Source organism: Sinohyriopsis cumingii, chromosome 5 (genome assembly GCF_028554795.1).
Source record: "Sinohyriopsis cumingii isolate HCF-2022 chromosome 5, ASM2855479v2, whole genome shotgun sequence".
NCBI lineage: Eukaryota > Metazoa > Mollusca > Bivalvia > Unionida > Unionidae > Sinohyriopsis > Sinohyriopsis cumingii.
In genome coordinates this window covers 21,934,782-22,052,704 of record NC_142965.1, presented here as the reverse complement: position 1 = coordinate 22,052,704, position 117,923 = coordinate 21,934,782, and the positions used below count along the sequence as shown (strand labels likewise).

The following is a 117,923-nucleotide window of genomic DNA, read 5'->3' as shown; positions in this document are numbered from 1 at the left end:
CACTTTATATCGTAAAAAGTTTGGAATAATACTTTTTTGGTTATTTTGTTTGATTATATGGGAAGTCGGTGCTGGGGAGATAGTCCTCAGATCGAAATAATTAGCCAATTGCTAGTGGCAAACGTCACGGAGGGAAGTGTTTGTGAGTTTCCATCATACCATGGTTTACTTTTGGTGAATTCAGGACAGAGCCGCATGAGTGTCCCTGTCGCTCAGTAGTCCATATTAAAATCTAATTGTGTTAATTGATTGTGCAACTCCATGTGCAGTATTATTGATTGGAGACTGGTAAATTATAAAATGGAATAATCGAGAATGGACTTTTCCGTCGTCGGCAGGCGCTGTTTATTGTTGTCATGGTGGTAAATATGGTGTAGAGTTACAGGCGAAATGTGGCTTAAAATCATGATTTGACTGGCCTAAGGTGGCGTAGTAAAAATAGTCCCCTGTATTAAATTGGTTGAGTTGTATAGTTGCACGGCGTTAAATACAGGTGGTGTATTATGGCAGGTTGATGAAGAGAAACCATGCCATGCAGTTGGGAGGCTGACAGACAATAAGGAAGTTGTGAGATTTGTGGTAATCTATTCATCAGTGATAAATTATGGACGCGTTTGTATTTCCAGTTTACAACAGTAGTTGTATAAAAGTCTTTGGAATCAGGAAATATATGACTTCTAGCAGCATTCACGCCATGGTTTGGCATCACTCAACCAAATAATCTATCTGGCTGGTTACAATATTGAAAATCAAATCAACATTTTAAATGTGAAGAATTTTTTCTGCTTTTCTAAATCTCGGACGAATATTCTCCTCCCTAATGGGAATAAGTTGTCTCTGCTTTTGCCTGTCCGCAAGTAAATACATTAATTTGTATATCGTATGCAAAACTATGTAGTAATGGCACCACAATAAAACTTAAAACTATAGATTAAAACTAGCAACGGCTTTAATAGATAATAATTTCGAGATTAGTTATCTATGACGACTCAATGGTCTTAAACTAGGTAACAGAAAAGAGCGAAAGCCAACAAGTTTTATTAAAATTCAACTTATAAGTTATTTATCTTGAATATAAAGTGGAACTTTTACAAGAACTTCCAGTATCGTAAATCAAATCCCAAATATTTCAAAAAGATTTAACAACCAGTTCTAAATTAAGTTCTAATTAAATTTCAGTGGTATTCTAAATAACATCAAACGCTGAAGGTGTTGATGTGCATGTAGCCTCGAATGTAATATTGTAACGACGGCCTGAAGTGTCATGATGTGCCACCAGTGTCTTGAGGTGAATCGTGATATTATATTCCAAGATATCATTGTTTGAATGAACTATTTCCAAATTAATGTCTCTATCCAAGAATGTTGCTGAACACTTTGTAATTCCCGGGAATAATAATGTGAATGAATAATTGTAGCCCAAATCAAATACTTATCACAACACAAAGACTAATTCGGCTTCAAGATCTTACATCATGAATGAATAATTTCTAAATAAACAAGATTATATTGTTACGATTATATGCTCTTAAAATAAGTAACAGAAAAAAGTGAAAGACAGCAAGCTTTGTAAAATTTAAGAAATAATTTATTTCCCTAGAATACAAATGATGATGTGAAAAAGAACTTACGATATTGCGAATTAAATCCAAAAAAAAACCCCAAGGACTCGAGACAGAAGTTCTAATAATTTAAAGTCCTGAATAAAATTCAGTAAAGTCCAAAGCAAATCCAGAATCTGAAAACGATGACATGTCTGTTTTAGCTCATAGCGTGTTGATGAGTCAACAGTCTTCTGTTGAATCACAGAAATATAATTCCAGGTTTCAATACACCATAAATTCCAATGATTATCTTTATCCAAGAATTTTGTCAGAGCACTTTTCTATTTCCAGAGAAAATAATCACTAGAATTCAATAATTTGAAGAAATAAATATCAACCCAACTGGACACAACATGATACAATATGAAAGTGCTAGATGTTAAAGCACGAATGATAAAATCCTCTCAGTTACAATATATGCATTAGAATTTTCTGCAAAAAATAACAACATTACCTAATGGAAAATAACTTTCTAGAATGATCGTGATGTTTACGAAATCAAAACAATAACCTGGAAAATTCACTTAGGAAATTCCAAAAACGAGACGCAGATGAACATATTTACTTCTACTATTAAGAATAATGATGATTTTAATCCGACACATATAGAGAATATTTTAGCTATGTGTTAGTTGTTTACAATGAAATTTTTTTACAAAGTCAACTTGGATCAAGCAGAAATGAATTAATGAGCATGGTAAATTCCAATATACAATGTTACATTAGAATAGCATGTAGTGAAATAAAAAATGAAACTAACAAAGCAATTTAAATATACATAACACTTCCCCTCATAGAGAAAAAGAAAGATTTGTGCAATAAAGCTTTCGTTTTACTATAAGTCAAATATGCATGTGGAAAATATTACATAAGATGAAATCTTGTGCATAAAGCAAAGTAGCCCGGTATACATGAAAAATATTATTTTTATACATGTGAAAGTGCATCTGCTATTACATTGTCTTTTCCTTTGATGTGCCTAATGTCATTATTATATTCCTGCAACATCAAACTTCACCCTAATAATCTCTGATGTTTGTTTTTTATCTTGCCGAAGAAAGCAAGGGGGTTGTGATCCCTAAACACAATAATCGGCGAAGAAGCTGAACTAATGCAGACTTCCTTCTCGATTGCGGAATAATTTCTTAGAGAAATAGCATATTGGATGATCTACAACCTTTCTTGAATCAATACTGCTCCAACTTCAACATCACTTGCATCAACAATCAGTTTAAAACGTTGACTGAAAGGTGGAGCTGTAAGAACTGGCGCACTCTAAAGTGTGATCTTTAACTTATCAAAGCCTTCTGCCATTTTTAGACCAATGAAACTTGTTTTGTTTTTGTTTTTTTGCTCAATAAACTTGGCAGAGGTTTAGCAATTATGGAAAAATTGAAACAAAAATTCTGATAGTATCCAGCCATACCCCAAAATTGGTTTTTACTAATAGACAGGGTAAATGAGAGATAGCCTTGACCTTAGCATCTATAGGTTTAACTTGTCCATGTCCCACGATATGTCCTAGAAATGTTACACAAGCACGGCAAAACTCACTTTTGGATAAATTAATTGTCAAATTTGCACCAGTGAGTCTGTCACAGAATTTCCAGGTTGTCGCTAAATGATCTTTCCAGTAGATGATGACATCATAGATGTATGCATCACAATTATCTAGACCAGATATAATCATGTTCATTAAATGTTGAAAAGTAATAGGCAAACCTTTTATCCCAAGCGGCATCACTTAATATTGATAAAGTCCATCTGGAGTCATGAATGCCGAAATTGCATTTGCCCATTCCGTCAGTGGAATTTGCCAAAATAATGTTAGAAGGTTAAATTTGGTGCCATACCTTGCATTTTCAATTTTATTTGTATTTTTATTTTTTTTTGTTAGTGCTGAGCTTTATTCAACACTTTAAATTACTAGGACTTGTGTCTGTAATTTTTGGATTATTATTTCGGGATTTAATTCGCAATACCGCAAGTTTCTTTCTCATTTTCACTTTGTATTCAAGGGAAACAAATTGTCTGTTAAATTTCTACAAAGCTTGTTGCCTTTTACGTATTATGTATTATATATCTAACACAAATTGATTAGGGCGCAAAATGAAAACTGTTTCATAACTTTTCTGTCTTAGCAAGCAAAACTTCTGGACTCCTACATGTTAGAATCGATAGGGGCAACTTAACGTAAGAGATATAACAATACAAACTTCTGCTGCAGAGTTAATGGGCGAACAGGATCTTGTGTATATCACATAACGAACCCGGCAGTATGATTTAACTTATGGTCTCACTGGATGTTTTTTTATTTTCACACCACTGTAAAAAAAAATTAAGATAGAAGGAATGAGGATAATTATCGTAAGTCTAGCGTTTATAAATCGATACATAAGCTAAATCTGTAATGTGATTTATATTTACTTTGTATTAGGCTTGAACATGGGTTGGCTTCTTTGGTACTGCCTCCACAACAACACAAGCATAGGACATCTACACAAAACATCAAATGCGTAACTTGGGCTGCAAACGAACAGCGTACTTAGCTTACGTATTTACGTACGTCTACAGAGGTAAATATATGAAACTGAGATGGTTGATGGGCGATGAAAAGTATGCTAATTTGTTTCAGTACTAGCGAGTTTTAATCACGCATAAGGCCCATACTGATTCGTGTAGCTGCCTTGTCACATGAAAATATTGAATATAGCTCGTATTGCTGTCGACGATGAATGTAAAAAGGAAGGTTGTTGGAGATCGTATCGGTTCAGCTGTCGAAAATGAATGTAAAAAGAAGGGTTGGGGATTGTATCGGTTCAGCTGTCGAAAATGAATGTAAAAAAGGGGGGTTGGGATTGTATCGCTTCAGCTGTCGAAAATGAATGTAAAAAGGAGGGTTGGGATTGTATCGCTTCATCTGTCGAAAATGAATGTAAAAAGAAGGGTTAGAGATTGTATCGGCTCAGCTGTCGAAAATGAATGTAAAAAGGAGGGTTGGGGATTGTATCGGTTCAGTTGTCGAAAATGAATGTAAAAAGGGGGATTGGGATTGTATCTCTTCAGCTGTCGAAAATGAATGTAAAAAGGGGGGTTGGGGATTGTATCGGTTCAGCATAAAAGCCACCATTTGTTTAAGGAATTAACCTTAGTCAAAATGTTACAAGCATGGTTTCTACAAAAATCATTAGTTTTTATTTGGATCTTTGATATAACACTATTCTCAAGTTACAGCAACAGGTCATGGTCGGATGACAGTCACCTACTCAACTGTCAATTAAAACCTAATTCTAAGTTGTGAACAAAGACGAGACAAAGCATGGCGAGAGATTGTTGCCAGAAATTATATCCCGACAGAGATATGCAAGGAGGTTTTGAAGGAAAGATGTTTAAATGATTGTGTGTCTGGACAATTGAAAGTACTAAAATCATCATCATCATCATCATCATCATCATCATCATCATCATCATCATTAAGACATTAAAATAAAACCAATATAATAACTTGGGTAGATATTAGCAGAAAATGGGTCGAGTGCAAAACTAATGACTGGCTGCAATTTTGAAAGGCTGGAATGGCAAGGTTAGATCTTTTCATATTTTCATGAGGTCATACAAGAAATTGTAATCCAAGTTGATCAGAAGGCCATCGGACAGGTTCATTTTAAAGAACTTGCATCAGATAATGGCTGTGCAGAAAATTATCTTAAACGCTGGAAACCACGAATACTCAACTCTAGACAAAATGCTTGGAATACGTTGGAATACGTTGCTTTCCATTAAAAACCAGCTTTAGCATATCGTAGGACGGATACGGATGTCAAATCACTTGACAAAATGTTTATAATACCCAGGCGATTCCTCTCGCACCCGATATTTACATGACAGACCCAGTCGTTTAATTATCAAGAAAAATAATAATCAAACTTTTGAGATTGGGCATTGCCGGTAAGACGGAAATAGCAGTATTGTTTTCAGGCAGCGGTGCTCTATCGAGTATTTGGGACTCATAATTCTGCTAATCAATGTCTACAATTACAAGAGCGCAGGAACTGCCCATTTCCCTAATTTGACATTCACGCACCTTAGTGGTAATGATGAGGTTGTCGAGTTACACGTAAACAGCGTTATTTTGCACGCGTTCGTATTTGCGTGCTGGTACCGCATCCATGGTGATAGATCTTATGACGTTCGCAATAAATCATCATTCAAGAAATCATTGATATTTCTTTGGAAATGGAGAATTGTTCCCAAGGTCTGAGACTCATATTTCAATAACTAGCATGTTTTTTCTCTTTCTGTTTTATAAAGGCATATTTTGGAAAATAAGCAAGGACAGTTGGAATTATTAAAAACAGTTACAAAAACGTCATTCACCTTACTAATTAAATTTAATTTGATTTCTACATACATACATACATACATACATACATACATACATACATTCTAAACAAACTATAACCGGACCCTAATCCACTTCTCCTAACTTAGACCCATAATTCGTATATACAATCGCCAATGCCAACCTGTAATAACCAAACTATGCCACATTACAAACAAGCAGATCAATGTATACAAAAAATAAAACGGGCAAATCCTATTGGTCCATGGGGGTGGGTGATGGGGAGCTAATCCGCCAGAAAGGGAACCGGCAGCCGGCCCATTAGGGGCCAGGCGTCGTAAATGCATAAGATCCTCGCTAAGATGAAGGCAGATACCCCACACGGTCCATTAGATGGACTGACAAGGGTACGCCTAAAAAACCCTTAGAGAAATCTAAACAAATGCATAGGACAACTTCAAATTTTTTCAAAAGGTGAAAATCAAACTAATCTATGCGGGCTGAGGGGAGTTATTACTGTCCAGGCGTCACTGATGTTTACGAACCCACCCGCGATGGAGGCAGATACCCGACTGCCCCATAGGATGAACTAACAAGGTAACACCTAAACAAATTAAGAGCAAATAAAAAATACATGGGACAAACACTTCAAAACAAAGATCACTGATTTATTATCCAATAACCAACTCACCAAGCAGTTTTAAAATATACTAACCCACTGTCAACACTTTCCCAACCAGTAGACCCAGAAGAAAACGGCGTAAGGCTAGAAATAAATGGATCTAATTAATCAGATTCTAAAACAAACAATAAGTAGTTCATATAAGGTAGCCCCAGCCATCAGGCCCAGCCACACAAATTGGCAACAATTGAAATATAACAAATATCTTTCATATAAGATTTGAGAAAATGACCTATAAAGTAACTAAAACTATAAAGAGTCCAAAACCCCAGACCCGGACACACAAGGTGACATCGATTGACAACGAATACAAAAGCTAAATATAATACTTCTATCCTGACCCAAGAGAAAACTATAAGATGTACAAAACGCAAGACCACCGCACAGAGTGGTAATTACCACCCCAACAACGAGATACAAAAATACAAAACAAACATTGACTCCGCCAGATCAGAAAGCACAAAGCCTGAGCACAAAAATTATATAGTATAAGGTGACAGTAACTCCAAACCATTGGACCCCAGCCACATAACATGGTATGGATCAGACAAAATTTAAAAACTAAACTAAGAACCGAACAACAGCATGAAAAAAACAACATTCCTAGCATAAATACAAGTCTCACCAGAAACCATTTAAAATTTTTTCTCCAATTCTTTCCACTGACAACAAATATCCAACAGTACAGAGAACCTTACATTCAAAATTCTGTCAATATGACACCATCCAAGTTTTGGCCAAGGGATCATAAAATCCAAGGATCAAGAATATCCTTCAGGTGACATGGAGGCGTGTACCCTACCCCATCCCGTCCGTTTCCTTTTCCAGACATGATAATTGAGAAGTGTTGCTATGTCTATCTACATTTTTTTAACTCCTCGTACATGTTTTTGTCTAGTTGAGTAATTTGTATTCATGAGTGTAAATCATAGTGATTATCTATAGCTTGGCTTGGCGTACGTGCATAGGGTGTATTTTAAGACATTTAAGATCATAAAATTACATAGGATGTAAAAACAGACGCTTCCGTACGTGTTGACAATTACAAATGATACAATTAATAGCAAATATGTTTACAAGTTTCAGACTTTCACCCATTGAACGGATCGATCAGGTGCTATCTTAGAAGAATTTAGTTAACTCCCATTCGATGGGTTAAATCATGTGAGTTCTTCAATGATGCTAGCAATTTGCGATTTGTCATGTAGATAGCAGTAATAAAGAGCGTTTGCACCCTTTTTGGTTGTTCATAAATGTGTGTAGCTGAACAGTTTTGGTCATTCTTATTTCTTGTGCTCTTGTTGTAAAATTAAGTTTGAAGATGAAATTTTTTTGTATTTAGATATTATTTGAGAAAAAAAAACATTTGTTTGGATTGTTCAGTAGAGTTCTGGACAACGCCATTTTGATAACGACACTATTCTTGGTGGACAATGGTACATTTCCGGTTCTTAAATTTTTCATTCTTTTTCGACTTAAATATAACTTTTTCAGGATTACTTTGAATTTACTTCATAATACTGTAATTTATAACCTTCATAATTAAATTATTTGTACGTTTTCCAAAACTTGTTGGTTTTGCTCCTTTATGTTATTTAGTTTATGACCATATAGTCGTAACAAGTAGACTGTGCACACATTAAAGCGTACGGATGGTGCTCTCATACCCAGCCGACGATTAACTGATCGTACTAGGCCCAAAGGCCGTACACGACTTAAATCAATGATGTCAGTCAGTCTGACCACCCAGTGTTGACTCGTCAACCGCTAAAATGAGTAGAATGGAATAACGCATGCAAGCCTTTGTGTACATGCATAGGGTCAGGCAAAACCCCATCTTTAGTGAGCCAGAAAAGAAAGCTCCCATTTTTCTCAACATTGCTGTAAACCTCTTAGATGACGCATTTCTAGGAAAATCAGAGAAGACTGGATTAAGATGCTGGGAAATTCTAATTGGTCACTCAGCCTGGATGCAAGAGGAAAAAGAAGACTGGAAGAAATAGACCAACAAGCCGAGTTTTACGCATGTAGTTTCCACAAAAAGCAGGTTCTGGATTGCAGAGGTGTGTGTTTGGCTAGTAATCGAAAGCTGGATTTTGGATTGTGGGAGTGTGTTGGATAATATTTGTATGGTGTTGGATTCTATCTCATTAGTTTAACATTGCCGTCCCGTTTGACCCTTTACAAACGTTTGGCCCTATAAACAATGTTGACCATATAATGCAATCCCCGTGTTAAACATATGGACCATTTTAACAACGGAGTTGTCGTATGATCCCTCACACGTTTAAATACGTGGGTTATTGTCAAAATCTGTATAACCACCAGTACTCTCATATAACCAGTACTGTGAATATCCACCAGTATTCTTGTATAACCATTACTGTGCATAACCACCGGCACTCTCATATAACCATTACTGTGAATATCCACCAGTATTCTCGTATAACCATTACTGTGCATAACCACCGGCACTCTCGTATAACCATTAATGTGTGTAACCACCAGTATTCTCATATAACCATTACTGTGTATAACCACCAGTACTCTCATATAATCATTACTGTGATTTCATTATCAGATGTCAGGCCGCCAGATGTTCGGGTCGCCATTGTGCTTTTAGCGAGATTTATGAAATAAATTATTTATTCTATATAATAACATTTTTAAAACGTTTGAGGGGCTTATATGCATACCAGTTGCCTAGTTGTTGGTTTGGAACAGCTTAAAGCTCTAAAACTGCAACCCCTCCACTATAATTCATATAATCCACCTGATAAGGCCCTTCGAAACATTATATGTTGTTAAAGATAATGCCCTTTTTAACATTGTATGTTGTTACAGATAAGACCATTTGTACCATTATAATGTTACATTTTATTATATGTTGTTCCACGACTAAATATATATTTAGCAACTACGCTACAGTTTGCGTTGACAAGTGGGTATTGCGTTTTAGGTCAAAAGTTGGAAATCTGGTCTCTTTGCTGGGGTAAGTAAAATAATGTCTTATTCGATACACACTTTAGAGGGCTGTGACAGTTTTATTTAAAGTATGTGCTCTTTAATGTCACGTCGAAACGTTTATTTCTCCTTTGGTTAGAACTCCTGCATATTTTCTCAGTCGGTTTTGTCCCACGGCTCTTCACAAAAATTCATGGACATATTATTTCCATTCCGTCCTTCCTTGCGTTCGTTCTCGTATTTCTATTTCATGTTCTAATCCATTTTAACTTTTATGTTATGACATTTATTAAATTTGAGATTTACTGATAACACTTGGTATGCTGATAGTGTTGTCTACCTCATTGGAGCCGTCACAGTGTTGCCTACCTCACTGGAGCCATCACAGTGTTGCCTACCTCATTGGTACCATCACAGTGTTGCCTACCTCACTGGAGCCATCACAGTGTTGCCTACCTCACTGGAGCCATCACAGTGTTGCCTACCTCATTGGAGACATCACATCGTTGCCTACCTCATTGGAGCCATCACAGTATTGCCTACCTCACTGGAGCCAACACAGTGTTGCCTACCTCATTGGAGCCATCACAATGTTGCCTACCTTACTGGAGTTCCTGTGTTGAAGATAAAGTTCGAATGGCATAGTTTTCTCATTTTTCATTTATGATCATTAAGTCTACATCTGATTTATTACATTGAATGCATGTATCTACCTCTACTGCTAGATGTGTACGGTACAATAGTCAAGGCGATATCTCAACTCGATGTGTCAAGTCAATAGTTTGGGCGATATCTCAATTCGATGTGTCAAGTCAATAGCCTGAGAGAAAACTTCAACTCAAAGCTGCATGTTAAAGCCATAACGCTCTAAAATGGACAAACACTCTACACGTTCTTTGAGCATATATTATTCGTGCCAATCAGTTCAGAATGACACATTTGTTTTAGCCTTTTTAAGCAACACGAAACAAATGACGTATCGAGTCAGGGTTGCATTGTATGGAAAGAAGGAGCTCATTTGTATCACAAACTTTGGAATAAAAGGATTAGTTTACTGTATTATAATTATAAATCGTACTCTTCCAGCTTTTATCGCATCTGATAAATTATATTTGATTGACTTAATGCGGTGCCTGTCCATTTAGAAAATGATAATCAGGTGTGTACATTATAAATCATTAAACTAAAATTAAATTCATTTTAGGAACAATAATTTGTTCTATTAAGAACTAATTGAGTGTACCAATTGCATTTACTTCTTTTAAAAGGTACCTCTAAAACTACGAAAACGTTGAGTGTATCGTTTATAATCTAAATGATCTTTTAGATACACCAGAAAGAGAAGGAAGTAATTACTGCTTTTATCTATCATTATTACTCCAAGTAACTGTATGAGAAAAATGCATTGTGCAAGTCTTTGTCACTAACATTGTTATCCCAATATTGGAGACAATCTGTTTCTTTCAAAGTGAAATGAAAGATAAATATTTGCGATCGTCTTGGTTTCTATTAAGTCTTGTTTGTTTTCTTTTTTCTGCTTTGTTCATACAGAATCATTTCTAAGATGATAACCAACTTATATAGACAGAGACAATTACAAATCGTTTCCTACACGTTTAATGGCATGATCTCACTAATGTTAAATGGGTGTCCAATACCAAAATCATAAAAGTCAAATATATCAAACGTGTGTGCGACATGATTTAAAATATTCTTATTCCAGTTCAGGAATTTTGTTATTTGCAAGCTAACACATGTATTAGTTCACACATGTCAAGGAAAACGGTTTCTAAGACACATATCCTATGAAATCTGATTAAAACAGATATTCTACTTGATTGAGATCTGAGAGGCGTTTAAAAGTTCATGCTCTGCTGACCTTTAGAAGTCCATGTCCACTTGTTTTAGCAGCCAATCAGATAAAGAGTTAATTCGTGTTAGGGAGAGGCATCGTTAGCAACGATATGTTCTGAATGACGTCATTTGTTTCCAGCCCTATGAAAGCAGCAATTTCATTGATAATTTAAACGGTCAGATGAAAATGACTTCGTATCGGTACCTGTCAGATCTACTTAATGATATGTAGATCTGGATGTTATACAGATGTACATTATATATGATATTTAATATATTACTTACTCAAAATATGTTAAAATATGGGCATTAGAATGTATGTTTAAGATAAGTGACTACTGCCCCTTTGTATACTGATAGGTATTCCTCAGCAGGATTAATGGAGGTCTTATTGTTTAAGCACTTAAGTAATTGCAATACAACTAGAAACACGTGGCGAATTGAGAATCATTTATTTCCAGTGACAAGATTTATCTTCAACAGTAAATTTAGCAGTCTCTAGTCTTTCAGTAGTAAGTAAATTTAGATCTAAGTTTCCTAGAACCGTACAATCAAACAGCTTTACTTCAGGTTAGCTGATAGAGTATCACAGGTTTAATATTTTTTCTGTATAAAACTGGATGATTTAATAACTATGGAAGCTCTTCAGAGTTGAGAACTAATAGTAACTAGTCCGACACTTACACATTTTTCCACGGAACTCTGTTTTGAATATATAAGAAGGGACAATACTCTCTCTCTCTCTCTCTCTCAACAAAAAATACATGTATCGTCTATGGCTGATTTAATTACTATTGACTCTAAAATCCTAACAGCTTTTTGTGTACGCGTGTTGAATTTTTAGACATGTGCGTAAAGAAATCGATTACTAAATCTAATCAGTTCTGAACATTATACCATTTGTCTCAAATAATGCGGACGTAATTCAAGTTTTTAGCTTTTTAGTAAGATACGCAAAAGAAGGATTTAATTTATTGAGTGTTTTCACCAAGCGGAAACTGGTTTCCTACATATATCCTAGAAGAAAAATAATTCACTACCTAATTAACACTATTTTTAGAAATATTTTATTTCTAATGTACCTAAAAGAACACAACGAAATATCATTTCTGTAGAAATATATAGACATTGCATGTCGACAGTACAGGATGAGAATTTTATTGTATATACATGTATGAATACATAAATATGTTCCGGAAAAATGACGACCTCTGGCAGTTTCCTTTCACTTCCATCATATATAGCGTTAATTAGCTTCTGACCATCTCCATATTATTTACGAATACTTTGTTAGGACCGCATAGTGTTGAGTAAATATGTAAAAGCTTTGGACTAATTAGGCAATTATTTTGTTGCAATGTTGACGCGGTACAATATCATATTTCAAATATTGGAATTTTCTTTGTGTGCCTGGACATTGTAGCGACCGTTTCCATGGTCACTGGTCTATCGAAAAGTTTAAATGAACATGAATGTATCGAAAAAGTGTATTTTGAATTGTCTAGGCTTGGGGATGAGGGATTAATGCTTCTTTAGCTGTTAACATTATCCATTTCAATTTTCGATTTAAAGGCTTTGATTCCTTCCCAGCCTCTTCCAATCTCTACCAGCCTCTTCCAATTTTTACAAGCCTCTTCCAATCTCTACCAGCCTCTTCCAGTCTTCGCCAGCGTCTTCCTATCCTTACCAGCCTCTTCCACTCCTTACCAGCCTCTTTTAGTCTTTACCAACCTCTTTCAATCCTTACCAGTCGCTTCCTATCTTTACCAACCTCTTCCTAATCTTACCAACCTATTCCAATCCTTACCAGCCTCGTCCAATTTTTAGCAGCCTCTTCCAATCCTTACCAGCCTATTCGGAACGAATATAATGCTATTACGTTAGAATTAATAATATTGTAAAGTCAGTGTCCAGTTAATTACATTTCGCTTCTTTTTGCTATTAAAAAGGTTTCTCCATATCAAAGTATAAATTTATTTTCCATAAAAAAAATAACTGTACTTCAATATATAAATTATACTTTATACAACATGCTCAGATAATGCATGGAGATACAGGCACGATGTAAATAATTTAGTTTCATCATCATTTATTACCATAAATATTCATAGTATACGAGTCAGCAGGACAGGAAGTAGGTACACGAACTTGCTAGTTCCTGTCCTGTCCATTACAGAGGAATCGATTTTACGTTCTTTACATGATAAATGTGCAATCGCCATTTTGTACTTCAATCTTGTAGTCTTTTCTGTAGAAGGCACGTGGATCACTTTTCAAGCGGTAACGGCGTCGCAAACGTTAAAGTTTTGTATGAAAGTTTGTGCAATTCAAACGCAGGAGGGTAGGGGGAGACACTCACCAACACAGGGACGCAAGTAAGACACGGGTCTTACTGTTTCACCAAGAGCCAATTCAGTCACGTATAATTTAAAATTTTCAAGGTATTTTAAACAAATTAAACCCTGCGTAGTAAATACCTTTCCTCTGTGATGTAGAGTTTATATTTCCTTGAGAAATATAATCAATATATTAATTATATTATATAGGATATAATCCAAGAAAAAACAAACGTACACGCAACCGTGTAGCGAATGACAGTCCCATGCAACAGCGCCCAAACTCTCTCAGTCAAGAGCTCATACGTGTGTGTGTGTAAAAATTAAAATGTTGATAGTTATATAATTGTAACGAAAGGATGTGAGGAAACGAGTATTTAAGATTACGGTCCTACAAACTATGGGCCAATATGTCGGTCTATGGAGTTTAACATTATTGAACTTACCATGGTTATCTATAATACTTGAAGATTGTGAGCAACTATGGACGCCAATAAAAATCCATCATAACGAATGGCAGAATGGGAACCTATGAAACTTCATCATTACGGACCACTATAGTAGTCTATGGTAATTTAACATTAGTGATATATGGGGTCTCGGAACGTTGACCTAATTCTTTGAATGTAATTCTAACATTGTATAAGATATAAAGGTTGACTTCATTCTATGAATTAAATTCCAGCATTGTATAAACTTTGCGAAAACCAAACTCACAAGTTCTAATGTTTTCTTTGTGCACAAATATGGAACCTGTTTACAGCACACTGTTAGAATCTACCTGTTAATTCTAAATCGAACATATATAAAAATGCACGGATAAAGAAAAAGGAGACGCTTTACGATTAGAAATTTTATTAAACGCATAAGTTAGGAAACAAACAAACAAACAAAAAACCACCACAGAAAGCAAACAAAAAGCCTAAGAAACATAAACAACTAAAGTGATTGTGGTGATAGTGATGACAAAAGTAACTGACACGTGCAAGATAAATTTAATTAAGGTCTTGTGTATTTAAGCTAGCATTAATCTGGACTACGTTCAACTTCACTGCCTTTACAGCTTTAAATATATGATAATTAAATCACATTTTGTACATTTAATGTGAGATAGTTTCTAATTTTAATTTAATTATGTGATTTTAAGGGATTTAGGGAAGTGCCACATCCAGATATTACACTTTGTCAACATGGTCACAAGCTCTGAATTTCGAGTACTTTAATACAGTTACATTTATTTGTATTTCTAAAACTACACAACCGAAATTATTTTGCTGAGGTGAGTCGTGCATTGAGTATTTTTACTGGTACAGAATAATTTTATCCACAGATGGAAAGAATGGAAGGTTAATATTGCCCACACAATCGCAGTTTCATATAAGAGGAAATTAATAGCTGAAAAGAATGAAGGAATATTTCAATAAAGTGAAAATTATTGGGTTCTTAAACTAATCAAAACGAAAGAAGGTCTTTAGTATGTTGAATTGCACACACACGCACACACACATACCCAGACAACAAAACTGATTCTTATCAACGAAACGGCCCTGAACATGCTATTTAACGTCGGGTCGCTATATATTGAAATAGTACACTCGAATAAAACCATATGCGAATGTAATCATGAAAGTAGATGAGCTGATCGGTCAGCATGCATTATCACTACCATCTACAGGACATAATGAGAAACAATCATCTAGTTGTAACATTTGTACCGTATCACCCATTCAATCATACTCGTATTGCACCTGCATGAAAATACTTGAACGACAGGTCCGCTTAGTTATTTTTACACTTGCTTACACTCAGAAGAGTTTTTATTTACACTTGCTTACACACAGATAGAAGGTTAATAATTATACTTGCTTACACTCAGATAGAATGGTTTATATTTACACTTTCTTACACTCAGATAGAAGGTTTAATAATTACACATGCTTACACGCAGATAGAAGTGTTTATATTTACACTTGCTTACACTCAGATAGTAGGGTTTATATTTGCACCTAATTACACTCAGATAGAAGAGTTTTAAATCCTACGTTCTTAAAGAGACATTAGACTTTTATTTCACTGCCTTCTCTGATTTTGATGTTTTTTTCTCATAGACACAACACTGTCAGGAATTAAACTATGATCAATTGCAGCTTTCTATAACGCATGACAATTTTGATATCGCCAAATACGAACGAAGTTTAACAGTTCTCCGAAATCAACAGAAAAACGTGCCTATTAGAAATATTTTCTCTTACACGTGAATAATCCTTTCTTTGTATGGTTACATTTCTACTTCTTTGTATGGTTACATTTCTACTTCTTTGTATGGTTACATTTCTACTTAGTTTTACTATATTTTCTGAACCCGATGCTAGCTTTTGCATTGATTCTAACTTCATATTACTCTCTCCTCCCCTTTCTTCATTCGACTTTTGATTTTCGCAACAGGATGCTTGCTACTAGAACTAGAATGTAAGTGGTGGGTACATTACACCTTAAGCTAATCAAAGAACTTGCTAATTTGTTTTCATAAAGTGCAGCATTGTTTGCTGTCCATTTCCTAATGAAAGGATCGACGTTGTTCAAGTTTGCTCTTTAAATGTACGTGACAACTTACACTGAATTTAGTGTGTGATAACATGTGTCTCACAAAGTTTATACAATGTTGCAATTGCGTTAGTTGAATGTCGGTCACTCTAATTTATACAAACTTGTAATTGCATTGGTTGAATGTCAGCCACTCTAATTGATACAGTGTTGAATGTCAGCCATTCTAATTGATACAGTGTTGAATGTCAGCCACTCTAATATATACAATGATGTAATTGCACTAGCTGAATGTCGGCCACTCTAATTTATACAATTTTGTAATAATTGCGTTTGTTGGATGTGAGCCACTCTAATTTACACAATGTTGCAATTGCGTTAGTTGAATGTCGGCCTCACTAATTTATGCAATGTTGTAATTGCGTTTGGTAAATGTCAGGCACTCTAGTTTATACAATGTTGCAATTACGTTAGTTGAATGTCGGCCACTCTAATCTAAACAACCTTGTAATTGCGTTTGGTAAATGTCAGGCACTCTAGTTTATACAATGTTGCAATTACGTTAGTTGAATATCAGCCACTCTAATCTAAACAACCTTGTAATTGCGTTTGGTAAATGTCAGGCACTCTAGTTTATACAATGTTGCAATTACGTTAGTTGAATATCAGCCACTCTAATTTATACAATGTTGAATGTAAGTCACTCTGATTTATACAATGTTGTAATTGCGTTTTTTGAATGTCAGCCACTCTAATTTATATAATGTTGTAATTGCTTTAGTTGAATGTCAGCCACTCTAATTTATATAATGTTGTAATTGCTTTAGTTGAATGCCAGCCACTCTAATTTATACAATGTTAGTCTTTATAATTGATGCACTGTTGAAACTATCTTTGGGATAAGGTCAAACTGCCTATTGCTGTATCCAAGCAGAATTGGAGCTTCAACCTATAGAGTATATAAAAGGGCGAAATTGATACAATGCATCATTTGCATCATTTGTTGACGGAACATTTTGTGGAATAGTTGTTGATCAGTCTGAAAAGGTGTTGACCAGTCACAATATGTGTTGTCAATTAGAATCGGTGAAGGTCAGTCAGAATTGTTGTTGATCAGCCTGATTTGGGATTGTCCAGTCAACATATTTGATGTTCAGTCAGAATGGGCTCTAGTTAGTCAAATAAGGTTTTTGTAAGTCTTAGTAGGTATTATTCAATCAGTATAACTAAGGAACAGGTAAAACAGATGATGTTTTGTCAGAACACCTCTAGGTTAGTCAAGACAGCGGGTCAGTCACAATAACTATTACCCAGATTAGGTGTCGTTGGTAAAAAAAAAAAAAAATTTGTTCAGTCAGAATACGTGCCAGTGAGTGAGAATATTATTTGTCGATTAAAGTAAGTCAATTAGAATATTTGTTGGTCTGTCTCAATAGGCGTTGGTCACTTATAATAGTTGTTGGCCAGTCAGAGTATGTATTGGTGATTCAAAATAGTGATTTTGGTCAGTCAAAATTGTTTTGTCTATAGCACCCATAATGCTATCTATTTTGCTAATTTCCATTTCCTTCGTAGTGCCATTCATAATCTTAATATCCCTTTTTCCATTGTGTGAATTCATAATATTAGATTCCCCTAGACATCAACATAATCTTAATATCTCTTTCCCCATTGTATGATTATCATAATATTAGATTCTCCTCGACATCAATACTAATATTAAATTGCATCCCCCTTAACCCTTGTGTTAAATGTTCCCTTCTATCCATTACGTCATCCTGATATTAAATTCCTATTCTTCTCATAGTGTCCTTTCCGTGATGTTAAAATTTCATTGTCCTCACAATGTCTTGTTTTTCTTACTACCCCTTTATGACTTGTATATGGTAATATATTTATAAAGTTCCCACTATAATCAAAACAGATAGGAACGTGTGTAAACCCCCTCCCATTCATATATGCATCAGAAATCACACAAAACGTCAAAACCACTAACTGTTAAACCTCATCAGTATACTTTATCTCACTGTTTCAAAAGTGTTTATATCGAAAAGCATTGTTAGTTTCTGAAGGTGAATTTAAGATATGTCTATCTTTGTCTGAGAAAGAGAACCCCACTATAGTTCTAAACCAAATTAAATGCCGCCTAAATCAACGCGGAAGCTGCTCAGTTGATAAATAAAGTCTACGTATCCCAGGTTTTATGCATGCATACTGTCGATATTCGTAATGTACTCTTTTGTAATTGGTTCTAAATTGATCCTAGATGACTATTCATACTGTATAGTTTTGCACCTGGTTGAACCATGATCTTGAAATCAGTAATGGTTTTCTTGCTGCTTCAGTCGAGATCGTATCTTTTCATATATATATATATATATATATATATATATATATATATATATATATATATATATATATATATATATTAAAAAACTAAAAGCATTTTTTTACACTTGAGGGATAGACGCATATTGGATTAATTGCTTGTAACTAGAATTAGAGACCATGTCATGTGTAACTGATATTATTGATGCATATTACAAGGAAGAGTTAAATAGTTACAAAATGTTAATTGAGGATTGATTCAAATAATGTGATTATTTTCTTAATTAATAAGCAATTATAAAAAAGGGATTTCGTGTCTACCCAATGTAAGCCAGACAATAATCTATGTCCACCCTTTGTAAGCCAGGTCCTAATCCCTATCCACCCTTTATAAGCCAAGCACTGATCCCTGTCCACCCTTTGTAAGCCAGGTCCTAATCCCTATCCACTCTTTATAGGCCAAACTGATCCCTACCCACCATTTGTAAATCAAGCACTGGTCCCACTCCATTCTATAAGGCAGGTACTGAGTATTTTGTTCAGACGAGCAATCCTAGATTTCACTCATATTAAATTTTCTTTACTTCAAGTTGATTGGACAAGTTATTAAAACTTACATTGCAAACAAAACGCGAGTCACCTTTTTACCATTGATCCGAAAAGAACTTTAGAAGTTCCTTTTTAAAGTATGAACATGTTGGAGAAATATCTTTCAATAAACTTGTGCAAATAATTTTAGAAAGATATCACAATGCGTTTGCCATCGTTATTTTGTTTTTTATTGAATATTCTAGAGTGCGACTGAGTTCTACACCATTCTATGGAGCTTGTCTCTATCTTATGCTATGCCACTTCATCGAAGTATTTCAGAGTTGGACTTGCTATTAAAAAACCATGAGATGTTTTGAATGATTACATTATACACTCGACATTGGTCATGTGTGGTCTGCAGGGACTATAATTATATCATTACGATATGTAGACGGACATATTGCAAACGGAAATATATAATTCCTAGGATGGACATTCTGCCAAATACCATATGAATAATACATTGTGTCCGTCTATGCTGATATTAGTATCGGTGGGTCAAAATATCTTTGCCAAAAGATCGATATATGCTTATCGCGTCAACATAAACATTTATTATGCTATAAAATGTTATCAGGTCAACGCAACTATTGCTGATGAGTTACAGTGTTATTAAATCAGTATTTTGTCCATTATTTGTTTTATTGCCTACTTTACTATGCAGATATGAGCGAGATGATAACAACTATGATTTGGTTTTAAACGTGAATTATAATACATTTCGCTACCGATTAGACATTATCTGATAGATGGTATTCATTTTCGCTTAGTCTCTCTCTCTCTCTCTCTCTCTCTCTCTCTCTCTCTCTCACCTGCAATGAAACACTACCGTGATAGATTATAAGCGACAATGTGTCATGTCCCCAGAAACGTTGTACTGCAGTAATTTTGCTTTTCATGCGCTTTACAAAAATGAACTATATTTCTCTATATTTTTGGACACTTGTTAATTAAAAGACTCGGGACTGCACTGAACGAAATTAGTGCAAAAATCGTGCATTGTCAAAATATGACCGGGCAAATCCCTCTACAAAACTCATGCATTATCCACGTATTAGGGGCAAGTCCCTTCACGTTCGTAGAATGGAGGATGAGAGAGATATAGAGACAGAGACAGAGACAAAGAGAGTAATAGCAGCAGTATTAGTAGTAGCAGTAGTAGTAAAATATCAAAACAGTAATTTATATTGCATTTTGAGTAAACTGTAAGAAAGGGAGTCAAGGAAACCAGTTTATGAGGTAGAAAATGTCATCTACGTGATTTCGAAGACGAATCTAGCAGTTACACTGTGATTTACACAACGACCAAAAAAAAGTGATGTAAGCGATGTTGGTTAAAGTTAAACTGAGAAAAGATAAAACCCAAATTTACTGCAATTGGTGGCGAGAGCATACAGTACACCAATTATTATGAGTAGAATAACAGCTACAGAACCGAATGGATATCCAAACAAAGTCATTAAACTAAGTGATGTGGAAGAGGCAGCAAATTTAGTACTGTGATGTTATTAGGATGTTCTATTATTCTCATCTGCACTGGCTGAAACACCGTGTGGCTTCTTCACCTTATCGGAATTTACGGTGGTGGACGATAAAACCTGATGACAGTTATTCTATACTCTAAATCAATTTTTTGTAGTAACAAGCCTAAACACATTCTTCAGTATTAGGAGACTGGTTCAATAAGGTTATGTCCTTCAAATTTCAATGTCAAGTTAAATAGTTCATCTTTGCATACTTTAATTTAAGTCACTACCTTTATTCATCAAGTCATATCAAATCATTTATGCAATATATTTCGGCAGAGATGACTAATTTGTTAACATCAACATTGCTGTATGTCTCACTGTCACAGTCATCTACATTCAGTTTCCTTACAAGGTCAGTAGGACGCTGTATTGCTTTGTATTATATGCGAAAAATAAAATAGTTTTGACTAAATAATTTCTAATACACTAACACCTTAAAATGACATAAAATAGATACAATGAGCACAATTTGGCAAGTGTATAAGTGTTCATTTTCTACCTGACACGAGACATTGATTTTTCTTTAGAATTCGTTGAACAAATAATACATAGCAAAATATTTCGCAATGTGTATAGGTTGACTTTTAGGATTTGTATTTGTGCCTGAGTCAATAACATTGTGTTTACCCTCTTCTTTATTATAATTTTGGTTGTAGACTTTCTAATCATAACTAAGAGTGTTTATTGTAAACATTTGAAAGCTTCCAGAATGCAACTTTCCATAAGGCAATGGTTATATTTAGAAAATGCTAATTATGGCTTTAGTATAAGTACAGGACTATATAATATAATCCTGATTTTTTAAAACTTGTTTATTTGTGCTGTAAGATCTCAGAATAACCAACTGTATTATTGTTTTGTGTCTCGTACTTCATTTGTGATGGACTATTCACTGAAAATACAAATTGATCATGATCCAAAATTATATTATTTTAAGGAGACACTGACTGGGAATTATAATGAAATTCAAAACAAGATATATTTTTGGATTGTATTATTGTGATTCCATAAAAATATGTTGACACAGCAGCAGGGAGGTCGTACAGACCAGGTGGCTCAGATAAATTTAACCCTCCCACCAAACATTTCTCCGTAGAAGCCTCAGAAAGCAGAAATAACGCCTCCTGCGCAAATTAATCCGCAAAATTTCAACCCAAAGTGCATTTTCAGACATAAAAAAAAACAGCAATTTTTGGGGGGGGTATTGTAAAATTTGTTTGCCATAATTGAATTATGGTGCAAATTCGGACTGCGGATACTAATTTTATTTCACATTAAAACAATATCGTTGAAAATAAGATGAGTCGAAAAGTTAGCACAGTTGGAGAACCTCATTCGGCCAGATTAGCGCGAGAGCAATTAGCGGCATTAAAGAAGTTCATTCCAACAAAACGATTATTTAAGAGAAATGTTCGTGGTTACGAAGATATGCAGCATGGAATTTCAGAAACTTCGGCAAAATGGTTGAAGCCAGTAACCGGAACAATTGAGCAGGTTGTATATGGCGACGAAAAAGATCCAGATGCTAGAAAACGTGGAATCTTTCCTATGTTGAAAGGTATTGAGGATCAATCACGAACATTACCCGAGCGATTAGCAATAGCAGCAGCGGCGCAACAACTTGCAATTACTGATGGAGGAAAACCTGGAGATGGAAAACCGGGAGGAAGAAAAATCTCAATGATAAAAGGAAAATATAATATTGATAATTTAAGAGAAAATTTCACCGATGAGGGATGGGATATAATATCACAGCCCCTCTCGACATTGTATAATATAGATGAGATTGGCCAATTTGCGGAGGAATATTTTAGTAGTCGAACTGAATTTTTGACTGCAGTGGGAAAAAAAAGATATGCAACTCGCGATAGTTGGTATGATATGGTATATAAAATTTACACACAAACAACATCAATAAGTAAGATAACGGATCCGCGTTACAGAAGATTTTTAGAAACGGCAAGAGATACACAAAGATATAATAAGCAAGAGGCGGAAGAAAGAAAACAACTGGAGAAAAAAAGAAAACAACAGGAAAAAGAAGAAAGAAAACAACTGGAAAAAGAAAGAAAACAACAGGAGAAGAAGGAAAAAACTAAAACACGAGGAAGAAAAGCAGCACTACAGGAAGATATTCAACCACAGGAGCCAATATTTCAACCAGAGGAATTAGGAGCTAGACCAAAGGAAGATATTCCACCACAGAAAAAAGAAAGAAAATCAAGAAAGAAAAAAGATCAGAGTGATGAACCGATAATTGTTCCCGAACATGTATCATCACCGGCTATTAGTGTGTTTAAAATTAATCCTAGAATATCTGCTGAAAATTATTTGGATGAAAACATGTTGCATTTAACTCGCAACTATGATTCAACAGTTCAAATGGCTGCGGATAATTCTCCGGAAAATAAAAGATTACTTTTGCGAAAAGATATTGATGTTGATAAAATTGAGGAAATTGATTGGCTAGCAATGATGTATTTTGGTAGTATAGAAAAACCAGTAAAATATGGTGATGAAAATTTTAGAAAATTTTCATCAGATGTTATTCAATATAGACTTGAGGGTGCAAAAAAGACAATTTCGCCACCTAGAAGTAAAAGTTCATCACCTAAAGATAAAGGTTCACCACCTAAAAGTGATAGTCCTGAATCATTTTCTTTTGATCCTCACCACTCTCCTCTTTTCTCTCCTACATTATATCCAAGGGAACCTTCTGCATTCCCCTCTTGGAGACCCCCACCTGTGGAACCAACAGCGTCAAACTACAGGGGTCCCACTGAAAAACCATTAAGATGGGGAATTCACCCCGGGGAGGGTGCAACACTTAGGGGCGGTACCCCTTCACCTCCACTAGAACAATATTCACCAGGGACGTCGTCAGGGACATCGCCGGGATCACCATCAGAGGAGAAGAAATCTTCATCGCCGTCAGACGATTTATTCTACGTAACGCCATTGGAATCTCCAGAAACAAAAAAAACAGGAAGCGGATATTCAGTTTGTCCCGATAGTGTTGTCAACGATGTATCTCGCCTTGAAGTATTAATCGGAGGAAAGCGAGCCGGAAATAACTCCCGTGAGATAGTCAACGAAGCATCAGATATTTGTCAGCGATTATTCCGTGGTGGTATCATCGATTCTCACATTTATAAAGAGTTTGTCGATGAACTCATCGATTAAATCAACACAATTGAAATAATATGATTATTCATAAACATCAGCGCAGACCTAATCAGGTTCGCATAGTAAACTCTCGATTGCCAGTATACAAATATATTCACGGTAATGGATTCGGCGATATCGTTGGAAGTCTTGTCACGCGAGTAATACCTAAAATTGGACCCGTGATTAAGCAATTTGGGTTGAAAGCGATAGGAAAGATCGGCGAGACTGCCATTTCTGGTATCGGTAATTTGGCCAGTAAAGGCTTCAACGCTATCAAAAATAAAATATTAAGTTTAGTACGTAAAAAGCAGCCTGTCAAATTACCTATTACCAGAGAAATGCCACCTGAAGTCAGTAAAGCCATAAATGATGCGGCAAATAAAAAAATAAATGATCTAGCACAGGAAGCTGCTATAACAAATCTAGCGCAGGAAGTTGCTAATACAAATCTAGCGCAGAATGTTGCTAATACAAATTTAGCAAATACAAGTTTCGTTTCAGGTAGTGGTCTTCGTTTTAAACGATATTATTAGTAATAAATGTTCGCACAAGTGTCAAATGAAGTATTTGATATGGACGAGCCAGTAGGTAGGGACACATCAGTGCGAGATTTTCAGTATTTCTCGTACGATGTAGTTGAGCCAGATTCAAGAAATCGGAAGGAAATTCAAGTCCACGATACAACAAGATATTTTCTTCCATCTGAGGCGTATATCGAATTTGTTGGTAAAATTGTAAAGGCAGCTGATGGTACCAACTACGATGCGGATTTTGGTGTTGGTTTTGTCAATAATGGTATCATGGCATTATTCAAGAATGCCACTTACATGATTGATGGAAGAGAGATTGAATCAATTACGAACAACGTTGATATAGCAACGACTATCATAGGTCTAGCGAGATACTCGGATGATTTTACCAGATCAGCCGGTCCTAGTATGATGTTTGCCAAGGATAATTCCAACTACCCTGAACATTTACCATTTGATATCGGTAGACCGGTAGCCCCCAATGGCCAACCCGCTGATGTTCGTTCAGCGATGATTGCCCCCAATGGCAATTACAATCTTGGATTTGCCATAAGAAAAAATATGTTGAAGGGAGATGAACGAAAATTCTCCTGTGCAATTCCATTATCTCATATTTTTGGATTTTGCAGACATTTCAGAAAAGTTATTTACGGAGCGAAGCATACGATATCTTTCGTTCGAGATGCCAATGATGACAGAGCCATTTGGAGAGATCCTGGTGATCCTGGTAAAGTTGTCCTTGAAAAAATTACCTTGTGGATGCCAGCAATAGTTCCATCAATGATCATAGAAGAAAAATTACTGTCGTTTATGAATCAAGGAGGAAAATCCATCATGTCTTGGTTGACAACAATGACTGACTCCAACGAAAATGTTAATTTGGACGGAATTTTTACTTGGCGAATTGCGTCACAGCAGGGCTCTTCCGCACCTAGACATATCTTTGTTGCCCTGCAAAGCATGATCAGAGACGATCAATTACATAGTAACATGATATTCGATCGATTAGAGGCAACAAATGTATCGTTGAGAATAAATGGCCAACAGGAGCCATCCGAGGAAATAGCCATCGATTTTGAGAACAATTCGACGGCACGCGCATATCATCGATTACTAAGTTTCATGGGACGTGATCAAAATATTGATACCGGATTGCAAATATCACAGTTAGATTTTAATACTCTCTATCCCATCTATTACTTTTCCCTGGAACATCTCGATTTAGTAAAGCAGTCTGTCGTTGATATTCATTTCAAAGCCAGAATTAACACGGGAGGACCAGCAAGAGCAATCGCGGTTATTCTTAGTGATAGAACGATGATCCTGGAAGGCATCAGCGGTAGAATGAGAGTTATCGACGCTCCCGTAGAGAACATGTAATAAATTCTAAATTTAGATTAAGTGATTATTAATATGCCATACGATCACGTCAGCGTAACTCTGACCCCCGGTCAGGTGAAAAAACTTCATGCAGCAACAACAGCACGACGAGGTTTAAGTTTAACCTTAAAAAGTAATCAACTTCACGGTGGACCTAACAAATTATCGTTAACTAAAAATCAACACGGACATTTCACCAGAGCCAGATCAGCAAATACTGGTATTCGCCTAAATCTCTCAATAGGGGCAATCAGAGATATGGTCAAAATAGGTGGTATTTTCCCTCTGTTTGCCGCTATTCCGGGATTGATAGCTGCGGCGGCTCCCGCGATTGCAAAGGCAGTAGGATTAGGTGCACTTGGAGGGATAGGTTCCGCATTAGCAAAAAAAGTTACCGGAGGAAGATATCGTAAAAAAAAGGGAGGATTTATCTCCCCCTTCTCTCTTCTAGCAAAAGTGCTGCAGACGCAACAAGGATCCGGCCTTTACCTAAGACGACCCCCGTACGGATCCGGTCTAAGTCGAGCCTACCAGCCTCAAATTTAGATTTAATAAGTGAAGCAAAAAAAAAGAAAATAAAATTTTTCAGAGGCGTATTTATGCGAGATCAACTACCGGACAAACCAAATTCAACCGAGACAGGAATAATAAATCTCGATAAAAATTCCGGTCCTGGCACTCACTGGGTTGCGTATGCGATTAATCCTCGCGAAATCATCTATTTCGATTCATACGGATTAGCACCGCCGAATGAATTTATCAAATACGTGTCAAAACTAAAACTTCCGGTTTGGTATTCAACACTTCCAACACAAACATTAGCAGATCCACCAATATGCGGCCGGGAGACAATTAATGTCCTTGATGAAATTTCAAAATCATCCAAACCTTTTCGCAAAATTTTATTTGAATATACCGTAGATAAATATCATGGTTGACATTTACGGTAGGTCTCTCTTTAGGAAAGAAAAAAAAGATGCAGTCGACATCGATACATCAAAGTTTGCAACCAAGAGCGATATTAACAATCTTTTATCGTTGTCAGAAGTTGATCCTGGTGAAGTTGCTGTATTTCAAAATACAGAAGGGCGATTACAAACTAGCAACGTCAAAATAACTGATATAATCAAGCGAGACGAATACCGCGATCACATTAGTCAATTTACTCGTCAATCAGATACGGTATTAAAATCTATTGCTGATATTACCGATATCATTGCAAAGTTTCCACCAAAGGACGATCTCGTGAATATAAAACAAAAAAATAATGAATTGTCAGCGGCGTTAGTATTACACACCGACGCCCAAGACAAAATAAATAAGCGACTCAACAAACTATTTAGCGATATTAAAAAATTCGACGATGTATCAAGTAAACTTGGAAAAAAACTCGACGAGGATATAAAAAAATTCATCGATACCTCCTCAAATACACACAGCGATCTCATCGATAGAGTAAAATCCATCAACGAGGAAATTACCAAGATAAATATCTCGATGGGTGAGAAACCATCAATCGACGATCTCAGCAAAAAAATCAACGAGGAAATTATTAAACTCGGCGATGTTGTTGTTCCTGAATTTACCAAGGGGATTAACGTGATGCAAGGACAAATAGATGAGAAAATAAAATCCATCAACGATAAAATTAACACAGTACATGAATTGACGCGTCAAAAGTTAGATATATCAACGTACGACGGAGAAATTCGAGATTTAAACACGAAACTTCTTGCTGCAACAGCAAAGATTGACCAATCCGTCGATAAAACTGGTCACGCCACTGACGTAAAACAATTAGGTAGGGAAATTATCGAAACAACCACAAAAATTAACAATATCAACACAAAAATATCGTCATTGAATATCCCAAGATTGGCGAAATTTTATGTGCCAGATCATTTGATAGACAGAATTATACGATGTAATTTAACATTTGTGTTAACCATAAATAATCTTACCTGGACACCCCAGAATGACACATTTAGCTTTACCGCGCCAATTGCTGGCGTATATCGAGCACATATTATCTCCGATATAAAATTTAAGGTACAACCGGATCAGAATAATAAAATTTATGAATTCTGCCCTGGATTTTTTATTATTTCGTTAAGTGAATATGGCAATCCAACATTCACGCTAGAACCGCCAGATAGAACCACCATGGGACCGGTGAAGTATTTTGCAATTTTCGAATTTTTATCCGAATATAGGCAGTAATTCCGCAATTGTTATCGTAGATTAATAAATGACCGCATCGGATTACCGATACAATCAAGCGCGATCATGGCAGGATTCACTAAAAAAACTTCTCGATGATTATCAGACAAAAATAAAGAAATACCAGCGTAGATTAGTTATTATTGATGTTGCTGTTTACGCAGTATCAGCTGTGGTCGCTGGTGCAGGAATAATTCTATCCGCGGTAACAATGATAGCGCCAATCGTTGCAACAATAATAATATCGTCAACAACAGCAATCGCGGGTGTTCTTAATATCATCGCGAAAAAGATATCCTCGTGCACAAGTGAAAAGTTATCTTTGTACAAAAGTAAACTAACTAAGGTAAGTGACGCGTACTCGAAGTTATCATCGCTACTTTCTGAGAGTCTCAACGATGGTATTATATCCGATCTAGAATTTTCTACAATGATCAATATTTACTCGGAGATTGAACAAATGAATATTAATAATGTCCGAGCTAGCCCAGATCGTGACAAACACGACACCGCCAACAACAACGTTAATATCGCTAAGTTCAACGAAACCCGAGTTTAGTATTAATTTCTCAACACCAATTAGCGTCAACGAAATTGCGTTAACACAATTGCGCGTCTACAACAGCTGGCCTAATGTTAGATCGAAATCATTCGGTAATTTGATGTCAAATAATTCACTTGTTTTTGCAAATAAAAATAAACCCGATGGAACACCCGATTGGATCGTCGTTGGTATACCAACGGGCAGTTATGAAATTGATCAGCTGAATAATGAGTTTACCACTAGAATATCAAATTTAACCGGCGATGCTACTCCGGGAATAAAGATATCTTCACATGATCCAACATTATCGTCAATGATAGAAGTGAAATCACCGTACATGGTAGATATTTACCAATCATCGATTAGAAATATATTAGGTTGGCCCGAGGTCGCACCTCTGGTAGAACCAAAGAAATCGGATGTTATTATTCCAGGTTGGTATGATGAAACCCTTCCAGAACTACCGGAACCAAAGAAATCGGATTTTACAACCGACGAAGGATGGTATGGAGATATCAAACACAAACCTTTGATCCACAGCGCCATCAATCTCATGAATAACCACAAAATTAACCTAGTAATATTCGCTTTCACTTTTATTAACGAAAGAATTCTCTCATGGTTGCCTCTTCCTAAAATCCCCCCAGATGTGAAAATCTTCGACGCTACCCACATTAACAGGATAATAGCCCCCATAGACGGTATCTTGGTAAGAAGAACTCTAGACGAGTTTATTCAAGAACACGAATCACAATTAAATTTATTGCGAGGATCATTTCATGAATGCATCCTAAATAAATCAGGTTCATGCAGCGAAATTATAAAGCATGTGAAGATTTTAAATCAGCTTGCGAATGATATTGAATATTATCATGATATGTTTATTCGGGCGATAGTCGACGATATATCAATTGCCGACTATGTTCTTCCTATTAGCAAATTCGAGTTGATCAAGAACTCGGGTGAGAAACAAAAATTCATGAGAGTATTTGAATTAACCGAGGAAACACTGCCAAATTTCAAATTTCCTAATTCTGATTTTGATGCGATGAGAAAATCCGTCACTGATACCATTGATGATTTATTTCCGAAATTACATGCCGCATGGACCAAAAAAATACATTCAGAATTGATTCTTAAACACAATAACGATCCTGACAAAGGTGGACGACATATATCGCCGGGTATCGTTAATATAACGGAAGTTATCGCGATTTATCTTCACGCGGATGTTGTCGAGGGTAGCTATAATGTTGATTCGTCAGTGTCGAATCAAGCGAATCAGGGTTTTATATTGTATTCATTTTCACCTAGCGCATCTCCCGGTTATTTGATAATCAAGGAACCAATGAATCCGTTTTACCTGCGATGTCATAATCGATTTTTGTCAAGAATAAATTTCAAACTAACGGATCAGAAAGGAAATTTACTTGATATACGAGGAGAAACTGTGAGTATCAATCTTTTGGTGAAATCGTGAGAATCTCTGATTTTTAAATCGCAAGTGAGATTTTCCAAATCTGTATCCCAGAAATATTTCTGGGGGAAAAATGGGCGAAAAAAATAAATAAAATCCAGGGAAATTTTCAAAATTAATCTTTTTTTTTTGTTTTGCGGAGATATTCAATTATTCTTCGTCACTCTCCGAATCAAATATTATTGGTACGTAGGAGAATTTGATCCATGAATCAGCATCATAAGAAAATGTTGCGTTGTATTTTCCTTCTGCCACTCGTTTTACTGAATGCGAGTCAATAAAGAAATGTTTTGCTGCTGCACTCATCGATGTAAACGCGATTTCCTCACCTGTTGCCTGATTCACTGATTTAACAGTCTTCGAATAATTAGGAAATCCACGGTTATTACCAAATCTTGAATTTTCACTCTGGGTTACCGCGCGCAGATTGGAAAGTTTATTGTTAAGTTTATTACCGTCAATGTGGTCGATAACAAGTCCTCTCTCTATTGGTCCTTTGTAGCATTCGAATATAAATCTATGATTCGAATAACATTCTGTTCTTTCATTTCTTTTATGGACTGTAAATTTGAGATATCCCGAATTACAAATACTACCAACACGTTTCTTTGTTTTGATGTTTCTGACATTACCATCCTCAGATGCTTCGTAACCTTCGATGATGGGATGCGATTTATATTCACTCATGGGAATCGCTGATTTCATTTCCATATATGATATTCTCTTTGTTTAAATCGAAATTTGCTTTGAAACGATTAATATAATCTTCTTCGCATTTTATTACCGAGGAGGATCTTTTTTCATAATATCTCCGTAACTCACGATATTTTTTCCCTCCACAGGAGAAACATAATCTTGTCTTTCCTCGAATGCCAACTTGACAAACTAAACATCGCTGTGGTCCTTTATTGCCTCGTCGAACTTCGTATATATGAGCGCCACAATATTCACCTCTACAGGATTTGTTACATGATTTTGTTGATCCAACTGTTATCCACGCGCATTGCTTCATTATATTTAGATATTTGTCTAAAATATAATAATGGATTTATTTGATCTCGATGAGGCAGAATATATCATTCCTGAAGTTGATAGTGCGAAGAAGGAATTCTTTGATGATGGAGCGATTCATGTTTGGTCGACATGGAAAACTAACTTTGTTGATGCTACGATGAATTTGGAGCGAGCGAAGAAGATAATCGAACATATAAAAAACTCACACAAAGAAGAGAGATTTATTTTCGGAATAAAATTTATTGCACAAATGCCCGATGACATTTGGATTATTCGTGATAAACGAGACCCGGTGCGCGGCGGTAAGAAAAATGTTGTTCTTGATAAAAATTCGAAACCGGGATTGCTGCTGGGGATTGATGGTCCTTATTATGCTAGGGCGTATCCTTCTAGTGCTGTTGTTTATGGAATTTATCGGCTGAATAATAATCCTGATGTGAAAAATCTACCTGCGATGAGGGAATCTCCGATAATAAACTGCGTAGCTGAGCGAGTTATCGAACATATGAGGAATGCTCGTCGCGGATCTGGTCTGACTCAATTGAGATTGGATAAAATTAATTCATGGACAAAGACAGTTACTGATGGCGCATCAATCGATGATGTTGCTGCGTTAAGTAAGAAACTTAAATTTCCTATTACGGTTAAAACACTATCGGGTGAAATATTATATTCATCGCCGTATAATTCTCGAGGAACACCAATCGAAATTGTTGATCATAATTCACATGCGTGGAGTCAGTCGGTAATGATATTCCCGCGAGATCGTGTTGTTAAGTTTTATCCCGTGGAATCTGGGAAAGATAGTTCCGATGCAATGTTTAGATATATCAAACTATTAGCCAAGTCCGATCCAATATCGATTTGGTTATTTTCTAGCGAAGAAAGATACGATCAATTTATCTTACCACGCGGAGATATTTACCGAGATGAAATATTACACGAAGCGATGAGAAATATCGCGGAGAAGTATTCGTCAAATCCAGATCGATTACTGACAAATTGCTTTACCATTTCGTCTGTTGCTGCTCATGCTGCTAGAGAAAGAAATTCGTGGAAACCTACAAGAAATGAATTTCTTAATGATATTCAACTTAGCTGTATCGAATACGGCCATGGAGGATTATGGAATACCAAATACTATTTCGAAGATATGATTTCCGTTGATATGAGCGCATGCTATCCTGGAAGTTTCCTTGGGTATGGCGATTGTGCAAATTACTTTACTAAATTCGGTCATCCCACCAACGAGATGACGAGAGTGGCAATTAACGGACCGTTACCTGATTTTGTTATGACAGGATTCGCTCATGTTACTTCATTCGAACTTGCTGAAAATTTGCATAAAATTTGTTATATTTGGTTTGGTCGGCATTTATCTCAACGCAGATGGGTCCCTACGGTATTGTTGAGATATATGTTGGATTCGTCGATGTTAATATCATTGACGGTAAGTGAAGCGATTATATCGTATAGAAAGCAGACCGAGGTGTGGTTGCCGACAGATTGTGAGAACGCGAAAGATATTGGAAGAAAAATAATTGGTAAATTTACTCAAGGAGGATCAGTTGATCATAAACACAGACACGCTAGGTTATTTATCAATGATGCTGAGATGGATTTTATTATTGCTGATACAGTGTCGCGTGGAATATTTTGCAACAGAGAAAATATTATTATTGATGGAGAAAAATTAGGAACAGTGATAACTTATCTCGATGGAGAGTCAGCACAGTATACTCATTTGCGGTCGTCAATGCTCGCTTATGTAAGTATCAATTTGCTGTCAATGATAAATAAATTTTCTGATATCGCGGTAAGGGTTGCAACGGATTCATTTTATATCAATAAGAAATTTCAATGTAGATTGGAAAATTTAATCACCGATGGTTCCTGGGGAACTTGGAGAATAAAAAACGAGGATATTCTAGATTATTGTGAGGACGCGGATGTAGAAGATTGCGATAAGTTTCATAAAGATAAATGTGATGAAATATCAACAGCATCATCTGCGTTTGATCCAATTTCACGAAACAAATTCGTTTACCTAAATGGTCCTGGCGGTAGTGGTAAAACAACAAGAGCAATAAATTTATTTTCAAATTCTGATATGATCGTGTTGACTCCAACTCATAGATTAGCGCGAGAAATAAAACAACGTGGCGTTAATTCTTGTACTTATCACAGTTATTTCAAATATAGTGGTGGATTGTGGGATCCGGCTCGAATGGGAAACAAGTACGTTAATAAGATTATAATATTTGATGAAATTTGCACAGTAAATTTAGTTATACTAAAATCATTCCTAAGTTGGTTGGAAGAAAAAAATACTGCAGTAATAATGTGCGGCGATCATGGGCAACCTGATCCTATTGATGGTGAATCTCCTCACAGGTGGCTTAGAAATTTTGTAGATTATTATGAAGAAATTGACGCTGATTATAGATCTAATGATATTTTACTGACCGAGTTTAAAAAAATGATTCGGTTGCAACCTAATAAGTTTCAATGTGATGTGATGAGAAAAATAATTGATGAGACTCCGATGGATAATTTTCTAACTTTGTGGCGTCCAGATCATTTGATTGTTGCTAGCAGAAAAATTATTCGCGATACTATTCAGGAAATACTATTCAAACTTCATTGTGAGAAATTTCCAACATTGCAGGTTCCGTTGTGCTATAGGCCAGCTGATACTAGGAAACAAAATATTAATGTTACTTTGCCATGTGGAGAAGAAAAAATAATGGTTTTAAATGATATTATTTTCGTTGATATTAATCTTGTCAATGATGCGATAAATGCCGAAAAATCGCCATGGAAACTCGGATACGCAGCAACAATACACTCGTCACAGGGATTAACAGTAGATGGTCAAGTTTGGATCGTCGATGATAGAATTTCCTGGTCAAATTTAGTTTATCTAGCAGTTTCTCGAGTAAGAAAATTATCTCAGTTAGGTAGGATTAAATTTCACATTAACGAAGATGGCGGTAATTGAGTATCCTTTGGTATTATTTGTAATTCTTCTTTGGTAAATCCGCGTTGTGGTGCTAGTGAATCTAGAAAATAAATCGCTGGCCTTCCTGATGATCTTGTTACAGCTGATATTTTATGTGTCGTAACACTCCAGTTTGGATCAGTTGCTCTTTTTCTGCCACCCTCGGCTTCTCCCTCCTTATATAAATATCTGACCGTGACGCTACCTAACACAGGTGGAATAGTAGAATTTCGCTTTAGTGGTATTTTTGTCTTTGTAATTGCAATTGCGGGCTTCATTGATATTGTTCGTGTTACTTCGTTATTTAGCGCATTAATCACGTGAGGTAATCTTGTTACCCAATCGCGAGATCGTTTATCTTGAATAAATTCTCTCGCGTACTGATATCCGAATAATCGTTCTGCAAGAGTTTTATTGAATCTCTCAACGATAGCTTGATTGTGATGAACACCTACAATACCGCGACGGATTTTAACATTATTCTTTTTCATCAGTGAAGTAACCGCGCCAAGAAATTCTCGACCTGGATCAACCTGGAGAAGCTTCGGCCATGTTAATGGAGATCGTGAATAAATTTCGCTAAACGCCTTAGCAATATCTGTTGCTGTTTTATTCGATAACGGTTCCGCTTCCTTGTACCTACTTGCAATATCAACAACCGTCAACACGTATTTATATGTGACTCCGTCGACGGTATCGTAAGGAAGAAACATAAGATCAGCCTGATGGACTTCATTAGGTACGCTGACAGAAAAACTCGCATATGATATTTTCTTAGGCGGAGGAAGATAAATTTGCCAGACTGCTTGCCTCGATAGCCACGATTCAGCGACAGATTGCTTTACTTTTGCTGCCTTAGCAAGTTTGGCTATTGCTGATTTTCCTCGCCAAAATCCTCGCGGAGAATAATATATTTGCTCCATTATAAATTACCAGCACCTAGTACTAATTTACCTTTCATTGCTCCTTTTATCAACCAAGTTGCCAATTTCTCTTTGAAATTTTTATCAGGAATAGCATCTATTGCGTGAATTAATTTAATATCAGCGAGATGTCTTTGTTGTAAATCTCCGCTGCGATATGCAAGATCGTGATAGTAGCATGCGTTATCGATAGCATTTACTGGATCCTCGCCAGGATTTGGTTGATTATTATCGTTAAGTCTTATATCTAGCCTTGTACCAGGTCCGCAGTAATTATATCCTGGTAAATGTTTCTCTCCGGGATATTTTGCCCAGGGAGTTCCAGGTAGATTTGTTAAGGAGGTTGCGATGTCTCCTCCGGTTCTACTTTTTTTTTTACAAATCTAAACTTAATTGTCTTGCAAACTTCACATTCTCCCTTAATTGCATTCCTGTTGTTGCGTGTAACGACTTCGATTGGATTTATCGTAGCAGTTCGAGTGCGACACTTAACACAATATGAATCCATAATATTCTAATAACATGAATGTAATTGATTTTTCAGCCACGAAAAAACGCGAGCAAGTAAAGCACACCGAGGCATTACCGAATTCGATTAGAATGATAATTATTGGACCATCCGGTTCTGGAAAAACTCAGTTATTGCTAAATTTGATAATGCGATGGTTGAAATGGGACAAATTATATTTAGTTGCACCGTCCGTAGATGATCAGAGATGTTATCAAGTACTAAAGGAATTTAGCGATAATACTGAAGATGGCACAATAGAATTTATCACGGATATCAATGAGGCTCCATCAGTAGAAAGTTTAGATGGCGATACTAATAATCTTGTTGTTTTCGACGATGTGATGCTGGATAAGCAAACTAACCCAGCTAGGATATTCTCGCGTGGCCGACACAAGAACACCGATGTGATTTACGTGACACAGCGATATACGCAAATTCCGAAGGTAATTAGAGATAATTGTAATATTTTATCAGTTTTCAATGGCGTTGATACTCACACGCTGAGGAATATTCATCAGACTTGGTGCAACGGCGACATGGATATAAATAAGTTTAAAAATTTCTTCAGTCACGCTCAGGCAACACCACACGGTTTTGTCACGATTAATCTTCATGATCCACGTAGTAGGTATCGAGTCGGTCTTGATCAGATTTACTCATAAAATTGCAACCGGAATCCTGCAATCGCACATAAATTTTACAATACCCCCCCCAAAAATTGCTGTTTTTTTTTATGTCTGAAAATGCACTTTGGGTTGAAATTTTGCGGATTAATTTTCGTAGGAGGCTTTATTTTTGAAATCTGAGGCTTCTACGGATAAATGTTTGGTGGGAGGGTTAAATTTATCTGAGCCACCTGGTCTGTACGACCTCCCTGCTGCTTTGACACATCCCCACATCCCCACGACACAGTCCAGTACAAGCACAGCAACGCTTCCAGCGTTCGGGATATTTTTGATTATGACTATAGCTTATTCAATAATTTAATCATTAGGATTGGTATTAGTAATTCTATTTTGTTATGTGTATTTAATTCTCTTTCTTTGTTAGTGTTATATCATTACATGCTATTGTAATGTAACATTGTATTTTGGACTTGTTATTGTCCAAAACTGAGTTCATTTCTGCTTTACCCCTAATCGACCTTTTTGATTTATTCATTGTAAACATTTAATACATAGCTAAATTATTCTCATCGTATATTTGTTTAAAATAAGCATTATTATCAATAGAAGAATTAAATGTTTATTTTGGTCAAGGTTTTGGAATTTCCTAAATGAATTTTACAGATTATTGTTTTGATTTATTTTGTTTAAACATCACGATCATTCTTGAATGTTATTTTCCATTAGACAATGTTGTTTAATAGATACAGAAAATGATGATTGTGAAATGAGGCAAGAAACGGACTATATATATCTTAACAGAGAGGATTTTATTATTTGTCCTTTAATATCTAGCACTTTCAAGTTGTATGATGTTGTGTCCAGTTGCGATGCATTTTCTTTCTTCAAATTATTGAAATCAAAAGATTATTTTCTCTGGAAATACACAACTGCTCTGATAACATCCTAGGATAGAAACATTCACTGGAATGTATTGTGTATTCAAGCGTGTGATTATATTTCTGTGATTTAACAGAAGACGATTGGCACATCAACACACTAGGAACCATAATAGACACGTCATCGACTTCAGGTTTTTGATTTATTCTGGACTTGTACTGAGTTTTATTTCAGAATTTAAATTACTAAGACTTGTGTCTATAATTCTTAGATTATTTTTGGATTTAATTCGGATTATTTTTGGATTTAATTTGCAATACTGAAAGTTCTTTTTTATCATTTTCACTTTGTATTCTAGGGAAATAAATTATTGTTGTCTTAAACTCTTTTCTGTTACTTATTTTACGAGCGTAGTCTCGTAACAAAATTGAGTGGGCGACTGGTTTGGTTACATGCAAATTTAAAGGTGATTTACATTTCTAATATTGAAAGCTAACTAATGACTTGTCTGCTTATTACAGCCATCTGCTAATTAAAACATTAGTTAAAACTGACATAGAAATGAGGTAAAACTTATCCCAAACAGACAGTGGCAAATATAAATAAGAATTAGTAAAGATTGTATTACTGGTAAGTTAACGAATGAAGGAATAGAGATAAGAGTAAATATGAAAAATTCATAATAGGTATCATATTTATCTCAGTGCACGTAACTTCTCTTCCTATTGATTCCTGACGATGTAGCATTTTAGTCGGTGGTCTACATTGCGTAAATTTTATTCATAAGGGTTAGAACATTTTAATTGTGTTGCAGTATCAATGCTTTCCTCGATGTCATTATTTCCAGTTATTTGCTTTATGTATGTTTCGATGATGCAAGTCATCAATGATTACGACTATTATCATTTCATTTTATAAACGAGATTGTCTCCTAATTATTGGGAAATATAATACATAACAACAAAAAGTATCATAGTGATGAAATGGTACGATTACAATATATGTTATTATCAGATTATTGAGACAAACATTGTTTCAAAGTTCTATTCATTGCAATTTAACTTTCAACTTAAACAGCAGACATTTAATCTCACAAAGATTAATTGTTCAATTTTTAACTTCTCAGCACATATTCAGCAATCACAACATTTGCTCCATGCTGTTCTAAGGACCGTCTCTCTTTCTGTTTCTCCTGTCTATCTATATATCAATCTCTCTCATTCTCTCTCTCTCTCTCTGTTCTCTCTCTCTCTCTTATATATATATATATATATATATATATATATATATATATATATATATATATATATATATATATATATATATATATATATATATATACACGCACACAGAGAAAGATAGATAACGAGAGATTGATCAAGCTAGTACTCAGTTTGACGCTTTCTAAATTTATAAATTAGAGCAACCCTATTTAGTAGCTCAAATGCTTTATTAAAAACTACAATTTTACAATATCTTATAGCATTTAAATTTCTGAGAACGTTTTCATTTAAAAGTGTACGCATGACATATAGTTTGACCTGAGTATCGCAGTATTTCCTGGAAGTGGTTTATTGACCCGACATTAAACTGATTCGTAAATACAACTCCATTAACACTTGTTCAAAATAGTTGCAAATGCTTTCAGCTAAAGTAATCAACTAATGCATCTATAGTTATTTTGATTATCTTTAGCAGCTGTTTTATTTAATGGAATTAATTTAGGTGTCCCTCCAGTCTTCGTGGAGAAAAGAAGCTTCAAGAAAAGCGAATCACAAACGGTTTCAGTTAAATTAACCAATGTTTTGGGGTCGTTATTTTCATTGCATTGTAACTTTAATTATAGTCATACATGAGAGCTCCATGACAGCATAGGAATTCTTATTTTCCTATATTTGTCACGATATAATTTGGTTCAGAATAATCAAAAGCATTTTCAAAGCCAGTGCAGTTGTTCGTTAAGCATTTTCGCAAAGATCATCAAATCATATTTGTTTTAGTAGATAAGTTTGCTCAACTGTATGCCTAATACAACCTGATGTTTGATCGATAACTTGAAAGGTCAGCCCTAATACATGCATACTGACAGTCTCTAATCATATCTCTAAATGTATTAAATTAAATGCTATAAAAAAAATCTTCATACAAATTTGTTTGTCATGTGAACTTCACTAAAGATTCACATGATTAATATATGTATAACATGCTTGCTGTTTGTTAGTGTGTCCACTAGAAAACTCAGAAAAAAGTTGATGGCTTATATTTTTTTTATTAAACCATTTATGTGATAATAACATCGGACATGTTACGATTATATGCTCTTAAAATAAGTAACAGAGCGAAGACAACAAACTTTATAAAATTTAACAAATGATTTATTTCCCTAGAATGCAAAAGTGAAAAATGTGAAGAAAAGAAAAGAACGTACGGTATTGAGAATTAAATCCAAAAATAATCCAAGAATTATAGACACAAGTCATAGCAATACAAATTCCTGAATGAAACTCAGTTCATGTCCCAAAGAGATCCAAAATTGAAGGCAATGACGTGTCTGTTATTGGCAACAAATTACTGATGTGTCAACGGTCTCTTTTTGTATCACATAAATATTATTCCAGGATTGAATTCAATATAAATTCTAGTGAATGTCTTTATCCAGGAATTTTATCAGAGCATTTTTTTATTTCCAGTAAAATAATCACTTGAATTCAATAATTTGAAGAAAATAAAATTTAGCCAAAACTGGTCACAACATAATATAACTTAAAGTGCTAGATGTTAAAGCACGACTGGCAAAATCTTCACAGTCACAAGATAATATAGTTCTTTGCTTGACCTCAGGTCACAATTAGCATTTTCTAAAAACAACCTTTACCTAATGAAAAATAGCTTTCTAGAATGATCTAACGAGTCATTTTTATTTACAACACAATAGTCTACAAAATTCACTTAGGAACCTCCAAAACCCTGACCCTGATCAACATATGTACGACGTACTTCTTGTTTACCCGAATAATAATCCTGATAATAAGCTCACAATCAGAGAGAATACTGAAGTTATTATTAGTTGTTTACACAAATGAAATAAATTTAAAACAATTTAAAACGAAAAGACAATCATGTCAAGCAGAAATGAACTCAATTTTGGACAAGGTCAAGTCCAGTATACAATGTTACATTACAATAGCATGTAAAGAAAAACAGAAATAAACTAACAAACAAACAACTACATAACAGACACAACATACATTTGATCACGAACCAATCAAATATTACCAATCTGGCTTTCAAAGGTTTGTGCAATTTGTATACAAACGTATATGCTTATATTTAAACCAAACATAACATAAAACTGTCCATTTAAACAAACTAAAATTCTTCATTTACATAACATAACCAGTGTCTGTTTAAAAAGCAAAATCCAACAGATCTGCAATATTTTAATACCTTTTGACCATAGTTTATATAGATCTTACGATAGTTTGTATAAATGTTTAACATAATGATTTTCATACATATTATTACCACGATGATTTCTTTAAATCTAATGGCCGCGATGGTTTATATATATATATATATATATATATATATATATATATATATATATATATATATATATATATATATATATATATTAATCATGAGAGTTTGTATGGATCTTTTGATCATGATGGTTTTTGTGTATCTTTTGAACACAATTGTTTGTATATATCTTTTAACCATGAAAGTTTGTATGGATATTTCGACCATGATGGTTTTGTGTATCTTTTGAACACGATGGCTTGTAATTATCTTTTAACCATGAGAGTTTGTGTGGCGCTTTTGGCCAAGATGGTTTTGTATATTTTGAAAACAAAATACTCGTAGCCATGTACAGGAAATGTTAACTCATTATTCACCTATGTCCGTTGATATCAGAATAATACAGATACGCGTATAACAGGAGCCACTGACAAGCCAGTCTTCATATCCACCTAACTGGGTAACATATCCACATATTTACAAACCCAAATAGATACAATTTCAGAACAAGTATGTAAATTAATGGAATTATGTATATAGTTCGCTGATACTGATCTACATTCCTTTTATGAGTAGTTTGAATGGAATTTGTATAAGTTCTCCCATGCGTAATCAATTTATCAAACATGAATTGGTCCATTATCAACTTGTCAAACATGATGTGTTCCACTGTCAACTTTTCAAACGTGAAATGTTCCATTGTCAACATGGCAAGCCTGAAGCGGTCAGTTGTCCACACGTCAAATATGAAGTGATCCATTGCGAACTGGCTAAACTACAATATATTGAGCTTTCACTTCGTGAGTTAGCAATATTATTTAACATATTGAGCTTGAACATTGTTAACTAGTATATTTTCTTTAATATATGGAGCTTACAGTTTCTTGTGATGTGCTTTGCGCAGTCTTTAACATGTAAAATTTGTTTCCGTTCTTTCGCCACATGTTGATCTTTTCTGATTTTGAATTCTCGTGTACATATGCAAAGTTTCCTGCAAACTTTAACTATATAAATTTATATTGGCTTTTGTGAAGTAATGTGGTAATGTTCGTTGTTTACTTTCTTTTTATTTTCGGAATTGTTGGCATGGAAATTTGCACAATTAACTCTATGTAAATGTAAATTGAAACAAAGGTTAAGTTCACATCCTATTGCAATCTTTGTTTAAAAACGTAAAATAAATTTTAAACCATAAATTGCTTAAATTATTAAACGTTGTCAAAATCAATGTCATTAAAGTGCAGGTATGACTAACATCCACTGGGGGCCTAATTTCGTTTAAAGTCATCCAATTAGTTTCAGTTTACAGTAGGCAAGACTTGGAAGGATCATTTGGTCACTTTAGGTTGGACAAATGTGACTGGGAAGGAATTGTTGGTCACGTTAGGTCACGTTAGTTTAAACCAAGGCGACTCGGAAGAATTAGTTGGTTTAATCACATTAGGTTGGGCAAATGCGACTGGGAAGGATGTGATGGTTACATTGGGTTGGATAAATGTGACTGGGAAGGATATATTAGTCACATTAGTTTGGGCAAATGCAGTTAGGAAGGATGGGTTGGCCACATCAGGGACTGTGGAAGGCGTCAGATGGGTACATAAAGATAAGACACAACCGATACACAAACTAACTACACCAAAAGACATAGAGTTGTTTTTTTACAATGGCAAACAATACAAGTATCTAAAGAAAGAAAGAAACAGAAACGTGCTGCTTGAAGAAATATGTATGAAGAAATTATTCAAAGTGAAAAGTTTTCCCTTGCACTAAACACGTTCCTTACTTTACAGAAAGAAAAGGAATTTAGTGTGCATGCTATAGTGATTGTCCAGCCCAAAATAGAATCTAAGTCAGGATCAAATTATTGCGTTATCTGTTTATGGAAATCCTAAAATAGGTGTGAAAGTCTCAAAATCTAAATCTATTTTTGCAAAAAGCTATCAATCCAATTTTACAAATAGACTAAAAATCAGACAAGTTATATTTAGTGACCCTACTATGTATCAATTGAAAACTTGAAAGGAGAGAATAGAGTAAGTGTGTTTCTGCAGGATAAACTAGATGACGTCTTCATGATAGGGGCATTTTGAAAACGACAAGATGAATGGTAAAAACATCGTGCTAGGAAAATGAAAAGGATATGATAATTGTTTTAACAGTTAGACTGCTGACGAAAATAACGTAAGAAAAAATGAGGAAAATAAAATATTATTCTTCAAAAAGGAAATCTGAGTGCAGCAAATTTTGAAGTTTTTAAAAATGTAAACCAAATCATTCTATTAAAAAATCTCACAATGTTTGCCGGAATACTAAACATTTGTATGACAGTAATTTCTTTATCACATCCACCAGCATGTGTGCATATATTGGATATTTCTGCTCAGAAATCTCCAAGTAGATAATGAAAGGTTTGGGAAATAAATTTATGAATATTACCTAAGAATGTAGGTTCTACATTTGCACCATATTTTAAACATTATACTAAACAGACCTAAATAAAAAGAATAAATGCCGGTACATGGTATGTACGGAAAATGCATTTAGAGAGCAATTTATATGAAGCTTCAAAGCTTAAATTACAAAAAAGATCGTTGTATTCATATATAAATATTTCATAAAGTATGCATGGAAGATAATACTGCATATTTTTGACTTGATGAGAAAGCTTGTTGAGCGTATGAAACGCGGAAGCAAACAATACCAAAGGTGCAGGATGTGCGTTAACTTCATGAAACAAGACTGTCATCGTAATGGAGGAAATGATATATAATAAACAATTTTAAACAATATAATAACCAAATCACAATTAAGAAAACCAGAAGACCACATACCATCAGGATCTTTCTTTATCTTAAATCATTTACTGCGATACAGACTGTAGATACAAGTTGTACGAGTATTTGCAATTCGTTGCAGATACTGATTGTGAAGAGCTTTGACTAAGAAAGGTTCATAAGTGATACTCAGTTTAATAAATGTTATAATTCCATGACACTATTTCATAGTTGTGAAAAGGGTAAGATTGAAGAGATGGACAATATAGATGCAAGAGATTGTGATTAATTAATTATATAATATTATGATTAATTAATTGGATAATAGTAAGACTCGGCATAGGTTCAGTGTAATTTATATTACAAATTTCTAAAATAGATGCAACTTTTCCTTAAAGGTATTCTGTATTACCGTTATACTGCATTACCCCTATACAGTTTTCATGGGGCACATAACACGATACTTTTTTTTTTTTTACTGTACCCTTATTTCGGTGGTTTCCTTTCTCCCATCATCGTAATTACTTCGTATAATTTCCAATAACAAAGTATGAGGCAAATCATTGTGAAAATATTTTTAATTCTTAACAGGTAACGACACTAGTGAACTTAAAAAATATCCGTGGGTGGGTGTTTTTATATCTGGTCGCGGAAAATAAATACCTTTTAGGCTTAAAAAAAAATATTGACTGTATCGAGTCAGTAGATGTCTGCATATATCTCTGACTGCTGAATTCTAGCAATTTAGAGTTATTGTTGGTCATGCACACCTTGTAAATACTACTCAGAGATACTACAACGTTTGAATCGCCTTTCTGGCTTTCGATAATCAATACTTTCTTCAGTATTTTTATTAGCAGACATCCCCTCCTTCATTTTGGTCCACTTCAAGTTTGTAAAATCCATTAGGAATTAAAACAGGTTTTGTTTAATTCTTATCGTTAGTAATCTATTATTTTTTCTAATCATTTGAAATATTAAAATAACCAATTAGAAAATATAATTTCTTTAATGGATAGTTCACCACCTTTGCTATTACAATGATCTGCAGAAAACATTTCTTTTCGTATTGTCTAGCTATGGTAATGAATAGGATACAATTATGCAACGATGAGATAAAGACATTCTGTTTAATTTATATTATTACGGTACTTCGTGCTATGACTATAATCTTACAGATTTCTATTGTCCACTTTTTACTCTACAATATGTTAACTTCCTGTGTTGTGTATTTTCATCCCGATTGCTTTCTTTATTTCCTTGCATATGCTGTACTCGGTAGCTATGAATTAGTTATGATAGCAAAATTTATCTTTGCTTATTTGATGATTGCATATTTCTTTACTCACGATATCATTAATAATGTCCACATTACAACCATCTTATCATGTTTAATAACTACTACACAGTGATTTTCCATGTAAGCTTTTGCAACAATTCTTGTAACACCGCACCAAATCAACTAAAAACTACAGTGAATATAAAACCTGTTGCTTTCCATGTAACTCCTTATCTAGCAGCTCCAATACGAATTCCACCTGAAGAGGCAACCATGCTAACTTCTACCCATTTAAATAAATGTATGTTATTTGTGATTTTCTTGTGTCGTCTCTATACTAATTTTAAACAAATCGTCCTTACTTTAATTCATCTTCACCAAAGTGTGATTAATTCCTTTTATTATAGATTCAACGCTGTCTGCAAGTAGTATTTATTGGATACATTTTATTATAGATTCAACGCTGTCTGCAAGTAGTATTTATTGGATACATTGGTGATGTACTTGCTTCTTTGCTCTCATTTGCGTAAGACATATTTTTAAGCTTCATATTTAACAATTTTCTTTGCTCCATTTTAGAACTGCGTAAAAGAAAATTCTTGGTGTTCCATCAAATGAATTCTACAGCAGCTATTTGAACCTCACAAACCGGAAGGCGTTGATTAAAGAGAACTTGATATATACCATGTGATTTATTGTGCCACTTTTGATTTTTTCGGTTAAAGAAGAACATTTAATGATTTCACTGGTCTTCACTAAATACATTAGAGCTAGTGTAAACATGTTTAAAAGTATGTCATGACATAAAAAAGCAGAAATAGGAACAAAAGTCAAAGCTTTCAAAAGCTGCTAATTACATCGATGAAAATGTTTTCAATTACATGCCTTATTCGTTGCTTTTTTTCATTGATTCAACTATGTGGTAAAGAGATACTTCTTCAACAGTAACAATTGTTACGTACAGTGTCAGTGAAATCATGACATTAATTCCAAAACATCTACAGATAGAAATTCTGAAGGCCCAGCCTATTTGTTTACCATTAATTCTTATGTTTGTATATAATTCCTTTGAATTATTAATAGGAAGAACGTTTCTCACCATAAATGTCAGTTGTGGTATTACTATATCCGACAGTAACTGCAATATGAGCTGATCTCAATCTGATGAGTATCTCTCTGTATTTCTTTTTATTTGTTGTAGGTATAATTTTTTGAACTGATTTTATTTCAATTCACTTTGTACGTATCAATTGTCAGTCTCATGCTCTAGTCTTGTTTGTATTATTCTTGGTTGTCTCTCTTACTGTCATTTTCGTTTTAAGCTAATTCCAGTTCTTTTATAATAAAAACTTGTTTTGACACATATAATAGCATGACAGAAACTAGCGGAGTATAGTTATAATAATTTCCAAATACATGATTACGATGAAGATTATTATGAGGAACAAATGAAGAATCCCATTTTTGGTGAACATTTTGTTTATAATGCACCTTACGATCGATTGGAAACTCTTGAATTATCATCTAGAAATACTTCAAACATTTAAAACAAATTTAGTGGACGAATAAAACGGCTGTATTAAACTTGGCTTTAACATATCTTAAGATGAATATAAAGTGAATATACCTCGTTATACCGAGAGACAGATAACTGTAATACTTTGAAACAGAGGGAGAAATAATACAACTGTCATAAAAGCATACTGAAAATGGATGTTACAAACTAACTATATTTTATCAAATAGGTGGAAGGGACGTCAGTAAATGTTTAGGTTGTGAAAGAGATGCAAATATATGGAAATCACCTAATGTAAAATAATCGTGAAACTATAAGGATTCAAACATTCAGAACAAATGAACCATCATGGTTGGCTAAAATCATTGTTGATAACATAGAATTGGAATAAACTGCAAATAACTTAATGATAATTAGGCAGGGAATTTAAAAGGGATATATTATTTTGAGGATGAAATTGAAATCGAAGAAAGCTTTAAAAAGAGTCTATACGCAAGAACGAAATGTTAACAGACTATTTAATCCTGAAGATATAGAGGGAGTAAAAGACTATGTAAATAATGATGACATTATAGAATTAAATGCTCAGGGTTGGGTATTTATCGATTTGTAAATTTTACCTTATCACTCACAAAGTAAATAGAGTCCGAAGGAACTTTGTGAGTGATTAAGTAAAATTTCCACATCGATAAATACCCAACCATGATAATTAATCCTTATAATTCCAATTTACTTCCTTTCTAACATCAGATCAGCAAATTTAATTAACAAAACATCCACTTGTATGTACAAGGAAGTTTTCTTTCATTAGTCTCATAAATGTGATATATTGTTATGATCATTATTTTAATATGTAAAATATGGTTATTGCAGTTAAACCAGGAATATTCCTTTCCTTTCAAAAATTACGTGTTATTATAGCAAAGTTATTGTTACTTTCTACGCATTTCGATCTTTCAAAAAGCAAAATTGTGTCCATTTTTAGTGAGATCCCTTGGTTGACATGTGAATCTGACCTTTAATAACCGCTGGTGTTGCATGTTGTCGAGGTGAAATGCAATAATACCCGAAGATTGGCTTGTCGAGCCTACAACATGCATTCTTCGGCAAAAGGAATAGTGGTGGAGTGCAAGCAGGTCTATGCAACTACATTGTTTTAACTTGTAGGTGGATATTTCAAAGATTTAGACAATAACTTTAATGAACATATTCGTAACATTCATTCAAACCTTAAAGAGAAGATATATGAATCGAAAGGTTTAAATAATTGTTTTTAGTGAAATATGTAATAATTGCTAAAGGTTAATATATATCTTGTTATGAAAGCAGCAACTCATGGATTTAAAACATTTGCAAAAGGTTTTGTAGTAATAGGATGTAGTGGTAAGGCTTTGGTTAGTTACAGAAATTCATTAGTTGCCAGTCAGCTACTGCCTGGTTCTATTCACTTATTGAGGTTCTGTTTTTACATTAGTTGGAAAGGTTGCTTCTTTACTGCAAACAATGCAATGTTGCTCATTGTTGTAATACGTAACTTGTTTTAGGCTATCTTACCAAAAGGTTTATAATTTGTAACAAAATAATTAAAAGATAAAAATTCAGTAGACAAGTTATATTTGGCGCAAATTATGCTAGCTCCTGCAAATTATGCTAGCTCCTGCACCCATAATCATACTTTCAGTGGTTGTTATTTTGAATCATGACCTAGATCTTTCCAATAATGTGTGATTACAAAACTCACGCCGTATTTTTTTATACCTGATTCTTACCTATATTTTCATGTTCTCTTCTCACTGATACACTTTGTCCAGTTATTGCAGGCCGTGTATCACCTGCTGGAGTTAAATTATTTACCTGATCTGTAATTATAGTCATAAAAATGATTTAGTCTTAAAAAGTGAGCCCAGCATGTTTTTCATCCATCGTTGACATTTTATTAATTTCCATTGGCCAGCTTTTGCCAGTATTCAACTGTTCAAGCCCAGTAACGATAACGATGTTTATAACTGTCTCTAACACATCCGGTGGAAGGTCTACTAAATATCATAATGTACTGTTTAATGTCATCTAGGACCATTATCAATCACATATTGTTTCCAGTATGATGTATCCAGTCTTGATTTGCCGGAATATTAAAGTTATCAGTGATCATGTTGAACTATATTACATCTAATGTATTTTTGGTCGCGTTAAAAGCTTGATAATCCTTTAATGTTGTTAAACAATCTGACAATAGGAGAGAATTTTACGGAGATATTACAACTGACCCTTAGTTATAGGATTTTACTACGGTAATTCCAATAAAAGATGGTGCTTAGCCGCAGGATTGTATGGCGCTAAATCTTAAATGGCAGTGTGCTCAATCAAGTGATACAGGTCATTGCTTCGTAAGCACGTAAACGTTTGAACACTGAATTCAACTCAGATAAAAAAAAAAATTAAAACTCTTTGTTTCAATTATTATACTGAAAATTAACAAAGTTTTTAAACTAGCATAATTTTGTCTGTTTTACCTATGTTCAAACTTGTACCATCGTCAAACCGCTGGAAGTATGGTCTGTAATTGTATTAATTTGATTTTATTAATGACTGTTCAAGGTAGTTTAGGTTTTGCATCATCTCATACAGTGCTTGTGCAAGCAGTTTAGGTTTTGCATCATCCCATACATTGATTTTGCAGGCGATTTAGGTTTTGCATCATATCATACATTGATTTTGCAGGCAGTTTAGGTTTTACATCATCTCATACAGTGATTTTGAAGGCAATTTAGGTTTTGCAGCATCCTATACAGCAATTTTGAAGGCCGTTTAGGTTTTGCATTATCCCATACAGTGATTTTGCAGGCAGTTTAGGTTTTGCATCATCTCATACAGTGATTTTGCAGGCAGTTTAGGTTTTACATTATCCCATACAGTGCTGTTGCAGGCAGTTTAGGTTTTACATCATCCCATACAGTGATTTTGCAGGCAGTTTAGGTTTTACAGCATCCCATACAGTAATTTTGAAGGCAGTTTAGGTTTTACATTATCCCATACAGTGCTGTTGCAGGCAGTTTAGCTTTTACATCATCCCATACAGTGATTTTGCAGGCAGTTTAGGTTTTACAGCATCCCATACAGTGATTTTGCAGGCAGTTTAGGTTTTGCAGCATCCCATACAGTAATTTTGAAGGCCGTTTAGGTTTTGCATCATCCCATACAGTGATTTTGCAGGCAGTTTAGGTTTTGCATCATCCCATACAGTGATTTTGCAGGCAGTTTAGGTTTTGCAGCATCCCATACAGTGATTTTGCAGGCAGTTTAGGTTTTACATCATCCCATACAGTGATTTTGCAGGCAGTTTAGGTTTTGCATCATCCCATACAGTGATTTTGCAGCAGTTTAGGTTTTGCATCATCCCATACAGTGCTGTTGCAGGCAGTTTAGGTTTTGCATCGTCCCATACAGTGATTTTGCAGGCAGTTTAGGTTTTGCATCATCCCATACAGTGATTTTGCAGGCAGTTTAGGCTTTCCGTCATCCCATACATTGATTTTGCAGGCAGTTTATGTTTTGCATCATCCCATACAGTGCTTTTGCAGGCAGTTTATGTTTTGCATCATCCCATACAGTGCTTTTGCGGGCAGTTTAGGTTTGCATCATCCCATACAGTACTGTTGCAGGCAGTTTAGGTTTTGCATCATCCCATATAGTGATTTTGAAGGCAGTTTAGGTTTTGCATCATCCCATACAGTGAATTTGCTGGCAGTTTAGGTTTCCGTCATCCCATACAGTGATTTTGCAGGCAGTTTATGTTTTGCATCATCCCATACAGTGATTTTGTAGGCAGTTTAGGTTTTACATCATCCCATACAGTGATTTTGCAGGCAGTTTAGGTTTTGCATCATCTCATACAGTGATTTTGCAGGCAGTTTCGAGACTGCTCAAACAATATGGGCTTGTTCATCCCATGTAGTTCCTGCTCACATAGTTTAGGGATTATTCAGAGAGCATGGTTTTTGTATCATCCCATATAGGTAATGTTATGTATTTTTACTTTAATCGTTTGTTTGCTAGTTTTAAAATTTCTTATTACATGCTATTATAATATAACATTGTATGCTGAACTTGACCTAGTCAAAAATTTTGTTCATTTCTTCTTGATCCGTTTGACCTTTTTTAATTTATTTCATTTTATGTCAACAACTAACATATATCTAAATTATTCTCTATGTTTATGGGCTTAATATCAGGATCTTTATTAATAGAAGAAGTAAATATGTTGATTTGGGTCAGCGTTTGAGACTTTCCTAACGAGTTTTAGATGTTATGGTTTTCATTTTGTAAACATCGTGATCATTCTAGAATGATATTTTCCATTAAGTAATGGGGTTTCTTAATACAGAAAATGCTAATGTTGTCCGTAGGTCAAGTAAAGAACTATGTAATATTGTGTTTGTGAGGACTCGGTCATTCGCGCTTTAACATCTTGCACTTTTAAGTTGTATTATATGTTGTGGCCAGGAAGTTTGGACTTAAATCTTTTTATTGTAATCAAATCATTGAAAGCAAGTGATTATTTTCTCTGAAAATACATAAATTCTCTGATAAAATTCTTGGAAAAAGACATTCGCTGAAATTTCGACTGAATTCTAACCTGGAATTATATTTTTGTGATTCAGCAAAAGACTGTTGACACATCAACACTTCAGTAGTTACTACAGTACTACAGACAGGTCAGCGAATTCAATTTAGGGATATTTTCTGGACTTTCACTGAATTTTATTCAGGATTTTAAAGTACTAGGACTTGTGTCTGTAATTCCTGGATTGTTTTGGGATTTAATTCGACATACAGTTAGTTGTTATTCTCATTTCCAATTTGTATTCTAGGGAAATATATATTTTTATTAATTTTTACAAAGCTTGTTGCTTTCACACCTTTCTGTTACTTATTTTAAGAGCATAGACTCGTAATAGTACTGCTCATGCAGTTTAGATTATATCCTTCCGAAAAAGAAGAAAGGAGGAGGAGGAGAAATGGAGTTTGCAATACCCAATAGCCACGATCTAAAATATTTTATGATTAATTTTAAATATAGGAAAGTTTATCCAGAGAAGGAATATTGTATCTCTATCCTTCTTAACCTTATTATCGATCAGGACATCGCAATTAATGAACTAAAATGAAAAAATGGATTCTAACATTTTAATTCGTAACATGATAGAATTGGCCCGAGGGTGTGACCCTTAAGCATGATACATGATTTCCTGTGGCCGTGGCCCTTAAAGCAGAATATATAGCGAAGCCAACTCCGTAGAAGCATGATTAAACTGGCAAACGTGCTCTTTGCATGATTGGTGTGAACGAAATCATTGTTTATAAAATGCATGGTAAATATATGAACATCGCTACACCATTTATGCTGAGGAATCTATACTGTAAAACTGTTCTCAAACGTCAAGTCCCGTAATACTTTAATAATATTAGTCTCAAAAATGCCTTTATGGATCCAAGCATTTTCTTTGACGTGCAAAAATCAGGAAGTCGAGCAGAAACCAACATACAAATAATGGGCGAACACCAACTCATCGTGTATTAAATGAATTTGTTCAAACGTATGTAGTTCGGATCCCAACCTTCATATCAGTTATTGTAATGAAACGGTAAAACAATGATCTGCTGTAAATTAAGATTTCTGTCATGATATACACGATGCATGAGCTTCATCCCTCACAAACATATATTCGCTTCAGAAGCAATACACATAGAATCCATCGTAAATTTCGCCTGTGACAAATCTGCATGTGTTTTCCTTCCACTTAGTTGTAGTAAGGAATACATGATACATAGATTTATGAAGGGTACTTGAACCGATGAGATCTAAATACGGTGTGTGATGCTGGAAGCTTCATTTAGAAATCAATATGACCATGTATGTGTTACATGTGGCTGCCGGTTAGGCTCTGGCGTCACAATAAATCTATCAGTTATAACACTGACGTTAGAATATTTATTTCATACTGCGTGACATACGGTTCCCTGTAGAGCAAAGACAGCCTCAACCAACTCCGGGCAGAATCTATTAACTCAAAAATTGTCTTCAGAATTCCTGAACATACAACGAATGAAATAATCAGTAAAATGACGTAGTAAACTAAGGTAGGGTTCATGGTGCCTAATTTTGCTAAAAGTAAAACCTTTTGAAATATTATAGTTTGCAAGTAAGTTTGTTTGCTAAATTATACTGTATATTGATCGTCGGTCTTGAAATATTTTGCCAATCCTTAACAGCCATCTTGATTTTCAGGTATCGCACATTATTCTTCAAACACGAACCTTTAACTTGAATGTCTCTGAGTTTCCTCTTCGACTTTAATGATACGTTATCGCCAAACGTTTTTTTCTCAACGGTACCTCATCGTAAATTTAAAACGTCTCCATTTATCCGTCATATCATCTGCCTATTCTTTTTAAATTGTAATTTTGTTGAACTAATCATCTTTATATAGCCTGTGTTATATAAATCAGGAAAAATTATTTATTAGATCATATGTTTCAAAAATTTAAATTTGAACCATAACAGTTGAAATTATATGACCCTCTACTTTCAAATTTGGAACCGAAATAATAACAGTTATAATCACTACGACGTAGGGACACCGAGTTCACAAAATCACTAAGATGTAGGGAAAGAGAATTCACTCAATCACTACGACGTTGGGACACAAGAGAATCTATGTTGGGGTTTGCACCAAGAAAAGGTAACTCCAGTTGCGGGGTTACATTTTTGTCAACTGCTAGGTCGAGCCTCTTGGGGAGACAAAATAGTTAACCCCGCATTTAGGATTTCCTTGTCTTGGTACAAACACCGATATTGATTATTTTTCTCACCCAAAGTTTTCCAATTCAATTTAAATGACCTACTCTTTGCAATTGAGTTAACAGATTTAAAACACAGTATTATCTATGAGGTATTATTATTGTTTCTCGCTCTGTATAAAGGTCATCAGGTCTTGTATACTTTTATGAAAATCTGAATAATTATTCAAGTAGAATCCAGCTATATATGCCGTTCTTGGAAAACGGGAAAAAATCAAGAAAAAGTTATAACTGTTAGGTGCTGGAGTATTGCGCAACGGGTTTCTCCAGCCTCGTACTTTTTTTTATTCAAAATACAGTACTGTGCATTTATAGGAATATGTTAATGAGGGCAATGGGGCAACCTGTAAACAAGTTCTACGCATGAGAAAATAGAAACATGAAACCATCGGATATTATTACTGTATTATCACATTTAATTGATGGGCGTCATATGAAAGTAACAATTAGTAATTCATACCTTTTATATGGATAACCTTTAACTTTTATCATTTCTAATGTGGAAAAAGTTCTATTCTAGGCAATGGTACGATACATTACGATACGGTGTACAGAGTTACATAGAGTCATAAGTAAGTGTGTAATGACAGTTCAGATTTCTAATTCATCAAAAAATTGGAAATTAATATTTCCTTCCGTGGAAATATGGGAAGTGTTGTTATTATTAGTGCAACGAATGATACGCTGCATTGAAATCTTCTTACGGAATTGCGCGAGGACTGATGAATGAACCACTCTGATTTTTAAGTGCAGGAATTTTCATTTCATTTGTTTACAATGTGTGATTCAAATGGAGCTGTTTGGGAGTGTTTGACAAAGTTTAAAGAAGGCAGGTCTGCTATAAAACATTTCTAATTATTGCGGTCTTTGCGGTAACTCTTGAGAGAGTTTGGAAATTTCATTTTTTTTATTCGATGATGCGTACAGTCTGTGTACCTGGAACAATGGTTTTTTGTTCGTTCCATACAACATCGCCGATTTTATCCTCAGTACATTTTCAGGTCAGCATCTTTAAATGTAGCTAACAGTATCTAATTCGTTTCATACGAAATATTTAAAACTAATTAGGTACTTTTAGTTACATTTAACAGCGCTGACCTGAAAACTTACCAAGTTATGCTACAGATAGGATAAAATTCACAATGCTGCCTGAAACGAACTAAAGTTTCTATCATAATACCAAATTGCTCGACTTCGTGTGCGTGTGTGTGTCTCTCTCAAAATGTTTTATATGGTATGTTCTCAACGTTGAAGAGACCTTAAGTTACTATATTGGTTTTTGTGTTATATATATCTGTTGTTATTGTTTTGAGTTTAGAACAACCCCGTCAGGCACCGCAGAAAACAACAGGGGTTTAATCTTTTTAAACATAACTTGAGACAACATGACTGAGACAACCAAACTGAGATAGGAAAGGTAAGGTTAGCAATACATCTAGATTTCTCTGTCACATGGGTGAGGAAAAGCTCACGCAATCACTACGACGTAGTGACACAAAATTCACTCAATCACTACGACGTAGTGACAAAAAATTCACTCAATCACTACGAGGTAGTGACAAAAAATTCACTCAGTCACTACGACTTACTGCTACATTGTTCACTGAATCACTACGACGTAGTGATATAATGTTCACTGAATCACTACGACGTATTTACACAATGTTCACTGAATCACTACGACGTATTTACACAATGTTCACTCAATCACTACGACGTAGCGACACAAAATTCACTCAATCACTACGACGTAGCGACACAAAATTTGCTTCGATTCAGGGGCACAAAGTTTGCTCAACCACAAGGACGTAGGAAGACAAAGTTCGCTCAATCAGGGTCATTATGTTTACGTTGTGGCTCAAAACAACAATCGTTATCGTCTAGTATGGGAATATAAATCATACTGGCAGTCACCATTGCTTTCCCATTCGTATTAAAATATCAGACTATATATTACAACAGCTCATTTCTCGTAGACGTTAATAAAACCCATGAATTTATGCATGTACATTTGAAAGCATATCTTAGATGGATTTGTCACAAAGTGTCAGTTATAACTGAGATCTCATCAGCTCTTAAATCCGATAAGATCACGTGTTTCAAACTTCAAATAACAGTTTTAACCTCATGTACATCTCTGAAAACAGGGCTGTAAACCCTCATGTTCGTCTGTCCGTCTGTGCATCATGGATTGTCACCTGAAATGGCAATGGTCACATCCGCATCTGATGATAAACCGGTAGCTTGCGTAAACATTTGCCCCATCTTTGCAGCGCAAGCGTACTGCTTTCAAGACCGACACCAAATCTCTGCAGCATTTGCACTTGTACTTAAACGGTTTGTGAAGTACCGGACCAAACGAAATCGTGGGGACCGTGCGAGACTTCGAACAATATCCTTCACACTTCGACATCAGAACGTTCTGCAAGACAAAATCAGACAAGCTGCATTTAGTTGGTTGATTTAAAACATATGCTTACTATATTCTAATAAGGAAAGCAACAACAATAACAAAGAAAACTGCATTGATTGTTTAAGTGAAAAGCAGCCGTCCGTGACTGTTGCTTATGGTTATAGTAAAATGTCTGTTGACTGTGTCATGTTGTATTTTATCAATTCGTTCTTAATTTCATATTTTACGCGTAGAATATTCTTCCTTGAGGATGTGAAAATGTCATTTACCAACTTCTATTACAATATATAAGTCACATATTAAAAGTGATGTTTGTGTACATTTTAGCACTCGTGATAATTTTTTAAATAGCTCAGTAACATAATAACATAGAATCAGTAACACAATAAAACAGAATCAGTAACATAATAAAATAGAATCAGTAACATAGTAAAAAAAATCAGTAACATAATAACATAGAATCAGTAACGTAATAAAATAGAATCGGTAACATAATAAAATAGAATCAGTAACATAATAAAAAAATCAGTAACATGATAAAATAGAATCGGTAACAAAATAAAATAGAATTAGTAACATAATGAAATAGAATCAGTAACATAAAAGCTCATATAAATAGCCCATATATAGCGTAAATTGCTTATATACACGAGACAATGATGAAAGATTTGAAAATTGCAACCACGGGATGGTATATTCCACACCACACACCATTCTTAGACGAATGTCTTGTTTCATTTGAAAGGGCCGTACTTTAAAAGACGAATATAAATAGAACACCATAAGTAGTAAGGTGGGGCACTAGAGCCTCAATGGGAATTAGCATTACAGAGACCCCTGGGCAAATATAGCCTCAATGGAAATTTAACATGGAGAAAAATCGTGGGCAAATATAGCCTCAAGGGGAATTTAACATGGGAAATAGTCTTGGGCCACTATAGCCTCAAAGGGAATTGAATATGGGAAAAAAGTCTTGGGCCACTATAGCCTCAAGGGAATTGAACATAGGATTTTTTTTTTTTTTTTTAAATTTTTTTAAATTTAAATTTAAATTTAAAAAAGGGGTAGGCAATTGAAAGGCTATCTCTTTTCGAGAAATATGGCTGGCCCTGAAAAGGGCCTTTGGGTTTTCTTCTTCTTCTTCTTCTTCTTCTGCTTCTAATTTCTTCTTTATCTCCACCAAGTTCTTATTTTATCTCCTACACTCTTTCTCTTCTTCTCTTTCTTTTTTTTCTCCTGCTCTTCTTTCTTCTTCTCTTCCTCCTCTTCTTTCTTTCTCTTCTCATTTTCTTCTTCTTTTTCAATTTTTTCGTTCCATTTGCTTATTCTTATTCTTTCCTCTTCATCCTCCTTCTCCTCCTTTATCTCTTTCATGACACCACTTATCTTGTCCTTTACCTTTCTCAAGTTATTAATTTACATCTTTACACGAAGGGGACTATAGGAATAATGGTCTTCAACGAGTCTTATTAACATCTGTTCCATCATTCCTAAGCTGTCTAAAACGTCTTGCAATGTTTGTATTTTGTCCATTTGGTTAGAAGCCATCTTCTTTGTAGAATGGTTTGAACGACGAATACTGTGGGTTCTTATAGTGAAAGCGCGGACGTGAAGGAAAACATCCCCCTAAAACATAAAATTGATCTTACCTAGATCATGACCAAAGAAACAGCAACGCGCGGACGTGAAGGAAAACATCCCCCTACTTTTCTCATTTCATATAATAAAACCCAAACTTTACTCTCCACCTACTCTAAGAAACCCATAATCTACTATTCACACAAACTTACGTGAACAGTTACTAACACAAACACACAAACACATACACTCCCACTATTAATAAAGAGTTAGTGTTTATATTCACACTACTCTACCTACACACATTGGCAAATCGATCGTTATTTCTTTTCTAGAGTATTGGGTAGCCCTGAAAAGGGCTGGGGTTTTTTTTTGGAACTTCATGGACACCTGGTTAATGGTGACACCTTCCAGGCCTGGCGCCACATACACATCTTGTCCCCCAGTTACTTTTTACCTTTTTGGGGGAGAGAGCAGAGGCAGGATATGTGGCTTCAGAATCCCAATTTTCGGTTTCTGGGATTCTGAAATTTTTTCTTCTTCTCTCCTTTTCCTCCTCCTCTTCTTTGTATCTTCTCTCCTCCTCTTTGTATCTTCTTTCCTCTTCTTCTTTATATCTTCTCTTCTCTTCTTTATTTCTTCTTTCCTCCTCCTCTCTCATCCCTCCGTCTTCCACAATGGCTTCCGCGGCCAGTTCATTCCACAGGCGCCTGGCATATTCCAGATGCACATGAAGTTCCAACAGTTTAGACAGTCTCGTGTTCATTTTTGGTGTTGATCAATCAACAACGGTAGCTAGACTGCCCAGCGAGTTTCAATTTATAGTGAAAGCGCGGACGTGAAGGAAAACATCCCCCTAAGAAACATAAAATTGATCTTACCTAGATCATGACCAAATGAAACAACGCGCGGACCTAAAAGAAACACTCACTCACTTTTTTTATGCTACCCATCACTATTTTAAAATTTTTTATAAATCACTTCAATAGACTATTTACATACGCAAAGCAATCCAATCTAATCCCAAATCTACACCTCAAACACCAAAAAAAAGACATCATTTTAATCTACTATCCATACCAACTTACTTAAGCACTTACAAACACAAACACACAAACACATACCCTCACATTTTTCAAAAAAAGAGTTAGTGTTTATTTTCACACTACTCTACCTACACACATTGGCAAATCGATCGTTATTTCTTTTCTAGAGTATTGGGGTAGCCCTGAAAAGGGCTGTTTTTTTTTTTGTTTGCTATGGCATTCTTTTTTTAGTTTCTAAGAATGCGATGTCCTCTGAGGATAGACTTTCTGGCGATAGGTCTGCTTCTTCGGAAAGAGAAGAAAAACTCTTTGGTGTCGATACGACAATCGACAAAGCCTCTGTCAGCTTCAGGTTGCTGCTGCTGTTGTTGTTGTTGTTGTTGTTGCTGCTGTTGCTGCTGTCTCTGAAGTCTGTACTTCTCTGTCCATTCTTCTTTTTCCCTGTTCATTTCTTCTCTGAAGAGCTCTTCTATCAGGTCTTCAGTGATTTTTAACATTCTCACATTCTCTATTTCTTCTGGCTTCGGTATCAGACTGTGTCTGACCCTATGCAAATTCACGTAGGCTTCGTTGAGCTTAGCTAGTTTGGAGCACATCTTCGTAGCAGGATGAGTCGACAATGGATGGTTAGACTGGAAACAACCCCGGTTCTTAAAGTCAAAGCGCGGACGTGAAGGAAAACATCCCCCACACGGTTTTCGAGCCGCAACGTTCAGTGAGTGTCATGCGAGGGATAGTAAGAAATGAAAGAGCATCAATCCAACATTCTTATAGCTAAACAAACCACAAAGGCATTTTTTTCAAAACACAACATTTTTTATTCAAAAATCACTTAACACTAAACAACAACTCTAACATTTTTAACAATAATCCAACATGATAACATCAAACAATTTTTTTCAAAACACAACATTTTTTCTACAGTCTCCTCACATTCCATCTTTAAAGTTTCTCCACTAGGTAAAGAGGGATAACAGTCTTCCATGGTTTCTAGTAATCTAGGATGACTTCTCTCAAACTGTTGATTTCTATGGTATTATCGAATTCTGCATACAGGATGACGTTCACCGTTTCATCAGGGTCTCGGTCTTTAAACTGAATTTCCACACGAATCTGGCCGGATTTTATAGGGTGGAAATGTCCCTCGTCGCTGCCTTGGTCTGGAGTGAAATCAAAAGCCCACAAAGCATAGCCTCCTGCATAATCCTCGTACGTAATACCGTGACTGGTATTGGTTCCTAACTGTCCGGTGGCTTCGTACAGGGACAAGTACGATCTCAAGTAATTTTTCTTGGTAAAGTCAGGTTCGAAAGGTCGGGTACACAAGGTTTTGCCATCGCGACTGACTTCGATTTTGGACACGCCAAAGTGTTGAAAGTAGAAAGGATTTTTTTTTCGGCAGCTCCGTTGAAGGCTGTATTCTCGACGATACCAACGATCAAACGTTTTGGTAACTGTCCTTGGAACAGATGATCTTCGATCATGGATCGCTGTCCCTTGGGAATGGTGAAGGTTTTCATTTCCACGCGTCGTATGGGATACTTGGCGGTCGTTCTGCTCAACGTCTGATTGATGTCGTTTCCCACTTTAGGTAACACTTCCACACGGCGTACGTAGAGTCTGGCTTCTAGGATTTTGGTTTTGTAACCGTCACTATCAGCCAATAAATGGAAAGCGGTACTGCTACGATTCAGTCTCAGGCGGACATCCACCCCGTTCAGCAAATACTTTTCTTGCAACCACATGTCCAAATGCGAACGATCCATCAGTTCTAAACTTGTGTCGACTCCCGTGATTCTCTTTCTTCGTTCTACAAATCCATCATTGTTGTCTTTCTTTTCATCAGTTTCCAATATTTCAAACTTGGTAGGTTCGTCAGCTTCCCATACCACACAGGCATTGAGATGAGTGTTCTTGGCATCTATTCCGTACGTCAAGAGATTTTCCAGGTAGGCACGATAAGGGGTAAGTATCCATGCTGCTACTGACCAGTTTGTTATTCAAGTACAAGTCCACTCCACTGAACAAGGAATGCATGAAATTGTTGACGGGAGCTACTGCTTCATCGTCTATAGCACCTCCAGTCTTATCTAGAATTTTGACTTTCAGGTACAAGTAACTGCTATTCAGATCGATGTAATCTTCGGGTTGTCCTTTGATTTCAAACTCGATGGGAGCGGAATCCGTCAGTGAGGAGACGGGGTGAAATTTCACCCACTGGGATTCTTGCATGGTCATCATGGTAGGGGGCATGGCAAACAGATCCAATTCCGAATTGGAACAAGCGCAAGACTCTCGGTGCATCATTTTTTTGTTCTTTCTCAATAATCGAAAACGTCTAAGTCTCGAACGGTTCTTCTTTTCTTGGCCTTTCTCGCTTGAAGTCTGGTGAAAGGGTGTTTTCTTCGTCGTCTCTTTCTGCCTTGTCCTTGCTGAATGCCTGACTCGGTAGCGTGCAGGGCATTTATAGGTGTTTCTCGGTGACCCAAAATGTCTTTGCCCGTTTGCAGCAAGACATTTTTGCCTGCCCTCATGAAGGCTTCTTTAGGGTTTTGTTTGTCGATGATGACATTTTGGAGAAATTCTTTGCCTTGCGTCAGTGCCGCATCTTTCAAGGCGTGCAATCCGCGTGTCACCATCGGTTTCAACACTGGGGCCACCGAACGAAAGGCCGATTTTAACATGTCTCCTAAACCGTGTCCTCGCTGTCGAGCAACCCCTCGGTACACTGGATACATGACTTACTTACGAGTCGTGAGAGAACCGTTTTCGAAAATGGAGTTTCACCGTGACTTTTCCTTTGGTGAATGGAATATTTTGTCCCAAATCTCCTTTTATAGTAATGTTGACCGTGTCCAAATACGACTTGCTGACCGGCAAATAGTGAGGATGGACAAATTCGCGGTGGACGTGGTAAGTGTTTCCACCTTCCTCGTCAGTGTTCGTGACAGAATCTACTTTGAAAGGAATGACACGCAGTAACGGTACGGAGGTGTGTCCCACCACGTTGTACTCCACCACATCGGAATACACAAACATCAAATTCAGTCCTTGGTTCAGTTCTACCGGGGTACGAAATAACTTGCTAAAAGACTCGTTGTCGTAAACGATGGGTAATTCGTTTTTCTTGATCATGGTCTTTCTCATGTCCATGTCTCCGCCCAACATGTCATACAATTCAGGACAAAATAAAATGGACATGATTTTACTCCGTTCAAATTTCATCAAGAAGCGACGAGCTGTTTTGTGGTACTCCATGGTGACATTTTTGTTGACATGCTCCAAAGCTTTCAGAAACACGACATTAAACCTGGAGGCTATGGTGCTGACCAAATGTTGACCACTAAAATAATAGCCTGGGGGAATGAACAAGTGATAGGTGGTGTACTTTTGATTTTGTGTACGGGTTTTCTTGTCATATTTGACATTGCTATCCATCCGCTGTTGCATTTGCTCGTCATGAACTTCCACATCAAAAAAATTTTGATTGGGAAGGACATTGAGGACTTGGGTCGGGTGAATCATTTCTACTAAAGCCACTTCCCCATGGGCTTCGTGATCTAACTGGATGGCTTGAGGTAATTTGGCCGTGTAACAGCACAACGTGTTCTTGGGAAACACCTCCATGGAACTGTCACTGGGTAAGGTTAAGTAAAATTGGTTTTGGTGACTCATAATTCCAGAGTTCTGTGGCTGTCCGAGGGGTTAGTGGACGTCAGAGGCGTGTCTCCGCCCAAAATGGGGTTCTGGTTGTGGTTGGAGTGGTGACTGGCACTGGCACTGGACACAAGGTTCCCGTGGTTCCCGTTCGAGGTGAATTTCAGGGAGGGATTAGGAAGCAGGTAACCGATGCAACTGCTCAATAAAATGGTCCACAATTGTTTGTCTCCTTGTTGCAAACTCAAATTGGCGATGGCTGCCCCGATGACACAATACACCACGAAGATTTGGCAGAAAAAGACGATTTGCGTTTTAGGCACACGTTCTCCACACCACACCCACAAGGGTTGTTTTTGTAAATCTTGCACAGAAGAACTGGGTGAAGGAGGAGTGGTCAACGTAGCTGCGTCTGATGTGTGAAAGGGCATGATGGTCACTTCTTTTTATAGTCGATGACTTGCGAAGCGTCGATCCAAGAATCAAAACTGGGTGGATATCCTTTCCAACGTACTTTGACTTCTTTGACACGTCGTTTGCCCACTTTACGGGTTCTGCGTTCGAGAATGCTTTCGATGTCGTACACGTCGTCTTCTTTTTTAGTGACACGTTGTAACTCGGGCAAATAAAACGTTCCTTTGAGCACTTCTCCGTTCATGTCTTCCAATTTATAGACGGCAGGATGACGGCCATGCACTCGTCCAGTGACGCGAAACAGTTCGGTCGTCCAGTTAGGTAAGTAACCTTTGTCAAAAGTGCGTTTGGTTTTGCCAATGCGCACCCAATCTCCTACGGCCAACTCTCCACTTTTCTTGGGGACAGCCCTCGTCGGGGACGTACCAAACAGACGCTCGAACACCAGCACTTCGTTGTCGGGAGTCACGTCTTGCGGGACACGTCCGATGCTTCGATGGTAAGATTGGTTGTACTCTTGCACCAGGTGCGGTAAGATGTCGATGTACTTCAGAGTGTGGTGATGCGTAAAATATTTCCACATGCGTTCTTTCAAAGTGCGTTGAAAACGTTCCACGATGCTGGCTTTGGTTTCAGGATTCTCGGTGGTAAAAAAATGAATGTCACGTTTCTTTAATTCTTTTTGGAAAGCTTGGTTCAGAAATTCGGTGCCTTTGTCCGTTTGCCATCGAAGAGGGTGACGACCGCTTTGTTTCAACACTCGTTGCAGGGCTCGCACTAACTCGCTGCTGGATTTGGAAGTCAAGGGCACGACCCAGGCAAATTTGGAAAAGACGTCGATGACACAAAACAAATATTTGTAGCCGCGATTGTAGCTGGCCAAATGAGAGACATCGGCTAAATCGGCTTGCCATTGATGATCGATGCCTTCCACTCGGGTGCAACTTCTGGCAAACTTGCGTCGAATGGGTTTGTGTAAAGTGTAGGTAGCTTGTTCTTGTAACCATCGTTGCACTTGAGGTAAACTGAGACTTTTCAGTCGCGTTTTGGCAGCACGATACAATTTTTGAACTCCTGCGTAACCTGCAGGATGCGAGGGATCGTAGTAAATGCTGGCTAAGACTTTTTCCATTTTTTTGTGTTGATTGGTGTGTTAATAAGGCACCCACTCTTGGAAGAGGCTACTCTTTTTCTCTTGGGGTATTTTTTTGGATTGCAATGCTTTGCGTGTGCGACCGGCAATAGGTGTTGAAGAGGAGGAGGATGTCTGAGCGGGGGATATCGGTTCTTGTTTCACTTCTGTCTTCACTTCTGTCTTCACTTTCTTTTTCTCTTGTGATGAAGAAGGGGTGGCCATCATCTTTTTAATCCATCCAATTCTGGAGGTAGGTGGTGTTGTTAACTTGCGTACTTTTTCGGGTGGAGTTTGAAACCCTTCTTCTTCTTCTTCTTTTTCTGTCTTGGTCACGGGTACTGGTGGTACTGGTACTGGTGATGGTGCTGGACTTTTCATCAAGCTCTTAAAATCTTTCAGAGTGGGTAGAGCTGTTTCGTCTAAAGCTTTCTGGTGAAAGAGTTGCAGTCGTTGCAAGAGTTGACCGTACTTCTGCGATTTTTCTGTTTCGGACAAATCTTGGCGATCCATTAAGGACTGCAATTCGTGTTGTAACTGGGACATCTCGCTCAAATGGGGATTGGGAGGTAAATGCGGGGTGCGTTGTTCTTGCCACCGATGGTATTCCATCCATCGTTTGTAAGGCACTAAAGCTAGTTTTCGTCCTTCCATGGGGTTGTCAGGGGTCGATTCTGAGATCTTGGGACTTCCGAAGGCCTTTTTATCTTGCTCCCACCAGTCCTCCCAACATGGTTCCCAAGACTCCTTTCAGTAAGGGGCCTAACAAGAGAGGCAAAATGCCTCCACGTTGGACCAACATCTTCTTCTTTTGACGAATGGGAATTTTCTTTTGAACCATTTGGCGAAGAACGTGACGATGTTTGCCTAAGCATTGTTTCTGGTGTTTGGACAAAGGGATCGTGCCTTTCAAAACGTTCAAACAACATTCGCACACGGTATCGATGACCTCTTTGGAGGCCGTTTGAATGAGTTTTTTTCGTAGGGGTGGAGAAGCTTTGGACAGGACAGATAACATGTCCCCATGTTTGACTAAACGAGGAGGCAGTCCTTTCTTTTTCTTTCCTTGGGGTTTTCTGGAGGGTGACATCTCTGAGTCTTCAGGAGCACCAAAAAACACTGATACCCGACTTGGTCACAGGCCTTTTTTATACTGGAACGCGTCGCCACTGATTGTCTTTACGTCGTTTCAACTTCATGACAGGCATGACACGTCGTGCAGGGGTACGTAACGGACTAAATCGAGCGAGTTCTTGCTTGGACAAATCCAGTAAACTTTGTAACATGCCCGATCTTTCTTGGACTTTGATTTTGGGAGAAGGTACTTTGTGAGCAGCAGCCACTGCCACTAAATTGGAGGGTCCTGCCACTGGGGAAGTTGTTTTGGGGGTCATCGACGGAGATGTTCTTGGTGTAATCAACGTCTCCAAGTACTCTTCAGTTCTGGGTGTCATTAACGGAGAAGTGGATGAACGTGAGGCTGCCGGAGACGCAGTCACTGCCGTGGCAGATCGTGGTTTGCGAGTGTAAGGTTGCGTCCTGGCCGAAGTGCCTCTCTTGCGACTAGTTTTCTTCTGTGGACTTTTCTTTTTCTGGGGACTTTTTCTCTGTTTCTTTTTCTGGGGGCTTCTTTTCTTTTTCCGGGGTGGTGGTGTCTGGTCAGAGGAGGGTCCTGCCACTGGAGAAGTTCTCCTTGGGGACCTGGTCTTTTTCTTCTTCTTGGGGCTTCGTTGGACATTTGTCTTGGGGATAACTTTGGGGGCATTAGGATCCCATCTTAAAAGTGAGCGAATGATGACCCCTCCTAGAGTACCGCTCCCTCCAGGTTTCAAAATGATTTGTTTTTTGGTTTGAGTGTCGATGCGGGGATCGGCCAGTTGGACCAAAGCGACTTTGTTTCGATCGAAAAAGCGTTTGGTTTGATGAGGAATCTGAATGATTCCTTGGAGTAATTGACGTGCCGTCACCGTGAACCATCGTAAGACTTCTTTGAGACTAGCTTCTAAGACACGAGCTCGTGTTTGTGGATTTTTTCTCGACTGATGCCATGAAGGCACGAATCAATTTGACAGGAAGATGCGACTGAAGGGACGTCATGTTCACACTGTGTGAGACAGACGAAAAAGGGTCTGAGGTTTTTATAGATTTTTTTATGTGGAGTGAAATGAAGTCGAGGACGGAGACGTGTACAGGACAGGCCCTCCGTCTTGGCACCAGTGGTGGAACAAGTGGGTACGAAATCGCAAATCCTCGGGAGTCGTAGGTTTCAAATCGACGAGTAAATAGGCGTGTGGCGTTTGAGTGGCATCGTCGTACGCCTGAGTCAGCCAAGGCGTTCCTAACTGTTTGGCTAATACTTGCACTTGCGATTTATCTCGAGGGCTTTTAAACAAGACCACGTGATGCGCATTGAGACTGATGGTGCGATGGGCTTTACTTTGTTGAAACAAATTTTGGGTGATGTAAACGACACTGGCATTACGGTGATGCCCTTTGCGCGTGAACCACAGTTTAATTTCTTCTTCGTGTCGTCGAAAATGACCAAATGGGTTTGACGGGAGTCAGAGACGATGCCGTCGTCTTCTTTAGGAATGCCTTCCACAAACACGATGGAATCGCCTTGACTTTCTCGCAAGAGGCTGTACGCCGATTGCCACTCTTTGTAACACCACACGATCCGTTGAGGTGGCCGATCGATCAAATGATGTTTATGTTCGATCAAACGTTTGACGAATTCGGTTTTGCCTGAACCGCTAGGTCCAGCAATGAGCATGTTAAAGGGATGGCGAAGATACAAAGCCTCCCAACTGGCACGATCTAAGTGTTCGTCGATGACTTTGACAGGAGAGGAAGAGGGAGCAGAGACAGTAGAGGTAGCCATTGTGTGAGAAATGTCACTTGTGACACGAAAAAACAAACAAGACAAGAGTTTATATACTTTTTCAGAACACGTTTATTGAATGTTTTTTTTTCAAACATGAATACGAAAGACAAAAATACATAAAAGCCAAAGACTTAAGTACAAGAAGAAAAGGCACATGATAACCATGAACGTGGAATAAACACAAGTGTCTGTACAACATGTTTTGGGTAAAGTTCTAACCAGTTCTATAGTTGGGGGTAAGGTCACACAAGTGTTCTCCCGAAAGGGTCTTTCAGGCCTGTCCACGACAGTCCCGTCCTGGGTGACGGGTTCTTCTGGCACCGTCACTAACACGGGTTGAAAAGTAACTTTTTTCCTTGAATAACTTTCGTGCATACTGGGCCACCTCTTGGGTCCAAACCAATCTGGTTTCTTCTTCGTCAACGACATGGTAAGTTACTTCAATGAACAATGAACTATCGATCTTGCCTAGGGTTCCTTTTAATATACAGACCAGATGTCAGGGTGATGTTGAATCGGGTGATGGATGTAAATGCAACTGTCCGTGTCAAAGTACAGGACGCGTTCCCCTAACAGTTCTAAAGCTTCGTACAATTTTAAGCGAGCATGGGCTGTCACGTAAGCCGCAATGATGACATTTCCAAAAGGGTCGTCTTGTACAAAGTCCAGATCTTCTTCGTAACTGACCAAGATCAAATCCTCTCGAACGACGTCCACGTGTTTCATGTATTTGGTTTTGTCGTGAATCATCTGGAAGTAGCGGGAAGGTTCTGTCAAATATTCCGTCTTGGGTAAACACGGTCGTTGTGCCATTTTACCCCACAAGCAATTTAACATCACTTTGGCAAACGATCGCCTGCCTTCGTTTTTTTCGATGTGGTCTAAAGAGATGCCTTCTTGTTCGTAGTATTTCTCTTTGAATTGTATTTGGTCTTCGGGAGTGTGACACCAGGAAGGATAGCCGCTGGCTTCTTGTTTCAGTTTCAAAAAGGCATCCACGTAGTCGGCGAAAATGCCTTTCTGAGTAGGGTCAACCTTGTGGTACTGTTGTGTCTTGGGAAAGTGGCAAATTTCGTACACTTCTAACAGTTGGTATCCCATGTCCAGAGCTTTGAACAATTCCACGCTGACCCAGGTTCCCGTCAAGGCACGTTCTTCCTGGCTGTGATGGCAAGGTTGGTCCTGGTTGCACGTTTCGGCACAAGTACGGCACAAGGGAAACATCAGTTTGCCTTGACAATGGTGAGGTAAGACGGGATGGTATAGGTTCGTGGGAGGCAAAACTTTACACTTGATCAAGCCTTCGTATTGTCGAATGTTTTTCAGGTCGATGTGTTCCGTCAGCAATTGCGGGTGCCCTACGGGAAAGCGACAATATTTGCACACGTAGGGATACAGCGAACACACGTCCAAGTATTTGATTTCTTCTCCTTTCTCTTCGTCGGCTTGGTACACCAAACAGGTGGCATTGGTCCTTCCTCCGTACAAACTATCCCTCGGGTTCAACGGGTCCATGAACTGGTAACTTTCCACGAGACGTTTAAACTCGGGATCGGTTTTCATACGGTGATCGTACTCGTGTTCCCACATTTCCACCACTTGGTATCCTTGCTGTTCTAACTTTAGGCGCCGCTGACAAGTGTCCTGGTACAAGTCTTCCATGGTTCGTTGTAAAAACTGATTTTTAGTGCTACGGTCAGGGTAACAGACGGGACATCCGTGAAATAAGCAGCCGTTATCGACCGAATACGTTCCGATGGTCTTTTCACCCCCTCCGTTGCGGGCATGCTGAATCCATTTGTCTTCCTTGTCGCACAAGTAATGTAACCAGCGTAGGGCTTTGACCGAGTATTGACGCTTGACATAGTGGGTCGTTTGAGGGCTGATGACAGCTACGGTGTTTTCAGGCATGAATCGTTGTCGGTACACTAAGGAACACGCTTTGGCAATGGTGCAAGCTTCTTTCAAAGGATCGACCCCTCCGTGTTCCATGAACAGTTCTCGAAATTTTCCACAGCAACGCCGTAAAATGTCCACGTCGGAACGACAATACTTTAGCATTTCTTCCTGAAAGTCGAAAGGGTCCGAGGCGTGTGCCTGGTACCAAGCGTAGAAAGCTTCTCGTTGTTCGGTACGCATGTTGTCGGGGTCGTAATAGTGAGCCTCAGGCAAATGGGGTAGAAGGGCGTGTTGATTGGCTTCCGTATTGAAAAAGTGTGGAAAGTACCCTTTAGCCATTTCTGTCATTCCAAACGTTTTAGGCATTCGACTCAAAGGCATGGCCAAATAGCTCATCGAATCTTTAAACTGCACTTGTCCCACTTGCATGAAAATGATTTTGGCTCCGTTCAAAGTCACTTTAGGACGTTCGGTGCCTTGTTCCGTATAGTATCTGAGAAGAAACTGTCCATCGTATCCGGAGAAATTGTGAGCCATCACCGTGGCATGACGATGACAATCTCCGTAACGTTCGATGTCCTCTTGGCTCCACGTCTTGTCGATGGGGTCTAAGACCCATTGGGCAAAATCGGCTAACGTGTTCGGTCCCCGAAAGATTTTTTCACGTCCTCCAGGAGTCTTGCTGCAGTGAGGGCAATGACTGAAGATAGGTTCTTCAATGCACTTCTCGCACGCTCGATGAGCCACGCAGAAATTAGGAATGTGAATGCCAGTCTCTTGCATGCATTCGAAATCGAAAAAGATGAAATTGCCTTTCTTCTTGTGACCGTCCTCTTTCTCTGGTGGGGGTTGGTATTTTTGCACGTAGCATTCGTGTTCCAAGTCCACGATGTGGTGACAAATGTGACATTTTTTCTTTCCTCGACATACGTGTGCCTTGGCATTATTGGTAAGTATGCCTTGTCCACAGGTAGGGCACAATCTCAGCAGTTGACAAGCACATTTCTTCTGTGAACCTTGTGTTTTCAAATGTTGTTGGTAACAGGTAGGGCTGACAAACGTGCGCAGACAAGTCGAACAAGGCACTGGTCCTTCGCTCAGACAGGGTGGAGAGGCCAAACATCCTGGGCATTTCCATCCACAATGCTTGTGTTGCTCTCGATTATTATGGCCATAGTCAAATTTCTCACAGTAATAACTGTATACCAGGAATCCGGTGATACTGGTAATGGTATCGAAATGGTCATCGTGATAATAGACATGAATGTATTTTCCGTCCTTAAAGTCTTGGCCTCGAAACAACAGAGGTACGCGCACTTCTTGAGGGTGCACTTTCAAGGTGTATCGTGGAGCTAGGGCATCTTGCAATTTTTGCATCTCAGGAATGCCACAGGGTGTGTCTTTGGACAGTCCGGCTTGTTGCAACAGGAGTTCTGCTTCGTTTCGTTGTTTGGCTCGGTCCGATTGTCGAATAGTTTTCCAGGCTCTTTTCCATTCTGCCGTGTCGTTCTTGTTGGCATAGGTTCGTCCCACCACGATGGCTCGAGCTAAACACATCTGGTCTTGAGGATTGTGAATTTGACAAGGCTACGCTTAATGCTGCGAAGCTCGTTCACCAATAACATCTTTCTGCATCCAGTCCCTTGAGGAAGAGAGACGTGAGCCATTTTCAGTGTGGCTTTACCATCGGTGATGTCAAACTGGTCATTAGATTGTTGTACGTGTTGAATCTTGTCCATGATTTTGGAAGGGGTTAGTTCTGCGGGTCTGCTAAACTCGATCCAAACAGGGGATTTCAAACCGTCGTGATCTATGGATAGTGTCAAGCGATCGTCTTCTTTGGGTTGACATTGTCGCTTGAGTGCGGTGAGCAAAGAATCCCACATCTCGGTGATAAACCCTTCTGCTTTCTCCAATGGTACGTCGGCCTTGAAATCTTTAAACTTCACCGTGTAGGTGTAAGCCGTGGTTCTAAATTTTCTAGAGGAGCGCTTTTCCGTCTCTTGAATGGAATAGTATTTTTCAGGGTTGACTAAGGGTGACGAACTTGGTTTAGAGGTTTCAAATTCTGGTTCACTCATGTCCTCTTCAAAATCACTGGCATGAATTTGTGCCAAGATTTCAGCTCTGGTACGAGGCGATAGATCACGTTTCTGCCTCTTACTTTCTTCTTCTTCTTTCTTCTCTAATGAATGGGATCGTTTCATCTTGAGTGCAAAACGTCAAATGACTCAAGTGTAAACACCATAGACTAATTTATAGTCATGGCAGACCAGCGTATATAAAAGGGTGTGTGTCTTGTTCTTTCACTATTCATTTCACTCTCAAGCCGAGCACAACGATGGAAGAGACTACCCAGGTGGAACGTTTCGTCAGAGCTTTGCGAGGGGTCATTAGAAAATTCTCTTCAGACCAGCCCATGGACTACTCTCCTTCCTTTCGAGATAAAAGTCAAGATACTTGCTATATCTGTCAGAAGAAAGGGCATTGGTCTTCAGAGTGTCCAGACCGTCAAAAAAGAAAAAAAAACAGGGGCTAAAAAAGACAAAAGTCAAGATACCTGTTATTATTGTAAAGAAAAAGGACATTGGTCTCCAGATTGCCCAAACAAGAAACAAGAGGAGTCAGAAGAAAGGAAGGATTCTTCAGAAGAAGAAAGGGATTCTTCGGAAGAAGAGAGGGATTCTTCGAAAGAAGAGAGGGATTCTTCAGAGGAAGAAGAGGAAGAAAGAAGACAATTCTATTTAAAAGAAGCAAAGAAACAGGAGAAGAAAAGAAGAAGGGAAGAAAATGAGGAAAAAACGGTGAAGAAATTCAAAAAACAGAGAGACTAAACAAGGAGAAAGAAGAAGTCAATGAACTTTTAATTAAAGTGTTCTGTGGTGAATTGTGAATTGGATTGTAAAAAATGGATAAAAGAATACATGAATGATATAAGGTAAGTGTCTTTGAGTTTTGATTTTAAAATAAGAAGCTACACTCACGCACTCATACACAGACATGTACTATAAGGGTAAAATGGTTTGTTTTTTTTGCTGTTGATTTTTGAGTTATTGGCAAATTGAAAGGCTATCTCTTTTCGAGAGAAGTGGGTGGCCCTGAAAAGGGCCTTTTTATTTTGGTGTAGGGGTGAGTTTAACCAATCAACTTTAACTGCCTTAAGCCTTTGCCACGGCCGAGGCCTACTTCTGATGATTGGGTTGAAATCACTAAGGGTGGTACGATAGGCTTAGTCACAGGGTTGGCGTGTTTAGCTCGGGAAGGTCGTATTCTCTTCGGTCGTGATAAAGAAGTCTGATACATTTGTTTCAGACTTCTTAACTCCGCTAAAATGTCCAACAGTACCGTAGCCGTTTGATTTTCACCCTCTTGTTTCTTTGCTGCTACTTCTTCTTGCTGTTGTTGCTGTTGTTTTTTTTTCTTACCTCTTCTTGTTGCTGTTGCTGTTGCTGTAGGAGAAAAGCTTGTTCCGCTTCCTTTTGTCGTTGCATAAATTTCTCCAATTCTTCTTTCTGTCTCTGTCTAAAATTCTCCACTTGCGGTAATGAAGAAGGTAACGAAGGTTCCGGAACAAATTCTTGCGAGGCAAGAAAATCCACAAAATCCCAATGTACCTCTTCTGAAAGTAAGTCCGGGTTCCCTTGGGCAGTCTCCCCTGCTGGTGCACCCCAATGGATCGTTTTCTGAGTTTCCGTCATGTTGAATCACTGTCGCATAGATTGACTGCACACAAGCGCTAACTAATCTATATAGACCACGTGACGTCACAGACTGCTCTCTTCGGATTGGATGCGAGCTGACTGAATTTTGTAACGCGTGTTCGGATTGGTGAATGAATTCAATCCGTTTCAATCCTTCCTGTACCTATAAATAAGCGCAGTTCACTGCATTGATTCACCTATTCTCGTCGCTTCAAGATGTGGACCACAGTTGAGTCATCCACCCTTGTGTCTTCCATGATGTTTAGGACGGACATGCTCATGTATGTCAGGTCCAAGTGGACTGTTGTTGATAGGACAGATACTAGTCAATGGATGAGGAGAGTTTACATAGAAAGACAAGGATGTCTCAAGAGGGTACTTGTGTATGGACCGGCAGTTAGAAGGAGTTTAAGAAGAAGAAGAAGAAGATGTGACAGATGCCATCTATGTTAATATTAATATTAACATAAACCCAAAGGCCCTTTTCAGGGCCAGCCATATTTCTCGAAAAGAGATAGCCTTTCAATTGCCTACCCCTTTTTTAAATTTAAATTTAAATTTAAAAAAATTTAAAAAAAAAAAATCCCATGTTCAATTCCCTTGAGGCTATAGTAGCCCAAGACTTTTTTCCCATATTCAATTCCCCTTGAGGCTATAGTGGCCCAAGACTATTTCCCATGTTAAATTCCCCTTGAGGCTATATTTGCCCACGATTTTTCTCCATGTTAAATTTCCATTGAGGCTATATTTGCCCAGGGGTCTCTGTAATGCTAATTCCCATTGAGGCTCTAGTGCCCCACCTTACTACTACCATATGTTAATTCATTTGAGAGAATTCAATCTGGAATACAGCTATGGTACCTTAAACTATGTGTATTTTCTATGCTTTTCGACGACAATGTTAAGAAACATTGAGCATTAATTATCTACTTTACTTTCTATCGGTAAGACATGATTTTATCTACTTTCTTTGCCATCAACAAAACACACAATATTTATCATTCCCCTTTGAATTGACAAAACATAATTTGGTATCTTCTTTACCTTCTATCGACAAAACACACAAACTGACTATCATCATAATCATTATCATCATCATCATCATCATCGTCATTAATGATAGATCAAGCAAGTATTCAGAATTCCGAGGAAAAGTGAGATATTTAGTTAAATAAAATATCTTGCATTAAAAAAACTAATTTAGTTTGAAAAGTGTCATGCCATTAGTTATCTCTCCTTGTGAGAACTATTGAATCAGGCTGTATTAAAATGGGTCGATTAATTAATTGATTATCTATTAAATCAGATCGTACTATAATGAGTCGTTTATTTAACTGAGTAGCTGGTGGACTGATTTATTGATTACCTGATCATCATTAATTGATTGGTTGATCGACTACTTGATCTGAAGATAAATATAAAATTAGTCTACGTTATATTTTGCTTCCCAATTCAGATTCTTATTAAGGACGAAAGAAACGTGCATTCCCTGAAAGTACAAACGTCCATACATGCATTCACTGGGTGTACCTAATGCATTCTCTGGGAGTACCGACATCCATATATGTATACACTGGCTATACATACATCCTTACATGCATTCATTGGGAGTAACTAAATTTTACATGCATTCACTAGGAGTAACTACATCCATAGTACGCATACACTGGGAGTACCCACATCCATCTCGGTATATGGCGTATAACTCGACATCTAAATATCTATTCATTTCAGCATGTTCCTAGAAGTGTCGAATGCTTAATCAGAAAGGAGTGGAGCATATTATTACGAATATGTGGTCTTAAACTAAGTAAAAGAAAAGAAGGAAAACCCACCAGTCTAGTAAAATCCAATAAATATTTATTTCCTTAGTAACATCATGAACATTTAAAAGAAGTTATTGTGAATTGTATCCCAGTTGCTCCTAAAGGTTATGTCACCATTCCAAAAGTATAGAATTTCGAATGAAGTCCAGTGGTGTTCCGAATGAATTGCAATATTTAAAGTGCTGCTGTACCAATAGCATGGAAACGTCTTAACGTGCAAACAGCTTTGATATATCACACTGATATAATCCAACGTGTCTCTAATTGAATATACAGTAATCAGAAAATATAATTAGTCTAAATGTATTATTGAGAACTTTGTAATTCGAATGAATAATTTAAATAAACAAATCCTCTCATATTAAAAACTAAACACAAATAAATGACTGATGCGGATGTTAAAGTACGAATGAGCAATTATAATACAAACAACCCTGATATAAAAACCTAAGTCACAATAATAGGACCAGGATGAGGGTCATCTTAATGGAAATTTCCATCAAACGGTAAACAAAAATCGTTCCTGGAATCTTATAGAGCCAGAAACGAGTCTGTATCTAGAACCCAAATGCATGTAAATATATTTATCCTATATGATATTAGCATTTAGGCCCAAACTAAAAGCTTGCAAGCATCTTTTCTTAGGCCGGTGATTCTTCCCGAGACTTTTTAGGGTTCTTCCACCACCAGATATATTGACCGCCACGTATAGCCTATCTTGTGCTGAAAATGGCGTTAAACCCAGTACAACAACAACAACAACAACGAAGCTAATACACTCAAATATGGATAAATGTCACTCACGCAATACAAATTAAATATACATAACAATATAATAAAAAAAATGAGATTTATCAAGGTACTAAATTAATAACTCTACGTCATCACACTAGAAATCAACGTACTGGAAGTACTAAGAAACAATGCCGATCTAAGAGTGACTAGATACCTCTGATTTCCTATTTGACCCAGGAATATCCTCACAATATACATTTTCATCCAAACACAGTTTAAGGCCTTTAATTATTCTACACTTCGAATAAGGTTTACTACCTTAACCCTATATACCCTGACTCGTTGTTTTAGCCAATTCTGGTGTATCTTTGGTCGGACAACGCTACATAAACGCTCTCTATTGAGCTAACGTGTATTTTGTTACGACTGCGTCAGATTGAGCATGAAAGCGGTTGCCTTTTTCAGACATGAAACTGATAAATCTATCTTTTACTTTATCTACATTCCAAATTAGGTTATAGCATACGGGTTATCTGCCGGTTGTATAAAAGCTGTTTTCCATCAACAAGGCAGGGACAAATACTACACTCAATGAGTATCCCTAGTATATGCACTACTCTTCATCGTGTAGGAATACAAAAATAAGTTATGATCATATTTGTATGCGTACATTACCGTTAAGATTATTGGTTTCCACTTCATCATTTTCTCACTTTCTGACACCTTTTTTTATATATTTATTTGAATGTTATTTGTCTTCAAATCATTATTTTTCAATTACTTTAAAATAGGAATTGAAAATATAACTTCTGTAATAAAAATAAAAGCATAGTTGAAGTTTATATCCATTGTTCTGCAATGCAAAATAGACGTGATATTTACATTCGTAGCAAAATTTCAGGTAAGAAAAGCTTGTGGAGGTAGAATAGGATACATACCTATAATGATTAATTGTTTCCTGCAAGAAATTAATACTTACTGTCCTAGTTACTGGTTATATCTTAAGAGGGCTAAATGGGTATGTTTGAAAATCTGTCCGTCCGTCAATCCGACTCTTTGTATATATGTTTGCCAGTGCGTATTTCATGCGTAATGTACACAAATTTGGGTAATACTTTCACAACATTGGATATAATACTAGATAAACCTATGTTTCACCGTGAAACTTGGAGCTCCAGAAAAGAATCAGATATTCAATATTCCCATATAATTTATGCGAGAGAGAGAGAGAGAGATTATATGTTTTCTTTTTCAAGCGGAAGGATGTCGTAAACGACGCCAATGCTTACAGGTTACAGCATTTGTATGGGAAAATATGAACGAGTTTTTGGGATGTAAATACAGCACGACCTTGGGAGTGAAGTATATCCATCCGACAAAACCAGTTCATATTTTCCCATACAAATGCAGTAACCTTTTTATTATATGCTCATTTTCTTATTCTACTTACTGCTTAATTATATTAACAAAATACAATACAAGAAACAAAGTAAATGAATGTATGCCGTATTCCAAACTAAATACACAAGCGCAGATTCATCATTACACAACAACAACATTATTATTGCGCACATAACTCCGCCCAGATAAATTTGAACTTAGTCGCGCGCTCGACATAACTTTCGAAAGAAAATGGCGTGTCTAGTTAAAATTGAAATTCGGAGTCATAATGTGATTGAATGCGCATTGCAACAACTTTTCCATTTGATCTGGAATGAATAGAATTTGGCATTTCGATTCTACGAAATTTCATGATTATGGACTGGATGTATATGTGACAATTCCACATGAAATACATCGGATTGAAGAAGCGAGGGAGAAGCGTGTTTACAGCTGCAAATGTGTTTCTGTTTCTGTCATTGCATATATGAAATCATAATGTGGGGAAAACTATGAAGTCTTTCAATTGCAATTATCAAAAAGACGCTATGGAATTTAATGCTTATTTCATTTTGAGTGCAGTAAGGATGATGTAATTGCACTTGGAATATAGTCGAAATTACAGTACAATTTCAAAATGTGTAATCAAGATTGAGAACCTATGATATGGCTCATGTAATTCGGATTTGCAGAACTAAGAAAGAACAATTTGAGGAAATTCAGGATGTAAAACTGTAAGTATATATTTTTGTCATTCTTATTACCAGCTAAAGAAGACAGTTTACCCCTTGTCACTTCTATGTTATTTGTAAGGACACTTTCTGGCGTCAACTGTACAGCTAACCTAAATCCGACACATTGTATCAAAAAGTTAACGCGGAATGTGCCAAAGCAGCTGGAATGTGGCAGTCCAGGACACAGCTGCTTTACTTCATTCAGAAACAAATTTAATCAACTAAAACGTTAAGCGCCTACTACGCGAGTGTACATGATCTGTTTACAAATCAAACGTGCTGGCGTCTGCGTCTATTGTTTGTTGACAATATAAAGTAGTTCTTTTATGCACGTGAAAGCAATATAAAGGTGTGCAATATCGTAGTATATTGAACGATTGTGACAATGGAAATTTAACGGAGAATAAAATGAACATATAATAAAACTTGTTTCAGCATCCTAAGTATAAGCGGAAATAAATAAGCCATCGTCGAAAACTTTCTACCTTATCTAAAATAGACAAGACCTTTCAGTACAGGAAAGATATTCAGCTTTAAAATAATATCTAAACTTTTCAAGAATAAAATTTGTTTAAAAAAAATACTTTTTACCTAACACTGAAAGTTTAATAATCATCATATCAATCTATCAATTTCCAGTAACACATAATTTGCGAACATGAAACTTCCATTACGCAACTGACGAGCCCACGTTATTGGAAAACATGACATACTAGTCACGTTTCAGGCAGCGAAGGCGTCGCTCTTGTCAACAGTTTGTTTGGGCTTCGGTTAACGTTTTTCACTGGCATATGATTCCTAGACTCGTTGATAGACTATTATACGTTGCATAGATCATTTAGAATCTATGACAGTTCATTTGTCGACATTCTAGCTCGCCTTGTACTTTGGGAAGGTAACAGTCATATAAATACTTGCCTAAAGGTTTTGGTTAAGGTTTTTCATTTGCTTACATTTCCTAAACACATAAATAAATTTTCATCTTACTTGGTACGAGTCAATATAAATCTGAAACAATAAATCGTACAATCATTATTCTCATCAATATGACCTTGGAGATAAAGACACAGTGATATAACATGTGTCACAAGGGTCTGATTCTAGCATTTTCTTTCTTTTATTTCCTCATAAAGTGTCTTGACATTATGGAGGGCTTCTTTTTAAGTACAATTCATTTTGCGACAAGTTTGCTCAGTCTTTGATCTTGTGAATAAAGTTACATGTTTGACTCCAGTACTTAACTCGTGGGCTCGACATGCATGCTGTGGCCTCCTTTTTCAATGAAGAAACAATATCTTAGCTGTTATAATGTGATGTCTGTTTCTGCCTGCAACAAACATAATGTCAACGTATTACTTGGTTCCCTGACAACTACAGCGTCTCTTAGAAAACAATGCCAACGTATTGCTTATTCCATAATACAGCGTCTCTGATACAAACATAATGTCAACGTATTACTTGGTTCCCTGACAACTACAGCGTCTCTTAGAAAACAATGTCAACGTATTGGTTTTTCCATAATACAGCGTCTCTGATACAAACATAATGTCAATTTATTGCTTGTTCTCTGATTACTACAGGTTATCCGATACAAATATAATGTCAACAAATGACTTCTTCCGTGATAACTAGAGTGTCTCTGATACACAGATAATGTAAAAGTATTGCTTGGTTCCCTCATAACTATAAAGTTTCCGATTCAAATATTATGTCAACAAATTACTTCTACCCTGATAACTTCAGCGTCTCTGATAAAAATGTAATGTCAACAAATTACTTCTACCCTGATAACTTCAGCGTCTCTGATAAAAATGTAATGTCAATGAATTGCTTCTTCCCTGATAACTTCAGCGTCTCTGATAAAAATGTAATGTCAACAAATTACTTCTACCCTGATAACTTCAGCGTCTCTGATAAAAATGTAATGTCAACAAATTACTTCTACCCTGATAACTTCAGCGTCTCTGATAAAAATGTAATGTCAATGAATTGCTTCTTCCCTGATAACTACAAAGTTTCCGTTACATAAATAATGTCAAGGTATTCCTTGTTCCCTGCAAAGTACTGCGTTTCTGATTTAAAAAAAAATAATGTAAATGTAACAGAGTCTCTGATATAAAATTAATGTCAATGCAGTATTTGGTTCCCTGACAATTATGTTTCACTATAAAACAAAGATTATGTTCTTAACACCAGAAAGTGCATATGCCATATCTAATATATAAAAATGACCATGGTGTTTCTAAAAGTTACGGAATTAAATTTACATTTGCATCAGTTTCATTGCTTGACGAAAAGTGTTATAAACCACGAGAGAGAGAGAGAGAGCGTGTAATATGTTACTATGTATACGCATACTCTCTTGTATACATCAACTGGCTGTACATGGGCCTTTATGTAAACCCAAGCCTGTCTCCTCGCAAGGGATATACACATATTATCGCCATTGACACTGTTATATAATACACTTTTAAAAAAAAACGCGAAAGTCAAGGAACTATATAATAATGCATCAAGCATCAGTCAGTTTCGAGGCAGATTGCAGTTAAATTATATCAATGGACTATTCTCTCTCTCTTGCTAGGAGACCTTATAAACCGACCAATACATTGCATACAATTATCCTTTTGGCAAACAAGGAAATGAGAATGACGGAAGGACCCAGCTTACCTACTACAAAGGTCCTGCCGCTCTAAACCGATTTAGACTGGTTTAGATTTTCCTTCTCTGTGAGACAGTCAATGCAGACATTCAAGCATGAACACTAAGTCGCACGTGGTACAATGAAAATAAGGTGAAATAGCTTTGCTATAACTGGTGTCACTTAATTTTGCCGAATGGAACAACCACAAACTCGTTTATCTGGAGTAGGTTTCATAACTGTATTGTTGATGTCAAATGAGTGTTTAACACAAAAATAGAATTGCTTCTTTATAAAATGTACCAATACGAACATCGGTAAAATATTGCATGAAACACCTATTACTGTTTCCCATTTATGAGATCAATCATAATTAATGATTTTTCTCTTCTTTCATGCTTATAGTTGGATACAAAAGTTAATGGTATGTTTACCAACAGGAAATTTAGTTGACTGATGTCTGGCCTGCTTCGCTGTTACACTACATAATCAAAAAACAAGGCCATTTGAGCAAAAAATGTTGGTCTTTACAGCCACAATTTACGTTTTACAGGTCATAAGTGGAAAATGTGAAAATGTGAATGTACGCGTGAAGTTGCATATCCATACATGAAACTAGGTAAAATTAAGCAAAAAATAATAACTTGTGTCTGTCTTACTTTGCCAAAATTAAACCGCTGGATAAATCTGACTAAAATATGTGCAAACACTGCAGTTTTGTTAATAGGAACATTGTTCCAAATTATAAAGAAAACAAATCTCTAGGAAATCGTTGCCTGTGTAACAACGCAACTTTCTGACCAACAAACATTTAAAACATTGGAGCTGACATAGATAATCGAAATCAAAATTTCAGATTTGGCAAAATAACAAGGTCGAGAGGAAGAAGAGTGATTGGGAAATTATTATCATTTAAATATTGAATTGTTTTAAATTGTTATTCTTTTGAATTTCACCTTTTGTGTTCTCAATAATTTAACTGTCGGCATTGCTGACTGAGGGCTCGGAGCCTTACCTCCCTCTATCACTAATTTCACTCCCTACAAAATTGAGCCCGGGGTGGGACTTTTATGGTAATTTAAATAATATATTGGGAGCACCCCTCCCCAACCCTACCAAACGCCACATTATTGATGTGCATGTATTGATGTGTATGTAATGATATGTATGTATTGATGTGTATGTATTGATGATGTGTGTGTATTGATGTGTATGTATTGATGATGTGTATTTATTGATATGTATGTATTGATGATGTGTATTTATTGATATGTATGTATTGATGATGTGTATGTATTGATGTGTATGTATTGATGATGTGTGTGTATTGATATGTATGTATTGCTGATGTGTATGTATTGATGTGTATGTATTGATATGTGTATATTGATGATGTGTATGTATTGACGATGTGTATGTAATGATATATATGTATTAATGATGTGCATGTCTTGATGATCTGTATGTAATTGTAATGATGTGTATTGCTGATGTGTATGTATTGATGTGTATGTATTGATGATGTGTATGTATTGATGATGTGTATGTATTGATGATGTGTATGTAATCATGTGTATTGCTGATGTGTATGTATTGATGTATATGTATTGATGATGTGTATGTATTGATGATGTGTATGTAATGATGATGTGCACGTATTGATGATGTGTATATACTGATGTGTATGTAGTGATGTGTATGTAGTGATGATATGTGTGTATTGATGTGTATGTAGTGATGTGTACGTATTGATGTGCATGTATTGATGTGTACGTACTGAAACGTTATGTGTACGTACTGATTTGTATTGAAACATTACTTTAAGGATGCATCAGTAGAAGAAATGTGATGAATCGCCAGTGTTGCAATCAGACAAATGAATAAAGATAAGAGCGTAATTGAAGTCCACTGAAAGCGAGTCCAAATGAGACCTCGTCTTTGTTACAATTTAGATTTGAACTGAAACATATGAAATAACAGAGAATCGTCAAGCTGCAAATAAGAGAGAGAGAGAGAGAGAGAGAGAGAGAGAGAACAGTAGTGTCTACATTTTTGTTCGTAATATAAGTAAATAGATTTTCTTTCCTTCACTTCGAAACAGGAACAAATTCATGTACAAGAACATTAAATCTGTTACGTTAGAAAACATATAAGCTTAAGGTTATCTCCCTTACCTTATTTCAATCTCTTTAATGCAATCTTTGAAGAAAGAAAGGCTATAACACTGTAGCCGAAAGTGAAAACATGACAAATTTAAGAGTATACCCAAGTACTGTCTTTCATATAATTTGAGTATTTAATTTGTTTAATGTATTGAATTTCGAACAAATTAAATAATAAAACAGCGAAAATGATTAGGTCTTTAGTAGAATATTCTTTAATTAAAACAAACAAAAATTATAGCACACATAAATAAACAACAACCAGTCATAGCACACACACACACACACACACACACACACACACAACAACAACAACAACAACAACAAACCAACTATAGCACACTTCCCAATATGGCACAAATACACCCACGTCATTATTAAAAAGGGATTCCATTATGATTCCTAGGAAACTCTCTTCAGATGAAAACTGGTTGCCCTGAAAAGAAACCTGATTGACAAGCTGCTTGATTGAACTAACGGCGTCGAGAAAACAAACGATCACAAAATTACATGGCCCTCCTCAGCCAACCTCATTCGGATCATTTTCCGGACAACAAAAAAGTACACTTAGTACACAAAAAGAAATGAAATTACCAAATAAGAAACTTTATAACTCGGTAATATTGGAATCGGATATGTGACACATCTTTAGCGACAGTTTAGGGACTGCCCAGCTGGAATTAGGAAACAGATGCGAATTGACCACAAAAAAAAACAATATGGTGACAGCCGTGGACGGATGGATGGGCGACGGCAATCGAGGCTCATTTATTATTACGGCTTGCTTGAAACAAAATGAAAATAGAGGTAAATTGCAACATCAGGAAGCATCCAGTTAGCGAAAAACGATATTTTTCCAAACTACGACAGCGACGACATAATCTTTACAGTAGTTCTCTACGACGTATTGCAAACAACATAACTAAATCAATGTATCATACATTATACTGTCTTCGCGTGTAAGTAGTGAAGGGGGCACTTTACGGACAATGCGAATTACCATTACAAGACCCTTGAAAACGTTTACGGATAAGATTTATACGGACAAGAGGTTGGGCCTATATAAGGACAAGAAAAGGTAGGGATTTTTAATAGGGTTAATACGAATGGAACAGGTTAGGTGGCGTCATGGTACTGGAAATTGGCAAGAATGTTGCAAGGGGCTGACCTCAATCGGACCAAACAGCAAACAGTGACAGCGGGGGAAAAAGCGGGTAGCGGGTGTCGGGTCAGTTCAACTAGTTCCTGAACTATACGAATAATAACGCTTGGCGGGGCGGAACTGGTGGAACACAGACATAGGACACATACATAGATTTATGCAAGAGAACATATCTTTTCGAGACATATGAGTGGCCCTGAAAAGGGCCCTTGGTTTTTCTTCTAATATCTTCTTTTCCTCCACCAACATTTATTTTCTTTCCTATTTTCTTCTTTATTTTCTTCTTCTTGTTCTCTTTCTCTTGTTTCTCCTCCTCCTCCACCTCCTCCTCCTCTTTATTCTTTTTTCGTTCTCTTCTTCTTTTTTAAGTTTTTCATTCCACTCTCTCACTCTTATTCTGTCTTCTTCATCCTCCTTTACTTTTTTGCAGCAGCTCTCTCAATCTCTCCTTCGTCTTGTTTACATTGTTTGTCTCCATCTTGACTCTGTGAATAGCATAGACAAAATACTCTAATTTCATGATGAATTCCTCCACGATTTCAAATTCGTCTATATCCTCTTGCAAGGTCTTCATCACGTCAATCTGGTTCAAAGTCATCTTCTTTGATCATTCAATGTTGTATAGCGTGACCAGTGAAACCTATGCTTTATATACTTGAAATACGAACTTGAAGGAAATCATCTTTTACAATACCTTCACATATTATCTACTATCCACACACGGAAAGAGGAAAAACAAACCCACTATCAACTATCCATTATCCACAGACGGGAAGGAGCAAACAACAAACCCCAAAATCTACTGTCCACACACTGGAATAGGGGAAAAAAAACATTATCTATCATCCACGCACGGGAAGGTGCAAAATACAAACCCCAAAGTCCACTATTCACATACGGGAAGAGGAAAGAAAACCAAAATATTCTATCCACACAACGTCCAAGCACGCATACAAACCCCAGAATATACTATCCACACAACGTACGTGCAAGCATACAAACACAACACAAATACACACAAACGTACGCGAACGCATACAAGCACACAAACACACACTCACATATAATCACATCAGGAAATGAGTGAATGTTTATACTCAAACTACTCCACACTCATACCAATTGGCAACTTGAACAGTCTCTTTTCTAGAGATCTGGGTAGCCCTAAGAAGGGCTAGTTTTTTAGAACTTCAGTTGCACCAGCTAAATGCTGGCACCTCCCAGGCCGGGCACCACAGATACATCTTGTACTCCAGTCCTGCTCCCAATTTACATTTGTTCCTGGGTGCGCAAAGGCGGATTGAGCGGCTTCATCATCCCAGTCTTCACTTTGTGGGATAGTGAAGACTTCCCTCTGTCTTCTATTTTGCAATCGGGGATTATGAAGTCTACTTATCTCTGGTACTTGTATTGGTAGTAGTAGTTGCGGTTGTTGTTGTGGCTATTGTTTACGTTGCTGTGGTGCTGGTAGTGGTTTTGGTGCTGCTACTGGTTGTGGTGCTGCTACTGGTCGTTAATGTGCTCTCACCTCAGGCTTGACCTCACACAAAAGTCTCAGCATGAGGTGAGGCAGGATCCCTTTCTTCGTTTCCTTCTCCTCTTCCTTCCTTTCTCCTCTTCATCCTCTTCTTCAAGTCTGGCAGCTTCGGCTATGGCCTCCATAGCCAGCTCATCAAGAATGCGCCTGGCATACTCCAAGTGCATCTGAAGCTCTAAGAGTTTGGCAATTCTGCTAATCTTCTCAACGTTGATACCTCACCGTTGGGTAGCTAGACTGACGAACGCGAAACACTAATTGTTTTACTTACAAACTTAGCATTTACAGACACAAACACATAGACTATTTGACAAGCTAGGTAAACGAAGTGCTTATAGACACAGTTCTATTTTTTAACGTACAAACACAATTGCAAGTGTTTTGGCATCTTACTAGTATCTCTTTTCTAGAGAATTGGGTAGCCTTGAAAGGGGCTGATTTTGTGGACGGGGATTATAGCAATCTTTTATCGTCTAAGACTGCCTCCCCGTCTGGCGGCAGGCTTTCCCACAGAATAGGGTCTACTTCTTCGGAAAGAGAATGAGAACTCTTTCCTGTCCACACGGCAGTCGACAAAACATCTGTCTGGTTCCTGCTGTTGTTGCTGCTACTGTTGGTGCTGCTCTCTCTGCTTCTGAAGTCTGTACTTCTCCGTCCATTCTTCTTTATCTTTCTTGATTTCCTCTCTGAAAACCTCTTCTATCAGGTCTTCTGCCACCTTCAGCACCCTGACATTCTCTATCTCTTCCGACTTAGGTATCAGGCTTTGCCTCACAGGGTGCAAATGCAAGTAGGCTTCGTTTAGTTTAGCTAAATTAGAAGGCATTTTCACAGCTTGACGAGTCAACAATGGATGGTCAGACTGGTCAGTCAGTCAGTCATTTTAATTAGAGTCGTTTTGCGCCCATATGGGCATTTACGACTAGTTAGTGCCCCGTTTGGGGCTATTTGATGTTTACGAGGGGGAAAGAATAGTGCCACTTCCCCCAACGCATTAATGCACTTAAGAAGTGCTATTTGATTAGTCCGATTTCGAGACATTGATGTCTCACGGGACACATGGTGAGTGGGAATGGCCCATACGCACTCACTTATATGGTACATGTCTGGAAAAGGTATATCGGACCCCGAGGAAGGGATGCGCCCTACATCCAGGATCGTTCTTTTTTGTTTTTTGTTTTCTTTTTCTCCATTTTCTTAATAGTAAATGGCGTCTTTTTGCCGTATTTGTAATTTGGAAAATCATTTGTGCTGTTTGTAGAATAAGATAGAGATGACATGATGAATATCCCAGTCTATTTAGGGGAAATTCGTTTAATCGAATAATATTTTGGGTTTCTATTCTAATAATTAGTGTTTCCGCCTTGTGCGGTGGGGGGACTGATGACTGTGGTGTAGTCACATTATAGTTCTAAATATTTAGGACATATTTCCTACTTATGCAAATTTGGTGCCACATTGTGTAGCTGGTCCTGATGGTTCTGGGTTATTAGCTACCTTATAGGTCTAATTTTGGGTTCTTACTTTAATTTCTAACAAGTTTATAAATCGATTCGTTGCCGCATTGTGCAGCTGGCCTTGATGGCTGGGATTTAAGCCACCTTATAATATATAGGTTTATTGGCCAGTTTTAATTCGTGTATTTTAGACGATTCATCATGCCTAAAGTTGTAGGATAGAATAGATAGTTGTTAGTATGAATATTGATGGTTAAATTAATTACCGATCACCTTTTGCATTGCTTAATTGATTATACATTTGGACGACTCAGGGTGCTAAGTGGGTGATAGGTCCAGGTGCAGCATCTGCCCGCATTTCGAGGAACACACCCCTACTTGGGCGGTAAACCGTATGCTAACCCCGTCCCTAATTTCCCACTCAGTCACTCCAAGAAGGTTGTCCGGTGATGTAGTAATCAGATATTGTATAACTGGGTATTGGGCTATGTCCTACTTCTGAATCTGTCACTAAACTGCATTACCTGTATAACCACTCAGGGTGCCGTAGTGGGTGATGGGTGCAGGTACAGCATCAGCCCACGTTTCGCGGTACAAGACCCTACTTGGGCGGTAAACCGTATACTACCTCCGCATCCACTTCCCCACATGTTTCAATGCATGAAACTAGTGGATGGATGATTGGCTTGAGTAAGTGGCTAATTGTAATTATATATAGGATTTATGAGATGTCAAGCCGGTCTGAATATAATTGGTTGGGTTATGTCTTGTCGACTTTGTCAATCTCCTTGAGGAAGATCAATATGGCATTATTTATTTGATTGGGGTTGGGATTAGATTGATAAAGTAGTTCGGGGTAGGTATATGATGAGCCAATTTTCTTTGACATGGTGGTTAAGTTTTGTCCTTTGTTTGTCATATCTCGGGCATATGTTAAAAACGTGCGGGAGATCTTCATCATCAACGCAGTTGGGCATTTTGCTCCATTTCCACAATTAGCCAGGACATGTTTCCCCATATTACTTACAAGTAGGGTTTTTCCTGTATTAATTCGGTTAATGATCCGTTGATGGTCTTTGATATTGGTTTTTGGTGTTTTGGTTTTGTGACGCACTGATTTTTGTATCGAGTACAGCGTACGTCCTTTGGGGAATATATCCCAATGGGTTTGCCATTTAGAGGCCATTTTTTGGATATCATGCTGTATAATTCTGGCACGCTGTAATCGATGTGGGCCGATTCTGGTTCGCTTAGTGCGTTCTTTGCTACAAGGTCGGCCTTGTCGTTACCTGGGATGTTTATATGCGACGGGACCTACATGAATTCTACAATTTGGTCTTGTTTTCCATTTTGTTAAGTAGCAAGTTTGTTTCTTTTATGAGGTTTTCACGCCCCTTTGTTTGCCTGTTTCCAAGGATTTTAGCCCTATCAGTGAGTTGCTTAGTATTAGTGTTTTCTGGAATTTCTGTTGGTATGCTGTCTTCACTGCTTCAAGTATAGCCCAGAAATCTGCTGTGTATATTGAACAATTATCCGGGAGTCTGCTTCCTATTTCCTTATTCTATTCCGGGATAGTGAGTGCTGCAGCAGTTCTGTCCGGGTTGTTCGATTTTGATTCATCTGTGTATATTTTGACGAATTCCTAATATAGTCAGGATCTTTGATCTTATTTCTAATGGTTGTTCTTCTATGGATCCGAAAGTTATTGCTATGGTGTTGATATTAGGTTTTTTCCTTGTCAATGATGTAGGGTCTGGATATCGTGTTGATTCTGCACGAAGGCAGTCGAGTTGTAGTTCTTTACATAACGAGTGGATCTTTTTCCTAGATGGTGGATGAGGGAGAAGTCTCCGGCTAAATGGGTTGTTGCGTTTATTAATGATGTCCCTTGTGGGATGGCTGAGGTTGAGTATGGAACTTCTAGCTGCATATCTTAATGTTAATTCTTCTCTTCTTAATAATAAAGATGTTTCGCCTGTTAGGATCTGTATTTCTTCTTTATAGGTATTTTGGAGTGTGCCTGTAGAGCTTTTGCTTGGATTATGTCAAGGTATTTAAGACTTGATGGTTTGGCAGATGCATATATCTGACATCCATAATCCAGTTTGGATCTAATTAAGGCCCTTTAGAGTGTTAACAATGTGTTTTGGTCTGCACCCTATTGTAAACCTTTGATGTTTTTCAGGAGATTAAGGTCTCCGTTACATTTTCCTAGTAATTCGGTGATGTGATGATTCCATGAGAGGTGTTGGTCATAGTACATACTTTAAAATTTTGCAACACTATTTTTTCAAATTACAACATTTTTTATTCAAACAACAAACAATAAACAATAAAACAATCAAATTATTTTTGACAAGGTTGACAACATTGTGAAGTGAAGTTAGACTTCCACGAATGGAATTTATTGGGTCACTGACACATACTACGTTTCCTATCTAAAGACAAAAAGTAGCCATACTGGTCACAAAACCATCGCTCTACTTTTTCAACGTTTCTAGAAGAGTCACGATCAAGATGAATGAATACATGTTCTAAATGATATCCAAGACTGCGTCGATAACGAAAATACACACCATATTGTCCACACACCATGGAATATGTGCCTTGTAATTTCACAATATTGAATCGTGTGGTCTGGACATTTCTTCTCATAAAGCTATGATGTCGTCTTCCAAAAGGTGTTAATCCAAACGAATACGAATCAAATGTTTCCACGCATCCCTCTTTAGGGAAGAAGAAGGCTACCCAGTGGGTTCCTGGGAGATGACTATCGCCCGTGTTGATGACGTAGGCTTGGTGGCCTTGAGGTTTGCGATGAGGCAGTTCATCTTTAGCATACACGACAGGATTCCAAGTAGTGGTGTACGAATTGTTGTTCAAAAGGTAATAAAGTTCCCAGGTATCCATCTTTTGTTCTGTTATTTTTTCTTGGGTTTTTTTTTCAGAGTAATGACAGGTCATCAATTCAATCCTGAATTTCTGCTAAAGAATCTCTGAAAAGTAACTGTTTCTTCGCTTCTTCTCAATACTCTGAACCAAGAGAGCTCCGATGTGATGGATCTATAGAACAATCAATGGAGGAGAGGAATGATCACGCAAGTCTTTATACCATTGAGGCAACAATGCTTTCTTCTGAGAGGAGACCCCAAGCGTCCTCCAGATACTCGTCCAATTTTTCTTCTTGACTCATCATCAGACATTTATCGTGTTCAATTTGACTGGGATGATTGTTTTGATATCCATAGCAATCTTCCTTGATCAATTCCATAACTTTTTCTGTCAGGTGTTTGGCAAAACAGGAGACTAAATTTTGTTCTTGTTCTGGCCATTTGGACCTCATCAATATGACCTCTTCGTCTTTGTCTTTGTATTCTGCTCTCCATTACATTTCTGCTTCCCATTCCATTTCCATAGTTTCTTCATCATTCAAAGAGGGATACGTGTCTTCCATAGCTTCTAATAGTCTAGGATGACTTCTTTTCAAACTGTTGATTGCTATCATATTATGAACTTAGGCATACAAGATGATGTTCACTGTGTGGTCTGGAGGTGGGTTTGCAATTTGAATTTCTACACGAAGTTGGCCGAATATTAAAGGGTTGAAATGTCCCTCGTCGCTGCCTTGGTCTGGCTTGAAACCAAACCCCACAATGTGTAGCCTCCTGCATAATCCTCAAATGTACTTCCGTGACTGGTGTTGGTCCCTAACTGTCCGGTAGCTTCTACAGGGACAAGTACGTTTTCAAGTAATTCTTCTCGTTACCACCAAACATAGGTTCGAAGGGTCTAGTGCACGAGGTTTTTAAATACGACTGACTTCGATCTTGATCACTTTGTAACGTTTAAACTCGAAAGGATATTCTTTGTAGGATCCATTGCAGGCTGAATTCTTGACGATGCCAATGACTAAACGATTGGGTAACTGTCCTTGGAACAGATAATCTTCGATCATGGATTGATGTCCAGCGGGAATGGCGAAAGTTTTCACTTCCAGGCGGCGTATCGATTACTTGGCGCACGTTCTGCTCAAAATGTGATTGATGTGGTTTCCCACTATAAGCATCACTTCCACGCATCGCACGTAAAATTTGGCTTCTTGGATGACCGTTTTGTAAATGATATCACCTGCAACCATTAAATGGAATGTGGCACTGCTGCGATTCAGTCTCAGGCGGACATTCACTTCGTTAAGCAAATACTTCTCTTGTAACCACAAGTCCAAATGCAAGCGATCCATCAGTTCTAAACAACGTCCTTTCTTGATTTTCTCTCGGCGAGCGATATATCTGGCATTGTGAATATTGTCGTCTTCTAGCGCGTTTGTTGTGTCGTTAAACGTGTTCTCACACGCTGGGTCTGGTTTCCATACCAAACAAGCATCCAGATCAGTGTTCCTTGCCTCTTTTCCGCACATCAAGAGATTGTACTGGTTGGCTCGGTAAGGGTAAGTATCCATGCTGCTGCTGACTAGTTTGTTATTCAAGTATAAATCTACAATGCTGGACAAGGAATGCAAGAAATTGTTGACGGAAACTATCCTGTCATTGTCTCTCGGATTGGTGTTGTCCGCCGCTTTTTTCACTTAGACTTTTAGGTACAAGAAACTGCTATTCAGATCGATGTAATCTTCGGGCTGTCCTTTGATTTTAAACTCAATTGGAGCTGAATCCGTCAAAGAGGAGACGGGATAAAACTCTAGCCATTGGGTTTCTTGCATCGTCATCATGGTGGGTGGCATGGCAAAGAGATCCAGTTCCGACTTGGAACAGGCGCAAACTCTCGGTGCATCATTTTCTATTTTTTCTCTCTGTAATAATCAAAAATGTCTAAGTCTCTGACGGTTCTTCTTTTCTTGGTTTTTCTAGTACTGGAGGTGTGAAGTCGTCTGGAGAGGTGTCTTCGTTGTCTCTTTCTGCCTTGTCCTTGCTGTGACGTCAGGGAAGCAGGAATGCCTGACTCAGCAGAGTCCAGGGCATTTATAGGAGTTTCTCGACGGAACAAAATCTCTTTGCCCGTTTGAAGCAAGACACTTTGCCTGCTCTCAGGAAAGCTTCTTTGGGGGCTTGTTTGTCGATGATGACATTTTGGAGAAATTCTTTGCTGTGCTTCAAATGCGGTGTCTTTCAATGCCTGGTATCCTCGTGTCATCATCGGTTTCAAAACGGGGGCCACCGAAAGAAAGGCCGATTTCAACATATCTCCTAATCTATGTCCTCGCTATCGAGCGACTCCTAGGTACACTGGATAAATGACTTACAACTCGTTAGAGAACCGGTTTCGAAAATGGAGTTTTACCTTGACTTTCCATTTGGAGGATGGAATATTTTGTCCCGGATCTCAATTTATAGCAATGTTGACAGTGCCGAAATATGACTTACCGACGGCCAAATAGTGAGGATGTACAAAGTTTCGGTGAACGTGAAAGGTGTTTCCACCTTCCTCGTCAGTGACCGTGGTAGAATCCACTTTCAAAGGAATGACACGCAGTTGCCGTACGGAGGTGTGTCCCACCACGTTGTACTCCACCACATCGGAGTACACAAAAATCAAATAGAATCCTTTGTTCAGTTCTATAGGGGATCCGAAAGCCCTGCAAACATCCATGTTGCTGTTGATCATCAGGATCCGATTCTGTGGTATCATCTGTGGAGATCCACCCAAACTTTAAAACAAACTACCATTTAAAAGGTAATAGCCAACGTTTCCGTATCCTGAAATTTCATCATTAGGCGACGAGACACTTTATCGTACTCAATCTTAACACTTTTTTGTCTCTCGGCAGGACTTTGCCAAACGCTTCCTCGAACCTGCCAGCAACTGTGTCCACCAAATGTTGACCGCTAAAGTAATAGCCTGACGAAATGTTCACAGTGTAGATGCTGACTAATGGATTGTTTTTTGCTGGATTTATGTCACCTGAAAAGTTCATATTACTCATCTCTTGTTGCAATTGGTCGTTCAGGATTTCGACATGGAACGGTTTTGCGTTTCAGTGATGTTTTGAATATGTGTAGGGTGAATCATTTCCACCAAAAGCCACTTCCCTATGGGATTCGTGAACTAATTGGATGGCCTGAGGTAATTTGGCCGTGTAACAGCATAACATGTTTGTGGGAAACACCTCCATGGAACTGTCACTTGGTAACGTTAACTAAAATTAGTTGTTGTTGTTCATAACTCTAGAGTCCTGCTGTCCGAGGGGTCACTGAAGGTCAGTGGAGTGTCTGAAAGAGGATTGTTGTTTTGGTGGTGACCGTTGGGAGCGGGACTGACGTTGGACGCAAGACTCTAGTTGTTTCCGCTAGAAGAGTATTTCAGGGACGGATTGGGAAGAAATTAACCGATGCTAAAGCTCAGTAAAATGGTCCACAATTGTTCGTCTCCTTGTTGGAAACTCTAATTGTCAATGGCAGAGCTGATGACACAATACACCACAAAGATCTGGCAGAAAATGACGATTTGCGTTTTAGGCACACGTTCTCCACACCACACCCAAAGTGGTTGTTTTTGTAGATCTTGTACAGACAAAACTCGGGAAAGGAGTGATCACTGTGGTGGTAGTGGTTAAGGCTGTGTTTGAAGGTCATGATAGTCACTTCATTTTATAGTCCATGACTTGCAAAGCGTTGATCCAAGAGTCAAAAGTGGGAGGATATCCTTGCGAACGTACTTTGACTTCTTTGACAAGTCGTTTTCCCACTTTTCGGGTTCTTCGATCGAGAATGCTTTCGATGTCGTATACTTCCTCTTCTTTGTTGGTCACGCGTTGTAACTCGGTCAAGGAAAACGTTCCTTTAAAACTTCCTCGTTCATGTCTTCCAATTTATAGACCGCAGGATGACGGCCACGCACTTGTCGTATGACACGAAACAACTCAGTGGTCCAATTGTATAAGTAACCTCTGTTGAAAGTGTGTTTTGTTTTGCCAAAAATAGTCACTTCGTTGTCGTGGGTTACTTCTTGGGAGGCACATTCGATGCTTCGATGGTAAGATTGGTTGTACGCTTGGACCAGTCCGGTAAGACGTCAATGTACTTAAGAGTGTATTGAAGAGTAAAATATTTCAACATGTGTTCTTTTAAGATGCGTTGAAAACGTTCCACGATGTTGGCTTTGGTTTCGGGATTCTCGGTGGTGAAAACATGAATGTCACGTTTCTTCAATTCTTTTTAGAAAGCGTGGTTCAGAAATTCGGGGCCTTTGTCGTTTTGTCGTCGAAGAGGGTGACGACCACTTTGTTTCAACACCAGTATGAGGACTTGCACCAACTCACTGCTCGATTTGGAAGTCAATGGCACGACACGGGCAAATTTGGAAAAGACGTCGATGATAAAAGAACAAATATGTGTAGCCACGATTGTAAGTGACCAAATGAGAGACATCGGCTAAATCGGCTTGTGATTGATGATCGGTGCCTTCCACTCAGGTGCGACTTCGTGGCTTGTTATTTTAACCATCGTTGCACTTGAGATAAACGGACACTTTTCAGACGGGTTTTGGCAGCATGATACAATTTCTAAACTCCTCCGTAACCTGCAGGATGGGATGGTTCGTAGTAAATGCTGGCTAACACATTCTCCATTTTTTTGTTAATAAGTCACCCACTCTTCACTGATGCTATTTTGGATGTGGCGAGATGGTAATTTGGAAACGGCTTTACATGTCGACCTGTCACGGGAGCTGAAGTCGAGGGTAGTGGTGGCACTGGTGGGTGGTAATGGGATGGCTTTGGTCGTCTTTTCTTTTTCACTTCTGGTTTCCCTTCTTTCTTTTTCACTTCTTTCAAAGGGGGAGTGGACATCATCATTTTAACCCAAGCTCTGAGTTCTTCTCGTTGAGGGGTGGGGGAATGGTTCAACAAGGACGCTGCAATTTTACTAGGGATGGGAACTGCTGACTGTGTTTGAAAGACTACTCGTACATCTTCTTCCTCAGACATCTTTGGGACTACGTCTGTCTAGACTGCAAAATGTGGTGGTGATGGTGGTGGTGACGGAGGTTGGACAGGACGGACAACATGTCCCCATGTTTGACTAAACGAGACGGTAGTCCATTCCTTTTCTTTCCCTAGGGGGTGAAGAAGGTTATCTTCTAGGGAGTGACATCTTTGTTTGTTTGTTGGCTCCGGAGTATACACTAAAAATACACTGACGTCGATGACTTGGCACACGCCCTTGTATCTTTTTTCTCGGTCTATCGCCTCGTCGAAAAGGTGAGGATTTGTTTTCCAAAATCGCCAAAGAATCCTCCCCTTTGCTTGCTCCTCTTTTTCTTTGGAAGACTGCGTATTTTCCGGGGTAAACGTCGATGCATGGCTAAGGGCTTCGTCGGATGACGAGACTGTTCTTTTCTTTTTCCTTTATCTTTTTGGACAGGAGAACAACGATGGTGATAGTGTGCACTTCTTTGAGTGGACATCTTTGAGCGTTCAGGAGGACACATGCACATATGCAAATGCACTGAAATCCATGGCTTGACAAGCGTCTTTTTATCTTATTTGTCTGATAAGGTTTGAAAGAAAAAATCCTCCCTTTTGGTTGCTCCTCTTTTACCTTGGAAGACTGCGTCTTATGAGAGGTAGACGTCGATGCTTGGACAAGCGTTTTTTTTCGGATGACGATACTGTCCTTACTTTCTTCTTTTTCCTTTTTGAACATGAGATCGATTATCGTGACGGTGTGCACTTCTTTGAGGGGACAGCTTTGGTCGTTCAGGAGCACACACACGCACACACACACCCATACATACAAATGCACCTAAGTCCATGACTCTGACATGCGTCCTTTATCTTATTTGTCTGATACGGTTTGAAAGAAAAAATCCTCACTTTTTTGGTTTCTCCTCTTTTACTGTGGACGACTGTGTCTTTTCAGGGGTAAACGTCGATTCTTAGTTACGCGTTTTCTTTGGATGACGAGAGTGTCCTTTTCTTGTTTCCTTTCTACACAGGAGAATGAAGATGTTGACGGTGTCCACCACTTCCTTGAGGGACATATTTGGGCGTTCAGGTGCACACACAAAAATACACTGAAATCCATGGTTTTACACGCATCCTTTTATATTCTTTTTGCCAAAAAATCCACCCCTTTGATGGCTTCTCCTTTTCTTTGGACGACTGTGTCTTTTCTGGAGGTAACGTCGATGGTTGGCTAAGCGTTTTTTTTCTTCCGTCGACGAGACTGTTCTTTCGTTTTCCTTTTCATTCTTCGACAGGAGAACGACGTTGGTGACGGTGTGCTCTTCTTTGAGGGGGCATCATTGGGCGTTCAGGAGCACAAAAACACTTATACCCATCCGTGGTACATGTACAAGAGTACGAAAACCACGTTAATCCAACTAACAACAACACTTATACCCATCGTTTGCCTCGTGTCTTTTTTATACTGGAATGCGTCGCCACTGATAGCCTTTACGTCGTATCAACTTGATGACAGGCATCACACTTTATGAAGGGTTCGCAAAGGACTAAATTGGGGCAGTTCTTGCTTGGATAAATCCAGCAAACTCTATAACAAGCCAGATCTCTCTTGGACTTTTATTTTGGGGGCAAGTACTTTGTGAGCAGCTGCCACTTCAGCTAAAGAGGAAGAGGGTGTCACCGCTGGAGGAGTTCTTGGAGACAAGGGTTTCCATTGTTTCATCAAGTTAGTTAGAACGGCTGTCAAATTGGGTTTGGCAGGCATCACCAGCAACGGAAAAGTGGAAGAACCTGAGGCTACTGGAGACGCCGTCACCGTCGCTGCAGGTCGTGGTTTGCGACTGTAAGCTTGCGTCCTTGCCGAAGTGGCTCTTTTGCGGAAAGAACTTGTTTTCTGCGGTTTTGTCTGGGGACTTTTCTTTTTCTGAACCTGTGATCTGGTCTTGACACCGTTGCTCTTTTTCTTCTTCGGGGTACGTTTGGGAGTGGTTTGTTCTTGGGGAGGACTTTGGGGGCATTGGAATCCCATTTTAAGAGGGAGCGAATGATGACACCTCCTAGAGAACCGTTAAATCCAGGTTTCAAAATGATTTGCTTTTTGGTTTGAGTGTCGATGCGAGGATCGGCCAGTTGCTTCAAGGCTTCTTTCTTTTTCTCAAAAAAAGCGTTTGGTTTGGTTTGGGATGTGAATGATGCCTTGTAGTAATTGACGTGCTGTCACCGTAAACCATCGAAGGACTGGCTTCTAAGACACGAGCACGTATTTGTGGATTTTTTCGCGACTGATGCCGTACAAGGCACGAATCAAATTGACGGGAAGATGAAGCTGAAGGGACGTCATGTTGACATTGTGTAAGACAGAACCAAAGTGTCCGGGTTTTTAACATATATTTTTGTTGTTGTTGTTGCTAAGTCGACTACGGGGACGTGTAGATAATAGGCTCTCTGTCTTGGCACCAGTGGTGAAACAGATGGATACAAAATCGCAAATAATCGGGCGTGGTGGGTTTTAAATTCATGAGTAAAGTGGCGTGTAGGATTTTAGTGGCATCGTCGTACGCATGAGTCAGCCATAGCATTCCTAACTGTTTGGCTAAGACTTGCACTTGCTATTTATCTCTAGGGCTTTTAAATTAAACACTATCACGTAACGAGCATTGAGACTGATGGTGCGATAGGCTTTATTTTACTGAGGGAAAAGAATTTGAGTGATGTAAATGACATTGGCATTTCGATGATGCCCATAGCTTAATTTATTCTTCGTCTTCTCCTAACATGTCGTCCAAGATGACCAGATGGGTTTGACTGGGGTCAGACACGATCCCGTCGTCTTCTCCAGGAATGCCTTCCACAAACACGATGGAATCGTCTTGGTTTTCTCGCAGGAGACTGTTAGCCGATTGCCACTCTTTGTAACACCACACGATATGCTGAGGTGGACGATCGATCAAGTGATGTTTATGTTCGAACAAACTTTTAACAAAATCGGTTTTGCCTGAACCACTGGGTACGGCAATTAAGATGTTAAAGGGATGGCGAAGATACAAGGCCTACCAACTGGTACGATCTAAGTTTTCGTCGATGACTTTGAAAGTAGGGGAAGAGGGAGCAGAGACATCAGCTGTAACCATAGTGTAGGGAATTTCACTTTTAACACGAAAGACAGACAAGACTAGAGTTTCTTTATACTCTTTTCAGGACACGTTTATTGCAAATTAAAATGGTACAACACGAAAAATAAAAATATATAAAAGCCAAATGGTTAGGTACAGCGATAAAATACACATCACAACGATCAAAGTAGAATATAAGCAAGTCTCTGTACAACATTTGTTTTGACGAATGTATAGTGTCCATAACCGTCCTATCCTGAATGGAGTGGTTTTCCTCCGTGAATGGTTCTTTTTCTCACACTGCAGTTAAAACAGGTTTAAAAATTACTTGTTTCACTGGACGTTTGAAGTCAGAATAACACACCTTTGACATAGTGTGCCAATTATTTTGTCCGATCCCCAAAGCCCAAAAGTCGCATATCTGTCCAGTGAGGGTGTAAGTCACAAGCTACATATACATCGTCGTACACATCTTCAGTACCTAAAAGTTGAAGAATCCTTTTTCCCCGTGGAGATCGAGAAGTATCGAGATGAAAGCGCAAGGCTTTTAACAGAATGAGTCTCTCGTGGACATTTAAAGGTACCACTTTCATGTTTTGAGCCCACAAGGAATCGGCTGATAAACTAAATCCCAGAAAGAAAGTCACTAAGACCAGTGGTTCCAACATTTGTGACGTAACGAATGCAGTTGTTCTTTGCGTTTCTCTTGTATTTTGACAAACTCTCGGTAAATGCGTTCTCTCAACACCACAGGCAAACCACGAATGTTTTCTTGGAAAGTATCCATTCAGAGACCACTGAGGTCGTCCCACTAAAGGGAGGTAGTGACAAACCGCAGACCATCGAGCATGTTCAAGGTAAGCCAAATCCTTATGCTCAGACTCATGAAATGACAAACCGCAACTGAAGTACTTGTCTTTGTCCCTTTCGCCCAAGTAGATAAATCTGGCTCTGGCTAATTCTTCGGGGGTAGGTCCTCCCAGATATTTAGGCCATTTTCCTGGAAAGGTTTGGAATCTACTTTCAAAGTAACAGGATTCAGGCAAACGCACAGGGAACGAATATTCGTCTTTCACATGCTCATTTCGATTACAGTACGGTGAAATCCGCAGAAGTTTGCGTAGTGTTGGATGACATCCGTAGGGTGGTAGCCGCAAAGTTTCACGTGGAGGATGACATTGACCATGAAAACCAGTAAAGAGTGCACAATAACGAATGACATCGCTTTCGCATCCGTCAGGTTTGACACGCACAACATCACCTTCCATGGTAGCTGTAGTGGTAGTAGTAGTAGTCATATCAAAGTTCCAATGATGTGGTACTGAATCAATGAAGTCACAGCATACGGCATCCCTGTAATCGCAAGGTACAGCATCGCACTCCACTTGACAATCACCGAAATTGAATGGTGTGGTCTGTTTAAAAGAATTCAAATTTCTCGCTTGGCAATGGTAGTTAAAATGAACTATCGGTCTTGGACTTTGTCACTTTTTATACTAGTCTTAATGAAGTCTTGAGCTTGTACATCGTTCCTTTTTTATGCCTAATTTTGGAATACTTCTTTTTCTTCCTCCTGGACAATGGTACTACCTACTCTGAGGTACCCTCATACCTGTAGCGTAGTGTAATGGGTGTAAGGGCCATAGAAAGGTAAGGACAGTGCAGAGACCATCGAGTATATTCCATAATGAATGAATCTTTATAGATACATCGATCCATTCGCAACTTCAAACCACAAATGAAACATTGTTTTCGTATCCCAATCCAGTCTCAGGTCTCAAGTAGACAAATCCTGTTCTAGCTAAATCAGTCAAAGTAGGCAATTCTTTCCTAACCGTGGGCCATCTTTTAAACGTTATCAATCGACAGGCGCAAGCACAGTAGTCAGGCAAGAAGACAGGAAAATGGTATGGTTTGAACTTGGAGTTCGCAGTGGGTCTCTCACTCAATTCTTGCTGTGTCGAAGGCATCCTTCTTGCTGGTGGCCATCGTCTTGGAACCATTTTCTATATCAGCATGTCCATACGGCAAAGTGAAGTGATTGGGAAGCCGCACTCGCTTCTGCTACACGATTTGATACACTTTTTTCTAGAGGCCGACTGACGATTTGGTGTGTGGAAAAATGTACAATCTTGTGACGTTCGTAGGTGGTCACTTTAAAATCTTGATTATTTACAGCCTGCAAGGCTCTTTTCAAGACCCCAAATTTCACCACTTGACTGGTACGATAATTGAGAGTCAATCCTTTCCCTCTACACTCGGTGTGCACTTCTCCTTGTTGATATTTCGTAGCCGTAATTTTTAGGTCCACCACTAGAAAAACTTAGAATCTTATCGTTGGGGTGCTAGGCCAGGTTCCTAAACGGTTTCCTTCAATTGTAGTGTAACAGTGACCCAGGCGATCGATGTAGATGCAACTGTCCGTGTCAAAATATACGACACGTTCTCCTAACAGTTCTAACACTTCGTACAATTTTAAGTGAACATGGGCTATCACGTAAGCCGCAATGATGACATTTCCAAATTGGTCGGCTTGTACAAAGTCCACTTCTTCTTCATAACTGACCAGGATCAAGTCCTCACGAAGGACGTCCACGTGTTTCATGTGTTTGGTTTTGTCGTGAAACATCTTGAATTAGCGGGAAGGTTCTGTCAAATACTCTGTCTTGGGTAAACATGGTCGTTGTACCATTTTGCTCCACGAGCAATTCAACATCACTTTGGCAAACGATCGCCTTCCTTCGTTTTTCTCCACGTGGCCTAAAGGGATGCCTTCCATTTTTCTTCCTTGTCACACAAGTAATGTAACCAGCGTAGGGCTTTGACCGAGTTTTCACGTTTGTCAAAATTGGTCGTTTGAGGGTGGATGACATCCAGGGTGTTTTCGGGCATGAATCGTTGGCGGTATAGTAAGAAACACGCTTTGGCAATTGTGCAGACTTCTTCGAAAGGATCGATCCCTCCGTGCTCCATGAACAGTTCTCGAAATTCTCCACGGCAACACCATAAAATGTCCACGTCGGAACGACAATAATTTAGCATGTCTTCTTGAAAGTCGAAGGGTTCGATGCGTGAGTGTGGTACCAGGCGTAGAAAGCTTCTCGTTTTTCGTTGCGCATGTTGTCTGGGTAGTAGTAATGACCCTCAAACAAATTGGGCAGAATAGAATTTTGATTGGCTTCGGTATTGAAAAAGTGTGCGAAATAGCCTTTGATCATTTCTGTCATTCCACAAGTTTAGCCATTTGGCTCAAAGGCATGGCCAAGTAACTCATCGACACTTTAAACTGTACTTGTCTCACTTCCATGGAAATGATTTTGGCTCCGTTCATAGTCACTTTCGGACGTTTTCTAGTGGTGTTGGACGTTGGTTTGGTGTAGAATCTCTGGGCCTGGATTCTGGCTCACTCATGCCATCATCAAAATCGCTGGTATGACTTTGAGCCAAGTCTTCAACTATTGTGCGAAGCCATAGGTCATGTTTCTTCCTCTTGCTTTATTCTCCTTTCTCCACGAAATGAAACAATCGTTTCATCTTGGCTGCAAAATGTCAAATGACTACATTTGAAATGCTATGGGCCCCTATATCAATGTCAGGCCAGTGTCTTCCCTATATAAAGGGTCAGCGTCTTTCCTTCCAGTATTCATTTAACTCTCAAGCCTTCCAGAACTATAGGAGAGCCAACACAGATCGAACATCTGATCAGAACTTCGCGAGGTGTCATACGAAAGATTTCTTCAGACAAGCGGACGGACTACTCTCCCTCCTTTCGAGATATAAGTCAAGATACTTGACATATCTGTCAGAAGAAGGGGCAATGGGCTACAGAATGTCCAGCCCTCAAAAAAGCAAGACAAGTGTCAGAAGAGACAAAGGCCAAGATACCTGTTATCATTGTCAAGTGAAAGGACATTGGTCTTTAGACTGCCCTACGAAACAACAGGAGCAAGAGGAAGAGAGAGGTTACGAACAGGAAGAAGAGGTACCCTCACAAAAGGAGGAACCCCGATACGTCCAGATTGAGAAGCAAAAAGAACAAAAGAAAACGAGGAGAAAGAGAGGAAGAAGAGGAAAAACCTTTGAATGTAAAGAATTTTTTTAAAAACCAGAGAGAGTGAACAAAGACACAGAAACAGTCCTTGAACTTTTTAAAGTGTTGCTTTGTGAATTGGATTGTAAAATTTGTACCAGAATAGACCAGACAGAAAACATTTAGTGTCTCTTGGTTTTGATTTTTTAGAATAAGGACCTACACTCACGCACTCACACACACATTCATCATGGGGCAAACAAGGAATTTTGAGTTTTAATTGATTTTGGCAAAATGAATACTATCTTTTCGAGAGAAGCGGTTGGCCCTGAAAATGACCGTTGAGTGTTTTTTTTTAAAGAATACAAACTCAGGAATGGAAAGCAATCAACTTTAACTGCCGTAAGCCTTTGCCACGGCCAAAGCCTACTTCTGGACTTGCTCCTGTCGCTGATTTGGAAGAAATCACAAGGGCTGGTATCTCAGGCGTAGTAACAGGATTGGACTGTTTGGCTCGGGAAGGTCTTTTTCTCTTGGGTCGTAATAAAGAAGTCTGATAATTTGTCTCATACTCCTTAACTCTTCCAAATTGTCTCCGTGTAATGTCACTGTCTGACTTTCACTGTCCTCCTTCTCTCCTAGACTTTGTTTCTTCTATGCTGCTTCTTTTTCTTGTCGTTTCCTTCTTCTTGCCTCTTTTTCTTCTCAGTGTTGCTGTTGAAGGAGAAAAGCTTGTTCTGCTTGTTTTTGCTGCTGTAAAAATTGTTCCAATTCTTCTTTATGTCTCTGTTTAAAATCCTCGACGTGTGGTAAGGAAGGAGAAGGTGGCCATGGTGCTGATACCGGAACAAATTCTTGCCAAGAAGAGAGAAAATCCACTAAATCCCAATTACAGTTGGTCTCTTCTGGAAGTAGGACCGTGCTGACTTAGGTAGCCGCTTCTATGTCATCGCTTCTCGTCTCCATGGCCGGTGCACGCCAATTCATCGTCTTCTTAGTTTCCGTCACGTTTGAAAACTCTGTCGAATCGATTCGCTACGTACAAACACTAGCGCATCTATATAAGGAATGTGACGTCACAGGCAGCTCTCTTCGAATTGGAAGACAGACTTCGCCCTGTGACTGAATTTGGAACACATATTGGGATTGGTGAGAAAAAAAAAACAATTCGTTTCGATCTGCCCCTCCACTCTTGTATCGCAGATGCTGTTCCGTACGGACTTACCCATGTATGTGTCAAATCATCCTGGACAATCACCGATATGAGCGTTTGGAAAAGAAGGATCTATGCGGAGAGACAAGGCTGTTTGAAGAGAGCCCTCATCTACGGTCCAGAAATCAGAAGACGTTTGAGGAAGAGAAGAAGACCTATGAGATGCCCTCTATGTTAACGGATTGGTGTTAACCAAAAAAAAAAGATTTGCTCTCTTGCCTAAACATTTTTAGACGATTTTATATTTTAGGTGTGATAGATTGATATTCATCAATATGTATGTATGTATGTATGTATGTATGTATGTATGTATGTATGTATGTATGTATGTATGTATGTATGTATGTGCCTATGTTTAAGTCTCTGCTGTATTTACTATTTGTATTTGTATTTGACTCCTACTGTCCCTATACAAAACCTAACTTTCTCTTGTCCGTATACAGGCCCAACCTATTGTCCGTAGAAATCTTGTCCGTAAACGTTTTCAAGGGTTCTTGTAATGGTAATTCCCATTGTCCGTAAAATGCCCCCTTCACTACTCGTGTAACATATCGATGTGCCAGTACATCAGGGTCTTTGTTGTTTAATCTATTGAAAAGTCCTATCAAACTGCATAGACACATATCTGCAGTACATTATACGATGTTCTGGGTTTGTGCAGTTTATAGCAGGATCCAACGTATAAGCGAAAAAGACGGTAATTATATTCGTCCTTCTGGAACGAAAAGTTAATAATGGCGCTTATGTACATGTACATACATGCTAATTATATTGTACATTTATACTGTCTTTGTTTTCGAGCCTTATCGTCAGCAAATAAATAAATAAATATATATATATATATATATATATATATATATATATATATATATATATATATATATATATATATATATATATATATATATATATATATATATATATCACATTAATTTCTGAGAACGTCAAAAATTTTAGCCTAGACGTGAAAACCAAACAAACCGGCTCCTTTAATTTCCAATATTCCATTTGTTGATCATAAATCTGGTTCTGAATTGAGGGCTTTCCGCATAAAGGCACGTGCCAGACGCCGCCATTGCCAAAATCTGGTTTTCTGAAATTAACAAGATCATCTTGGCTGCTCGAACGCTAAGTGGTCTATAACAATGTCAGCACTTGTGTTTGCTTCACGTGTTATTTATTGTAGTATCTGAAAGTTTGCCAACTCTAGGCTTTGTACCTTTACATCACTTGGCCGTCAACAGGTTGTACGCTAACATTTCCGTACCGGACGTGAATGTCTGTTTGTCCGTATGTATGTATGTATGTATACCATTACACTTTATAAAGTATAAATTTTCAATAAATGATTTTACTTTGAAGATTGACAGCTATTGTCTAATATCTTTCTAACTGACCGATTTATGGTCTACCTTAGAGTGAAAATTGACTCGTCATCTCTTTGTTCCTCCATTGACAAAATCGAATCAAAGGTAGAAAGTACGAAATAAAGAAAGGAGATAGAAAGTTCCGAAAACCGTTTTTGATCGAACTGATCAACGTGGTGTCATAAAACATGCAAACATTGGCTCATCCTTATTTTTTTAAATCTACATTTCAGTTCATTATTATTACAAGATTAGTGTAAAGGTGATTAAGTAGATGATAATGATAATGATGATAAGAATAACGAGTCATGGAATGATAATAAACAATGCAAGACGACGATAAAAACAAAATTACCGACACCAAAAGCAATATCAATACTACTACTACTAGTACTAATAATAATAATAATAATAATAATAATAATAATAATAATAATAATAATAATGATAATAATAATAATAATAATAATAATAATAACAATAATAATGATAATAATAATAATAATAATAATAATAATAATAATAATAATAATGATAATAATAATAATAATAATGAAGACGATGAGTATGACCAGTCTAACAACAATGCTAATGGTGGTAAATGACTGATAGTGATAACGATGATAATGATGCATACATCTAAGATTATGATAAAAATTATGATGACAATGTCGATGATGCTTTGTCTAAATTAAAAGAAACTATTCGAGACAAATTTACATTTACTCGTTTAATCTGATTTGTGCGCTCGCAAAGTGCAATAACTATACTAAACTAACGTATAAAAATGATCAAGGACTTATGAGAGAGACATCTTGACGGATTGGACCAAAAGGTTTCACTTGCTTTTCTCGGTTGAAGAGAATTGCGATAGGAAATGCATACGTCAAGATGATATTAATCAGGACTATATTATTCTTTTTTCTCTTTGCTTTGTGCTAAGATAGAGATTTTTTAAAGCGTTGGACACAGACTGAATGATTGATGTTATAACATTTGCTCAAGACACGAATAGCATAATGTATTACGATATTAAACTTCCGTGTTGGTATTTAATTTACACGCGACTCCCGTACTTGTCAATCGTAACAGACGAGATGAGGTCACTGCAGGTCACTCAAATGTCATTCATCAAATGTCGTCCTCGCCACTAGAATTCCATCACATCGTAGGTACAGTGTATCGTGATACACGCTGGTTAACTGAGATTTAGCGGAATGAAGCAGGTGCCAGAAGGTTACAGACGGATACAACATGAGGATATTTAGAGGGTGTGTTTGGGAAACTGATGTATAAAACATAGGATTATTAACGTTAGGTGTAGCATTAAACTTTAGTGAATTACTTCAAGTTTCAAGTATGCACACCTAAATAAATATTTGAGTGATGAAGACTTGTCTCTGAAAAATGAAGACTAAATGGCAAAGTATATATCAGTTGTTTTAAATAATGTAGCATGTAGTCTGCATCTTCACACAGCCAGTGTTCGTTTTACTGGAACGGCAATTAACACAAACACGTAATATTGTGTACATGGAATTGACGTCGTAAAGATGGTTAGCCTTAGGTATAAACCAAATTTATAAAGATGACAGAAAGTTCAATAAATTAGAATTTTTTTTAGATATACTCAAAACAGTTTTTAACAACTTTAATAGATGGTGTGCAAGGAATACTTAAAAAAAAAAAAAAAAATAACATGAAAAACGGCAACCAAGAAACTCAAGTTTCTACGTGTTTTTGGTCCTTTGTTTCAAATTAGATGAAAAGAATAAATCGAACCGACGTAGCCCAGTTGGTAGAACGTCGGACCTGTAATACAAGAATTGCGAGTTCGATACCCGTTCAGCCCGGCTTGGGCCAGCTGCCTAGGCATATCCATATGAAGTGTTGACAGTAGCGTTTAAAAACTAAGCAAATAACTAAAAACATACATCTCGGCATGTATGATTCTACTTATGATTTCTGTGTTGCATGATTCTATATGGTTTGACGTAGGGCCACTATATGCGCGACATGCTTTTATCTTATAGAAACAATTAGTTGTTATGTATACCTATATTTCTTTTAACCATTGGAACATGATTGAGTCTATATTGTGTGTAGTGTTTATTCATGACTATAAATTGTATTGATCATCTATAATCAAGATATTAGACAGTTAATTTTTGTATGCAGGTATATAATTCTATTTTAAGATATTAAGAGTGTAGATTGTATAGGATCTATAAATGGCTGTTGACGTATGTGATTACGACCATTAATAATATTATTAATAATAAGACCTGTTTACCACTTTAGGGTTGTTTCAATATGGACAGGAGGGTTTATAGAAGAATTTATCTCCCACATGATGTGTTAGGTCCCATGGATAGGTATTTTGAAATTATAGATTCAGTAGTAAGATCTGTCACGTGGGGTATATTGCGAAATATAGTCGCAGCAGACACTTAAATGTGTATATAAGGAGAGAACTGAGCAGTCAGATTCACTCCTATTTTGGATTCATTCCTATTTCTGATTCTTGTTTGATATGTTAAATCAGACTGCAGATGTGCTTGATGTTGTGTTTAAATCATTGAGAGTTGACATTTAGGAGTATTCATTCGAAATACAAAGTGCACATTGGACTAGAATATTATTCTGGTACCACTGTGAATCGTTCAAAGGAATTCTGGACAATGCCATTGTGATACGTATATTCAAGGATCTGAAATTAATTCGGAATATTCGATTCTTTTTGGACCTGAATAGAAATTTTTAAGATTACTTTGGATTCAATTCTTTATATGGTAACTTCCTCTTTCATTCTCATTTCATAACTTTGATAATCAAATTATTTGTTAAGTTTTACAAAACATATTAGTTTTGCTTCTTTCTGTTAATTAGCTTACGACCATATAGTCGTAACATAGTGAAATGTTACGTCTTTTCAGGCAAGTAATGTAACTGGTGATGGTGAGTTGACCAAATGGCCCAATTTATATAATATGAGTTGTTACAAAGCCGATGATTTGGGATGGGTGGAGGGTGGATATTTTGTGGAGTTTACCGCTATTTCTCAGCATATGATAATCTATACATGGCGGCTAGTGTATTTGGTGTGAGAAGAACCGGGGAAAACCCCGAAGAGAACCACCGACCCGCTGGTAAGCTTTCTCACATATCCATATTGGCCGAGCCCGATACTCGAATCCACGCTGAAGGAGGTGAGATGTCAGTGATCTGTAAAGGGGAGCGTTTTAGACCACCGGCTAACTGGGACCCCACCTCGAATATAAACCCCTTGATATTAACCACAAATGATATGTCTGGACCAGAGGGAATAAGGACAGAACAATGGGCGTCACCGGAATAGCATTGACAGTGAAACAAGAAAGTGCACTGTTTTCTAAAAAAAAATTAAAAATGTGCATAGAATTATATCAAAATATGTAGAAATTAAGGAGTATTATAATCCCGAATACATAAACGTTTGTATCAGTCTCACCAACAGCTTAACAGTTGAAAATATTGTTTGTCCAGCTCAATTCCACTACATTTAGGTAGGAATGGAAAGAACACGACTTGCTCCAAATTTGTTTCAAAGTACACTACAAAAATATAAATATACTTTGAACAAATTTTGTCTGATAGGGGAAATACTTGGGATTTCAGGAGATTCACCACAAAACGCGTACACACAGACACAGCGCGCCTTTTGGGGAATAACATTATATTATGCTAGATAATTTAAAATAATTGTTCATATAAAGACCGACAACACGTTTCTCCAACTCCTTAGGGGGCCCCTGATTAACTCCATATCGGCCCCGTCTGACCGAGTGATCAAAGGCGCTCGCCTTTACAGATCACTGACATCCCATCTCTGCCCGTGTGGCTTCGAGTCTCGGCTCTGCGATCGTGGTTATTGAGAAAGCTTACCAGTAGCTTTCCGTGGGTTGATAGTTTTTCTCGGGGATTTCATGGTTTCTTCCTCCATCAAATACACATGCCGTCATAATAGCATATCATGTGCTAAAAAAATGACGTGAACGTATATCTTTTTCATATATATATATATATATATATATATATATATATATATATATATATATATATATATATATATATATATATATATATATATATATATATATATATATATATATATATATATATATATATATATATATATATATATATATATGTATGTATATATATATATATATATATATATATATATATATATATATATATAGTCAGTATTTTGTGGAAATTATCTGCGAGTAGAATACTTAAAGAAAAGGCATATAATGGCCAAGTCATTTATACAGGCAACATTCGCCCCTGGGTCTTTTCCTTCTTCTTGAAGACTATCTCCCTGGGATCCCTATCCTTTATCCATGTGTGTACTTACTTGACCTGAAAACTCATTTTATAATAACCAACATAAACATAGTAGATGCCAATAATGTTGGACGTTATGTTCCTTGGAACCCTTGTAAAGAGTAGGATCTCTGATAAAATATCCTAGTGGAACCCTTGTATGAAATAGATCTCTGATAAAATACCCTAGTGGAACCCTTGTAAGAACAGGATCGCCGATAACAAATCCTAGTGGAATCCTTGTAAGAATAGGATAACTGATAATACAACCTAGTGGAACCCTTGTAAGAATAAGATATCTGATAACATATGCTAGTGGAACCCTTGTAAGAATAGGATATCTGATAACACATGCTAGTGGAACCCTTGTAAGAGTAGGATATCTGATAAAATATCCTAGTGGAACCCTTGTAAGAAAAGGATCGCCGATAACACATCCTAGTGGAACCCTTGAAAGAATAGAATATCTGATAACACAACCTAGTGGAACCCTTGTAAGAACAGGATATCCGATAACACATGCTAGTGGAAACCTTGTAAGAACAAAATATCTGATAACACATGCTAGTAGAACCCTTGTAAGAATAGGATATCTGATAACACACCCTAGTAGAAGCCCCTTTAAGAACAGAATTCTCGATAATACATCTTGGTGTGAGCGTGTGTGTGATTTTGGACTTTTAACGTAGCTTTAACAATTTTTCAGTCATATCGCCACCATGTCTGCAGTGTGGCAGTTTATAGTGATGTCTAGCACCGGGGGCATTAAGCCACAGACATGTAGCATCCTCTCCCACCCATTCACATTATCCTGACACCAGGCCGACCAGTCCTAACAATAACCCCTGAATGCTGAGCGCCTAGCGAGGCAGCTGTAAGTACCATTTTTATAAGTCTTTGGTATGATTCGGTCGGGGTTCGAACCCGCGACCTACCGCATCCGAGGCGGACGCTCTAACCAAAAGGCCACCGGAGCGGTTAATACATCCTGGTGTGAGTGAATGTTCCTTGGAACCCTTGTAATAATCGGTAAATACATCCTGGTGTGAGTGAATGTTCAATTTAAGATAGATTAACTCCGGAACATGACAATACCAGGAAATGGCAGTCCCCTATTTAAACCAAACTAGATCAAATATGTTAAGCCCTAATTTGAGCATCTAACTCCGAATTCTAAATATTTGTATAGCATACGGCTCAAGCTCAGTATCCTTGAATGAGAGACATGAGGTTATGCTTACACCAAATCTATTTTCTAATTTCATGCATCAAACATTAGCAAAAAATGTCACTTGCATATTTCTTACTTTATTGTAATTAAAATAACACAATGACATATTTGATACCATTAGTCCTGGGTACCTGAAATTATTTTGAAAATATCAAAATTAGCCAGTGAATTGTTTATATGGTTTTCCCTCTTTTATTTACAATAAGCCCCCCCCCCCATGTTTTAATAATGATGTGATACACTATCCATAACCACCATACGTTCAAATGCTTTGATATAATATCCATTTACACCATACTTCAAAATGCTGTGATACAATATCAATAAACACCATACTTCAAAATGCTGTAATACAATATCAATAAACACCATACTTCAAAATGCTGTGATACAATACCAATAAACACCATACTTCAAAATGCTGTGATACAAATACCAATAAACACCACACTTCAAAATGTTGTGATACAATACCAAATATATAACATACTTCAAAATGCTATGAGTGATACAATACCCATAAACACCATATTTCAAAATGATGTGATACAAATACCAATAAACACCACACTTCAAAATCCTGTGATACATTACCAATAAACACCATACTTCAAAATGATATGAGTGATATAATACCCATAAACACCATACGTTAAAATGCTGTGATACAATCCCAATAAATACAATACTTTAAAATGCTGTGATACAATACCAATAAACACCATACTTTAAAATGATGTGATACAATGCCAATAAACACCATACTTCAAAGTGATGTGATACAATACCAATAAACACCATAGTTTAAAATGATGTGAGACAATGCCAATAAACACCATACATCGAAATGTTGTGATACAATACTAATAAACACCATACTTTAAAATGATGTGATACAATACCAATAAACACCATACTTTAAAATGATGGCGTAATACGTATCAACTTACATTACCTTATATTTCCTTTATAAATTGTGATTTTCATAGTTATGAATTAAACATTTTAGGTCACTTACATTTGTAATTTTTTTGACAGCTTGTGACGATCGCGCTGGTTTAGTGGTCAGCATGTCAGTCTCGCTATCAGTAGGATGCTGGTTTGAAACTTGCCATAGGAATAGATACCCTTAACTGCAGTTATATGTCCTTGGCATCCAACATGGGAAAAGTTACAAAGCAATCGAAGGGCGGAAATTTCATGATATGTAATTTCATCTTAAAAGAAACTACAGAAGGTGGAATCAGTCTGTTGAAAGACCAATCACATCTTGCTTCTAGAAAATTAAAGTAATTTAGGCTCTATTCCCACTACCGAAGGACAATAATCTTTTTGAGACACTGGTAAAATACCTCTCAATATTGTGAAACAAACTTAATTTACTCAAAATGAATATAGATTATTTTGACAGAAAGATGCATCGTTAAAACTTGACTTACTTGCGTTTCACAGTCTCGTGTTGGGTGCCTGATTGTTTCCACATAGTAGTGCCGCATACAACGGTTTTCTCTACGCACAGCAACGACCATCAATATTCCTACGAGATGAAAAATAGTGCCCACCACGAGAATATAATAGTGCACAGGTATAATCCTCATTGTAGTTCCTTTAAAATTGTAATACTGACCCTAACCAGGGCCACGCGTTTTGTTCAAATAAAAATCATCCTGAATGTTTCATTTGACCCTACAAAAGCGCTTGATAACAATAGAGCGGTTCAGCAAATATTTTTCTTGTGCAAGACACAGGTGATCATCAACGGCGAGTTCAGACATCGAAATAGTGTCAAAATCCTGATCCACTATATACCATCCGCTTAAAGTTAGGTACGCACTACGGGCAGCCATCTCTAACGAAGTGTTAAGTATACCAGATGCACAAAGGCAAAACCTATGTAAACTGTATATGTTTGCAAGGTAGTAAAATGGTTAATAGCTAGATGAATGACTAATACGTGCTTGTTGTAGCAATAGGGGAACCGCTGACGAGATGTCATACTCTAATTAATGTTCAACTTACTTCCCACGCACTAAATTGGATAGGAATGAGGTATAAAAAAAGAAGATTAAATTTTTTTGACACGATGCAAACAAAGCACACAACTGTGCGGTGCACAGCAGTTTGCAGCAGTATGCCGGGGTGCATTGTATTGTACCAAACATGCGTATTAATTCCCCACCTTGCCAAACAATCAATCATGACTGCAAATTATGTGTGACTTGTTAATCTACTAGTTTGATGCTGTGAGACGGACTACGTCATTTTATGATTCCTAAGGTATGACTGATCATGGGATGTGCCCTACGTCCAAATGGTGTGCATAGCTATACTGGCATGATTGATTTAGATCACAGGTGAAATTTTTTCGGAAGCAGGGGGCTTTCTAGGTAACATTGGACACTTGTTAATAACAAAAGCAAAGTAAGCAACTTCTCAAAATACAACCCTCATTACAAATACTGGACGTGCGCATGTGGATATTTGAAAATCTCAAATGTAACCCATGGAAATGGTAAAGCACAGAGACTAACGAGACAGCCTGAAACAGCCTACTCCAAAAGGTTGCATAGTATCCGATAGAACCTCCTTAGTCTTTATACTCCCCACAGTGGTCCACGAGTATAAAATACAGTAATAATTAGTCGCAATACGTAACTGTTATGCGCGCTGACTATTATTTAGGGGTGGGGGCTAGAAGCCTTCATACTTAGGCTTATCCGTGTTTACTTACTTCACTGAATTACGCAAGTATAAAACATTACATGTTTGTCACCGTATCTTGAATTACAAGTATAGCATCGTGTCTGTCATCGTATATTGAATTGCGATTCTGGCGTGATACATTTAATTGCATGTCTGTCATCGTATATTGAATTGCGATTCTGGCGTGATACATTTAATTGCATGTCTGTCATCGTATATTGAATTGCGATTCTGGCGTGATACATTTAATTGCATGTCTGTCATCGTATATTGAATTGCGATTCTGGCGTGATACATTTAATTGCATGTCTGTCATCGTATATTGAATTGCGATTCTGCCGTTGTGCATTGAAATTAGATGTCTGTCATTGTATAATGAATTGCGATTCTGTCTTTGTATATTGAATTAAATGTCTATCATCGTATATTCAATTGCGATTCTGTCATTGTACATTGAATTAAATGTCTGACATCGTATATTAAATTGCGATTCTGACGTTGTACATTGCATTACATATCGTATATTGAATTACGATTCTGTCGCTGCACATTTAATTACATGTCTGTCATCGTATACTGAATTGCGATACTGTCGTCGTACATTGAATTACATGTCCGTCATCGTATATTGAATTACATATATGTCGTCGTACATTGAATTATATGTCTGTCATCGTACATTGTATTACATGTCTGTCATTACATATTCAATTGCGATTCTGTCGTTGTACATTGAATAACATGTCTGTCATTGGATATTGAATTGCGATTCTGTCGTCGTACACTGAATTGAATGTCTGTCATCGTATATTGAATTACATGTCTGTCATCGTCTATTGAATTATATGTCTGTTGTTGTACATTGAATTACATGTCTGTAGTTGTATATCGAATTACGTCTGTCATCGTATATTGAATTACATGTCTGTCGTTGTACACTGAATTACATGTCTGTAGTTGTATATTGAATTACATGCCTGTAGTTACATGTCTGTCATTGTATACTGAATTGCGATTCTGTCGTCGTACATTGAAGTACATGTCTGCCGTTGTACATTGAATTCAACGTCTGTCTTTGTACATTGAATTGCATGACTGTCACCGTATATTGAATTACATGTCTGTCGCTGTACATTGAATTACATGTCTGTCATCGAATATTGAATTACATGTCTGTAATCGTATACTGAATTGCGATTCTGTCGTCGTATATTGAATTACATGTCTGTCGTTGTACATTGAATTACATGCCTGTCGTTGTTCATTGAATTACATGTCTGTCGTTGTACATTGTATTACATGCCTGTCATCATATATTGAATTGCAATTCTGTCGATGTACATTGAATTACATGCCTGTCATCATATACTGAATTGCGATTCTGTCGTCGTACATTGAATTACATGTCTGTCATCGTATATTGAATTGCATGTCTGTCATCGTATAATGAATTGCAAGTCTGTCGGCGTATATTGAGTTACGTGTTTGTCATCGTATATTGAATTACAAGTCTGTCGTCTTATGTTGAATTACTTCTCTGTCATCGTATATTGAATTGCATGTCTGTCATCGTATATTGAATTGCAAGTCTGTCGGCGTATATTAAGTTACGTGTTTGTCATCGTATATTGAATTACAAGTCTGTCATCTTATGTTGAATTACTTCTCTGTCATCGTATCTTGAATTACATGTCTGTCATCGTATATTGAATTACAAGTCTGTCATCTTATGTTGAATTACTTCTCTGTCATCGTATATTGAATTACTTCTCTGTCATCGTATATTGAATTACGTGTCCGTCGTTGTATATTGAATTACATGTCCATGTCGAATATTCAACTACATTTATGTGGTTGTACTCTTAATTACATTTCCGTCATCGGATATTGCATTAAATGTTTGTCGTTGTACATTGAATTACGTTTCTGTCATTGTATATTGAATTGCGTTTCTGTCGTTGTACATTGAATTGCATATCTGTCGTTGTACCTTGAATAACATGTCTGTCATCGTATATTGAATTGCGATTCTGTCGTCGTACATTTAATTACATGTATGTCGTTACACATTGATTTACATATCTGTCATCGTATGTTGATTTGCCAGTCTGTCGTCGTATATTGAATTACTTGTATGTCGTTGCACCTTGAATTAGATGTCTGTCATCGTTTATTGAATTGCGATTCTGTCGTCGTACAATGAATTACATGTCTGTCGTTGTATATTGAATTATATGTCTGTCGTTATGCATTTAATTACATACCTGTCATCCTATATTGATTTAGATGTATGTCGTTATACATTGAATTATACATATTTGTCATCGTATGTTGATTTGCAAGTCTGTCGTCGTATATTGAATTACTTGTATGTCGTTGCACCTTGAATTAGATGTCTGTCATCGTTTATTGAATTGCGATTCTGTCGTCGTACAATGAATTACATGTCTGTCGTTGTATATTGAATTACATGTCTGTCGTTATGCATTGAATTACATACCTGTCATCCTATATTGATTTAGATGTCTGTCGTTATACATTGAATTACATGTCTGTCATCGTATGCTGAATTGCGTGTCTGTCATTGCATATTGAATTACATGTCTGTCATCGTATATTGAACTGCATGTCTGTCATCTTATATTGAATTACATTTCTTTCATCGTATATTGAATTACATATCTGTCATCGTATATTTATTTACATGTCTGTCATCGTATATTGAATTTAATATTTGTAGTTGTACATTTAATTATATGTATGTCATCGTATAGTGAATTACATGTCTGTCGTTTTACATTGAATTACACGTCTGTCATCGTATATTGAATTATATGTCTGTCATTGTATATTGAATTACATATCTGTCATCGTATATTGAATTGCGATTATGTCGTCGTACATTGAATTACATGTCTGTCATTGTATATTGAATTGCATGTATGTCGTTGTAGATTGAATAACATGTCTCATCGTATATTGAATTACATGTCTGTCGTTGTACATTGAATAACATGTCTGTCATCGTATTTTGAATTACGTGTATGTCGTTGTACATTGAAGTACATGTCTGTCGTTGTACATTTAATTGTTTTGAAAAGAGTATTGGTGTATATCTGATGAATCTACTGGATTTTCCTCGATCGGTGCATTGAACAAGAAATTCCTAGACTGCGAGACAATCAACAAGAATTTCCTGGACCCCGATGTATCCAACAAGAATTTCCTAGACTCCGAAGTATTCAACAAGAATTTCATGGATTCTGATGTATTCAACAAGAATTTGCCGGACTGTGCGGCATTGAACAAGAATGCCCTTGACTCCGAGACATTCAACAAGCATTTCCTCGACTCCAATGCACTGAACTACATTTAACAAGAATTTCATGGATTCCGAGACATTCAACAAGAATTTCATGGACTCCGGTGTATTCAACTTCATTCAACAAAAATGTCCTGGACTCCGAGGCATTCAACAAGAATTTCCTCGACTCCGATGCATTCAACTGCATTCAACAAGAATTTCCTGGACCCCGATGTATCCAACAAGAATTTCCTAGACTCCGAAGTATTCAACAAGAATTTCATGAATTCCGATGTAATCAACAAGAGTTTGCCGGACTGTGCGGCATTGAACAAGAATGTCCTTGACTCCGAGACATTCAACAAGAATTTCCTCGACTCCAATGCACTGAACTACATTTAACAAGAATTTCATGGATTCCGAGACATTCAACAAGAATTTCATGGACTCCGATGTATTCAACTTCATTCAACAAAAATTTCCTGGACTCCGATGCATTCAGCCAGAATTTCATGGACTCAGCAAGAATTTCCTGGACCCGGAATCATTCAACAAGAATGTATTCAAAATTAAATGGATTATAGACTGCAGAATTTGCAACTTTTAGAGTTACTTCTTTTTTTCTTCTTTTTTTGTGTTAGGGTCTTTTTTTGGGGGGGGTGGGGGGGTTGTTGTTTTCTACATTAAATGGAAACCACAATTTTATAAGGAAGATAATGCTAATTCTGAATTTGGTGTGGAATAATTCACAAAGTTGCAATCAATAGTGAAGAATTTGTATTAAAGTAAACGCTGTCCCAGCAGACACCCGAAAATAACGGACACTCGTAAAAACCAGAATTAATTACAGAAATAAATATCTTCCGTCGCGGTATCAATAGAAATGAGGACAACTTGCAAAGCAAGAACACCAGACAAAGTTACATTCATCTGACGAAACCAGGGACACCCTGACAATGATATATGAGTCCTCGTAGCGTAACTTAACCATTCACTCTGAAATTAAACCTCATAGTAAGTATAGTGATAATTAAAAAGGTATATGTTTAATTACCCGAAATGAGTGCAACCAATTCTTTCGTGAGAGTAAAGCAGGCCCATCATATATATATATATTGACTTACCAATGTCATGATGCATAATTAGTATATACATGTAATTTGTCTAGATGACCCCACTCGGAAAGACAAGCTCTTGACAGGACTACTGAACACAACGTAACAGAACCGAGCAGAAGAAAACTTTAGTAATGAAAGTAAACATCAGACCACATATAGGCGTCATGTGAGAATTCCACAAGTGCTACAGTTGTATAAGGTGATATCAATAACCTATAGAGATACACATCTCATCACTGGTCTACATCTACAATCAAAACAAGAATATTCGGAGGAAATATAAGAACATTTGGTGCATAAATGTGACATTTTTAGGACATTGGGATACAAAATAAACACAGTCGTCGAAAATTATATGCTTTCAAAAATTGATGTTTATTACTTTTAATAAAAATAGAGAGAGATCCTCAGTTTTCCTCTAATATTTCGACATCTTTTAACACTAATAATCACTCTCTACTCGATGTTTCTTTCATGACAATAGATATTGTGCATGGTGACCTGAATAGACTCATAAAAGAAACTTATTGGATTCATAAGTTCGATACTTTGTACCCTAATGACCTTCATGACAATGCGCTATATAAAATTGTATAATTTTTTTTTAAATTGATATATTGTATATCCTTTATAACAATATAATTATATGTATGACTGTTTGTCTCTATTTTGTTGTATTATTTTATTTTTTTAGGACAGAGATCAAAGGGCAAATCATTAAATACAAAGGGATAGGATCAATATAAATAGCACAAACTTAAAATTGTGCAAGACCTTCTCAGTAAGAAAATCACCATAGGACTCACTCAAGGGCAATAAGGTTGACTCCATTAGTCGTCTTTTACGACATGCAGGTTGGCAGCGAATTTTTAATTCAGTAGTCTCATATCCTTCGATTTCTAAACCTACTGATCCATTATATCCAAACAACTTCTAAACATTAATCAAAAACATATTTCCTTGATGGACACTGGGACTTTAAGTCCCAAATGGAAATTACAGTGACAATTGCTGTTCTCTCTCTCTCTCTCTCTCTCTCTCTCTCTCTTTGATTGTGGGAATGGGAATCGTTGGAGGAGCTTTGCCTTTGAAACCTAGACCTGTATGTTGAAAAGCCCACACACTCAAGCATTAATGAAAACTATTCTTCAAAATAATAAAAAATAAATTCATTGTTTTATATCAGCTATTGCGAGTTCTATTATTCGGTCAAAGAATTTACGTGGACATTTGTTACATAAATTAATGACGACTCTGACGCACGAAATGCTTTATTACGGACGAATGTGTGCTTCCGCCTTTCAAAAATATTTCATTAGTTTCAGATGTATAAGGAACCTATTGCGAAATGACTAAAGTAACAAAAACATAAATTGTACATAATCAGTCAATACTTATGTTATATCGTTTTTTAGGCTATTAGAATTTCATTTGCATTGACGTCCACTTCGAGTCAGTCAATCAGACATTTTATCGGCTGACATGCCAAAACGCAATGATGATAGGTAAGCTATCAGTGCAGATTCCGACACCTTTATAGGTGTCTAAATACCTTTTAGCTATAATATACAGCAAACAAGTCTGATAGCATATTAGTCCCAGAGAACTTTTCAATGGCGTAGAATTTCGTACAGAATAATATTCCTGCCAGATATTCCAAAAATGATGGCACGCGAACCAACAGACGCTAACGTTAACTTCATTACGGGCATGAACAAAATTATTTTGTTCTTGTTAACAGCGGGACACGTAGCATGTAATTTCTTGAGGAATCAGCAAGAACTTGGAAAGTGATGTTTCCGGCGTGCATATCATTTTCATAGAGTTATACTTTTTGTAACAGAATGTGACGGCTGCACGTTCCAGTAGACTAATATAAATCCAATTACATAACGACTGACGAAATTTTTGGGCAGGTTGATAAACGATAATGCCAAAACATCTCCGCGGCTGAGGCCCAACTCTACATAGTTACCATGCACTTGTGACATCCGTACAGGAGAAACAATGCTGATGAATGAGCGATGACGCGACCCTATTTGAAATCTTGACTTCATCTTCGCCACGATGGCTTAATATACCACACGCGGAGGCGATCATGAATTGTCGATCTTATGTCGTCTGCAATGGTAAATGATAAACTACGTGTTTGAACACATGTACTTGGCAAGTACTCGTACTGCTACAGACTCTTGCAA

General features: G+C 37.3%; 1 long non-coding RNA gene across 1 annotated transcript; it reads right to left on the bottom strand.

The window, feature by feature from the left end:
* Nucleotides 1-51,311: 51,311 nt before the first annotated feature.
* Nucleotides 51,312-110,494, bottom strand: LOC149798766 (uncharacterized). The gene is made up of 2 exons (XR_016421026.1): nucleotides 110,040-110,494; nucleotides 51,312-55,421 (listed from the first exon to the last, which is right to left on the bottom strand). It is a non-coding gene; the product is annotated as an uncharacterized LOC149798766 (long non-coding RNA).
* Between the last annotated feature and the right edge of the window lie 7,429 nt (nucleotides 110,495-117,923).